Source organism: Schistocerca americana, chromosome X (assembly GCF_021461395.2).
Source record: "Schistocerca americana isolate TAMUIC-IGC-003095 chromosome X, iqSchAmer2.1, whole genome shotgun sequence".
In the NCBI taxonomy this organism is placed as follows: Eukaryota; Metazoa; Arthropoda; class Insecta; order Orthoptera; family Acrididae; genus Schistocerca; species Schistocerca americana.
In genome coordinates this window covers 619,661,270-619,805,448 of record NC_060130.1, presented here as the reverse complement: position 1 = coordinate 619,805,448, position 144,179 = coordinate 619,661,270, and the positions used below count along the sequence as shown (strand labels likewise).

The window sequence follows — 144,179 nt, the reverse complement described above, 5'->3', positions numbered from 1 at the left end:
ATAGGTTGTCACCTGTAAGGTCACTGATGAATGCAGCTAGGTCGGGTAGTCTGGTTTCATCAAGTGTTTCCAAACAATCTAGACACTCGTATGGGAAAACCCCCTTCCGTTTCACAAGCTGAAACTTTGCGTCATCAGGATATGCACCTTGAGTGATGTGCACATCCTCCTGAGGTCACTTATATGCAGGTGTACCATTTTCTTTGGCTCTTCAGTGTACTTGCAACTTGAAGTATAAATTGTCACAGCAGTTACCAGTTTTTTTATAGTTTGAGTGGGTATGATGCTTACTTTCTTGTACAGCAGTTGGCCAGTTTCTGTATGAAGAAAGATCAGGTCAGTGTCCTGCCCAGAGGCAGAGTTGATAGAAAGGACGTAGGTCTGGAGTTTAAACGGGAGAGCGGCCTTTGCTACACCTCTCTGCTTGACTAATTACGTTTTCTCGCAGGGCTCCACTTTAGGACTGGGAAGATGATAGCAGGAAGCTAACATCTTGCAGTGGCAATACGAGGCAGTACGGACTGGAACAGAAGCAGCGTCAAGGTCACTGGCAGCTGGCGTGGCAGCCGTTACAGTCTCTGACGGAGCGAAGTGACGTCACACGTGATGCTGGCACCGATACATTTCTGTGCTTCTCGCGTTTGAGTTCGAGACACATTAGACGTTCACAAATATGTACCCAATCACTGGTGTAAAGGCTGTTATTGTCGAAATCCAGAACAGGCTTTGGGACACTCAACAGTGGTTACCAACGAAACCGATAACGTGCGCAACTCACACATGGTTTTTTAAAAGTTTACAAATACCGGAAAATAAATCCGCGCGACGTAAATTCCGAGTAGTCACGGTATACGGCCCGGAGGACAAAAAATATACTCGCAGGCTCTTCTTCTTATGTCGGTAAATTTGAGTTTGAGCGTATAGTCCTCCTCTTATTTCCACTCACAATAAATAGATGGAACACAATGTCTGGTATAAATGTTTATTCTGATAACCTTCACAACGTGCACAGGCAGCGCGCCAACTGCAGCTCCTGACTTAACTTAGAGATATACACACCTGTCCACAAGGGTGTCTCGAAGCTACCTGCTCGACCGTTACAACGGCGCTAATCATACCTGTGTGCACAAAGAACCTGGGAGATCCACATCTGCACGTAGGTTACAAGGTCTTCCGACGGAGAACAGATTATACTGGACAGTCTGACCTGCCCATTTTGGAAACTGCCGTTAGATGTGAGTTGGAGTGAGCTGCAGAGTCCAAACACTGTTCAAGACATCGAAACAAGGTTTTTCGCAAATGACAGCACGCAAAGTGGACATACTTTGTCGTTTATTTATTTTATTTACACATAATGTTTCGTAAGATCAAATTGAGGAGCAAATCTCCGAGGTCATGTAAAGTGTCAATACATGAAATTACAACATAAAAGTAATAACAGATAAAAATAAATGTTAATGAAACCGAAAAAAGTCACTCCATAAGTTTAAGTAAACGCAATGAACAATACAATAAGAATCAACTTAATTTTTCAAGGAACTCCTCGGCAGAATAGGAGGATTGACCTATGAGGAAACTCTTCAGTTTCGATTTCAAAGCGCGTGGATTACTGCTAAGATTTTTGAATTCGAGTGGTAGCTTATTGAAAATGGATGCAGCAGTATACTGCACACCTTTTTGCACAAGAGTTAAGGAAGTCCGATCCAAATGCAGGTTTGGTTTCTGCGGAGTATTGGGAATAAGCTAATATTGTTGACAAGAAATGACAGTAAGGAATATATATATATTGAGAGGCCATTGTCAAAATACCCAGACTCGTGAACAGGGGTCGACAAGAGGTTCGTGAACTTACACCACTTATTGCCCAAACCGCCCGTTTCTGAGCCAAAAATATCCTTTTAGAATGGGAAGAGTTACCCAAAAATATAATACCATACGACATAAGCGAATGAAAACAAGCAAAGTAGACTAATTTTCGTGTCAAACGATCACTCACTTCTGATACCGTTCGAATAGTAAAAATGGCAGTATTAAGTCTTTGAACAAGATCCTTAATGTGGGCTTGCCACGACAGCTTACTATCTATCTGAACACCTAGGAATTTGAACTGTTCAGTTTCACTAACCATATGCCCCTTCTGTGAAATTAAAACGTCAGGTTTTGTAAAAACTGAGTCTTACTGTGATTTAGCGTCAGTTTATTTTCTACAAGCAATGAACTTATGTCATGTGCTACACTATTTGAAACTGGGCCAATGTTGCACACAGCATCGTTTACTACCAAGCTAGTGTCATCAGCAAACAGAAATATTTTAGAGTTAGCCATAATACTAGAGGGCATATCATTTATACAAATAAGAAACAGGAGTGGCCCCACCACTGATCCCTGTGGCACCCCCCACTTGACAGTACCCCACTCAGACCCCACATCACAGCCGTTATCAACAATGTAAAGAATGACGTTTTGCTACCTGTTGCTAAAGTAAGAGGTGAACCAGTTGTGAACTACTCCCTATAAGCCATAATGGTCCAACTTCTCAAACAATATTTTGTGATAAACACAATCAAATGCTTTAGTTAAATCAAAAAATATGCCAAGCTTTCGAAACCTTTTGCTTAGCCCATCCAGTACCTTACAGAGAAAAGAGAATATAGCATTTTCAGTTGTTAAACGACTTCTAAAGCTGAACTGTACATTTGATAGGAAATCGTGTGATATGAAATGATCAACTGTCCTTACACACACAGCGTTTTCAATAACTTTTGCAAATACTGATGGCATAGAAACAGATCTAAAATTATCTACATTATCCCTTTCCCCCTTTAATAAAGTGGTTTTACTACTGAGTACTTTAATCGCTCAGGAAACTAACCATTCCTAAAGGAAAAATTACAAATATGGGTAAATACTGGGCTAGCATGTACAGCACAGTACTTTAATATTCTGCTAGACACTCCATTATGAGAGTCCTTAGTCTTCAGTAATTTAATAATTGACTCAATCTCCCTCTTGTCTGTATCACAGAGGAGTATTTTAGACATCAATCTCGGAAAGGCATTTGCCAAGAAAATTATATGATTTCCTGTAGAAATTAACTTTTTATTTAATTCACCAGCAATGCTCAGAAAATGATTATAAAATACTGTACATATATCTGATTTATAAGTAACAGACATATTTTTACTATGAACTGACTTTACATCGTCGACCTTGTGCTGCTAACCAGACACTTCGTTCCCAGCTGACCATACGGTTTTAATTTTTTGATTGTGACTACCTCTAACATTTTGATTCAATTCCCACCCGGGCTGCCTATTACTGCTAGTACCCCGTTGAGAACGCACTAATGGAAAGCAGCTCTCAAAGAGCATGCGAAAAGTGTTAAGGAAAGCATTGTATTTATCATCTATGTTATTGGCACTATAAACACCTGCCACTGTTATTCTTTGACAAGGTTTAAAAAACTCTCTATTGATGCTGGATTAATTTTCCTACATAGTTTGTAATTAAATATGACATTGGTTTGAGTACAAAAGCCTTTTTGTGTTAAAATTTGTGCATCATGGTCTGAAAGGCCATTCACTCTAAAGCCTAGTTTACACGACACTAGGTTGCAGGCAACTGCACTACCAGCCACTGCGCATGCGCGATGCACGTTTGCACAACTCCTTGGTGAGACTAAACGCTTTCGGCAACACTAGTTACATGAGTTTTGAGGTTATGTGTGTTCGTAGAGTGTAGATAAACTGAAACATGAAGTGGGAAACGGAGAATAATGTTCACTTTTTGGATATCTATGCTTTGCATATGTGTTTGTGGGATTTCTGTGATGCTGATTACAAAAATAAGCAATATACTGGTGCCACTGAGACGTGTGCGTTCATGACATAAATGGTTTGACAATATCTGAGCTGCAGGCCAAAATTTTTTTGGGTTAGAAGCACATATACAACTGAATTGAGAAACATACATCGGCCGGAGTGGCTGAGCGGTTCTAGGCACTACAGTCTGGAACCGCGTGACCGCTACGGTCGCAGGTTCGAATCCTGCCTCAGGCACAGATGTGTGTGACGTCCTTAGGTTAGTTAGGTTTAAGTAGTTCTAAGTTATAGGGGACCGATGACCTTAGAAGTGAAGTCCCATAGTGCTCAGAGCCGTTTGAACCATTTTTTTGAGAAAAATACTAGCAAGTGTAATTCTAGCTGCGGCAATGCTCTCGTCTACAAGACTAAAATCCCATCGTTCGAGTTAGCCAACTCTTTGTTAAGGAATATTGTTGACAGGAGGGAAGGCTGAACGAATTCAAGAAGCTGCATTCTTTATTCAATATTCATCTATTTAAAACGTCGCTGCAGTGCTCCCCATTCACATATGTTAGAATTTTGAAATATTGCCACTGTACAGATGTATCTTCAAGAGAGTAGTTTGGAAACCATTCTCTTCTTAATGCGGCCTGCTTCGATTAATTATTGTTGCTAATGTTAATAGTTATTACTTATAATGTTTCCAGAATGAGATTTTCACTCTGCAGGGGAGTGTGCGCTGATATGAAACTTCCTGGCAGATTAAAACTGCGTGCCCGACCGAGACTCGAACTCGGGAGTTCGAGTCTCGGTCGGGCACGCAGTTTTAATTTGCCAGGAAGTTTCACTGATAATGTTAATAATTATTGGTGTTAATGAAAAAGCGTCATCGCCAATTGAATCTAATAGCATGCCGGATGTTCTCGATTGTAATGCACGCAATATGATATATAATTTCAGTTCTGGCGACAGTGCTTCTTGAATTACAGTACCTGTATTCCTTATTGCATAATTAACTCCATTTAGAAGAAACATGAACAGTTCTGGTGACATTCTAAGATAATTAAAAGAACTTCTTGAATCTTCTGTTATAAATTATTTCAGCAAGGATACTGAGCAACCGAGCTGACGTCTTTTCTTCATCCAGTCACAAATCGAAACACATTTCTTATTTTTTTCTTATGCAGCAATTCCACACAACAAGCTTTAACTCCATCACAAATCGTGCGACTTCCAGCTGCCAAAATTTTCATTTCAGACACGACTCAGGGATCCACAAAACGACGAAACTGATGTGTATACTGGTGTGGCCGTGTCTGCCGTCATATATGAAACCACTTGCGTGCAACTCATTCCACACGAGTGGTGCAACCCAATGTCGTCATGTAAACTAGGCTTAAACGTCTTGGTTAAATGTTTGAGTGGAGCGAAAACAAGACTCCTTATGAATTACACAGAGGATTTTTATCTGAAAGAGTGAGAAATGGATAAACGAGGTATTAAATTCAAGAGCGTGAGGTCTAGTTTTGCCATTCTCGATGGTTGGATCCCCTCGATTCCAAGTGAGAAGATTACACTGCCTGGGCTACACTCAAGTGAAATCAACGCATTTGGAAGAGCTACCTGCCCCTGTTGCTGCCGCCTCAGTCTGTGTGCCAGCCACCGCCATCTGTCCGTCCGTCGGCCCGTCCGTCTGCCGCCGCCGCCTCCCCGGTGCTAGCCGCCGCCAGCCAAGGATACTGGGCCACCCCATTTGCCGTCGTTGTCCAGCCGCTGCCCGGTGGGATTCGCCGGGCCGCCTTCGCCGCCTGCCGGAGGGGCTGCCACCCTGCCCTGGTCGAGGTACCGCTGCCCCCCTTTTGCTGAGGGCTCCCTCGTCGCCGCTGCCGCTGCTGCTGCCGCCATCGCTGGAGTCCTTCGCTGCTGCCACTGTCCTCGCTGCCGCTGCCACCACCACACCTTCACCATGTCCCACCCAACCTCCTCCATCATTTTCACCTCCCTCTCAGCTGCTCCAACCACCATCACATGGAGTTCATTCGCAGATCTCATCCCCGTCCTCCCTTCCCTTCCTGTCTGCCTCACTCCTGCACCGTTTTCGGCTGTCACTTCCCCCGACTCTCCCTCGCCCTTAGCTGTCACCCCATTGCAATCTTCAGACTGCCCATCACTCACGGCACCACCTACTACAGGCTCCCAGCAGGCACAGACTTTCGCCCGCTGCACCAAAGTCTCTGCGAAACCGGTGCCCCCACCCTCTACATCACCCGCCCCTCAGAGAGGACCTGCCCCCCTCCACCTCCCCCTCCACCCTGTCCTGTCCAAGAAACCTGCTAAACGCCCTAATGTTGACCCTGACCCCAACCGCTCCAAGAAGAAAACCCCTGAACCTTGCGACACAACCACCCCCATGGACATGACCCCGGCCCCCACCCAAACAACCTCTTCCACCCACACCTTTGTCCTCTCCAATCCTGACCCTCAATTCTTCAACACCCACACCCTCACCCTAGCCATCCGTAAATACTTCCCCAATGCCGCCATCTCCCTTCTCATTCCTCGAAAGGACTTGGCCCTCATTAAATCCCCCAATGCTTCCTTCCACACTAATCTCCTCTCCAAAATCCCACGAATCTGGTTTGGCCCACGAGCTACCCTTAACCCCCTATCACACCCCTTCCTCTCTCTGACAGCCTCAACCTCCCCGACGTCCACTGACCTTCACTGCCATGATCGCAGCAATGTTCGGTCCCAACCTCTCCTCCACAATCCTGCTGAGCATCTCACCCTCAGCTTCTTCTTCCCCACCCTTACCATCACACATGCCACCTTCTACATCTTCCCTTGAACCCCATCCTGCACGATTTCCTGGCCCACATTGACTGCACTCTCTCCACCTTCATGATTGCCGCAGACCTCAGTATCCACAGCCGTGTTCCTGCCAAACTCCAGCAGTGGCATCAGTTTATCACCACCCTCCATGGATACCTGGTTTCCCGCCACCAACACACCTGACTCGAATCCAACACCACTCCTGATGTGGTGCTAGCCTCTCCCAACCTCCTTGCGTGCATCACCATGGAAGTCCTTTACCTAATTGGCAGTGACCATACCCCCTTCCCCGTCACTATCTCTGATGGTCCCCATCCCCACCCCATTCCTTGTCCTGCCATTCCTCCTAAACTTGTCCATGATTACTACCTCGCTAACTGGGATGCCTACTTGGACTCCATACACACCCAGGTCGAGTGCCACGACCCTACCCTTCAATCTCCTGATAACATCTTCTGATAACATCTCCCTTCCTCCATCAGATCCTGTCTGACGCCATACTCACCCATATTCCTACCAAAGCCATTCACCCTCACCACCCAGCCCTGCCCCCACAGGCTGTCCTTCTCCTTTGTAAATCGCATCACCTCTACCGATCCTTTCTTCAGGCTTGGGACTGGGGCACTCTCACCTGCCACCGGCAATTACAACAACACATCCGCAACATGCTTACTGCAAAGAAACGCCGTGCCTGGCGACAGACATGTACACAAATCAACGCCATGCTGCCAATAAACTCTTTGAAGTATTGGTCAGCCTTCTGCTGCCTTACTGGGTACCGCCCTACCCCGCAGTATCCTCTCCACCTTGATGACTGTCCCTTTCCTGACAACCTCAATAAGGCCAACCTTTGTCTCCCACCTATCTGATGTCTTTTCCATTCCAGATGATCCCCAATTTGATTATTCCCTCTTCCCTGATGTCATCACCCGTACAGATACCTCCACTCCTCCCCTTGCTCCTTGCTTCCAGTACTTGGGCCATGCACCACCATCAGAACTTAACACTCCCATCACTATATAGGACATCCGCCTTACACTCTGCACTAAATGCAACACCACCTTCAGCCACGACCACATTATCTACCGCTGTCTCAAACACTGCCTTCCTTCCTTTCTTGCTGTCCTTGCCACCCTCTACAACGTAATCCTTGCCACTGGTTTCTATTCCAACCTGTGGAAAACCTCCCATATCCTGATGTTCTCCAAACCCAACAAGCCTACATCTCATGCTTCTTCCTATCGCCCTACATGTCTCACCTCGGTGTTCAGCAAGCTCTTGGAATCCATCCTTACATGGCGCATCCATCCCCACCTCCACCGACACTACCTCCTCCCCAACACCCAATGTGGCTTTCGACCTTCCTTCTCTGCTGACGACCAAATCCTACACCTCGCCCATCTCCTCTGCCTGCACCTTAACTCCCGTCATTTCACCATTTTTTCATCCCTAGACCTCAAAAAGGCCTAAGACCGCATATGACATCCCAGTCTCCTGTTTAAACTCCAGACCTACGCGCTTTCTATCAAATATGACCATCTGATTCCCTCCTTCCTCTCCCACCGTCCCTCCTACATTACCATCCAAAAAGACGATTCCCACACCTTCTACCCCTCTGCATGCGTGCTCCAGGGCTCTGTCCTCTCCCCTCTCCTCCACCTCCTGTACACAGCAGATATGCCCCAACCCCCCTCTGGTCCACCTCCTGCAGTATTCCAATGACACCACCTTCCTTGCCCTTGTTCCTACCCTTCAATGATACCAACACCTTCTCCAGAATCACCTTGACCTTTCTGCTGCATGGTGTAAGCAGTGGTTCCTCAGAATCTATCCTTCCAAGACCCAGGTAATCATCATACATCATACTACTCACTCCTTCCGGCTCCTTGATTTTCCCTTATCATCTGCGCCCTTCCTGTCCACCTCTCCCCACTCTGACCGGACTCACAATTGACCGTCACCTCACCTGGATCCCTCATCTCTACTCTATCCAATCCAAACCCCACAACCGCCTCTGTCTCCTTAAACTCCTCTCTGGCCGGACACGGGGTTAAACCCCTCCACCATCCTCCACATCTACAAATCCTTGATCTGTCCTATCCTCTGTTATGTGTGTCCCACCTTGATATCCACCCCCTGCCCCCACAAATTCTATAAGTCCGTCCAGATCCTCAAGTGCCATGCACTCCACCTCGCCTTCCATATACGCTTTCCATCCCCCATGCAGATCCTCTATGACCTGATTCCTTTCGCCCATCTGCTCCTTTCACTTGAACATATCTGCGTCCTATATACTTTCTGCCAACTTGATCGCCCCCCCCCCCCCATCCCCTGGTTGCTCCTCTCCTCTCCAACCCCCACCCACTGCCATACCTTCACCATTGTGTCCCCCTACCCTCCACCTCTACATCCTTCATCTCCTTTCCTGGGGTGGCTTCCATCAGCTCCCCCTTGCATGCTTCGCCACAAGTGCTTGGTCTCACAGACTGAACATACAGACTAACAAGACAATTGCAGGATGAGATCAACATAGCGTAATCCTGAGAATGAGTGGAGCCTTCAACACCACATCGCTAGAGGCACTTTGCGTTATGATGGGGACCTACCCTATAGACATAACAATCCGTTATAGAGCTGCACTTCACTGGCTTAAGGGGCTCCGGAAAGGCTCAAAATCATGAAATGTTCAATTTTTACTTTTTTGCGTTTTCTGAATCTGCAGACTATTACCTTTTAATAGATATATAATTTATTCAATTCCGAAGACTATAACTATTTTTAAATTTTTTTTGAAATGTGTTCTACATGGGCGTGACCCACTGTGGCGCTGTTAAACTGCTGTCAAATGGTGTTATTAACGTCCGTGTTCATCAGGTACATTTTAGTGATGTGAGATAAAGTATGTGTTGTGGCTAACCTGTGATGGTTCAATATATATCTCTGGTATGATTGTCGATTGTTTCATGTTTATTTACTCTGTCGTTATCTCGAAAATATTCGTAATTAATTCTGTTTCTTGAGTCTCTGTTTTGTTGAAGTATAATAATGAGTAAAAGTAAAGTTATTAGAAATCCTCTGAAGGCTTTTAAGAAAAGGAGAAATGTTGGAAAGCCAAAGGTATGTGTTATTACTGTAAACAATAAAGACGATAACCAAGTGAGTGAACCTAACCTCTCAAGTACACCTGCCCATAGCAGTCAAAGTGGGAAAGAAAATACTTCACAGAAGAAGCTTGGTTCAATGAGTGAAAACTATGAATGTTTTATGGGCGAATCGGATGTGAATGAAATATTTGATATGTCGGTTCTCAAAGGAATTTTTTCAAACTGTGTAAGATGTATTCATTGTAGTGAAGTTGGTCTGGAACTCTCCATAATAAAGCACGTAGGACTTGCTAGTGAAATACAACTGAAATGTGATAAGTGTTCATACATGACCACCTTTTGGAACAGTGTTGCAGTAACTGCAACTGAAGAAAATGGTAGCAAAATCTACGAACACAACAACGAGCGATGCTTGCTTTAGACAAGGAACGCCTTCGGGCTGCAGACAGGGCTGTAAAGAGTCTAGAAATACAAGCAAGAGTAAACAGGAGGAGGAACAAGAGGAAGCTGGAGGAGGAGTTTGCAGAGGATGAAGATAATCCATCCTATGGACCTGGAATGCACTAAAAAGTTAATCCAATCTTTGTCGCTCGATTCCCAAAACTTTTATTTTCTCATACTAATTACATGTTTTCTAAGGATCTTCCAAACATATTTGTTTCAAACTTTCAGTAAATGTTACACAGTACCTTCTGCATTTTTAACACAGCCTTTTTCCAAAAAACTGTATATTTTTGAATATATAAATAAAAAATTGCAAAAAAATGTTGTGAATTTTCATTACAATTGAAAAAAAATCATCTTTAATAACTGAACTAAAATTTTGTAAAATCCCTGTGTTAAGTTGTAGCCCATATTCCAATAAATAATCTGTAAAAAGTTCAACTTCCTACCTCAAATACTTGGTGAGGAAAGATGTAATTTATAAGCGTTATTTTAACATTGCAAGTATAGGGCGTTCCGGAGCCCCTTAAGAGGACAGGCTCGATAAAGTCACAGAAATTACGAGGACCAATGAACAAAACACAAATGAAGCAATGGCGTATTCAAACATGGCAGAGAGAGTGGGATGCATCCGACAAGGATAGACGAGTACACTCTTTCTATCCTGATGAGAAAGACTACGACTGAAACATGTCGACCCAAGTCGGGGGATGGTCCATTTCATGACAGGCCACGGGCCATATCCAGTACACTTAAATTGCATGGGACTAACTAACGATGAAGCATGCGTCTGCAGAGAAACTGGGACACCAGAACATGTCTCACTGCTATGCAACATGCTAGCACAAGTTAGACCTATACAGAACGACAATGGCATCGCCAGAATAATACGTAATCATGATGACTGTAGCACAAGAAATAGCATAGCCGATATTGTATTGAACACTGTGCGCGAAGACTACAAGCGCCAAAATCCAAATGGAAGGAAGCATAGCAAGTGTAAACAACACAACAAACCACATGGGAGGACACAAGCACGACCACAGATTCCGAAACTGAGGAAGGAACACTAAGTGAACATGAATCAGAAGGGATCAACATGTAAGGGACCCAAACCAACAATGCATGACATTGCATGCTACAACACAACCACAAACAACATAACAATCATAAAACAAACAATCACTGACACCACATACTAAGACTGTAGTAATAACCTAATGTCACTTGGTAGTAGAAGGATTGATGAAGTTTTATTCCTTCCCAGTGACATACTGCATAGTGTATGAAGTATGCTGCACACAAGCAGTAATGTATTGCTCATCTTATTGTGTGCAGACAGAAGTATATTCTTTTCTGTATTCAAAGCTACAACTATGAATTTTATATATCAAAAGTATTTTCTGTATAAAGTATGTATAACACTAAAAATGTAATGTATTAAGTTATTTAAGGAATAATGCATTCAAGTAGCAATGAACTACATTATATTTCTACTAATAAATTACAAACACAAATATATTTCTCATGTAAAGCTAAAATTCATGTGTTCCATGCATGAAGTGCTCAATTAGTATTTAATCTGTATAATATGTGTAAACATACATAAGCAAAAACCATTTCAGTTGAGAATAGCTGGAGCTTCTACCGAGACCTCATCTGAAATAGGTAGAAATAGGACATTATCAACCAACATGCTACTTAGACTATATTACACATCCAAATACAGTATATCACTTCCCTCTACATACTGCAAATTATTTTCACCACACTCATTGTATTAAATTTTCTTTTTTTATTTTTCTTTGACATTTGCATTATATAACTTATATTCTCATTAACTAGGTAGTAACAGATCATATGAAACCATTTTAACAATTGTTAAGCATTTAGTTCGCTGTAACCTCAGAGAAATCTTTATATATTATTACATTCAGAAGCATCTGACCCATCTTACATTTCAAGGTGATGGGTTACTCTGTACTGTTAATTAAATGAATAAATAAATAAATAAATAATAAATCCCTCTCATGGATGATGCCCTCTCTCCCTCCATTTATCCCTCCTATCAACTATGATCCTCACCTCACCCTCCCTCGCTCTGTCCTTTTCCCAGGCTCCCTCTCCCCCCCCCCCCCCTTCCATCCTGTTTCTTCCCTGCCTACCCTCTCTTTGACACCATTCTCTCCCCCTGAGTCCTTTTGTTTTGCCCTCCACTGTCTTCCCCACTCCTTTCTCATGTCCACCCCCTGCTGCCCCCCTTTTTCTATGGCCTCTCCCTCCATTGGCTCCCCCCTTTTTTATGCTTTTCCTCTCCTCCCCCTTTTTTCCTCATCATCTGTCCAGCCCCCCCCCCCCCCCCTTGCCCATATGCCTTTGTACACTATAGTGCAGTGTTTTTGTAAGTGTTCAGTGTTGTGCGTCCCCTTTTTAAAGTGTTGCAAACAGAAACCAGTCTGTTGCCGTGTTTTTTAACCGTACCTGTCTATTTTTTAATCAGCATCTCTGACCCTTTGTTTTTTTATGTTTTCTTCGCAACTTTTCCCCATGTACCAGTTTTAAACAGTCGTCGTTTTATCACCTGTTTTTATTGTTGTATCTGCTCATTATATTTTTAATTTTGCTGTAGGCTGCAGAACAGCATATTACGCTGCTGCCAGCCCCCCCCCCCCCCTCCTCCCCGCCCCTCAGGGGGGAATCGAAATCCAATAAAGAAAAAAAGTCTAGTTTTGCAAAGAAATATGTGATAACTTGAAAGTTATTGGGGTAATAAAGAATAACATAGTGAGATGAGGGCAAATTGAAGTATTTCACAAACAGCTACGTAAATGAAGTCTCAATAAGTTAATCTCTTCGTAGCCTACCCCACTTGCCCATAAAAAGTTACATTGGTGTGATATTTAACTATCAAAAAGGCTTCCTTCGAATCAAATGTCAAATGCAGTTCATTTCTTGAACGTAAGATGCTAGGAAGCCAAATGAGGTGACGGTAAGGTCAAGATTTCTGAATAAAACTTGAAAAATAAAGTAGTCAAATGTTTTGTGCAATGATTTGTCTAAAAGAAGCAAAATAGTTAGAGAAACATTTGATGTGCCTTTGAATAATGCTCTAAATTATGTGCACCAAATGAGGTACGATAGATTAGAGAAAGATTTGATGTGCCTTTCAATGATGCTCGAAATCTTGTACAGCAAATGAGGCACATCAAATATTTCTCTAATTTATTTCATTTGTTGTTTTTAGACAAATTATTTCACAAAACGTTTGACATTTGTTTCAAAAAAATTTTAAACCTTATTTGTGCAGATTATTTAGATTAATTGAAACATATGGCAGTGACATTGATTACTGATGAATTACTTTCCCACCAATCATATATCAGTAAAATTTCATGGTTGTTCAATGTTTTTAATTAGGACTTTAATGTGTGTGATATACTGGGGTATGTGTATACACTTAAACATCAAGTTCTTTGAGAAGGCCTAAAAAATATACTTTGAGATGCAGTGTAATGACTATAGATAAAACTTACTACACAGAACCGGTGACAGAATTACAGTTGGGTCGTTTAAATGTGAAAAGTATTTGGGACCAAACACAGGACATACGACATGTTACGTAACCAACCTTAGTTGATACCACTATTCTACGAACATCTCGTACCTGAAGTCACTAATCTTTCCGTATTTACGATAGTCAGTCATTCTTCCACGCTTATTTTCTGTGGAAAGTTCGTGGTCACATAAGAGACACTCATATTTAATTCATTGATTATATAGTCGAACATATCTCTGGTTGTCCACGCATATTCGAAGAATTTGGTAACCTTCGTAGTTCATATAAACTGTGAAATTCTCCATGCAGATTACTCTCGTTATAAATTTCATACATAGCGCTCTTTCATCGCCTTATTTTCCTAACTAAGGATAATTTTAATGCATCACTCTCAAGCTGCAATATCCTATGGTTTATGGACGTCATTTTGTAGAAGCAGCTGCTCAGTTCTAGAAGCCATCTTATTACAGGAAGTCGCCGCTAGCACACAGGACACCAGAGCATATCGTTGATGCTGCCACTTGTAGATGGATTGTCGCATGTCCAGATGTCGTTCGCTGTCGGTCACTTCTGTTGCTTACATAGGACATGGCCTTATACACTCCTGGAAATTGAAATAAGAACACCGTGAATTCATTGTCCCAGGAACGGGAAACTTTATTGACACATTCCTGGGGTCAGATACATCACATGATTACACTGACAGAACCACAGGCACATAGACACAGGCAACAGAGCATGCACAATGTCGGCACTAGTACAGTGTATATCCACCTTTCGCAGCAATGCAGGCTGCTATTCTCCCATGGAGACGATCGTAGAGATGCTGGATGTAGTCCTGTGGAACGGCTTGCTATTCCATTTCCACCTGGCGCCTCAGTTGGACCAGCGTTCGTGCTGGACGTGCAGACCGCGTGAGACGACGCTTCATCCAGTCCCAAACATGCTCAATGGGGGACAGATCTGGAGATCTTGCTGGCCAGCGTAGTTGACTTACACCTTCTAGAGCACGTTGGGTGGCACGGGATACATGCGGACGTGCATTGTCCTGTTGGAACAGCAAGTTCCCTTGCCGGTCTAGGAATGGTCGAACGATGGGTTCGATGACGGTTTGGATGTACCGTGCACTATTCAGTGTCCCCTCGACGATCACCAGTGGTGTACGGCCAGTGTAGGAGATCGCTCCCCACACCATGATGCCGGGTGTTGGCCCTGTGTGCCTCGGTCGTATGCAGTCCTTATTGTGGCGCTTACCTGCACGGCGCCAAACACGCATACGACTATCATTGGCACCAAGGCAGATGCGACTCTCATCGCTGAAGACGACACGTCTCCATTCGTCCCTCCATTCACGCCTGTCGCGACACCACTGGAGGCGGGCTGCACGATGTTGGGGCGTGAGCGGAAGACGGGCTAACGGTGTGCGGGACCGTAGCCCAGCTTCATGGAGACGGTTGCGAATGGTCCTCGCCGATACCCCAGGAGCAACAGTGTCCCTAATTTGCTGGGAAGTGGCGGTGCGGTCCCCTACGGCACTGCGTAGGATCCTACGGTCTTGGCGTGCATCCGTGCGTCGCTGCGGTCCGGTCCCAGGTCGACGGGCACGTGCACCTTCCGCCGACCACTGGCGACAACATCGATGTACTGTGGAGACCTCACGCCGCACGTGTTGAGCAATTCGGCGGTACGTCCACCCGGCCTCCCGCATGCCCACTATACGCCCTCGCTCAAAGTCCGTCAACTGCACATACGGTTCACGTGCACGCTGTCACGGCATGCTACCAATGTTAAAGACTGCGATGGAGCTCCGTATGCCACGGCAAACTGGCTGACACTGACGGCGGCGGTGCACAAATGGTGCGCAGCTAGCGCCATTCGACGGCCAACACCGCGGTTCCTGGTGTGTCCGCTGTGCCGTGCGTGTGATCATTGCTTGTACAGCCCTCTCGCAGTGTTCGGAGCAAGTATGGTGGGTCTGACACACCGGTGTCAATGTGTTCTCTTTTCCATTTCCAGGAGTGTAGTTCGTTGTTTTGGAGCCTGAAAAAATAATTGCGAGTATTTTGTTTCAGCAGTATATCAGTGGAAGAAGCTTCATATTTTTCATTTTTTAACTGCTTTATCTATATTTTCTTCTATGTGCTCGGTATCGATAGTAGGTCTGTAGATGAAACATGCTCGAGTACAAACTATACCAGATCCCACCATCAGCTTTTGTGTGCCAGCATGTGGTGCATGGTAAAGTTAAATAACGTACTGGGGATCGACTGGTGGATGCTTGAGTAAATGAACATTTTCCTTTGGGACCACTGTGTCATTATCTCCCCCTCACCACCTAATAGTATTGCGCGAGATTAAATGAATGGATGTCTGTCTGTTTGAATTGCGCTTAAGTGATCACTTTTATCATAAATACTGTTTTGTGCACAGAAAATTAACTGAGAGAACATAAGCTTCTAGCATGTCAAGATAGGTTTTTCTTGGAAATAATGAAACAGATCAAATTAAATGAAGCCAGTATAGCTGCTGATTAACCCGAATCTTTTCTTTCCCCAACATGTCATTTCTGCAAGCAACTGCAAAGCATTATTTGTTGCAAGAAAAGTGTAGTAGTAATGGCACAAACGGCTGATAACCTAAGTGTAGAAGACTCATAGAGCCTTCCACATTTATGACACCACTTTCACCAACCCTTACGTACTTCTATCTACTTATGGAGATTAAGATCCACGTCATCTGCTGTGTAGTTAAATAACTTACAACGATCATTTCGCATATTTTACCTGACAAACCCTTTGCTCTCTGAGCTAAAATCTCTGCAGGGTGTGTGTGTTTAGTGAATCTGGCGTTTGAAGATACAAAGAGAACGACCATAGATGGCCATGGCCACAAATATAGTAAATAACACAGGTTCAAGTGTGCAGTTTGCTCTCAGGGCAGGTACAGCAACCTTTCATATGGCGATCCTGTACCAGAACCATATTGCTACCATTCAGTAGTAGCAGTAGATTCATAATACAGATTCAAGTAGGTTATTATCTAAATGTAGTAGTAGTTTCATATCACAGATTCTCAACTGCTGTACTGCAACGACCACCCACTTTTTGGTCGATGACGGTATTATTCTTTAACTTATACTGATTTTCAGTGTGATGGAAATTTGATATCAATATCGTGATTGGCATCATTATGTATGGGGTAGTACAACACATTAGCCAGACAGTATACTATGGCACTGCACTAGAATGTGATATCCGGATGGGATAGTACAGCACATTAACTGAACGGTATAGTATAGCACTGTACCCAAACGCGATAATGGGGTAGGGTAGCACTCATGAGGGGCAGTCTACCTTCCTGTGAATGTGCCTTGCCCGTTTAAAGAATATTCCTTGGACACATGTCATTCAATTCCATGTGTGCCAAAAATGTAGGGCAAAGTCACAGCATTGCAGCTTACCTTGGAGCTTCATTTGTTGCACATTCTACATCTTGTAGGGACACCAGTGTACAACAAGCCACAAATTTTTTGAACTGTTGACCAGGAGAGAGACAATTCCCATGATACAGCTTGAACACTGGCTACAGAATTTGAGGAATGTGCTGCACAGTCAGCTATAGTACAGTAAATTCATCAACAGTTGCCGTGGGAATGGGTCACCTCCTTCTCACCACTGCATCACTTAATTCACACGGCAGCACTCCCGATTGCAAAAAACACAAGTTTCTGATAGTTGTAACTGAATATCCACTCTCACATTAGGAAAGTCAAACCAGTTCTCTCTGTCCAGTGCCTGCAACATGACCTTTTTCTTTCATTTTCCAGCAGCTCCCAAGAGCACATATCCCATCACTACATCCACCGACGTCACCAAACTTAAGCCAATCGAATCTCAAGTAGCTCTACACCACATAACACACTTATTACAACACTTTGACACGTCGTGTGCAGTTGAATGGAATTAAAATGAACTGAAAACGTAAATGTAAATAGAATTGTACGACAATTCCTACACTAAAAGTCTACAATTAAGTTACACATATAACATGAAACATTATTTGATATCATTTTCGGACTTCTCGCTACGTCAGTTCAGTGTAAAGCCTCAAGCTTTCGACGATTTCCACAATCGTCTTCGTCTGGAGGAACTGACTGTCAAACTTGCTGCTGCAGTGACCTTATATACTCCAAAGACGTCTTCTGATTGGTCGGTAGTTACGTCATGCTGTTGCATATGGTGAGGTCTGCAGTGGTGGTGCCACTGCTCCCGCCATAGCGTGTAGATTGCGACGATTATCTCTGGCCCTTTGTTTTCATTGAGAGCTCGCTTCCATGCACCGCTAACATTAGAAGGTTTTCTGACACATTGTTATTTCTACAGCCTCTTTAATTACAGAGTCCAAGTATGTAGGAGCCTAGTACAAAAATTTTGTTTCGTCAAACAGTATTTTATGTTTGTTTGTGAGGCTGTGCTCAGCAACTGCAGATTTCTCCAGTTCACGATTTTTATATACTGTTGACGTTCTGCACAACGGTCGGAAACGGTGCAGACGAATGTAATTGTTTCTGCACCGACATGGGATGTTGTAGCATCTGCTTTATCTTCTTAGGAGGTCGGAAAATAGATCTGATACCTCGTCTTTTCAGGACTCTGCATACTTTGCTGGATGTAGCGATGCAGGAGGAAAGGAATGCAATCGGTGGCTCATCACGTCAATGTTCAACATTTTCAAGTTTCCTTTTCTTGGAGAACGCTGACTTGATATCATGTGACACATAGCCATTCCTTCGGAACACATATTTCAGATGATTAATTTCAGAATCCAGTGTTTCTCTTCAGAAATGGTTTTTGCTCTGTGCCAGTGTATTTAAATCTGTTCTTTTCTGTACTGGATGGTGAAAACTCTGGGCGCTAAGATATGAATAAGTGTGCGTCACCCTACTGAACACTGCACAGCTCAGACTTCCATCTGACTTTCGTTGTACCAGGATATCTAAACTACGCCATGTCGCCAGACCATAAACGTGTCGTCAACATAACGATAAAATGAAGATGGATAAAGGGAAGCTTAATTTAATGCACGTTCTCAAAATGTTCCATAAAGAAAATGGACATTACTGGAGACAATAGAAAACCCATAGCCATTCCATCCGTCATTTTATAAAATTTAATGCCATCCAAGAAGCAGGTGGTCGTCATAACATGTCAGAACAACTGTATCGTTTCAGGAGAAAACACGTTGTCGGCGCGAAACATTCACAGCAACGGAGTATTTTGGCATTTCTGAAAACACTTTCGGGATAAGAAGATCGTGCCCAAGTTTGCTGTGGTAAAACATCACCTAAGGTCGGCAGGAGTTTACAGAAGACCAGCATGGCTATCGTCGAAGAAAAGATACGACGTACAAGGTACGAACTGGATACTAATGCACCCAATTTATATAATTTTCATTTTTTATCTGCTGTCCTCTCATCTTTCGACTGAGAGTGGGTCGATATGTCGATGGCAGTTCATCAAAGAGTTCGCAATAGCAATACAACGGTGAAACAGACTAATAAATTTGACCGACTTGCAACCACGCAAATATAAGTGTCATCTCATGGAACAGCACGGGCTATCATCAACTTGTCAGACAAGAAACTCGACGGAGGAGCCATTTCTGCCCTTAATAATGTATTGAATTTCGCTCCTACGCAACGTATTGTACCTATCGTGAAGTTCATTAGTGGAGTGGAACAGGCAGTGCGACATCTCTTGAAAGACGACGCCGACGACGTAATACCTGTAACCAGTCGCATTTTAGCCTCAGCCCAGCCGCCCAAATTTAACACCAGCAAAGCAGAGAGGAAGAGGCTCAATGTGCTGTGATATGATACTTTCTGCTGACAAGGGAAATGTCATAGTTGATCTTAATACCATTGAATATCACAGCAAAGTGGCATCGTTGTTGGAAGACAGCAACTACAAATGCCTAAAACGGAACCCAATTCTGTCGTACGGCAGAGAAACGGTGGAGCTCCTGAAGAATTCTGGTCTACCAAAGGATGTCACCAAAAATCTTATAGCACGAGCTCCTAGACTTCCTACGCTGTACGTATTACCTAAAGTCCGCAAACAAGGTGTTTCATTGAGGCCAGTTGTTAGTGTCATTGGATCTCCTACCTACAGGCTGGCCAAGTATATAACTAAGTCGATAGCTGGCCACTGTGAACATCTCATCAAAAGCTCTCAGGTGTTCATTGAGGATATTAAACAGATCAGAGTTGGCCCAAACGATATTTTAGTCAGCCTGGATGTGGTCTCACTATTTACAAAAGTTTCTGGAAGGACACATTGAAACTGTTGACAGAACATATCCTCCTGATACGATAAAGTTATTCCGACGTGTTATGACGATCATCTACTTCTTGTAAATCGATAAATTTTATGAAATGACGGATGGAATGGCTATGGGTTCTCCGTTGTCTCCAGCAATAATCAAATTTTTTGTGGAACATTTTGAGGGATGTGCATTAAATTCGGCTTCCCTTCGTCAATCTTCATTTTATCGTTATGTTGACGACACGTTTGTGGTCTGGCCACACGGCGTAGAAGCTCTTGAGCACTTCCAGGAACGTATGAACAGCTAGAACCCAAACGTCCAGTTCACTACCGAGATAGAGGAAGAGGAAAGGTTGCCGTTTTTAGATGTCCTGGTACAACGAAAGTTGGATGGACGTCTGGGCCACTCAGTGGACCGCAATCCGACACACCCTGATTTATATCTCAGCGCCCAGAGTTTTCGACATCCAGTGCAGAAGAGAGCAAATTTAAATGCACTGGTACACTGAGCAAGAACCATTTCTGATGAGGACCACTTGGAGTCCAAAATTAATCATCTGATATACATATGTGTTCCAAATTAACTGTTATGGGTCACGTGATAACAAGCCAGCATTCTCTTAGAAAATAAAACGTGAACATTCACTTGGTGAGCCACCGATTGATTACATTCCTTCCCTTCTGCATCACTACATCAAGCAAAATATCCAGGTGTGGCGGAGTCGACTGTTAATATTTGTAAATTATATCTCTGAAATTTGTTTGCGTTCTTATTACTCATCATCTCTGATCTTGTTCACATCTACAATGTTTTGAGTGTTCATTAAACGTATAAATACATCATTTCTTTTCTTTTATGGTCCTTCTAACATAAACCATAAACCATTCAGGTTCCTGGAAAGACGAGGTATCAGATCCATTTTCCGATCTGCTAAGTAGGTAAAGCAGATTCTACTCCCTGTTACGGACAGTGGCCTCAGGATTCCTGGGATTTACAACATCTCATGTGGGTGCAGAAGAAATTACATCGATCAGTCCACCCACACCATTTCCGATCGGCGTACAGAACATCAACAGCATATTAAAAATCGAGAGCTGGAGAAATTTTCAATGAACATAAAATATTGTATGATGAAACAAATGTTTTGTTCCAGTCTCCTGCATACTGGGACTCTGCAACTAAAGGGGCTGTAGAAATAATGTGTCAGAAACCTTCAGCCGTGACGGTGTGTATAACTTTGGAGGTGGATGGAAACGAGCTCTCGACGTAGAGAAGAGCCGGAGTTATTCCTCACAGTGTTTACGCTCCGGCGGAAGTAGTGGCACCACCAGCGCAGATGTTGACGCCATCTGCAGCAGCATGACATAGCTACCGTTTTTGGACTACATAAGGATAACACACCAGCAATTTTTACAGTCAGTTGCTCCTGACGTGGACGATGGAAGAAATCGTTGAAATCTCTAGGTTTTACCCTGAACTGACGTGACAAGAATTCCGAGAATGTTTTATACAATAATGCCGTCGTGAAAGACTTGGTTCTCATTATTTGATACCATGTTTACTAACACTAATTACTATTCCTTTAAATGTATATGTATGATTTACATAGATAATGATGTGAACTTATCACACTTGCAGTCAAACACTGTCAACATAGTTAATATGTTAAATTAATTTGATATACTAATAACAACGCACCACTTCACGTATAAGTGCATCACAGCATATTTTATAAAAAAAATTATTTATCTTGTTATTCATGATAACGGCTACTACCTTACCTTGTAAGTCAGCCTTCTTTCTTCTTTATACTGTGAAAAAATTTATGGTGTAGAGTCTAGCTATGCTTGAAATTACGATTGGTGCTTGTGTACATAGCATAATCTTTCTTGGACTCTCATATAACCCTTAAGCTTACTGCATCATTATTCCTTGTCTCATTCTAAGTTGTTAGAGTGTCTGTTCTGTTCAGTGTTTTGATATTTCCAAACAACACTTAGCTTCAGACATCTGCAGCTGGTAGCGGCCCTCTCAGCTTTTCCCCGAAAGTGTCTACCACTTAAGGCCAAATGCTCACTCCTGCTAGTCTTTCCTTTCATGATAGGCCCTCATCATGCCGACCTTGGCGGAACCCATTACCGTTTACACGGCCTCTGTTTGTACATACAGCCCAATGATCAATTTTCTGTAGCAGTTCTGTGCTGGATGAGTTTCACAAATGGAAAACATCCCTGGCTGTCTTCAACAACTTAAACGAATAGTTATGCTCCTTCACTGCTCCAGCCTTTCCACAACACTCGTTATGGGTCGTCTGTTAATTGCTCAAACCTCTGTACATTATTACAGCAGTGGAATCTTACCTGATTTCCCAAGTTTAACTTATACTAACGTAGTTCCAAATAACTCTCAACGGCGGCCTGAGGCTTCCTCTCCGACCTGGTCACGTTACTAGGTGTACCGAACCAAAAACACAAAGCTACCTCGCGGTCAGGCGCACTGAACGGAGGACGGAACATCTCAGTACGTTTCTAGCGGGAACAGACCACAGACAGAGCACCTACAGCCGACCATGGATGGGGAAGGCTATAGGTATAAATATTGGACCCATTCGACTCGACTAGCAGTCTCAGGTAGCTCCTCATGAAGACAATGAGTCATGTTGTTGAAATATTGTGCATGAACAATACTGATAGGTATCTGGCAGAACACCCATCTCCTCAAGATGTCAACAGATCGCCGAGAAAGCATGAGCAATTACATTCACACACCTGTCGATGGTGTGTGTGTGTGTGTGTGTGTGTGTGTGTGTGTGTGTGTGTGTGTGTATGAAACTGTATTGACATCTGACCATGCCTGCAGGGTGCTACACTTTATTTTCTCAGGCTGTGTCTATACAGGCATTTAGTGTAGGAGAATGAAGACCACATAAATCTCATCTCTTTGGTTGCACATGATTCTCATAGGTTGTTTTGAGTTTTAAATACAGTTCCACTACAAGGTGCATTACCGCAGAATATTATTCCATATCTCACTGCTGACTACGAATGTGCGTGATATCCCTGTACTACTGTTTCTCTTTTACAGCTTGTATTCTATATCTGTAGCATACAACAGACCGATCATACATGGAGGTGACAAAAGTCATGAGATACATCTTAATATTGTATCCCGATATTCTTTTGCCTGGTGTAGGGCTGTAACCTGGCATGGATGGATTCTACTAGTTATTGGAAGCCCACTGCAGAAGTACTGAGCCATGTTTCCTCTATAACGGTTCATAATTGCGAAAGTGTTGCCAGTGCAGGATTTTGTGCAAGAACTGACGTCTCAATTATGTCCCATGCCAGTTGATCTGGTTGGCCAAATCATTCGGCTGAATTGTTCAGAATGTTCTTCAAATCAATTTCGAACAATTGTGGCCCAGTGACATGTGCATTGTCAGTCATAAAAATTCCATTGTTGTTTCGGAACATGAAATTCATGAATGGTTTCAGATGGTCTCCAAGTACCCAAACATAACCAGAGGACTCAGTCCATTCCATGTAAACACAGCACACATCATTATGGAGCAACCACCAGCTTGCACAGTGCTTGTTGAGAGCTTGGGTCCATGGCTCCATGAGGTCTGCATCACACTTGAACCCTACCATGAGCTCTTATCAACTGAAATCGGGACTCATCTGACGAGACCACTGTTTTCCAGTTGTATAGGATCCAACCAATATGGTCAGGAGCACAGGAGAGGCTCTGCAAGTGATGTCACGCTGTTAGAAAAAGTAGTTGCGTTAGTCATCTGCTGTAACGGCCCATTGACGCCAGGTTTCGCCACACTGTCCTAACGAATATGTTCGTCGTACGTCCCACATTGATTTCTGCGGTTATTTCATTCAGTGTTGCTTGTCTGTCAGCACTGATCACTCTATGCAATCGCCATTGCTCTTGGTCTGTAAGTGAAGGCCACAGCAACTTTGTTGCCCATGGTGAGAGGTAATGTCTGAAATCCGGTATTCTCAGCACACTCTATGCACTATCGACCTCAGAATATTAAATTTTTAACGATTTCCGAAATAAAATGTCCAATGCATCTAGTTCCAACTGTCACTCCACGTTCAAAGTCTGTTAATTCCTATTGTGTGGCCATAATCATGTTAGACACCTTTTCATGTGAATCACCTATGTACAAATGACAGCTCTGCCAATGCACTGCCCTTTTATCCTCCTGAAACCCAGACACATTTTTGTAGAAATTATAAACGAAATTGTTAATTTTGTGTTCCTCTAGGCCTAAAACTACTTGGTTAAATTCTTAAACAAATCTTTTAGGAACAATTTTCAAGAAATTGTGTGTACAGTATACTGTACTTTTGGGTTCTGTCCTATGAAAGGTATATATAAATTCACTAATGATATCGAAAGTAAACAAATGTAATATTATTCAAACATATTTATTGAAAGTAATCAAATGGATTAAAATATATGTTAAAACACACTTTGGTGAAATTTAAAAAAAGTAACATACATAGTAAATAAAACATATAACACAGTCATGGGGGATTATTTTTCATGAAACATTTTAAAACAGTTTCTTTTCTCTGTAAGGGATAGGAAAATGTTACAAGTTGTACATTGTGTTCTTGTTCTTTCTCTGCTTCTACATTTTTGCCAGTCTTTAACATCAGAAATTGCTGGCATGTGTGCAGATTTTGATTTTCTAACATTGTAATGAGGAAGCAGAACAGGTACTGTTCTTCATTTTTTACTTGACTGTTCTTCTTCATCTTGTTCACTCTCTTCTGCATTGCTTGTTACTTCCTCGATGTCAATGTGCAGAAGTGGTTCTCTGAGCATAAGTTTGCACTTTCTATGTTGAGGAATATATTTTCAAGGTACCCTCTCTTGAGGAGGAGGAGGATATTGGTGTTTAACGTCCAGTCGACAACGAGGTCATTAGAGACGGACCACAAGCTCGGATTAGGGAAGGATGGGCAAGCAAGGCGGCCATGCCCTTTCAAAGGAACCATCCTGGCATTCGCCTGGAGTGATCTAGGGAAATCACGGAAAACCTAAATCAGGATGGCCGGACGCGGGATTGAACTGTCGTCCTCCCAAATGCGAGTCCAGTGTACTAACCACTGTGCCACTTCGCTTGGTCCCTCTCTTGAATTTGGTCCGTTCTGAACTGTATCCCAGAATTAACTACTGACATGTCAATCAAATGAAATATAGTTATAATAGTCCATTTCTTGGTTCTGGTTCTCATGGGACGATATGAGAGCATTCTGTCGATGAGGTCCACTCCTCCCATTTTGTATGCTTGGATGGCTACTGGTCTGATGACTTCAATCTGAGTCTTATCCTTTTTGCTGTACCGTAAGCACTTGTCTGTTGGGTCCACACCATCAGCAGAAGACATCACCATTACACTCTTTCTGTCCATCCATTTAACTAAACATTTATTTCCATCATAATGGACAAGCATATCTGATGACCCTCTGCCTTCCATAGTAAGCTCCTTGTCAGTTTTCAGTCTTGCCTCCTTGGATATCCTGTTTTTCTGGATAGTGCCAGTTGAAGTGAAACCTCTTTTCAGTAGCTAACATACCAGCTTCAGATTGGTAAAAATCTGTCATGATAGATTGAATGTCGAGGGGTAAGACTTTTGGTCAACTGGATTACAGTCAATTCACCTAAGCCAAATCCTTGGTTAGTATTCTCACGGTATGTGGTTTTACTCTGATAAAATGTAAAGTCTATCACAAGTCCATTGTTATTTGCAAGAACGAACACTTTCAGACCAACAGGATTTGGCTTGTTTGGGCAGTACTGCTTCAGACTACTTGCCCCGGAAAATGGTACCATCAGCTCATCGACTGCCACATCTGCCTCTTTTCCTTGCTTCAGACAGACTTCTCTAATTTTTGTGATCAGTGGGTGTAATTTGCAAAGCCTGTCCTTTTTTCTTTCTTCTTCTTTGACATCATAATCAAACACTACTTTCAAACTGGTCCTAATTATAAATAATCCGTTCCTAGTCATGTTATCACTTATCACAGATGTTCTCGATTTGTTATCCCAATACATATGGATAATAGGATATTGTAAGCAGCTCATGATCACACATATTCCAATAAACATCTCCAATTCAGTCAAATCTAAAACTAAAGGCCTTCCATTCACTTCAGTGTAAGTTTGACAGGTTTTCTAAACGATTAGTTGCAATATGTCATCGTTCAGGTCCTGTCTAAAATAGTCAATGTATTTGTAGTTGCTAGTATCTGTTGGAGGCAGTGTTGGTTGGGAAATTGTTACTGAAGCTGGGTTGAAAGATCTTCTTCGCCAGTGGCACCTCAGTGCAATCAGAAGAGAAACCTAGAATTTGAAATAGATAATTTAATTTATTTGAATACATGTTGATTCTTTGTTATCTGTTCATACATTAGCACTTATTAAAGAAAGGGGCAAATCCTTGAAAATCTTTGCAAAATTTTGGGGCAGTAAAATTATTGTTTAATTGGCATTCTACAAATATGTTAACTCAAATTCCTCCTCTGATTCTTCACTGTCAGATTCGTTTTCATTTATATTCTGTAGCAGTGGTGGAGTCACTGCTGCACTGGTGTTACCATTTTATGACACATTATTATCGTCAGAAATTCCTCCAGATATGGTAAAATTTCATAATCTGAAATAAAAGTAATCACCACTATCATATTTACATATTTTAATTTAAGGTTCACTATTATGATTATTAACAATATTAATAACATATTATTAATGAATATACTGTTTCATAAATTAAACAAACAGTTTTTGCATATGAAACATCAATGTAAAATTTTACTAATGAAATAAGTACAGGATACTGAATCTCTCGATTGTGAAGGTCAATACCTCAAGTAAAACTGAACACAAAATTATTTCTTTCTTCTTAAAATAATCCTCAGACATTTATAAATAAACCTTGCTATGTTATATGTGCTAAAACTAAAGTGATAACTTGTAATTCACTCTTACCTTGAAGGATGTTTCTTTCACAGTGGGAGCTGGTTGCTGCCATTTTCTAAAATGATGGTTTAGAGAGACACTGTGAACAGAAGATCAGGTTCAAGTACACAAAATGCTTCCTAGATGTCAGCTGCAAGTGTTGTGCAAGGAGAGAAAGACTATTTCATGCTGCCATCTGGCGGAGAATTTTTTAAACTTGAAGTACAGTATACTGTTCCAGGGTCCCAGGAGGTTATACCATGTGTACACGGTACTACCGCCATCTGTATATGTGCTTATCGCTATCCCACGAGTTTTGTCACTTCAGTGTAATTTAGCTTTAAGAATTTGAATACTTGTGCTTCATTTTAGATCTCTCGGCAGATATTTTCCTAGGAATTCCACATCATCAATAAATTTTAAACTTTTGTTATTAATTTTAAATGTGTGGCCATTTTGTTGCTTTTCATGGGATGTATGAAAGTTTATGGCAGCAGTTTTTTTCAGTAATTCTCAGTAGTTTACACAGTGTTTTAGCTCCATCAGTGATATGTCTGCTGGCGACTGAAGGTGTTTTAGATTCACCCCTGCAAGCAAAACGCAGGTGTCATGAACAAATACAGATTGCTGTTTTCAATGAATAGTTTTAGTTGGATCATTGATATGCAAGGGAAACAATATTGTCATAATACTGACCCTTGTGGCACACCATATTTGAGTGACCTTTTTCTGATGAGTATGTTGTATTATGATGACAAAATCTATGTCATTGTGAGAAGAAGGCTGCTACTGTTAGTGTTGAACTTGCACTCGCACTGTTTATCAACTATATTTTATATTAATTGTGTTAATGCTGACTTCTCCTTTACTATACATTCGAAGACTCACGCAGTTCAACGCAATTAATGTGATGCCACAGCTTCCAAATACAGACATAAACAATCTGATGGATGAAAACTCTTCGGAAGGCATCAATACAGACTGGCAAGAAGTGAAAAACAAGCGAGGAGGCAGAAGAAATTCGACTGTAGCGAAACAAGAAAACGAACTGGCCAAAACCACTGAAGACACAGAAAAAGAAAAAAAAATCGTCTTACAAGACTGTGCTACAAAATTGAAAATCTGGTGAACAGTGTTTGAGGCCCACTATACAAACGTTTGTGAATGCTAGTACTAAAAACAAAAATAAAGCCATAATAGGTGTTGGCGATGAAAAAATAATGCTGTATGGTGACAAAAAAGCCTGGTTCCACCTAAGCAAACTAAGAGGTGGCACCACAACTGAAACTGTAACTAACTTCTTACAGAACACTTTCCCAAATCACATCAATTTTACAGTTGAAAAATTGGAAACAAAGGGAATAAATAATAGTTTCAAAATTGATGTTGATTTCGACATAAAAGATAAAATAATGGACAACAGTATATGGCTGAAGAACATTGTGATAACACGTTTTTATTCCGGCGGGTGCCCAGTGCACCAGTGCTATAAACTCCCAAGACCAAGAACATGCCAGTGAAAAAGGAAATGATATCATTGAAGAAAATGCTGTCTTCGTTATAGCGAGTGTAAATGTTCAATGCCTCAGAACAGAACTTGATACATTATCACTGTCTGTTGACGAAGTGAGACCTGATGTTATTGTGTATATGTGAACACTGGCTAGCCCAACCAGAAACAGAATACTACAGAAACATTGAATATTTAGAAATGGTGAATGCATGGTGTAGAAAAACTACTATCCATGGTGGTGCAGCTGTGTATGTAAATAGTAAACTCAGTGCCAATAAAATTGTCTTAACTAAGTTTTGTGTAGATCTAGACCTAGTATTAGCTGCTTTGTGACTGTCAGATGCCGACTTAATTGTTGTTTCTGTGTACCGTTCACCAGATGGAAATTTTGAAAATTTCCTCATCCAGTTGGAAAGCTGCCTGTGTTACCTAGTGCAGTTAAGGAAAAAAATTGCTTTATGTGGAGACTTCAACATTCATATTAGAGAAGGTAATGATAAAGAAAGAGCTTTCATGAACTTAGTAAGCAGCTATGGGCTATTCGTAGGAAACTCTACAAACAAGAGGAGCTGTTTGTCTTGACACAATTGTGACAAAGCTAAACAGTTGGGACTACAAAGTAAGTGTGGTGGACCCTATACTAGCAGATCACCATGTAGTAATCATGAAGTTAAGGACAAATACAGTAAGTACACAACAAATTCCCAGCTGACATTCAAATTATGTGTTCAGAAATAGAGTTATTACAAAGAAAAGCTTAGATGATTTCAAAACTACAGTGTCTTCTATAGATTGGCACCAAATAATTGATGAACTGCCACCAAATTCTGCATTCAATCACATGTTCCAGACCCTTAAAGTGAAATTTGATGAACATTTTCCTTTAAAACCCAAGAGATATTCAAATGCTAAATCAAAATGTAGACAAAAAACTATCAAAGTAATGAGGTGGTATACTCCTAGACTAGCCAAAATAAAATGTATTGTCCAGATACTGAGTGACAAGGTCAAAGCCGCTGAAGATAGAGATATTAAGGATAGACTGTACTCTAGTTATTTACAGACCAAAAGGAAATACAGAAAGGAAATAGGAAAAGCAAGGTAGGAAAGCAATGCCAGATTTATTGAAGAAGCTCACAGTCCTTGTAAGGCAGCATGGGATCTGGTTAATGAGCACAGGAAAAAGCCCACCTCTTGCTCTAATTCTTGCAGTCCAGATGAGTTTAATGACTATTTTATAAAAACAGTGGAAAACACAGTAGATGAAATTCCTAACTTTGGAATAGATCCTGCAGTTGCTGTGAAATTTGAAAATAAATGCAGCATGGTAATGTGGAAGAGAGTGTATCCAAAAGAAATAATAAAACTTGTAAAAAGCTACAAATCTTCAGGGAGTCCTGATATTTATGGCATGTAATGTACTATGTTAAAAACTATAATCAGTGAAATTGCACAGACATTAACAGTAGTAACAAATAAAAGCCTCCATGCAAGGGAATTTCCAGACTTCCTGAAAGCAGCACGCACAGTGCCTGTTTACAAAAAAGACAGTCGACATGAAGTGTCAAGCTACAGGCCCATATCTATAATACCAGTACTATCGAAGATGATGGCGTCGATAATGAAAGAACAACTACTACATTACACTACTGGTCATTAAAATTGCTACTCCACGAAGATGACGTGCTACAGACACGAAATTTAACCGACAGGAAGAAGATGCTGTGATATTGAAATGATTAGCTTTTCAGAGAATTCACACAAGGTTGGCGCCGGTGGCGACACCTACAACGTGCTGACATGAGGAAAGTTCCCAACAGATTTCTCATACATAAACAGCAGTTGACCGTCGTTGCCTGGTGAAACGTTGTTGTGATGCCTTGTGTAAGGAGGAGAAATGCTTACCATCACGTTTCCGACTTTGATAAAGGCCGGATTGTAGCCTATCGCGATTGCGGTTTATCGTATCGCGACATTGCTGCTCGCGTTGATCGAGATCCAATGACTGTTAGCAGAATATGGAATCGATGGGTTCAGGAGGGTAATACGGAGCGCCGTGCTGGATCCCAATGGCCTCGTATCACTAGCAGTCAAGATGACAGGCATCTTATCTGCATGGCTGTAACGGATCACGCAGCCACGTCTTGATCCCTGAGTGAACAGATGGGGACGTTTGCAAGGCAACAACCATCTGCACGAACAGTTCGACGACGTTTGCAGCAGCATGGACTATCAGGCTGGAGATCATGCCTGCGGTTACCCTTGACGCTGCATCACACACAGGAGCGCCTGCGATGGTGTACTCAACGATGAACGTGGGTGCACGAATGGCAAAACGTCATTTTCTCAGCTGAATCCAGGTTCTGTTGACAGCATCATGATGGTCACATCCATGTCTGGCGACATTACAGTGAACGCGCATTGCAAGTGTGTATTCGTCATTGCCATACTGGGGTATCACCCGACGTGATGGTATGGGGTGCCATTGGTTACATGTCTCGGTCACCTGTTGTTCGCATTGACGGCACTTTGAACAATGGACGTTACCCGTGGCTCTACCCTTCATTCAATCCCTGCAAAACCCTACATTTCAGCAGGATAATACACGACAGCGTGTCAAGGCCATTATTACGGCCAGAGGTGGTTGTTCTGGGTACTGATTTCTCAGGATCTATGCACCCAAATTGCGTGAAAATGTAATCACATGTCACTTCTAGTAAACTATATTTGTCCAATGAATACCCGTTTATCATCTGCATTTCTTCTTGGTGTAGCAATTTTAATGGCCAGTAGTGTACTTTGAAGGAAATAGTCTCTTTTATGATGTGCAACATGCCTTTCGGAAGGGCAGGTCAACAATAACAGCTGTACTTGACATAGTTACATACATAAGTCAGGGTTTTGAAGACAAAGCGTCTATAGCACTAGTACTCTGTGACCTTAATAAGGCATTTGACTGCATCCCACATAAGGCCCTGCTCAGAAAGCTAAAAACATATGGTATAGGGGAATCTGTCCTGCAAGCTCTTGAATCCTACCTGAGAAACAGATGACAGATTGTCTCCATGCAAGGAGCTGAATCAGATGAGAAGAAGCTACAGCTTGGTGTGCCACAGGGATCGGTAATAGGGCCCCTGCTGTTCCTTACCTTAGTAAATGACATGGGCTCCAATGGACACACCTTGCAGTTTGTGGATGATACAACCTTGTTCTCAAAGGTAGAGAATATTGTACAGGCAGTCCAACAAGCAGAAGTCTTGTTCAATGAAGCTAAGGCCTGGTTTATCATGAACAAAATGAAAATTAATGAATAAAAAACTCAGAGGGTGCTATGCAACCTCAGCGATACTGGAGAACTGGGTAAGGCAGCAGAGGTTAAACTTCTGGGCTTTCTCATTGATACCTAATTAACCTGACAACAGTACACCAAACATGTATGTTCCAAACTTTCATGGGTAGTATACCTCTTGAGGAAACTGAAAAGTATAGTACCAGAACAGTACCTGCTAACTGTGTACTATACAATGTTCCACAGTCATATCAGTTATGGGCTGTTGTTTTGGGGCCAATCTGCAGGCTGCAAGAATGTGCTTTTACTGCAAAAGAAAGCAATGAGGATCATTACTTCAAGCAAGCAAGCAAAAAAAAAATAATAATAATAATAATAATAAAAAAAAAAAGACCACTGTAAACCATTTTTTTACCGTGGGAGCAGTTTAAAACTGGTATTTTGTGTAAGCTAAAAGAGCAACCCTTCTACAATTTGAAGAATTCTTCTCTAGTAATAGCATAGTGTTTACTTGAGCTGCAGCTCAGTTCCGTAACTCCAGCAGCAACAGTTATTTTTAATTTCATTATACACTTGTATCTATTTTATTGGTGTGATATTATTGTAATCTATTTTATAACTTAAATATGTCTTGCAGTATTAAATTACTATCATAGTAGAGTTGTATTCATGTATTTTGATAATGTATTTTGACGCTTTCTGTCCAGCTGTGGCTGGTGAATGATATAGAATTGGTAATAAAGGTAATAATAATATAATATCAGCGAGTATTGATGTTAAAGTACAGGTTACGGCATTAGAGCTGTGTCAAGAGTTAAATACAAGACAGATGAAACACAATTGTTAAATTCGAAAATAGATATTGCACAAGGATAAATCAGGAGCCACGAAGACATTTACAAAAGACTTGAAGACGAAAATGCTGTCTGCTGTAGTGAACTAGCCAACACCTGGCGTGTACAGATATCCTCTGCAGCCATACCACTCTTACAAGATGTTAGTATTCGTTGATCTAGGCATGTCTAACAATTAATTTGTAGTTTAACAGCTGCCACATGACACTCCAGGACTATTTCCCACATACAACCCATAATTTATTCAATGTTTGGTCTCACAAATCACAAAGTTTATGTGACTCCCTTTTTTAGTCACATATTAAGTTTTTTTTAATTATTAATCCAAAAACTCTTTCGAGGAGATTGTGGCATAGACCTACAGCACACACACACACACACACACACACACACACACACACACACACACACCACTACAGATTGTTAATGGTGTAGTTCTAGAAGCCGTGAAAGTGTAACTGCTGACCACTATTCTGACTTTTTGTCAGCGCTAAAATGAAAACACATTGAAATTGAATAGAGTACACCAGCAATTGCTCCACGACAACTGCAACAGAATTCTCGTGTTTCGAAATACAGCCCCTAGGGAGCAGTGATGGAAGTGGCGTAAAAAAGTACAGCCAAGTTGAATTTTTTGCCGCATATGAAGTTGCATATCTTAAGTTACTCCACTAAAAACTGAGCGATCGCGCCTGAAACTTCATTGCAAATGCAGTGTTCCACTAGCTGTAGCTACACTTTTGTTTCCTGTGTGAACCCGGCTGGTAGTAAACTGATTTACTGGACCAAAATATATACACAAATAAAACTACACGAATTTATACAGGTGTGATGTAATAAGTGTGACATGTGGAATTGGTAACTGTTTTGAAGGGAACGTTGAATGGCAGAAGGAGAGTACGCAGAAAGTATCAGATGGGGGATAGTATTAGAATAGGATACAATTACTAGGAAACGAAGAGGGTAGCAAATGACAGGAATGCATGGAGAGCTGCACGTGAAAACCTACCCTAGGGCGGAACACAGATGATGATGATCTCGTAAGAGAAGTCCCTTTTATGGAGATATTAATTCATTGCTGGGCGATAAAGATCTAGTAATGCCTTTTAATTTATGATATGTTGTTCTATATTCCAGAAGATAACTATTTATTTTAAAACAGAAAGTTTTTGAGTATTAATGCCGTGTTTCTTGTGTTATTTGGCATGGAGGTAAAATATTTTTACCTCCATTGTTATAGGTCGATCTGTCGACTTGAATAATATCTGTGCACACTGCACGGATTGTATGTTTGTGTTTTGAAGTGGTGTAAGGGTTTGTTGATTTGTTGTCTTGCCGAGAAAAACGCGTGGGGAAAGTTGTGTATGATCTACATAAATAAAACAAATTTACAAGCATGTTTGGTGTAATAGTTTCTGGAAGACTGGTGAGATATTTCATAATGTATAACTATATCTGAGTCGATAGTGTTCGGAACATATATGAACTTTCACACTGTTTTCAAAACTAAATAGAGATACGAACACTCTAGAAGGTGTCTTAATTAAGTGGTTTTTTTTTATTTTTTATTTATTTTTTTATTTTTTTTATACTATAGATTGTTAAGCAATATGTTGAAAACAGGAAGCAAAAACTGAATACACGACATAGTCATCCAATGTTAATGCTATTGTATTGGGAAACGCCTATCAATGCTTAAACTTCTGTTGTTGTTAATAGCGCATCCACAGTTTATATTTCATGATTAAAAATATAATGCACCTCGACGGAAAAAGTCACCCCGGCACAGTTCTGGTTTTTGATATGTTGTGTAAAACGGGGAATGATAAACAATTGGGCAGCAGAAACCACTAACACCGGCAGGTGATGATAAATTGATACGTTTGTATTACAACCCTCATGTATAGGAGCAGGATTCAAATCTGCGTTATGCAGTGGAAGTAATTACTGCTTCCACATCCCTTGAGGCGAATGCCTAGATGATGTCTTCAACAAGAACTTAGCCCATTTTTTTTTTTCCACCTGATCTTCCACAATTATGTTCGCCAGGTTTGTTAGAACGTCGACGGAAATCTGATTACTGTGGTAGCAGGCTGACCTGGCAATCCCACCTCATCTTATTGCCCTTGCTTCACTGGAGAATCAGTAAAAGACCGAAAAAATTGTGAATGATTTCCTCACTTAGTGATTGGGAACAACATTGATGTTCATCCGAAATTGAATCTAATACTTACATATACACTCCACTCGCAGAGTTCAGCATGAAAATATACTTATTCGTGCTTTGAAGTGCATTTGTAGGGGGGTAACCTACCTTATGGCTGCCATCCGGAAACCACAGGTTGCGTATTGTAACATCTGTTATTAAATAAATTTCTCAAGACGAATATAATTATTTATTTATTTGTATCATCTAGAGAAGCCAACATTCTGTTTTCATGATTTTTCTTACGTTTACAGTGATAGCATTGTCAAGCCATCACAGAATTTCAGTTATCTGTATACAGATTTTGCGTCTGAAAATGGGTGTTTTTATGAGTCTGAGAAATAATTTGATGTGAAGAAAGAGTAGTGTGGTTTACACAAGTTGCTACTGCTGCTATTCTTCTTTCTCTCTGAGAATTATTACAAACGGAAATAAAAAGTATAGCATCAACTGATCAGCAACAAAATCATCACCATATATAATGCTCGAATATTACTTGTTTCTTTGTTAGAGCACAGTGTAATAAAATTGTATTTGTCTGAGCTTAGTATGAATATTTTGTGGGTCCATATAAAAGAAGCAGCTGTGTGTGTGCGTGCATATGTGCTAAACTGTCTGTCTATAATAATAATAATAATAATAATATACTCTTAAAGTGTGTTTCCATTAGGAACACTTTGCTCCATGACTACATTAATGAGATCCGAGATAGGAGGAAGGGCAGCATCAGTTGTAAATTTTTAATCTCTTTATTGCAGATCGATTGCAGCTTCTATGTAGCTATCTTCATTGCTACACGAACAAAAGAACATAATGGGAACCAGACATTAAAATGTCAATTAAAACCAGATCATAAATACACCAGCTTGCAAACCATAAATGTACATGTACCATTTATATTCAAGTCATGAAAACTCATCATAAAGAAAATTGCATGTGTACCACATTGCCATTACAAATAACAAACAGTTAAATGAGTTTGCTGCTTACATTTCCCTGCAGCTAACCTTGGTGTGTGACATCAGTAGTAACTAGCACCCTCTTTATAACTGTCATTTGTATACAACATTTATTAAAATATATTTAAAAAATTAAATGTAGTGGCTTTACATAAAATTACAATGACATCCTTAAGTACAGTACTAATAACATTGGTTTTTGTGTGAAACCTATAATCATTACCAATATTAAAACAAGTTTTACGTTATGGATACATATCACACACTGAGTGCATAAGTCTCTCTTCCAACTTGGCTTAAATAACAAAAACTAACTTATATGGTTGTCAAGTATGAACCAGCGTTATGATTTCAAGGAAGTACAATACTCAAATTGACTTATAAAAATTTATTAATCTTTATTATACAAAAACAGTGTTAATAATAATGCAGATGCATGCACTGTCTGTGGCTACTGGAAAATGGCTTGGTTCATGAGCTATGAATTTTGTTCTCACTTAATGAGCCATCACATGGCACTACATAAAGCTGTATTTACGAGGTGTTGTGTGTCTTTCTGTGAGCCTCTGAAAGCCCCTTGTTTTTGTTAGTTAGGGGGCTCTTGAAAATCTCCCATAATTGGTTGCTTCTCATTGCTACCTGCTCATTGAGCAAGGTGGGAAATTCTCTGATAACAAAATATCTCCATTTCCTCCAGGAGGTCCAAAAATCTGCCCTTATCCCCTCTATGTAGCAGCTTCAGTTGCGACATCAGACCAGGAGGACCATTCCAATGTCAACAAGACGAGCAGTAAAATTTGGTTTTTTGTACTATATCCCTCCCCTCTAATGCCACACGCTCATGAAATTTCATCTCGAGCCCAGTTCGCCGTGTGTAACAGGCATTGCAATTAGGACATTGTAATTTATATACTCCTAATTCTTGCTGAAGAAAATTTGTTTTATGTCTATTGTTAGCTTTCAGACACACAGTTTAACTTAAGTTGAAAAAGAAATGATAACTTTTTTTTCAAAATAGCTGCTGTCCTTGTGCCATAATATGGCAACATAATGAACATGTTGTTGCCATCAGTATATTCTTGGCAAGAAGCTATAATCGATCTGCAATAAAGAGATGAAAAATTTATGAATTGAATGTGTTTTCGATAAGCAAATGTATACTTCTGTGATATTCTTCTGAGCATGCTTACTTGAATGTTTCAAGTTGTTCTACCTTATTTTTGGATTTGTTCCAGTACAAACGTTTGCGTTCATCTCTCTTTCTTTCTTTCAACAGCATCTATTGCTGATGTTCTAATTCATAGTGCATCTTCCACTTTGACAGTTTGGTTTGATGAGTACATCAGACTGTCTTTCCACTGCTAGCACTTTTTGTTGGTGCCAGTTCCATATGTTAAGAGTTCTTAATGTATATTTTGACTAAGTGAGCAGAAGGCATGTAGTAATTATTTTTGATACTTCTGTAATACCTGGTGTGGGGGTGTACAACTGTCATTATGTTTTTGATACACGTCTACACTGAGTGTTCATAAAGAATTGTTACTAAATCAGTCATGACTGAGAGGTGCAGCTGCATTTTACGATTCTGTTCAAAACAGTCGCTACTAGTATGCACAAAGTTGCTCAGCTTGCTGTAGTACGGAATATACTCGCAGAGTGCTCATTTATCTTGTAGTTAATAGTGAAGCAGTTTCAGCTTAGTGGTAGTTCAAAGTATACCAAGAAAGTATTGTAACACAGCCCAATTTATTTTATTTTGCAATGTAATTACCACTAAACTCAGTGCATCTCTTCTTCATCCAAAGTGGCCATTAAATTGTTTTTACCAAGTGTGTTCCTGGAGATGGTATATACTTGTGGGGGTTTCACTCATCCCTCTATAGTTAGTTAGTCTGTTGCTGACTTCCATGGTTTGCAAATGTGTATCCATTATAATTGTGATATTAATAAAGTACATATAACTGTATCCTGTAATTGTACTGTAAAGTACATAAAACTGTATTGGAGTTTTATTCAGTTCACTTCCCACATGGTAGACCTGCACAAACATTTTCTGAACAACCTCCTTATCCATGGTAAAGCATCATGCTATCATTAGAGTCTTTTCCCAGGAGCAATATCTGTAGTGAGTGTGTTCAAGAAATGTGAAGTCTGCTTCAACTTAACAATCTTGGCTGCCCATCAGCGCTAGCAGTCCATTATTAGAGCTAGTGCTATTATTGTATGATTATATGATAGCGGAACAAACACTGGTAGCAGTTACTTCTGTAAAATATCTGGGAGTATGCGTGCGGAACGATTTGAAGTGGAATGATCATATAAAATTAATTGTTGGTAAGGCGGGTACCAGGTTGAGATTCATTGGGAGAGTGCTTAGAAAATGTAGTCCATCAACAAAGGAGATGGCTTACAAAACACTCGTTCGACCTATACTTGAGTATTGCTCATCAGTGTGGGATCCGTACCAGATCGGCTTGACGGAGGAGATAGAGAAGATCCAGAGAAGAGCGGCGCGTTTCGTCACAGGGTTATTTGGTAACCGTGATAGCATTACGGAGATGTTTAATAAACTCAAGTGGCAGACTCTGCAAGAGAGGCGCTCTGCATCGCGGTGTAGCTTGCTCGCCAGGTTTCGAGAGGGTGCGTTTCTGGATGAGGTATCGAATATATTGCTTCCCCCTGCTTATACCTCCCGAGGAGATCACGAATGTAAAATTAGAGAGATTAGAGCGCGCACGGAGGCTTTCAGACAGCCGTTCTTCCCGCGAACCATATGCGACTGGAACAGGAAAGGGAGGTAATGACAGTGGCACGTAAAGTGCCCTCCGCCACACACCGTTGGGTGGCTTGCGGAGTATAAATGTAGATGTAGAAAGTGACCTGTGTACAGAAGTCACATTCTTGCCCAGAGCATTGTTCTATTGGTATAGCCCACTCGGCTGACTGTTGGCCAGTATGCTTTGAGATGTACTGTTAGTGATATCTCTATCCAACATATTGTGTACAGTGTGAGAAGAAACTACTTCATTGTCAGAAAAGCAGCTAAACCAGTTGTAAACAAATAAGACACCAGACCCTAATTCAACTGAAATTTGGTTTTACAGAGACTACTCTGCTCACTGGCTCCTTTCTTAGCTCATATTTATTGTGGATCTTTTCCATGGTGAATAGTCCCAACAGACTGGAATAAAGTGCTATTTGCAGCTGTCTATAAGAAGGAAAAAAAGAATGACTTGAGTCTTAAAGCTCTATATTATGTTCAGTTTCCAAACACCCACATCTTATTCTTTTAATTGTTTGGAAGAAGTATCCTAGTAATGAAACTAGATTCCATTTCATGTCCTGATAGTCTTTTATGAGTGCATGCCTGAAGAAAATCTTCTCTGTATTCAAGCCACAACATGTCAGATAACTACTAACTGTTGGGCTGGTACAATGTACTGCATATATAGGCGAGACAGCAGCCTGATGTCCTCCTCCTTGTTGTGTGAGAGTTGCACTCTATTCCACTAATGTCATTCAATATTGGCAGTCATCGCATGGCTGAAGAAAAATTAAAGCTTTTGCTCATTGATGATACAGAACTGTTATCCAGTTCTTGTCTGGTACTCTTGTATCACAACGGATATTATGAGGTTACAGTTGGATCAGCAGTGGGACTCCCACTGCCACTGGCTACTGTGTCACAGTACAAATGAACACTGAACAGTGAACTTTTTTATTGAATCAAACACAAGATGGCACAGAATACAACAACAAGAAAGCAACAGCCAGAGGCGATACCAGGTCCATAACAAAGTTCTAGTCCAACATAGCCTTGCAGATCTGTAGAGCAACCAAACAGCATAGCGTTTCAGAATCTTGGGTGCGGCACAGTATCATGACAACAAAGAATGTGTCTTGGAAGCTGATGTTGGCCTAGATATATGCCATCATAGTGGTCACCAGCATTGATGGTGGTAGTGTTGAGTAGGTGCACGCATCCAGTGTCATAAACTCATGCCAGGGTTGGGGCGGGGGGGGGGGGGGGGGGGGTGATGGTGGATCCTAAGGTGTCAGGCCCCAATTCTGCAGCTAGCTAGCCTCAGCTCAGCGCAAGGGGCCAAAACAGTGGTGTGCTGGAGCAGAGTACCACTCTTGAAGTGTGCCGGGTGGCAAACGGTAGTGGTAAATGGGCATTACAACACTCCTCCTCTCTGGTTGGGGGGTAGCCCCATGCTGGTGCACGACCTCCATCTCATCTGCAGTGCCTTTCCCCTTGAGACCTCAGGCACCAGGAGCCCCCTGATCTAACCCAAGTGTAGTGCTGAAAGAGGCCTGGGCGGCAGCATTGGCTGGACTGCTGGGCAGTGGCGGGGATACGGGTGTGACAGCTGAAGCTGGAGGTGAGATCATGACGACGTCTAGGCTCCCGAGTTGTGGCCATCCCTTAAGTGTGCCCTCTGTTGATGTCCTCGGCTGAGGTACCTCAACTTCAAGCATCTGTCTTTCCTGTAATGGGGAAGCCGGAGGCAAGGCTGGATGCTCCTCCTGTTGCTGTGGTGGCCTGGAACAGCTAACAGTAGGATGAGAAGGGAGCAAGTGGAGAAGGATAGGGGGAGTGGACTCAAGGTTGTGCTCCTCTTTAGCCAAAGAGTGGGAAATCGGAGCGCAGTAAATGGTTGGTGAAAAGAGAAATGCAGACTGAAGTTGCATAATCAGAGCTGGCTGTGGTGCTGGAGATAGTTTGCTCTCCAGTATGTAGTGTGAAGACTCTTCACCACGGTCTCCAGTATCTAGTGTGAAGGCCCTTCACCCTCATTGCCGACTAATGGTGGCAGCTAAACACCGATCTTGTCGGCCAAACCCCCAGGCCCATACTTGTGTGCCAGGCTAGAACTCGGTGTAGGAGTAGTGATTGGGGGACTGGGTGCACCCATTAGCACAGGCAGTAGAAATCGAGTTCATTGTCTGTTTAATAGGTGCTGATGACCGCACCGTTGAGCGCCCCACAAGCCAAAACCGTTTAATAGCTCCATCAGGCTCTTCTCCAAAGGGTGTCACTCTATATGAACTTAAGAGAAGTGTCAGAGTGTGTTCCGTGGGTGCATCTTGTATGTACTTGTCTACCAGCTGTTTGAATGTCGGAACCACATCTTACTTCTCCATGGATTGGGGATGAGTGCAAAGTGAACGAATTTGCTTTACTCCATTCTTAGTTCAAAAATTTTCAGAGACCTGTGCCCGAAATTGCTGATTGTTGTCAGTGACTTAATTCTGTGGCATTCCCTCAGTGCCAAAAATCCTAGACAGCACCATGACTGTGTATTGCACTGTGGTTGTGCAGCAATTGACATGCATGAGAACCTGGAGAAGGCATGTATTATGATGAGTCATTTTGTATTCAGGAAGGGTCCAGCAAAATAGAATAGCATCGCTGTTCCGCACATCTGTGCATTGATGAACTAGGCACTCTATTTCCCGGTTGATGCCTGGCCAATAAGTGTAGTGCTGAACCAGTAGCTTGGTTCTGGAAGCTCCCGAATGTCTTTGATGAAGCAACTGTAGGACCTGTTGGCGTAATGATTTTGAAATTACCACTTGTGGCAAGTTGTGGTCCATAGTTAAAAGGACCAAACCATCTACTAGCATATATTACATAGCACATAGTAATGTCAAAGTGGATTAGATTTTTGGTTGGCCAGTTGTTCTTGCTGCCCCTTCAAGGTGCTAACGTCTTGGAGAATGGTGTCTGCGCCCACAATTTCAGCGATTCAGGCTCCTGTAATTGGAAAATCATTCATGGCTTGTTGAGCCTCATTGTCCAAGACAAAGAAAGGAATTCCTACTAATCAAACTTGTAGTCTGATCCCATGGGTAGGCAGGGAAGATCATCTACACATGAAGGCATGCTGTGATGTGTTGGATCTCATATCTTGATAGGGACAATGTCCAGCACTGAAACTGATGAGCCGTATGATCTGGTAAATGAGCTGCTGGGTTGAACAAGATTAATGCCTTGTGGTCCAGTCCCAGGCGAAACTTTTTGCCATAGAGAAATACTTGAATTTTTTTCAAAGTAAAGATAATCACTAGTGCCTATTTCTCAATATGAGGGTATTTCTTTTGCGCAGAGGTTAGGGTTTTTAAAATGTAAGCAGTGGGGTTCTCTTAACCATTGTCATCTCTGTGAGTGAGGTGTCTGCCACAACCAGCAACTTCATCCCAATTTGGAACACCACTGAAAAGAGTGCTGAGAGGAGACACTGCCGGAGCTCTATGATCACCTTTTCATTTGCTGTGGACAATGTGACTGCCACTCCTTTCTTACATGAGGTGTGTAATGGATGTGCTATCTGGAATAGAGTGGGAATACATTTTCAGCAATATGTAATTTTCTCTAGAAAAGCCTGGAGCTGCTTTAGGTTTGTTGGCTGAGACATTGGTGTAATTGCTTCTGTATGTTTCTTCAGTGGTAAAACGCCTTCATGCAAGACAAAATGTTCTAAGTAGTCCATTGAATACTGAAAAAATTCATGTTTGCTGAGATTGCGCTTTAATCCTGCCTCCTGCAAAATGACAAAGAGTGAAATCACGTTTACTAAGTGCTGCATACTGGAACTTCCTATGATGATGATGTCACCTAATAGTTTATGCAGCCAGCCACATTGTGAATTAGCTGTCCCAAAAATCTCTTGAAAATTGCAGAGATACTGGAGACCCCAAAGACCAACCATTTAAATATGTGTAAACCATACATTGTGTTGATTTCTAAAATCTTCAGAGAACTTAGGCCTAAAGGGAGCCTTAACTATGCCTTGGCGAGCTCAACTTTGGAGAAGTAGTGTCCGTCTGCCAGCTTTGTATATGTCATCAGGCTTCGGGATTTCGCATATGTCCACTTCAGTGTGAGAATTCAACATGACCTTGAAATCGTAGCAAAGCCTGAGTTTGATGGATGGCTTCTTGATGATAACGTGGCGAGTTGCCCACTGACCTGATGAGAGAGGTATGATCACATCCATTTCCTGCAGCCGGTAATCCCTCCTTGACTTTGCTACATATTACCAGTGAAATCACCCTGGGACAAAAAATTGAGGTTGTGCTCTAGGTTTTTGCAAAATACAAGTTTCGAAATTCTTTGCCTTTCCCAGGCCCAGAGTTCGTCCAGTTATTGGTAAGGTGCATTCTTGGGTACCAGATTGACTGCGCCATTGCATTCTAGAAAATAAACTAACGCTAAATCACAGTAAGACTCAGTTTTTACAGTTTCTATCAAACAATTCTACAAAACCTGACATTTTAATTTCACAGAATGGACATAGGATTAGTGAAACTAAACAGTTCAAATTTTTATGCGTTCAGGTACATAGTTAACTGTTGTGGAAAGCCCACATTCAGGACCTTGTTCAGAGACTTAATGCTGCCATTTTTACTATTCAAACAATATCTTAAGTAAGTGATAGTTTGACACAAAAAGTAGTCTACTTTGCTTATTTTCATTCACTTATGACATATGGTGTTACATTTTGGGATAACTCTTCCCATTCTCAAAGGATGTTTTTCGCTCAGGAATGGGTGATTCGGGCAATAAGTGGTGTAAGTTTGCAAACACCTGTTCACTAGTCTGGGTATTCTGACATTGACTTCTTAATGTATGTATTCTTTAATGTTGTTTCTTGTTAACAATATCAGCTTATTCCCAAGACTTAGCAGCTTTCACTCGGTTAATACTAGGCAGAAATCTAATCTGGATTTGGATTGCACTCCCTAGACTCTTGTGCAGAAAGGCATGCAGTGTACTGCTGCATCCATTTTCAATAAGCTACCACAAGAATTTAAAAATCTTTGCAGTAATTCATGCACTTTCAAATCAAAACTGGAGAGTTTCATCATGGGTCACCCCTTCTATTTTGTCGAGGAGTTGCTTGAAAAATTAAGATGATGCCTGTGTTATATTGTTGATTGTGTTTACATGAACTTACGGCTTGTCTTTTTTTGGGTTCATAAACATTTTATTTTTATCTGTTATTTCTTCTATGCTGTATTTTCATGTAGTGACACGTTCCATGACTTGGAGATTTTGGTCCTATGGAATTAGACGTGTAAAATAAAATAATTTGATCGAAAATACAAAAAAACGTAAATGTGTTGAGGCATAAATGGTTCTCCATATCAGCACTGTTTACATCTGAGATAATTATTTCCCTTGTCACAGTTTTGTAAGTCAGTTCTGTGTTAAATGACTGTTCAACAAAATTTGTTGCGGGTTACAATTGCCAACTGTCAAGATGACAGAATTGTGGATTATTCATCTCATGACATACATTTGGAATCTATTTGGTTTGCAATATAGTTGAAAATTGATGAGACTTGTAGTGGCACCGATATCAACTTGGAAGTTTACTGATTTGCCAGATACTCTCAGTGAAGTGAGTAGTTTACTGGGCGATCTTTCATGGGTTGATGGCTTCTAACTGATAACATTTATGTCCATTTGATCTTGTGATGGTGAAGGCAGAATGTCTGCCCCACAGACAGATAACAGGTGACCGTGTCTTGCACATTTAGTACAGTCTGCTTGTCTGTGTGGACAGCCTTCTGCCTCTGAAAACATTCCTCGCAGGAAGGATATGCCTGTCTAAATGTGGTTCATCTTGTGACCCAATGTTTATGTGCTGAGGATGAGTGTGCTGCTGTTTGTGGACTACAGTAATTTCCCTATTGGCCGCCAAATTGTAAACTTTGCCAGGTTCGCTGTTTACTGGGACAATATCCACTTGGGAAACTGAGTGATGACCTGCTACATGTGTGACCTTGTACAACTGTGCTGTACGCAATACGTCATCTAAAGAAGTGCATCAAACTGTAAAGCCTTTAAGTGAAACCCTTCATTTGGTGTTGCACAGATGAGTGCATCTCTAATCATCACTTCTGCATACAATTCTTTGTTTCATGGAATGAGAAGCTCGAATCTGTGACTTAGCCCCCCAGAGTTCTGCTGCCCAAGCTTGATAAGATTGACTCATATGCTTGCACCCTTGGTAAAACTCGAGGTGAGCAGAATTCAAATTAACGGTGCCATTGGTAGTGATCACTTAATTAGGAACACATTTCCTCAAATGTCAGTTTAGCACCTTCTGTCAGAGGGTCTAGCTTGCATAGTAATTGATAAGTTTGCAGCTGAATTCAAGAAAAGAAAAGATATTTAGCAGTATCGTTATCCTTTACCTGAAGTGGCCTAAAGTGCTGTCACAGCTGTTTTTTATATATGAGTCCCAGTCTTCCGAATGCTCTTCGCATGGTGGGAATGGCAAAGGATTGGCTGCCTGTTGCTGAATCAGTACCCAGGGCAGGAGCTCTTCAATATGTTTTTGACTTCCCACCTGTTGAGCCATCAGCTGCTGTAGAGTGGCTGCCAAAAATGGTTTGTCCATGCCGACTGGAAAGAAAGAAAACCGTGCACTGTTCACCTCTCAAAGCACAGAGGACCAAGGTCCCTGGTGCACAGAAATGTCCACAGTCCAAGCACCAGTGCTTGAAAGAATCCACATTCCTAGAGCACAAGTAAATTTCATGGTTTCAAAAATTGCTTAAAAATTGTCACAGTCCAAGTGATAGAGCACATGCAAAGTTCAAAGTTCTGTCCCACCTGCGGGTCCGGGGGTTAGAATAGGCTCGAAGTATTCCTGCCTGTCGTAAGAGGCGACTAAAACGAGTCTCACATGTTTCAGCCTTTATGTGATGGTCCCCTGTGGAGTTTAACCTCCATTTGTCAAAATTTTCCTGAAGAGTGAGCCAGTTGGGGAAGGGCGTCTGACATGGTGCATAGTGTCCATCATGCGCTGAGACCTCTTGCATCCTTCGTCAACATGGATCTACGCTTGCACTCATTCTCCAGCTGTTGGGCGACGTTGGCCTCCTTGGTGTGTTTTCCTCCATCCTCTGTGCAGTATCGCTTTCTGCGCTGTTGACGATAATGAACTCCTTAGCTCATTTGCGCCTGATATCCAGCACATGGGACCACCATGTACCATGTTGGTTGTAGCCCCCTGAACACATAGGGATTGCTCTGCTGATGCCTGTGCCGTTAACTCTCCACGTATGCCAAGGAGTAGGTGTCTGTCAACCTGGGGCATCGGGACTCCCAGCAATGGCCATCCTGCCAGATGGCTTTTGCTGCAACTTGGTGGCACCCATGGGGAGGCCCCCTGGTCAGAGTGGGTGGCATCAGGGTGGATGACATGCCATGAAGTGTAGTACGTCATCTCTTGCTGGTGGTCAAACACCAGCAGTCTCTAAGCAATCAATGTCTAACTTCAGTGCTACAAAATACGACCCCAAATTGTCCCCCCCCCCCCCCCCTCCCCTCCCTGGCCACACCATGGGAGGAATGCCTGGCTAAAGATGGCAGTGAAGCTTATTCACTGCGGTACCTCCTATGTACGAGAGTTGATGGGAAATCTTACTTGTCAATGAAACCTTGGTTTTTTGTGGAGCATTTAGAGGACAAGTTTCAGGAGGTGGAGGGCTTGTGCAAAATGCGGTCAGGTTTGGTCTTGATCAAAAAAGCATCCTATGGCCAGTCACGGGCAATACTCGCCTGTGACAAGCTGGGGGATGTTTCTGTTTCCATCACACCCCATAAGTATGGTCCAGGGTATCATATTTCACAGGGACCTTCTTTTGCAGTCTGACGATGAGCTGCACACCAATTTAGAGTGCTGAGGTGTCCATTTTGTCAGGCACATCCGCCAGGGCTCGAGGGATAATCAGGTTGCAACTGGTGCCTTCATCTTGCCCTTCAAGAGTGACACATTACCAGAGAAGGTCAAGGTGATGGTCTACCGCTGTGACGTAAAGCCATATATCCCTTCCCCAATGTGGTGCTTTAAGTGCTGGAAGTTCAGCCATATGTCTTCCATCTGTACTTCCAGTGTCACCTGTCGGGATTGTGGACGTCCTTCACATCCTAATACTCCCTGTGCCCTGCCTCCCATGCATGTCATCTGTGGAGAGCACTATTCACCTTGCTCACCAGCCTGCAGGATTCTTCAGAAAGAAAGAAAAATAATTGAATACAAGACCCTGGGCCGACTGACCTACAATGAGGCTAAGAGAAAATATGAGAGGCTACATCCTGTGCATATGACGTCAACCTACACTGCTGCTACAACAACGGTTCTACCATCTTCCGTTATGCCGCGTACAGTTGGCTCTCAGAGCTGTCAGACTCCACCTGCCCCCTTAATGGTGGGGGGCTCTTCCCTCCCTGTTGCTCCTGCACAACCTACTTCTGGAACAACACCCCCCTCCCCCCCGCCCCCCCCTTCCCAACCATCGGGGGCATCAGTCCTCACTTCTCAGCCGAAGAAGTGTAAGTCTTCTTTGGCTCCTCTCGCCAGGAAGGGATCCCTTGGGTCACTCCCTTCCCAGGGTCCTACCTGTGGCAAAGTTGACACCTGCCAGTGGTTGAAGCAACCACAGGTAGCTGGTCGTAGGGCTTCACGGTCCTCCTCAGTCCCTGAGACTGAATCAGTGAAGCCCTCCCAGCTGGACAAACCTAAGTAGCAGCGAGAGAAACCTAAAATGAAAAAGACCCCCAAGAACTAAGGCATTGCAGTTGCACCTGCACCACCACTACCTACATGTTCCGTGTCTGAGAATGAGGTGAAGATTGCTTTCTGCATTGGCCTCCAGGAAACCTGGTTCCTGACAATGTGGCCCTTTGCGACTATTAGAGATATTACAGGAACCATATAATAGAGTGTCAGACGGATTTTACGTCTATGTCCTAAACTCAGTATGTAGTTAACCTGTGCCCCTTCAAATCCCTCTTGAAAATGTGGGTGTCAGGATAAGGACGATGCAGGAAATAACTGTCTGCAATGTATATCTTCCTCCCAATGGTCAGTACCCCTGAACGTATTGGCTGCACTGATTGATCAATTCCCTAAACCTTTCCTACTTTTGGGAGAGTTTAACTTTCATAATCCCTTGTGTGTGCCGAGGCAGAGATGTCGAAAATTTACTGTCACATCTCGACCTCTGCCTCATAAATACAGGTGCTCCCACACATTTCAGTGTGGCACATGGCACATATTCGGCCATTGATCTCTTGGTTTGCAGTCCTGGACTTCTCCCATCTATCCACTGGAGAGCACATGACGACCTGTGTGGTAGTGACCGCTTCCCCATCTTCCTGTCACTCCCCCGGCATCATGCCCGAGGACGCCTACCCAGATGGGCTTTAAACAAGGCAGACTGTGAGAAGCTTTCACCTCTGCTGTCACCACTGAATCTCCCCCACATGGTGCCATCGATGTTGTTGAGCAGCTCACTGCAATGATCGTTTCCCCACGATCCCTCGTTCTTTAGGGTGCCCCCGGCGAAAGACAGTCCCTTGGCGGTCACCGGAAGTCGCTGAGGCAATTAAAGAGTGTCGGTGAGCTCTACAGTGACATAAGCGGCACCCTTCCATAAGAGCACCTAATAGCCTTTAAGCGGCTCCATGCTCACTTTCGCCAGCTTCTAAAATGACGGAAACAGTTGTGTTGGGAGAGGTACGTGTTGACCATTGGGTGCCATATGTCACCTTCCCAAGTCTGGACGAAGATCAGACGCCTTTTTCATACCAGACCCCAACAGGTGTCCCTGGCATTAACATCAATGGCGTGCTATCTACCGACGCAAACGCGATTGCTGAGCACTATGCTCGAGCCTCTGTGTCAGAGAACTACCATCCCCCCAGCCTTTCGCACACTCAAACGACGGATGGAAAGGAAAGTCCTCTCGCTCTCTACATGCCACAGTGAACCCTATAATGCCCCCTTTACAGAGTGGGAGCTCCTCAGCGCCCTTGCACATTGCCCCGACACAGCCCCTGAGTCGGATCGGTTCCACAGTCAGATGATTAAACATCTCTCGTCTGACTACAAGCAACATCTCCTCATCATCTTCAACCAAATCTGGTGCAATGGCGTCTTTCCATTGCAATGATGGGAGATCACCATCATTCCGAAGCTCAAACCCAGTCAAATCCCACTTGATGTGGATAGCTGCCGGCCCATCAGCCTCACCAACTTTCTTTCTAAGCTACTGGGACGTATGGTGTGTCGGCGGTTGGGTTGGGTCCTGGAGTCACGTGGCCTACTGGCGCCATGTGAGGGTGGCTTCCACCAGGGTCGCTCTACCACTGATAAGCTTGTCCCTTGGTCTTCCATCCGAACAGCCTTTTCCAGATGCCTACATCTGGTTTCCATCTTTTTTTTATTTACATAAAGCATACGACATGACCTGGTGACATATCCTTGCAACATTGTATGAATGGGGTCTCCAGAGCCTGCTCCCGATTTTTATCCAAAACTTTCTGTCGCTCTGTACTTTCAGTGTCCAGGTCGGTGCCTCCCATAGTTCCCCCGTATTCAGGAGAATGGCATTCCGCAGGGCTCCGTATTGAGCAGCAGCTGCAGGGCCATTGGTCTGACCTTCTCTGTATGCAGATGGCGTCTACATTTCATACTGCTCCTCCAGTACTGGTGTTGCTGAGCAGTGCCTACAGGGAGCCATTCACAAGGCGCAGTCATGGGCTGTAGCCCACAGCTTCCAGTTTTCAGCCACTAAGTTGTGTGCCATGCATTTCTGTCAGTGTCACACTATTCATCTAGAAACAGAACTGTACCTTGATGACAATCCACTGACTTTAGTGGAGACATATCGATTCTTAGGACTGGTTTTCGATGCCCGATTGACTTGGCTTCGTCACCTTTGTCAGCTTAAGCGGAAGTGCTGGCAACACCTCAATGCCCTCCGCTGCCTCAGCAACACCAACTGGGGTGCAGATTGCCCTATGCTGCTGCAGCTCTACAGAGCCCTTGTTCAATCCCGCCTTGACTATGGGAGTCTGGTTTACGATTTGGCGGCACCCTCAACATTGCATTTACTCGACCCAGTGCACCACTGTGGTGTTCGCCTAACGACGGGAGCTTTTAGAATGAGTCCAGTGTCCTGGTGGAGGCCGAAGTCTCTCCAATGAAGGTTAGGCATACACAAGTGCTTGCCAGTTATGTTGCACACATTCGTAGTTCTCCTGCGCATCCAAATTACCATCTACTTTTCCCAACCATGGCGGTTCATCTCTCGCATCGGCGGCCCAGGTCAGGACTTACGATTATATTTAGCATCTGGTCCTTTCTGTCTGAACTGGAGTTCTTCCCATTACCACCTCTCCTCGAGGTCCATTCACATACACCTCCATGGTGTACACCTAGGCCGCAGATTCTTCTGGACCTTTTGCGTGGCCCTAAGGTTTACATTAACCCTGTGACTCTCCACTATCATTTCCTCTCGATTCTCGACATGTACCGGGGCCATGAAGTGGTTTACACCAACAGCTCGATGGCTGATGGTCACGTAGGCTTTGCATATGTTCATGGAGGACATATGAAACTCCTTGCCAGATGGCTGCAGTGTTTTCACTGCAGAGCTGGCGGCCATATCTCTTGCTCTTGAACACATCTGCTCATGCCCTGGCGAGTCATTTGTTCTGTGTACTGACTCCTTAAGCAGCCTACAAGCTATTGACCAGTGCTACCCTCGCCATCCTTTGGTAGTGTCCATTCAGGAGTCCATCTGTGCCCTGGAACGGTCCCGTCTTTCAGTGGTGTTTGTGTGGACCCCAGGACATGTCGGAATCCTAGGCAACGAACTTGCCGACAGTCTGGCCAAACAGGCTACGCGGAAATTGCTTCTGGAGATTGGCATCTCTGAAACTGACCTGCATTCTGTCTTACGCCACAGGGTTTTTCGGCTTTGGTTGACAGAATGGCATAACAGTACGCACAACAAACTGCATGTCATTAAGGAGACTACAAATGTGTGGAAGTCTTCCATGTGGTCCTCTCAGAGGGAATCAGTTGTCCTCTGCCGTCTCCACATTGGCCATACACGGCTATCGCATGGTTACCTCCTCCGTCATGAGGACCCACCTTGATGTCGCTGTGGCTCACAAATGATGGTCATCCACCTCTTGCTGGACTGCCCACTTTTAGCCGCTCTGCGGTGGACTTTCGACTTTCCCAGCACCCTCCCTTCGGTGTCGATATTTGATTTAATTTTAACAGGGAACCTAAAACAGCTTAGGTCTAACACACCATTGCCCGCACTGAAACTAAGTTTATTGTGTGGTATTGCTCCCTGTATATCTAGTAAATCCAACCAATGCCCTTAAATAGTGCAAGGAGTCCCTCTACCAGTTTTTTGTTAGACTCAATTTCTTTAGATTCCTATTTCCCGAAGATTCTGTATCTTTTACTCTCCAATGCCATGCATTCAAAGATTAGGTGTGATGCAGTTTCTTCACCCTCATCACAGATCCTACATTTGGGGTCCTCTTCCGTTATACCCATTGTGTATAGGTGTTTTTTGAAATTCCCATGGCTGGTCATCAGTCCACTCATGAGTTTGATCTCTTTCCTTTTCAATCCCAGGATTACAGAGCTTCTTTTAAAACATGGCTTGGGTATCATTACCTTACCATGTTTTTGTTTATGGACCTTGGTCCAATATCCTACGTTCTGTTTCCTAAGCCAGTTCCGTAGTTCTAATTTGATCATAGCTTTGGTGATTGTCGGGGCAGGTTGACGGAATGGCATAAAAGTACACACAACAAACTGCATGTCATTAAGGAGACTACGAATATGTGGAAGTCTTCCATGTGGTCCTCTCAGAGGGAATCAGTTGTCCTCTGCCGTCTGGTCCAATAAATGGAGTTGTTGCCCCCATCCTAGCCAATCTGTCAGCTTGTTCATTGTCACAGATCCATGAGTGGCCAGGGACCCACACTAGGTTTACCCTATTGCTTTCCCCTAGCTCCACCAGAGCCCTATGGCATTCTGCAACAATCTTAGATCTTGTTGCATGATCTGCCAATGATTTTAGGGCTGCCTGACTGTCTGAATAGATGTAGATGCTACGGTTCTTGTAGCACCTACGCATATTCTCCTCCACACATGCCTTGATTGCAGTAATTTCAGCTTGGAATATAGAGGCCAGTTTTCCTAGAGAGATGCTCTCCAGTCTTGGCTGAACCCCGTACACCCCTGCCCCAATGCCATGGTCTATTTTTGATCCATCGATGAACCAAACGATGTCCCCGATGTGGTTTAGAGCTGTTTTTTCCCACTGCTCCTTGCTTCCAGTTATTATATTGTAAGGCTTGTTGAAGCAGTTGGGAGTTATTGTATAGTTGGCAGGCATTTCCCCAGCCATTCCTATATTTACCTCACTCACTATGTTAGTGTGTGATTCTGGATATTCGAATGAGAGCCAGTTTTGTCACTTTTAAGACTGTGTACCCCAGCTGCTGCATCCATCTTGACCCACAGGTGTAGTGGAGGCATGTCCAGCATGGCTTCCATTCCAACAGTTGGTGTGCAGCTAATTCCGCCTGTTATGGCTAAGCAGGCCAATCTCTGCACCTTAGCTGCAACCTGCTGTTCTACCTTCTTCCAACACACTACGTCCCCGTACCAAATCCTATGTCTGACCACTGTGGTGTATATCCAGTGCATATCCCTGGGGGCTTAGGCCCCAGTTTTTGCCACAAGCCCTTCCGGTACTCATTAGAGTACTTTTTGCCTTGGAGCAGATGCTCTTAATGTGAGGGGTCCACATTAGCTTCTCGTCTAAGGTTACTCTTAAGTATTTCACTATCCCCATCACAGGTACAGTTTCATCGAAGAGCTTTAGATTCCAACTTGAGTGTTGAATGTGTCTCTTCATAAATGGCACCACAACAGTCTTCTTAGGATTAACCCTCAGACCCTGTGTAATGCACCAATTTTGCACAATGTCCAATCCTCCTTGTGCTATATTTCTAACTGTGTCAGTAAATTTGCCAAGTATTGTGATGACAAGGTCATCTGTGTATCATTGACAAAGGCATCGTCTGGAATTTAGTTCCTCAATAAGTTCGTTCACCACTAGGTTCCACAATAGAGGGGACAGAACTACAACTTGTGGGCAACCTCTAGTGGTGTTAATTACCATCTTTTCATTCATCATGGTAGCCTCCACCTTCCTTCCACTAAGCATGTCCCTGGTCCACCTGCATATAGTGGCCCCCAGGTCATGCACTTCTGCTGCCCTTACCGTGGAATTGAAGGTCCTGTTACTGAAGGCCCCTTTGATATCCAGGAAGATGCAGAGGGCCATTTCTTGGTAGTGAAGTGCTTTCTCCACCTTCCCAACAAGTTGGTGGAGAGCTGTCTCACATGATTTACCTGGTTGATATTTGTGTTGGTTTGAATGTAGAGGGGCCCTACTTAGCCGCCTCTCTCCAACATATGCATTAACCAGTTTTTCCAATGTTTTGAGAATGAAGGAGGACAGACTGATGGGTCTCATATCCTTGGCCTTGGTATGATCAGTTCTCCCTGGCTTTGGAATGAATACAACCTTCACTCCCCTCCAAGCATTGGGAATGATTCCTTCTGCTAGGCTAACCCTGAATAGCTTGCATAGGACTCTTATGAGCTTCTCACGTGGCTGTTGCAGGAGAGCTGGAAAAATTCCATCTGGGCCAGGTGACATGAACGGTTGGAATGTTCCCACCGCCCATTGGATTTTATTAAAGTTCACACACTCCTTAGCCAATTCCCAGTCCTCTCTTCGAGTGCCTGAGAACCATTGTCTCTCTGTGATCACATTCTGGTCTGTGTTGTCCAGCAGAGCATATTGAGGAAAGTGAGTTTTGAGGAGCACTTCCACCGTCTCATGTGCTGTCTTTGTATATTCCCCATCCTCCTCTGTCTACTTCCTGGATTGGTTGGTACTCTAGTGAGAATCATGTGAAGTCTGACTTGTGCAGCCATGCTCTCCACTTCCTCACAGAATGCCTTCTTTGCTTGTCTGATTGCAAGATTGTAATTAACAAGGGCCTCGTGATATTTAGCCCATTGTCCTTTACATCTCACAATAGTAAACAATCTCCGTACCTGTTTTCTTTGTATTTCCAAATTGTTGTTCCACCAAGGCTCACTCCTATTTGTGCACTTCTTGGTGATTGTGCAGTTGTCGTGATATGAGGTCCTCTGCTACTTCCTCAAATTCTTCTGGATTCCTTATCGAGGTTTTAATTTTCGATAAGCCTAAATCAAGGTCCCTCCTGTATGTCTCCCAGTCTGTTTTCCTGGGATTGCTATAGGTCATGGTCTGTCTGATTCCCATTTCAATGTTGAATTTAATGTACATGTGGTCCAGTGAGGATGGCTCCATCACCACATGCTATTGTTTGACATAGCTGCCCATCATCGTGGAACCAAAGATTATGTCAATTACTTCTTCCCTTCTGATATTCTTGAATGTAGGCTCATTGCCCCTATTCAGGACCTCTAAGTTGTTAGCTAAAAGAAATTCAAGAAGGTACTCACCTCTACTGGTGGTGTCCTTGCTGCCCCACACTAGGTTGTGGGCATTTGTGTCGCATCCCACCAGCAGTTGGTCACCTTGCTGATGCCAAGTCTCTACCAGTCTCCTCACCTCCAAGGGAGGTGGAGAGTTGTCTTTGTAAGGAAGGTATACTGAGACCAAAACAATTTACCTTGTGATACCTTCCTCACATTGCTGCATTTTAATGGTCACCAAGTCCCTGGAGCAGAAATCCATCACTGGCATGAAAGAAATTCCATTTCTTACATAGATGTATGTTCTGGAGTTTATTAGATTTCTAGCATAAATCAGCTTACCTACAGTGCCACCAAGGCCCAATACACCCCCTATATATAAATAGGGTTCTTGTATCAGGGCCACATCCACTTCCTGCCTCCCCAGGAAGCGACTGAGGGGCCCCTTTACTGTGTTGCAGATTAATCTGCAGTATCTCCACTCTCCATCTTGCTGCCATCTTTAAGGTCTCTGTGAACCCTGACAGTGACCCGCGAGAACCCGAAAAACAATTTCAGGTCCTGCTCCCACATTGCCTTCAGGGACTTCTCTCCGACCTCCACCACCAGGGTTCGTCCTTCTGGTGCAACCTTCTGGTTGATCACTTTCCAGTCTTCTGTCGAGACTTTTGGGTTCTGGGCCCCTATCTCCCCAAACAGAATCGTAGGAGAGACTTCCTTAAGGGTCTTTGGTACCCGTATTGATATCTTTGCAGTCTTAAGAAGCTTAGCTGCCATCTTAACCAGCAACTTCGCATCTTCCCAGGGGGATATCATGGGCACCTTGTCTATGAGGCATTCCACCGTGTGCACCCCCTTCACAGATAAAAATGAGGCCACCATGATCTAGATAGACCCTCCTGAAGTTGGATCCTGGGCCAGCGTCCCCTCCCCCAAATCTTTTTAAAGAGGGCCATCTGTATCAATTCCTCCTGCTGTGAGGTGATGGCCACCAGTGGATAGCCTTCCTGGATAACTGCCATCCTAAAAACTGAGACTGCAGTACTATAGGTCTGTTTTCCTATTTCTTGCCTCTGTTTATTTTTTTTATTTATTTTTTTTTTTTTATTCATTTATTCATGTATCCAGGGGGAGGAAGTCTTTGATTCCTCCCTTATCCGCTTGCTACCTGTCCCTAAATAAAAGCCTTATGCTGGGATCAGATGGACCTAATGTCAATAATGTTTTTAGACTTTTAGATAGTGATGTTCAGGATCCCTGAGGCAGAGAATTTATAAAAATCAGAACTTGCAATACGTGTACTATGCATAGTGACAATGTAAAGGCTATGGAGTGATTATGTGAAGAAGCATCTGAATATCTTGTCAATATTTACCATTATGTGGGCAACCTGTTCGCTGGGAAAAATTTGAATGCATTATTCAGTGTAAGTTTAACATTCCGCATCACAAGTTTTGGAGGCATACAGCCACAAGGTGACTTTCTTTCGGACCTTCGGCCATCAAAATTTTGGAACAGTGAAATGGTACACAGTATTACTTTCCTAGACATATACCTCTAAAAAAAATTTAAAAAAATTCTGCTGCTCTTGAATCCAAATCCTACAATTGTGCATGCTTTAAAAAACCTTAGTGAAATCAGGACTTTATTTCACCTGCAGAACTATTAAGTAAGTTCACACTACTTTTTCAAAGCCAAACGCCCTTAATTCACAACATACACAAATAGAAAACATACTTCAAATATTTTTGGCTCATGTTGTGGAGTTTTCTGCTTTGAGAATACTTGAGAGTATTTCTGAAGTTCTTCATAATAAACACGGAGTCCTTATATAGGATAATCTGCTTACTCATGAACAGCTAGTGCTTATCAAGGAAGTAACAGAATAACTTAGTAAACTGGAAGCTGCTGACAAATTTTAGTTTCTAAAGAAGGTCCAGAAACATCGAATCACAATTGGCAAACGTGATGGAAAATACACACTTATCAAGTGCTCCACCGAAAGGTTTTACGTTTTTAGATCTGAATGAAAGAATAAAGAACAGAAGATGCAGTGACATGGTAAATGTTGCAAAAAAGATGCCATCTGATGTCTAGCAAGATCACGTATTAGTCGAATGGAAAGTTCTACAGTTTTAAAAAGATGACCCACTTTTCAATAACAAAGGAATTGACAATTACTAGCAGTAACACATCTCAAAAAGAGACTCATCACCCTTAGAGTTAAAGTATCCAAATGTTTCAAAATTTAAGAACTTTCAACATCGCAGCGTGTCAGCAATCGTTAGTTAATATATTAAAAAACTAGAAAAAAGGTCTTCTTAGGCACTTGTGGGTTTTATTGTTCTGAAGAAGGTGTAGTTATCTACGTCGAAACCTAGGTTAACACTAGGTACTTTTTACGCAATCGAGGCGGGTTTCTAGTTTTTTAATGTTTCAAAATTTGTTAAGGTTTCTCTTACATTGTTGCATGGAAATGCAGACATAGAGAGAAGATATTCCTTTTCAAAACACACATAAGGAGAAGGCAAGGCAGCAATGACTAAAAGATTTTTTACAGTTCTTTGACTGTGAGGGATGCTTTGGGACAATACCTCCAGTTGCTTTCTGTGTTCATTGACTCACAACTCATGAGATATCGACAGCAAGCACATGCAAATTATACTGCGTATAAGGAAGAATGTGATTGGAAGATAAAATGTAAATTAGAAGAAAAAACAGAAAGAGGAACAAAACCAAAGGCATCTTGAAGACCAGATTAAGAAGATGGATAACATGAAAAAAAATCAACTGACTCTGAGACAGGTGCTTTGAAAGAAAAGAAAAAAGAATGCCAACTTTCTAAAGAGGTGCAAGAAGAACTTCTCAACTAAACTGAAGAAAGCACTTGAAAAAATGATTTAAAGGCTGCAAAATTGGCCCAGGGAGTGCTTGAGGATGCACAAATCGTGAAAGTAGAAGAAAGAGTGAAAGAAAGAGAAGTATAGACTATTCAGGAAAATTTTGAGAAAGTAAAATCTAGTATGATTACTTCATTTTTTGCTAAGATTTGTAAGGAACAGTACTCTAAAAATATTTTGTTGATCTTTTTCGAATATTTACGTGTAGAATGTAATTAGTCATAAAAATGTGATGCAGGTGGTGTTTATGTATTACAATTACCAATATCAAATTACCATTGTACATGTATATATTAATAAATGTGTGCAAAAGAAAAAAATAACCATACCCCAGCCAGGATCACAATAGTGAAATTTATTACGGCTTTAACCAGCATTTTTGGGAGGGATTATCAAAAATTGAAAGAGTTCATGTGTGACATATCTGTTTATTGAAATAATTTGTCACTTTTTAATTATCTTTTTTTAAAATATTTTGTCACCTTTTTCGAATATTTTGTCATCTTGCTCACCTTTTTCAAGTGCCACAGTGCCTCGTCACCCTGTGTGAACACACAAGCTCAGTCTACTGTTGCTAATTCTGTTGTGGCACACAATACAAGTGAATACTGAACAGTTAACTTGTTTATTAAACCAAACACACGATGGCCCAGAATACAGTAACAGGGAAGTGACAGCTGGTGGTGATACCAAGTCCATAGCAAAATTCTAGTCCAGCATAGCATTGCAGATCCATAGAGTAATCAGGAGCAACGTCTAGACAGTGTAGCATGTCTAAATCTTAGGTGTTTCATAGTATGATGACAGTAAACAGCACAACAAAGAATGAGTCTTGGAAATGGCGTCAGTCTTAGATGTAGGCCAGCATAGTGGTCACCAGTGTTTTCGGCACTAGTGTTGAGTCAGCAAGCACATGTGGCATTATAGACTTACACCAGTGCGGGCTCCAAATCTACAGCTAGTGAACCTTAGCTCAGTGGAAGGATCCATGACTGTGGTGTGTTGGCATGACAAACTGATCTTGTGGCTGGCATAGAGTACTGCTATGGAAGCATGATGAATGGTAAACAGTATTGGCAAATGCAGATTTACCACTCTGGTGACCACAGACTATTTCATGGAACACTTTGAAGAACAAATTCTGAACTCTGTAATTAGTTGCTCATCTTGTTTCCACCAATGTGTCACAGTTCCTTCTTGATGTTGCAACATCCCGTCACGATACCAAACCTCCATAAAAGTTTCTTAATTTAGCCTTGAATCTGTAGAAAGTGTTGTAGGTGACATACAGTATAACCGATCATGCCCTCCAACCTGAGACTGCACGAGTTAAGCTAACCATTTCTGGGATTACTTTAATGAATCAGCATGTAGGTTTTCCTCCCACCATTGTTGATGTCCCTCAAAGCAGTTCTTGAGTCTGAAACAGTTCGTCTCAAAAAGTTAATAAAATTTAGGAGCATGGTGAAACCGATTGTCACAGAGGGACAGGCTCTAAGTACGTCCTACCAGCGACTGGTGAGATAGACAAGCAGCTGAGATCTCTTGCTTACATTGTAAAACTTTGTAGCCTTTTCTTTGTCTTCACTGATTTAACAACATTCATTTTTCCACTGAATTAACTGATTTACGGTGTAGTAGTATCATTGTATCAAAGCTTTGACAACCTGTAGGCCCTTCCTAGTGTTTGCTATGCCAAAAGTGGATTTTGATGACTAATATTTAATAAAGAAAACACGCCAGAGCACTTTGGTTTCCTATGTATTGATTGCCAAGCAAGATTCATTCTCAAGACTCATCATTTCTCTCCATGATTCACTGCAACGCCATATGGTTCATTCATCACCCATTCCTATGTGGGAACCAGTTTCCTACTCGGTGCTATTGTATTTTGCTCACTGCTTAAGACAACGAATTACTTATGCTATCTGCAGAGTCCAGCAAAATGTAACATTTGGAAAATGAAATACAGTGCAAAACAGGAGGAACTCTACAATGTTGCCTCTCTATAAAAGTATACTACAGCTGTCCGTGCATCGCAAAATTAATTTTTCCTCAAGTTTGAGAAGGATGACAGCTTACCTTTCTGGATGTGTTAGTCTAACAGAAGGAATGTGGCTAGCTTGGTCATTAGGTGTGCAAGAAACCTACCCACACCAACTGTATGAGAATGAAAATAGGCTTCACTATCCTGTGCGTGAAAAGTCAATCAGCTAAGATGATTTCGTGTGACGCTCATCTACAGTTTAAACTTCAGCATTTGAAACCTGTGTTCAGAGAAAAGAAAACGTTATAGCAAAGTAGAAATTGCAGATTCTTTCAGGTACGAGTGAAGAAGGGACACTTCCTGACTTGCCAGAAGAGGCCAAACTGGCAGCCTATATTCTATACTTTCTAAAAAAGCATTCCTTAGCCCTGTGACACAATGTCATTATCGTTATTCAATATACTTTCCAGAGGAAGTAATAAGTTTATTGATTCTTATTGAATCACACTCCAAAAATTTTGACCGTGTGAATCCTCATATTGTGTAAAATTTCTTTTCTGAAATGGTTCTCACTGGTGACTATTCAGCATTTCTGTGCAGCGATACCAAATTTTGTGACAAATTGAGCATCTGTTCTTTGAATTCTCCCTCTATCCTCTGTCCTTCCCCTCAGAAATTAGTTACACAGGTTAGCTTTGTACACTGTTAAGCATCCAGTGTCTAGGGTTGTGATAGAATGTTTTTTGCCACAGTGAATAAATACCTTCATTTCAGTACCTATACTGGAAAGAGGACAGAAACCTCAATCTGAAAAGGAACAACACATCAACTGCTTATATGCTTTTATTGTAACTGAAGTTATTGTTCGTGGTGTCATTGGTAGGAATGTGAGCATGTGTATAATTACAACAACCATGTTTACTTTTGATCGTGTCAGGTAAATTTGATTAGCTTCGCCAAAGTGCAACGGTCTTTTCTTTATGATACAACAATATTTATTAAACTGAAAATACTGGAAATGTCAGTGTTTGAATATTCTAGTGCATGCTGTATTTGAGCTGTTAACACAGTATATTACTCAAAGTACATACAAATATATTTCTTTTATTTGCTTTTTTATTTTTTTATTCTTATTCCATTGAACCACTTTTGCAGTGACAACTTTTGCAGTGACACATAATCATCAGTGGTGCCAGTACACATCTGTAACTTATTAAAAGCAAAAGATCAGAATAGTAATATGCTGAATAATGAGATACTAACATGCAAATAACAATTAAAATAATAATAGTAATAATAATAATAATAAATACAAAGCAAAAGAATTTACTTCTGTTTTCTCTTCCTTTTCCATTACCTTTATCTAGCAAGCAGGAGGTTGGGAGTGGTATGTTTCTTCTCCAGATTTGCAGAGAGGCAACCACACCATAGGCTGTTACTATGATGGGGTCGCCTCTCCCAAAGGCATTTTAGAGCTACTGCAAGCTCCCCACCCTCTCAATGGGGAGAAATCTGTGTATGCCTTCTGTTTGTTTGTACTGTAATCATATGACCAAATGTGAAATTGTGTTTCCAAGCATGTGCACATCATGTGTCTGAGGTGAGACATGGGAACTAGCCAGTATTTACATCAGCAAATGTGGAAAACTGCCTAAAAACCACATACATGCTATCAGGCACACTGGCTCCCATTGTTAATCCATGAGATGCATTGAATCCAGGGCCAGCCACTCTATCCACCCCCCCCCCCCCCTCCTCCCAGAAGTGGGTACTTTAATGTGCTGGCCTATCCGGGGGGGATTTGCTTTTCTTCATCAAAGTTAGTAACAGGTAAGGAGAAGAGAAGGTGTCAGCTGTGGCCTGTTGGTAGGGACAACATGCCTGAAATGATTTCTAAAAACCCAAACCTGGGTGGCATGATTACAGTAAGAACTTTTCTGCTCATTTCAGTGAATTACATTTAGATACTTCAATTAAGCGTATGCAGTAGCAGAGGCTTTAAGCACCTGGGGAAGGCCCATAATATGATAAACCATAACAGCATATAAAAGATAGAAAAGTAGTGCTAGCAACAGAAGTGAAGATTTTTCCTCTGTCATGTTCACTGCATAGTAATAACTATTAAAACAAAATTCATACTGTCAACCAGAAATTTTACAAGCAAGCTGATGTACTGTGATGTTGGTTTGAGATTACTCAGCTTATTTGATGCTGTGAGTGAGTTTTTTAATTAACACCCATGTATGGCACTGATAAATACGAGAAGATACCTGATAGTGCAATTTTTTTTTTTTTTACCAATCACTGCCGCATATCAGAAGGAAATATGCCAGGTCAACTGATGAGCCTTCCTTAAAGTTTCAATGTGAATCTGTTGAGTTGTGCTCAGAGAAAGCGCAGCTACTGTAATCTACATTGCAGTTTTTCTGTCATCATCATCATCATCATCATCATCATCATCATGCCATTCTCCTATTTGCAGTCCTCTGGCATCCATTGCATCTGAGACATCTTGATCCCCGCTCCTCCTAGTTTGAGAGACCAATGGCCTTTGTGGTCTGGTCCCTTCAAACCCCACAGACCAACCATCCTCCTAGTTTGCTCACACTTTCTTCTTCCCACTGGAGTCCACTGCCAAACTTTCTTGGACCATCAGCTATCGTCCATCCCTTGTAGATGGGCATACCATTTTAAACATTTTTCCTTTAAATTTCTAATAACATAGACCTCTCCTTACAATCATCTTTTCCCCTTTCTTGTTTCAAAGCCCCACCATAGGATATAAATCTTCAGTATCTTACTTGATACCTTGATCATAAATGAATGTTTTGTAAACACAATTTTACACAAGCTAACAGGGCTCACTACTGTTTATTTACAACAAGAAATTCAGGATACTCCTCAGAAACAGTGGAAGTTAATTAAGCCCATATTCCAAAGTGAAGTCATTTCTATGCCATATCAAAGTTCTGCCTATGATAGAGTCCACGATAGTAGCACGTAAATCATGCTGGTTGCACACTCTGCTGATCACATCACTGCTGATTCAGGCTGGCTTATATTCTGGATTCTGGTGAAGTCTTGTCAGACAGGGCTCTTCATGACAAGCGCATTCTGGGTAGTGGAGTTGTTGCGGGGGGGGGGGGGGGGGGGGGGCAGCACGTCCAGGAGGGTGCAGAGATGAGTTGCCATGAAGTCACTCTGCAAGGCTTTGGCCTTCTGTCGGGATGGCCCTTCAAGTTAATAGAAAACCAGAGAACATGGTAGGTGCAGAGTTAAGCATCATTTCCATATGGTGATGTATACCTTCATTGACGCAGATCCATTTGTCCGAGGTTGAAATCCCAAATATGACAAGGATGAGTGCATGAAATAACACTTGTGTGGGTTGCATTTGAGTCCATTTTCTGTAAACCTCTGAAACAAAAGCTCAAGATTGCGGAGGCAGTCATACGGAGTTATACCTGTGACTAAACTGCCGCCAGTGTAATCCATTGAATGCTGAAATATGACAAGGCTGAAGCAATTCCAAAAGCTAACGTATTATAACTGTAAAGGCCATATGGTGTATTTATCACAAGGTAAGGCTGTGATACTGCATCCAAGGGGACCTGAAAATCAATTTTACTGAATAAAATACCATGGCCTAATTTTACAAAGAGTTCATCTAGGTTCCATGAAGGGTAAGTTTCCACTTCTGCCTCTGTGTTGGTCATTACTTTGAAATCACCATGAAGTCTCAAGATGCCATCAGGTTTGCATATGCATACTGTTACTGCACCAGGGGAGTGGCCATTGACTATGGGGTATGGGCATTACAGAAGTCATCATGACTGAGTCTGCCTAGCTCTGTTTTGAGGGGGTCCTTTAGAGCCAAGGGCACCAGATGAGATTTGAAAAAACGTGGGGCAGCTATTGCTTTTAGACTGATGTGAGCTTCAAAATCAGTTTTCTTGCCTAATCTGGTTGAGAATATTTGAACTTGTCAATCACAGAGAGTCTTTCAGGTGGCACAAGGCCTTTGTATTGTGTGGTGTGCATTGTTTCTCGAATCGTAAATCCAAAAGTGTCGAAAGAATCTATCCCAAAAACACTGTATACCTTGGGATCAGCCATCTCAAGGAAATATTCTGAGTGATTAACTTGTTAGTTAGTGAGTGAAACTGGAAGTTTCCCCAGCAAGGATACTTGTTTACATCCATAGGCCCAAAAGGTTTGTCCTGGCTGCCTGCAAAGGTTGCAACCCTAAAGTTAATTTAATTTGCTTAGCAAGTACACAAATAGTCTAGTGTCTAGATCACAGGATGTTTTCCAATGAAAGTATCTTAAGTACATTTGCTGGATTGTGTCCCAAAAAGCTGCACTACCATTATGCAACATCTTCTTCTACCATAGACAAACTCATGTCGGCATTAGTAGTTTCATAGGCTTGAACTATTCACATTACTTCGATCAGAGAGGGATCAAATTTCTTCAGTGTGTGGTTCATCACTTCCAGGGTGGGAGTAAAATGCTCTGTAACTTCTCTGTTTAAAGAGCCCACTTAATTCCGTCTGCACAAACATTTAAAGTGCAATTTCTAGTTAATCCCCATACATTGGTGGTCCAGCCTGCATATGATTGATTGGACCCCTTACTAAAATGACTGAAATAATGTGTTTCTTTGTTGAAAATTGTTCTTGTAATAAAGGAAATATTCTAGACAATTCAAGTTCTGCCAGGTTCATTAATGTTTCAATTTTTTGTATTCAGTGGTGCAGTTTGGGGTTTCCCGACAAGAACAAGGCCTCTTGTCTTTTTGAATCAGAAATTTAACAAATTGCAAAATATAGCTGTGATTGTTGGCAGTAAGCATCCCACTCGAAATGTTGTTCATTAAATGGTGGAAAAGTTGTAAACTTGGGTAGCACAGGAGACATTCCTGCTATATTCACTAATGCTTGCACTGAAGACAATATAGCTATTGTTGGCTTCTGATAACTGTGAGCAGATAGTGTTAGTAGTTGCTGTAGTTCCTCCATGGTTGGAAAACCCACACGTTCACGTAATCATAAAAATGTTCAGAGTCCGATTTGCAAGTGTCACAGGTCCCAAACGTAGCCGCTTTTGTAAAGGCAAGCTACAGACAAGTTAATGGGGCTCATCCTGGTTTATCAACAACAAGAGATGTATATATGGCATACTCTTTCCTTGCTGTATCAAAGTTCTGTATGTGGCAGAGTCCATAGTAGTAGCACCAAAGCCAAACTGGCAGCACAACTGCTGTACACTGCACAGGTTTGATAGTTATTTGTCTACAATAGCTATACCTCCTATCTTTCTCTAAGAAATTGGTGTAATTTTGATTTAGTGTATGCGCAACAGAGAAGAATTTACCTTTGAAAATTTTACATATCTTAGTAATACCAGTGACATCTTCATTTTCCAGTTCAATTAATTTGTTAACAGAATCTTTCTGTTGCCTCCGTGGAACTTCCTGAATTACGGAGGCTGCAAGTGTATATTAGCCTACTGAGCTGCATTATTATGAAATATGAAGTGTGGCTCATTTATAATACAACTGGAAACCCCCACATGGAAACATGCAGATGTGGTGGCTAACCCAAAAACCAGCAAGGACCCATGTCAAGCAGATAGCTACAGGCCCATCAGCTTACTCTCGTCTCTCTCGAACATGTTCAGGAGGCTATACATGAGGAGGCTTATGCAACACATTACATGAGAGAGCATCATACCTGACTGACAGTTTTTGATTTTGGAGCAGTCACTCCACCTCTCACTAGCTGCTGTGGCTGGTGGATCTGGCGATGAGGGTGCTGAGGAGTACCGTGGGGTGGCATGATGGCTTCATGTGCGAACTCTTTGTAATTGGGATACCAATTTTGCACGGTGTCCTTCTTCAGTCCTACCTTGCTGGGAGGAGCTTCTGTGAGAGGGCAGACAATGGGTCGTCCACAGAGCAGCAGATACTCGCAGAGGCCCATTACTGTGCTCTCTCTGCACTGCCGATGCACCACTGGTGGCGTGCATAGAACTGGTGCTTTACGCTGTTGATACAGCACTTTTTACCCATAGCATGGATGTCCAGACAATGAGATGCCACCTACTAGTCAGTTGCAACACACTGGGAGCATGGGCAACAAAGTGGCAGCTTAAATTCACTACTGCCAAGAGCCAAACAGCAGTCTCTAGCTGAAGGGTGCTGACACCAGATCTCTCACCTGTCAAAATCATGGGAAGTCCCATCATAAGCACAAAGACTGCAAAATACCACTGAGTGATTCTCGGACCTGAGGCTCATGAGGGTCTAGCGTATACTTGAAGCAGAACAGTAGGGCACCCTGTATCCTGCGTTTAACCCCTGGTCATCGCTGCCTCTATACCTGACATTATACTGTACCTAACACTGGTCAGACCAGTGCTAGGGTATGCAGCTGTGGTATGGGGAAAGGCCGCTCTCTCTCACACTGCAATGCGGCAGAGGGTGCAGAACCGAGCTCTGAAACTCACTGTGTGCCTCTCGAGTCTATGTTCAACTCGTCTTCTGCACAAATAAACAGGCTTCCTGCTGCTGCAGGACAGAATCTGGCAGACAGGTCAGTTCCGCGATCAGCTCGTCCTGGAACTGGGCTACCAGTAACATTGCAGGCTGACAACATGTTTGCTGGATCTGCTGCGAGAATAATTTCCTCCACAGCAGCCTGAGGACGAATCCCCTCCAGATCAACAGAGGGCAATCTTACTGCGAGAATAATTTTCTCCACAGCCACTTCAGGACAAGCATCTCCAAATTACCTGAGGCCAATCCAACAGGTCAGGTAATAACACCACCACATCGAGAGCTTCAGCAGGAATAACATTCTGATATTTAGCCTGCTCACATGTCGAGCAAAGAATGCTCACCAGATAAGCAACTAGTGACTGTGTCACTGAAAGTGACATTTACTTCAATAAAAACAAAAGAAACTGAGATTTGGTTAGCATGAAGCAAATACAGGATATATAAGTGTCTCATAGTCTTACAGGAAGCTTTATGTTGCGACCCCTCATTGTTACACATCCCTCAACCTTCCTTCTCAAAGAATCATGATCTCATGTTAACGCACCTGGCTTCCGTTGGATTTCATCTCATGCATGAGTCACAGGCTCTTGCATTGTGTGCACATCGTTTATGGTGTGGGATACACCAGCCTCTGCAAATGTCCCCATAGCCGGATTAATGTTAGGTGAACAGGAAGACCATGATGCTGGACTTGACCATTCCATCATTCATTAAATTGTGGGCTAGATACTGTTTTACAGCGTGTAGAAAACTGGGCAGTGGCCAGCCACGCATAAACCACATCTGCTGTCTTTCTTCAAGGTAATAGTTCTTCAGTAATCTGAATAATATGTAATGCAGGAATTAATGATAAACAGCAGTACCTGTTTATTTGTCTAGTCAAGTGTATGGCCTTTTAAGTTTATCATCTACAGTTCCTGGCCACATATTGTTATAGAACAAACGTGAGGCTTTCTTCCCATTATTACTCAGTGATTTGCATCTGCTCACATCTGATAATTTATCATCCCACTCTGTGAATCCCACCTCATTTGTAAATAAAATTCAAGTTGTGAATTGTGAATCTTCAGTGCTCCAGCTTCAGATCCATTATTAGAACTGTACTCTAACACAGGGGCCTTGAAAGCTTGTACACACACTGTAAGTGACGTGCAGAATTGACCATTCAAGAGCATGATTTATGCCTTCTGCAGCTCCAGTTTGTTCACTTTTTCAGGATCATCTTTTAATCGTTGCACCGTTTGTTTATCCATATCCGACATGCAAGTTCAACTGCAATTTCTTGCCCTTGTTGCCAATGACTGTATGTCTACAAGTTGCGAATCAGGCTACTGGACTTTTTTTTAAACCATAACAGACTACCATGTCTGTCATTTCCTGGATGGAATATTCATCCTCCAAAAAATGACTAATCTTGTTCTGATTCCAGCACAATCTCAAAATGATATATATGGAATGTCTGATATAAGTGATATGTTTGACAACAGCATCACAGTCAGAGGGTTAATTACAGAGACAAGCACAACCTATGAAAAGAGCAATGAATGTCAATGCTACTGAGTATTGGCCATTCTTCACACAGGTAAAATGGCCCATATCTCAACCAGTATTTACTTGCAGACATATATTTATAGAATTTTTCTTTCTAGCGTCAACCTGTACAAATCTGGAATACTTCTTTTCTTTTCCAAACACCTTGTATAATCTAAAGCAAAGGTAAATAATGGTCCGAACATCCTAATGAAATGCATGGTGTCAGTTAAAAAGTAATAATAAAATTGTGACTGACTAATTAAGTAATTCATTTTGTAGTTAAGGTACTATCTATAAATTAAATAAGAGAGACCCAGTGGTAACCGTTATACCTTAACTACCTACTGAACAATTCCATTTTGGAGTGAGACTGTCTAAAGTTCATTGACGAGAGAAACACTTCAAGAAATTGAATTTAAAAGACTTAATTGTATGTTCAATCCAAGATGGTTTTTAAGACTTTAAGATAATGCAAGCATCTAGCATAAGTACGTCATTTGCATTTACACTCATGAAACCTGCTATAGGAACCAGTGTCTAAACCAAGCCGGAAGTGACCTATGCTACACCGAAGCACGGAAAAAACTGCTATAGGCAGGCATATTCAATTACAGAAATATGTAAACAGGCAGAATACGGAGCTGCGGTCGGCAATGCCTATGTAAGACAACAAGTGTCTGGTGCAGTTGTTAGATGGTTACTGCTGCTACAATGACAGGTTATCAAGATTTAAGTGAGTCTGAACACGGTGTTATAGTCAGTGCATGAGCGATGGGACACAGCATCTCCGAGATAGCGATGAAGTGGGGATTTTCCCTTACTGCCATTTCACAAGTGTATTGTGAATATCAGGATTCTGGTAAAACATCAAATCTCTGACATTGCTGTGGCCGGAAAAAGATCCTGCAAGAATCGGACCAATGATGACTGAAGAGAATCGTTCAGTGTGATGGAAGTGCAACCCTTCCACAAATTGCTGCAGATTTCAATGCCGGGCCATCGACAAGTATCAGCGTGTGAACATGAATCATTCAACGGAACATCATTGATATGGGCTTTCAGAGCTGAAGGCCCACTCGTGTACCCTTGATGACTACACGACACAAAGTTTTACACCTCACCTGGGCCCATCGACACTGACATTGGATTGTTGATGACTAGCAACTGTTGCCTAGTTGGATGAGTCTCATTTAAAATTGTATCGAGTGGATTGACGTCTACGGGTATGGAGACAACCTCATGAATCTATGGACCCTGCATGTCAGCAGCTGGTGGAGGCTCTGTAATGGTGTTGGGCATGTGCAATTGGAGTGACATGGGACTCCTGGTACGTCTATATATGACTCTGACAGGTGACACGTACGTAAGCTTCCTGTCTGATCACCTACATCCATTCATGTCCATTGTGTATTCCGACATACTTGAGCAATTCCAGCAGGACCATGCAACACCCCATATGTCCAGAATTGGTACAGAGTGGCTCCAGGAACACTCCTCTGAATTTAAACACTTCTGCTGACCTCCAAACTCCCCAGACATGGGCATTATTGAGCATACCTGGGATGCCTTGCAACATGCTGTACAGAAGAGACCTCCACTGCCTCATTCTCTTACGGATTTATGGACAGCCCTGCAGCATTCATGGTGTCAGTCCCCTCCAGCACTACTTCAGACATTAGTCAAGTCCATGCTATGTCATGTCTCAGTACTTCTGCATGCTCACGGGGGCCCTACATGATATTAGGCAGGTGTACCAGTTTCTGTGGCTCTTCAGTGTATAACCAACAGTTCCACATGCATTTGCACATGTGAGGCTGAATGCAGGAGATGAGGGGGGAATCTGGGTGTACTATAATCTGATTCAAGCAACTAATGACATCTATGAATCATTGGTGGCCAAACAGGAGTTAATATAGATAGTGCATTTCCATCTTCTCTTCTGCATCCACTTACCACAGAGGGAGGGAAAGTAAACTGAAACTGAATATCAAGAAAGTAAAGCCAAATCTATAAGATAATAATACTTATACTGCTGACAAAAGAATGAACTTAGAGGCATTAGTAACAGACCGTTGGCTTTGTGTGTCCCTTTTCATGCATCTGAACCATCTATATAGTTGGTGTAGCTACCATAAAACTGCATTGTTTACTGTAGGGCAATCCAGTGTACACTTGGTTAATAAAGTGTCTGTCAGCATAGTTTGCGTTATTCACTAACAAATCTATCATTATGTTTCATGGTTATTAATTACTTTGTTTTACATATAACATATTTAAAAATACAGTTAAATACAGGTGCATTATTTAAAGTTTGTTTTAAAATTGCAGACATATTTTTTATATAAACAGTGCTGCTAACCTCTGATTTTTCTAAAGGGAGATACCAACTGGGTCGAAATTTGTCATTTATTAAACGTTGTATTCATTTTACACCTTGCTTGCATTTATAACTAAACATATATATTTATTGCCAATCACTTGCTTTTGGCTTTGACCTATTTTGAAGTAGTTCTGTATGGAGAGCATGTAGTATATCAGCTGTGTGTAGCACTAATGAACTGTGAGGCTCGTATTCAGCAGTAAATACTCATTTTGTTAAACATGATATTTTACTTCCATAGAATATGTAAACATAATATTTAATAAAGTTTTAGTATACTTACTTAAACAGTAACAAATGTTACATACTTTGATTTTTGAGTCATTGTATGACCGTCATAATAAACATTACTGAAGACACTAAAATTACATTTCATAGTTGACTTTTATGAGCTTCATTAAGATAGCAACAAGAATTACTGTTTAGACAAGTACATAGTTACATACCATCCCATTTTTTTTATCACTTTCAAATAAGAAAGTTGTTAATCCATTGAAGTGACTATATAGCATCAAGTCAAAACTGGCAGATCATGGAGGCAAGTGCCATAGATCCCCCTGTAGATTTAACTATTAGTCATTCTGTTTAGACAGAACATCCACAGAAGGGAATTTATACAAAAAATATGCTGTACACCCCGAGAAAGGATATGTTTGGATTCTGCATCAGTGCAATTTGTGTCAAGTCTCGGCACTCTCATAAGGATTGGAATAGTATATTCTGCTGCTGTTCTCACTTTCCGAGTGTGGGGTCCCAGGTTTGAATCCCGGCGGGGTCAGGGATTTTCACCTGCTTAGAGGTGACTAGGTGTTTTTGTTGTCCCCATCGTTTCATCATCATTCATGAAAGTGGCGAGATTGGACTGAGTAGAGCTTGGAAATATGTATGGCCGCTGATAACCGCGAAGTTGAGCGCCCCACAATCCGAAACATTATCATCATCATCATCATCATCATCATCATCTGCTGCTGCTGTTCCCCCTAGTCCCTTCCCAGAATTAGGACTTAAAATTTTAAAGCCAATTATTGAACAAGCATCCATGTCATTTATATCGTACGACAATACTCACCAAAGACTGGTAGTTCAGTCTTTATTGCCTCCTAACAATTCTTTTTAATTTAGAAACAGAACATTCACCACGGCAGTTAGTAGCCATAAGAGCAAGAAAAACCTTGAGTGCCCTCTCCACCTTGGGAAAACTAGTGCCAAGTGAATAACGTGATATACCCTCAATTTATTAATGTCATGATGACATTCAGATATAGTTTCAGGTGAGTTAGTTTTCAAAAGTTCAGTGAACTGGATTAGTTCCTCTTCAAAATTTGTTTCAATATTTTTGGTGTACTTCAGAATCAAGTTAGATGTACCAACCTCGATTTGGTCTGATGTAAGTGTTGGTACATACTCACCTCATTTTCTTGATAAAATGGCAGTCCAGTGTAAATAATTATGAGGAAAATTTCAGTTCTGAATTTTTCAGATGAACTAAAATTTTTTGCAGTATTATCATTCAAAGTAACCTGTTGAGGACTCCCAAGCTTTCGGTTTTGTTGCTTTTACTGTGAAGTCTTTTTCACAATAGTGATGATAGTCGGTAATGTCTCTTACCTTATTCTCAAAATTAGCACATATTGATCTGAGAGCTTCAGTGTATCCATGCAAACATTTGTATAATGAACATATGAAATTCAAATCTGTGTCTGACAGCAGTAAAGAATTACATATTGTCTGAAACTATTGTGATATCTTGTCACACAGTAGAACCATAATACCCGTTTCCATTTTTTTTTATGGTGTGCTAGAGCCCTTTACGCAATTTTCTGATTTCTGCCTTAAAATCAGTATCCCTAGAAATATCTTGTTCAACATACATTGTGGCAGGATATTCCTCATTGAGGGCTGAAGAGCTTCTGCTTGAGTACCCAAGCAGATCTTCTAGTAGTGCACAATCTTTTGAGCAGAGGAGTGCGATATTCACAATTTGATAGTTCACTTGCTGGAAGTCCTTTCAGTGTGTGGAAGCAGAGATGAATATGTAAAGACTACACTAAATTACAAAAAGTTATTGTTGTCTATTTTTTTAGCAAATAACTTCTGGTGATATAATGCTGTAAATATGGACAATAGTAACAGTGACCCATTTATGCAAATTAAAGGTAGAATAACAATGAAGTGTTGAGTGGCAGTGATTCTGAATGAAGCAAAATTGATGTTAGAAGTGAATACAACATAGATACTTCTGCAGTCCCATCAAGTCCTGCACTGAAGTGGAGCCAGGAAAGAATGAAATATGTATCCTATTTCAGGTCAATTTTTGTACTACACAGACTGGTAAAAAAAGTTATCCATAATGCATGTAAACTGAACAACATAAGGAAAAGGATAGATTGCTTCTCACCATAAAGATGACATGTTGAGTTGCAGACAGGCACAACAAAAAGGCTTTTTCACATTTAGCTTTCTGCCAAAGCCTTCTTCAGCAAAGGAAACACACATCTCACCTACACATGACTGCCATTTCTGGCAGCTCAGACCAGAATGCATTCCAATGTTGCGTGTAAAAAAAGACGTACAATAGGAAATGATTTGTACAGCGATGTTTCCTCAAAGCCAAATTAAAAGATCACTTGAGGTAAGAACCCAACCTTGAACCGAAGTAATATTTCTAGGCTAATAAGTGTGAAACTGTTCAATTTTTTGTTCAGGCATTTCTATCTGAATGAAATTACTGTTTCAGTTCTTGCTCATCTGGAACGGCCGGGGGGGGGGGGGGGGGGGCATTGTTCATTTTGAGGGACATAATGCTCCTTGACAAAACAATGATTGTCCAACTGCATTGAGTGACAAGCAGGTGGCACCATGGAAACTCAAAATCAACCTGTCTGCCAAAAATGTAGCTGGATTTTGGAGTGCAAGAGCTGAAACTAGGAAGATTATGAAGTCGACATTATGGATTGAGTATCAGAACCATATAAGCCATTCCACATCATCATCAAACTCTAACAATCTTTTGAAAATATTTAAGGCTGATTTATGAAAAGTATGATTATTTTGACTCACTTCTGGCAAAGGCTAATGACAGAACACTCTATCAAATATACCACCTCAACTAACTACGGCTACACATTTTGTCTGCAGTGTGAAACTGTAGAGAGGAAATTACTGAATTTTATTTCAAAGAAAGGGAGATTAGGATTTAATGTCATGTTGACAATGTGATCATTAAAGAAGTAGTAGAAGCTTGGACAGGACTGGATAGGGAAGGAAACTGGCCATATCCCTTTGAAAGGATGCATCCTTGTGGTCACCCCACATTTTTTTAAGGAACTCACAGGAAACCTGCTCTTGCCAAGTGTGAGTTTGATGCCTTGATAATGCCACTGTGTCTGGTTTTTACCTTTATCAACACAGAATTGTTCAAGTGTCGATCCACAATATGGGAACTGGAATCTTCTAATAGTGTGGATGCTGTAGTTTCTTCCATTGTAGTGACTGAAGTGGTGTGAAAATTTGAGATACCACTCTGTTAGGAAACAAAGGGCGTCAATAAGAAAGAGTACTGTGTTAAGATATCAGCCAGCATCCAGGTGGGAACTAATTACATTTTGTGTCCAACAATGTCCCTTACTGTTCCTTGAGTTTATAATGATCTTTCATCAGTGTCAGAGTCCAAGTTTATTTTGTGTGCTGATGATACAAACATTGCAATAATCAAGAATAGTTTTAGAAAGATCGGCTAGTGACTTTTCATGGACATTAATAAATGGTTCCTAGTCAATTTGTTTAATAAATGGTTCCTAGTCAATTCTTTGTCACTAGATTTTGAAAAGACATGTTATATGCAGTTCAGACCTTGGCTACATGTGGTTGGACTGACATCAGCATCTGAGAATGGTTCACCAGTTAATTATGGTGACTATTCTGGTCTTGTCTCCACCAGTGCTTTGAAACAAAGGTACATGCAAAAAAGTGAATAAATCTGTAAAACAAGGAATTGTGTAAATGTTGTTAACTAACTTTGCATCATGATTTTAATGTCAAGAAATACACATACCAAAATTGCTCCAGTAACAGCAACTAAAGGAGAAATTACGAAAGTATATGGTTATAAACATGTAATTAGATTTCCGTTTCTGTCATCAAGTGTTTGATATGCCCACCATCCACTGCAACACTTGTTAACAGTCACTGGTGCAAGGACTTCTGAACAGAATGAAGAGATTCCTTCTACATCATTGCACATTCTGCAACACTGTAATGTTTTAAATCATCTTGATTCATTGGAACTTGTGCGTAGGCTTCATTTCTGAATTTATTCCAGAGAAAAAAGTCCAGTGGCATCAGATGAGACAAATGTGCCAACTGATAAAGCCTTCACATCCTGTTTAGCACCCAGGAAAGAGTTGGGTGAACACTTTCATGGCCACAAGTCAGTAATAATGTGGCAGACATCATGCTGGTGCCACATAAAGTATGTATTTAATGTGGTGGTTTTTCTAAGAGAGCCGGTAGTACTTTAGGAAGAAATTGTGTACATCTTTTATCCGTTACAGTTTCTTCAATGAAGCAAGGGACCAATCACGCCCTCTCCAGTAAACCATCACCAAACATTCACTGCCTCTGCTGTACCACCTACCTCAGGCAGTGTGGATTCTCAGTAGCCCAATAATGTATATATCTTAAATTCAGCTTTCCATTATCTGTAAAGATAGCTTTATCAGTAAAGAACCTATTGTCCTGAAGTCGCATCAGAATAAAGCAACAGAATCCCATGCTTCTGCACTCCCACTGTTTAATCTGCTGGTTAAGCTGTTTGTGCACAAAATGTGAACTACACTGGGCTGATTTATTCTAGAGGCACTCACCGGAGTGGATGTGTGGATTGTGAGCAACAGCTGCCATAACATTTATTTAATGCTGCCATAACATTTATTTAATGCTGCCATAACATTTATTTAACTCACTTTGCTTTCTGCAGACTTGCTCCTTATCCTCTGTGTATTATTCCAATACCCTTCCAGTAACAATTACGATTCTTGTTGGACACCATCTGTCAGAATATCTTTTGGGTGTACAACTCAGCTGTTCCCTCTGCTTTCCTTTTCCATTCTCCATGAAGAAGTAGCATATCTTGTTTCTCTTTGTTTGTGAAAAATATTTATTTTTTTAAATCAGAAGTGAGTGTGGCAGACAAAATGAAAGCTACATTTCATCGGTGCCCCTTTTATACTCGTATCACGGCAGTGAACCCTGTTTCCTCCTTATCCAATGTTGTGCATTTCCTTTTTGTGTATGTGTGTGTGAAACCACAAACCTTTTGCATAAAATAAAAATTGGTTTCATGTTCAAACCAGATAAGTCCTAAGTTCTAAGTCTTGTAATTTCTCTGAAACTAGTTATCAGATTTTGAAGAGTGAAACAGTGTGGAATTAGTCTCTTTTAGAACTGCAATATTAGCAGCAGAAATTACTTTAGTCCCATTTCAAAAAGCAAAGTTGATACCTATATCTCTGTAATTAATATAGCTATTAAAAGAGTCTTGTGTTGTTCAGTAAGTACTTTCTCACAATTCATCTGGATGAAAACATAATTATGATAACTTAAATGGCTCCGGAAATATTTGAGGTGAACAGTCGGGTGAATCACTCTGTATGTATAAAATATAATGACAAGCAGACAGAAAAAATTAAATTCTTGGGATTACAACTTGATAATAAAGTCAGATGGCAGAAACAGACCACAACACTGCTGAAGTGCCTAAAGAAATCTTTATTTGTGATGTGGATGCTATCAGAGGAAAGTGATATAAAAATAAAATGCTAGAATATGTTGCTTATTTTCATTCCATAATGTCACACAAGATGATTTTTTGTGATAAGCAAGAAGTTTTCTGTGTTCTGAAGCACGTAGGGGCCTAATACAAATTATTTATGTTGCGAACTGAAGAACATCTTACAGTGAGGTGTTCTAGGATCTGGAGATACTAACTACCGCATCCCAATATATTTGTTCCTTAATGAAATATGGCATGAATAATATGTTTCTTTTTTTCAGACGAACAGCTCAGTTCATGTAATCAGTTCCAGAAATAAGAATAATGTTCACAAAGATATAAAGTAACTTTGGTGCAGATGATTTTCACTTTATGAGTGACTGCATTTACATTTTCTTTGACAAATTTTTATTCTCTTTTAAATTAAAAGATTTTTTTTTTTTTTTTACTTATTCCACATTCATGATGTCACTTAAGATCACCATTGGAAAACAAATAGTGTACCATGGGATACGTGATCAGCCAAAATGGCCGCATAGTCCTTACAAGTAATACGATCTTGCAGAGTAACCATTGGGCCCATGGAATACCGCAATATGGTTGCGTAAATCATCACCCGTCTCTAGCCATGTTTCATTCTTGGGACATAAACTCAGCCACAAGTTGGAAACAGTGTGAAACAAGGCTCATCTGACCAAATGACTTTCTTCCATTGCTTCGTAGTCCAGGTTTTATGGCTTTGGCACCATGTTTTCTTGTTTTGAGCATTTGCATTACTAATGAGTGGTTTTGAAATTCCAGCTTGCCCTGCAATCCCCTGCTTAAGGAACTCCCTTTATGGGAGAATTTCTGTTCTTTCTCCAGACTGTATGCATCAACTTCAGCTGACATAAAAGAAGAATGATTAATATTTAGGATATGTTTTAAATTTTCGTGATAGGAAACCATCTTTGTGGATTTCATCTTGTCTTTCTAACTTCCCTGCCCTCCTCATGAAAAGCACCATTTTAAAAATGCAGGTAGCATTATTGAATCTACATTTTGACAACAAACTGACTTGACTGCATCATATGAAGGCTTGAGTTACATATCTGAGAGTATTAAACACCCTGAAGTGTGATAGCAAACTAACATGAGGAACTGACTGGTCTGGAGTCCTACAGTTTTATGAGTTTGGTTTAATATACATAGATCAGCAAAGCAGACATATGGAAAGATGCTAGATCTGTTCATTGTGTGGATATTTCGTAACTGGTGAATACCAAACCAGTCCCTTACATAATACAGGGTGGCCAGCGAAGGAGTCTGATTTCAAAATTAAATGTCTTGAAAACTCAGATTGGTAGATGAGTGCAACAAACTGTATGTTTATTGTGAAAGCTATAGAATTTTATACAGAAGTTTCAAAATAGTTCCAAAGCTGCCAACAGATGGTGCTGTAATTGCAATATGTGGCACCTATAAATAGTGCGCTGCAGCTTAGAGTGATTTGTTTCACTGTTGAAACATGAAAAGATGTTAGTGTATCAAAGGAAGTGGTTGGAAACATGCATTCAATTGGACAACATGTTTTTCTTTAACTGGAATACCACGTGTTGGAAAACTGGCCTGCGGCAGTAAGTGTCAGTTTTCAAATATGATTAATGTTCCAAAAGTACCCGATGTGAAAAACATTCACAAACTATTCACCAAATTCCAATGGATAGGCAGCATGGCTGATGAACTAGTGAGAAATGCTGGCCCCGGGCAAACCATAGTTAGTCCTGAAAATGTCACCACAGTTTCTGAAATTATTCAACAAATTCAAGAAACTCCGACTGAGGAATTGCAGCAGAGACTGGTTTGAAGTGTTCCAACACACAGAAAATACTGAGACAGAACCTACTCATGTTTCGATTCAAAATCTAAAGCCACCAGGCCACACCTGTATGAGCTGTGTGACACAGGGCTGACTTTATGAACCAGATTCTCACAATAGCTGATAATGAGGAATTTGGTGTTGTCTGCATCTGGTTCACAGAGGAAGCACACTTGCACCTGACTGAAGGCATGAATAAGTAAAACTGACAGTTCTGGGGTTCTGAAAACCCTCATTTGTGAGAAGTGAAACTGCTGTTTGGGCTACAGTATGCAGCAGAGGCATTGTTGGCTCTTTTTTCATGTGAGAAATGATCACTAGTGAACATTACATTGCAATTTTGGAACAGATTGTCACCCGACAGCTAGCGTTGGGGCATCAACCAGGCACTGAATGGTTCATGAGATATGGGGCCTGACTGCATTGCATCGAACAAGTGTTTCACTTTCTTGATGAATACTTCAGAAATAGAGTCACTGCATTGGTTTATTACAAACTGAATGACATGGGTATGGATTGGCCTACATATTCACCCGATCTCACTTCTTGTGACTTCTTTTTGTGTGGAACTGTCTACTAGATCCGTCCCACCACACCGAATGTGCTCAAATCAGTGACCTGTGTGGCATCTGAATCTACACAATCTATTGATACACTGTGGGATGTAATAACAAATGTCATTGTTTGTTTGCACCACCTCCATACTGTGAGGGGTGGACATTTCAAAAAGGTTGTGATGTGATTGCAAACACTGCTTGCTGAGAATGAGTTTAATTATGCACACTGATACTGTGTGAGCTGCACAGCATACAGTGCCATCTTTTAGCAGCTTTTTGAACTATGTCAAAACTTTTGTATAAAATTCTTCCAGCTTTTGCAATAAACACCTTTTGTTGCACTCGTCTATCAGTCTTAGTTTTTGAGATATTTAATTTTGAAATCAGGGACTCCTTTGCTGGATGCCCTGCATATGCACTGATGTTAACAAGTCTTCCTCAATTCACTGAATTTATAGTCTTGCTTACTCCCTCTTTATTAAAGGGTGTGAATAAAATAGGATTTTCACTAAATGTGCTGTCTATTCTCCGAAGTTTTTCCTTGACAGATTTCCTAAATTCTTACTCAAATGGGACTTCCTATGGACTTTGTTTAATCTGCTCTGCTAATTGTTATCAAGATACTTTTGATTGGCTGTGTAACATAGAGGTTGCAGCTCCAAGGTATCTCAGTAGGGATTATCATTTTCTTGTTGAATAGATGAACGCTAGTTGCCTGTGGTGGTTTCCCATATTAATTGCTTGTAGCAGTTGTTGGCCAAGTTGATGATGTCTCTTTCTTTCATGTACCTGATAAAGCTTCTCTGTCTTGATGTTCCAGCACGTGATGCACCCTTTCCAGGAGCAAAGATGTGTGCTATGTTTTGTTACTCCACTCCTTATGCCCAAGAAACGGTTACAGTTTTTAATACTGGGTTTAGTCCAGCATAAGCATAAGTTGGCCTCTAGACAGACACCCAGTTTGCCTTTCTGAAATTCCCTCGTCGTTTCTGGGTGGTTCTTATCATTGGCAGCTGTATCCTAATATTTACAGTGATAGGCTGTAGCATTGGGTGAGAAGGAAATTTGGCAACACTTTCTCATGGAACCTGAGTTGTATCTATGGTGACTATGCAAAGGTCAGACTCTGTTGTATCCCATAGCCTGTGAACTGTATGGGAGGTTTTCCTATCCTTGCCTTTAATCACCATATGGAAAGTTGAGCAGTTCCATCTTATTCATCAGTGTCTGTAGACGGCATGGTAAAAGGTGTCAGGAAGCTGTAGTTCTAGGGACCCATACCACTCCAGCTCCTGTAGACTTGGTGCGGGGAACTCACAGAGATGGCAAGACTGATTTGGTAATTTTTTTATTTTTCAGTGTTATTTATCCATCCATAGAGAATAAGCATTGCAAGAATGTGGTCCAAGTGTATGTAAATTTATTGAAAACCATTTCAAGGAAATGGAACGTACTAATATGAAAATAAAAAAGGACAGACAAAGTAATGCAAGGTTATACAATACAAAGTAACACAGAATAATACAAGATCATACAATACATAGTCACACAGAATAATACTAGATTACGCAATACATAGTAACACAACTTTATGTAAGGGTACACTTATGGTATTTTAATTTCACAGTCTGTTTTCCATAGGGCTTTACTTTTGTCTTACCTAGGCAACTAGTCTTCATATACCCTACAATAATTAAGTAGAGACTTTACATGACACAGAAGCAGTCCATTAGATACACAAAGATAAGAAAAAGCTTAGGGGCAAAAGACAGTATTTTCAGTTCTGCATAATATAAACAGTATCGGAAAATGCTCATTGGCCTACATAGTCATTTACTGAGTAGAAACATTAATTGAGTAGAATTTTTTTTAGATTCTGCTTTAAATTTGCCTGTTCAAGGGATACTGGTTGCATATCAGTGTGTGGCAAGAAGAGTGTACCTTGCTGGTTATGTCCTTCATTACAGGGGTACAAAATGGCATATTCCAGCAGGATAATGCAAGAACCGACATTGCAATTCACACCACAGATGCCTAGAAGGATTTAAGGATCTTTAACTAGCCTGCCCTGTCACCTGATGTGTCACCAATAGTGCACGTGTGGGATGTGGTAGGAAGACGTATATTCGCATACCAGCCTCCAGCCAGCAATTTTCATGAACTGACACGACATGTGTGTGAAGTATGCCAAGAAATTTCTCGACATGACATTCAGAGGCTATTTGTTACCATGTCACAGTGAATGCAAGAGAGTATTCATGCCTGTGCAGAGGCAAATCTCTTACTGAAATCAATTTTGAATGTATTGGAAGTTTTTTAATATCCATTATGTGACAAACATTTCCACAAAATTTGATAAATATCAGAGTGGTGCTTCGCAGTGTAACACATTTCATTTCCATAAGTGTGCAATACTGTTTTATATATAACTGAACAAAAACTTCCTGTAGCTCTATATCATGGTTTATTTGCTGAATTTGCATTCTGCGTTTCGTCAGCCACATGCACTGTTTCAAGTGCCACCATTATAGATAGCATGTAGAATGAAAGGGGAAATGTGGTGAACTAGTACATGAAGGTGAACTCACATGTTCAGGACCATAATCCTCTGTAAACTGTTCAGAAACACATTCATTTTGGAGTCTAGACTTTTTATACAAAATTAAAGTCAAGGATATTGTGGTTACATATTCTAAAGCAAAAGAGGTCTTAACCCCTCCCCATTTGCCCCATTGTTTGTGTATGAAGCCGGATTAACACTTGGAAAAAGAATTCCACTACTCGTACTTTAACAGCTGAAGTGAACACTTGTACCTGCAAGTGTACATACAGTAATGGACTCATGATTAAGCCAGACGTCTGCTCCCTGTCACTAGCAAAGCTTGTAGACAAATGCACGACACAAGCTCGTAACTGCAGACAGACCAAGAACAACCAATGTGTCTCCAATAATGGAATCACTGCTGTCACCATTGAAGGAGAAAAAAGTAATACAAAACAGAACTGTTAAAACAAAGAGTTGACAGCGTTCAGATCACATTGTGCTTGCAGGATAAAGGTCCAAGCATGTATGACACTGATGAGGGAACCAGTAAGGCCTTCTGTGTATGTCTAAATTGTTCTGTCCTTGACAGATAGATAAGGGAAAAATTAAAATAAAACATCACCTGTGAGTTGGCTCCCATATTATACTGGAATGTAAATGGCTTCAGGATACTTTTTAAGGAACTCAAACTGCTAGTACAGGGTGGAGCTTTGTGCTTATGTTTGTAATAAACACATTTTAATTATTTGAGACCCCTGTGCTAGGGGGTGGATGACTTAAGTGGAGACAGGGATACAACAGGAATGGCCGTCTGTTCCCCTCACTGCCACCAATGTATAAACCTCCTCATGAACCAGTTGAGCAAGAGATTCATCTCACCATTCTGTGCCCTCCGCCCTCCCTCTTCCCAGTTCTGTATCTGTGGGATCTTAATACAAACCGTATGCTGTGCACTTTTACTACTTTCACCAGGGATTCAGCTGCTGACTCTTGATGACAGAAGATACGTGTCTTCTGAACATGGGACAGAGCACACACTTCGGGACTGCTATAGAGTTGTTCTTCACCATTGGTGTGATACACTTTCTTGTCCTTGCCCTCACTTCCCAGTGTAACATAGTTGAAATTTGCTGATCTGTTTGCATGTATTACACAGAGTATCTTCCATTCCTGGACATGCTAATCAACTGGATGGCACACTAGGATACAGTGTATATCGTAAATGAGCACATGCAGATTTTTACTTGCACACCTCTAGCTGTCGTGCCCACTCAGAACAAGAAGGCATCCTCAGTACACTCATGGACAGGGCTTGTGAAATTTCCGACCAAGACAATTTAGTGGTAGAGTTGCAGTACCTGCAGACAGTTTTCCAGAAGAATGGTTACAACCACCACTGGATCCAGCGTACCATAAAACTGAAGGAGCCTGGCAAGAGGAAGGAGAGAAATGTGCTGCAATGCCATTTATCCCGTACGTTGCTAACATATTGATGAAAATTGGGAGGATATGCTTGAAATATAATGTTGTGTGTATTTTGCCTGCCGCTCAAGATGAAAGCCTTGTTGAGATCTTCAAAGGATTTTAAGAGCTAGGCGTTTACCACATCCCGTGCCAATGTTGGAAAATGTTCATAGGTCGGATGATCTGTCCTGCGGAGGAAAGGTGTGGAGATAACCCAGATAAAGAACCAGCAAAGCCAGCTGTTCCAGAGCACTGAATCTCCAAAGGTCCATCATCAGCTGGAGCCTCCCTGTGAACAAGTGCCACACTGTGCCATCCAAGCAATGTCTGCACTGCCTAACATCTGCCCATCTAACGTAAATGCCTCACAGCCAGAAGAAGAGTGTCAGTGAGCTGCAGTAGGGAACTTCCGTGCTCGTCCCTTCTGTGTCATCTCTGCTAAGCTTATGTGCAGTGGTGTAAATACGTAGCAGCTTGGAGAGCAGTGCCATTAGGCACCAGAAAAATTTACCATAAGGATTGCTACTCTGTCTCTTTTCACGTAAAGACTTTACTCTATTTTAAATAGGTTTTACCATTTAGTGACCTCTATTCTATTTTCACATTTTATGAATAACTCATTGAAATTTGATTGTAATGTGTGTCATATTTTATGGTTTTTGTGATTGAAGAATGTCTTACAGAGGATGTGCATGTAGTGCAAAGAATAGGGGAGGAGGAGGAGATTAGTGTTTAACGTCCCATCGACAACGAGGTCATTGGAGACGGAGCGCAAGCTCGGGAGAGGGAAGGAAATCGGCCGTGCCCTTTCAAAACAACCATCCTGGCATTTGCCTGAAGCGATTTAGGGAAATCACGGAAAACCTAAATCAGGATGGCCGGAGACGGGATTGAACCGTCGTCCTCCCGAATGCGAGTCCAGTGTGCTAACCACTGCGCCACCTCGCTTGGTGTAATAGGGGAGGAAAAGTATACTCAGTTGTATATATATAATTCCCTGATTTCCAGTTTTATGTTTAGTACACAGTGCAAGAACACTTGTTCACCAAATGCTGCCTGTAGGCACAAACCATTTGCATTTTTATAGCACTTTACTAAGCTCACAAGTAGACCAAGTGAAAATATTTGTACTTGTTTTAGGTCTAAATATAAACTTTTCTTTTCTTTATTATGGCATATAAAGAATGCTGACATTTATCACTCGCCTATCACCCAAATATAAACTGGAACTAATTTTGAGTGACTATTAATTTTAATATCGTCATGTTAGGCCTGATTAGTACTCTCCATATTATATAATTTGACAGAGTATTTTTAAATAATTTAGTACAAAATCTGAGGGATTGGTTAAGACATTTATTTATTATGGCACATTACTGTAAACTGATCACGTTACTTGTATCTCTTCACATGCATAAAGTTTGCCTGAGTTGTTGTAGGAGTAACAATATCCTGTAAAGTCAATGGCATGGCATTTAACTAAGGCCTTAAGCAGATAAAATTATATAAGAAATTTGCTTGTATAACCAAAAAATTGCCAGAAAAAGCTGAGGATGGAAAAAATAATTTTCCTAGCTAAACAGTTTCAGGCATATATACTTTGGCATGAACCAGTGTCATATCATAAGTACTCCCAGCATAGTTTTGTGTCTCTTTATAATATAAACAAGCAGTGTTTACTAATGGGTCTAACCAGGAGGAGAGGGACTTCTCAATCATTTCCCTGGTCATGTCCTAACCCTTTTGTGGGCTGTGGAGCATATACTTACCAGTAACTGTATATTTTTACTGCATTTACGGGAATATGTTGTACCATTTTTGTACTCTCCTGGAATCTAGCGGTAGTCTGCTGCACCATCTGTAGTTTCTATTTGTTGTAAGATAGCTTTTAGGGCCATGGCACCTATACAGCCCATTAAATAATATTGTTTTAACGGCCATTGGGAAGTCTGCTTACCACCAAAGTAGTTTCTCCAAAGGCTTGGCAAGTATACTTACCACCAAATTCATATGTCCTTTGAACGCCTTTGGAAACATAGTGGTTTTAGAAATCTTTTGGGAATGTAACTTACATACTACTTCTGGCTATGCCTGATATCTTGTGGTAGTTCACTGTACCAAATGTTTAAACAATCAGTTTCTGTTTGCCGTGAGATCGCTATTCGCATTCGGTCTATCGAAAACCCACGCATACGGATCTGTACCTGCAGGCATCAAGCTGTCATCACCCGTCACAAACTATGGGCGTCCTTCGAACGTTGGTGCATAGGGCACATGTCGTGTCTGATAAAGACAGCCACCCGATGATGGAGGTTTAAACCTTCGAAACGCGTCGTGGAAAAAATAAAATGGTGACTGGTAACAGTAAACTTGTTGTTTCATTTAATGTCAGTAACAGTCACGGTAAAGCCTAACCTAAAAATGTTCGCATTTAAAGAATTAGAGCACTTGAAATCGGTATTTCAACGTAATGGATATTCTGCACATCAGGTCAGTACTGCTTTAAGGAGGAAAAAACGTGACCACCAACAAGATCAAGAGGATAAGGAGGTGTTTAAGTCCAGAGCATTTCTCCCATATGTCGGGAACATTTCATTGAAAGTAGGCAGAATTTTAAAGAAACATTGTGTGAAAGCAATCTTCTGGCCACCTACAAAGACTCGTGCTCTTCTGGGCTCAGCCAAGGATGACCTGGGATTACGGAAGGCTGGAATTTATAAAATACCTTGCAAGTGTGGGAAAGCCTACATTGGTCAAACCACACGCACACTACACGACCGCTGCGTTGAACATGAGCGCCACACTCGCCTTTTACAGCCAAGTAAGTTGGCTATAGCTGAACATTGTATTTCCACAGGACATACTATGGATTATTCGGCCACGAAAATCTTGGCCCCATCGAGATCCTTCTGGGATTCAGTTGTGAAGGAATCCGTGGAAATACATTTAGCGGATAATCTCATTAATCATGATGGCAGCTTTTTATTGAATAAGGCCTGGGACCCATTGATTTCTTTAATTTCAACCAAAAGAAAACTTTTTATGGCTTCTGACACATTGAGCGACAAGTAATTTTAATATTGAAATTTTATTGTTTTGGACACGTCTGCGTGCATGTTTTACTTTTTTCACGCATTCGATTGCGCTCCATAGATGCAGTAATATTGTAGAGGGCCTTGGAATCGACAGGTGGCATGCATGCTACGGTAACTTGCGCATGCGCGCCTGCGGCACTTTTACGTATAAATAGAGCGACTTGCACTAGCAATCTCCAGTGTCAAACACTCGCCTAAAGATGGCTGTAAGGTTGTCAGCCGAAATATCGTGGAAAGAAGTCGATGAGATCTGGCTGCAATCCCGAAATCTTGTGGAATATTCGATACGCCGGGAAAACTTCAAGAGTCACATCAAATACCTCGTCGGGGAGGAGATGGCATCTAACATCCAGAAGTTGGATAAGTTACGAAACAAACGTGTGAGATTGTTAAGTGCTTTATGTTTCTTACTGAAATGCCGGGATAATGGCCTTGTTCCAAAGTTCGCCAGAGTGACACATTTTATTAAGACTGCCGCTGCGAAGTTCATCACTCGTAAAGCAAGTTCAGCCCTTGTGAAGGAGAGGATACGCTTCACTCACCGGGAACTGGACTTGGTTTCAAAAGAGTTGTTTTATTTGCATATGGAGATTGCATCTAATCTTCCTTCCCTCTCCTGGGAATGGGTCGACGGTGTAACATGGGCCAAATCAGATTGGGTCCGCCAGGAGTATTCTTTAAGACAATCATCGAAGTTCAACCGACTCTCAGCAACGTCACGAAAAGAAGATGTTTTTCGACACTCTGTGGTAAATTTCACGGATAAGGATTTAGACAACATGACACTGTCGGTACTTGGGAATGGTCTGAACTTCGCACCGACAACTAGGACCTTACCTTTAACAGATTTTATTAGTGCTGTTGAAGAAGCTGTCAGGCCTCTATCCAGTGAAGCAGCAGAAGAAATCAGGCGGGAAACATGTCACGCCCTTACGAGAACTCGGCCTCAGAAGAGCAACATTTCTTCAATGGAAAGGGCTGCGCTGCGCAAGTTACGGGAAGATACTCAGACGGTGGTCCTTCCGGCGGATAAGGGGAATGCTACTGTGCTGTTGCCACGTGATATGTATGATCAGAAGATATATAGTTTGCTGAGTGAGACAACGTACAGGAAGCTTGATAAAGACCCTACTCGGAAAGTAGAAAGGAAAACGTCAGAGTTGCTAAACTCCTCTTCTCTGCCGCAAGGAGTTGTGAAAAGATTGAGACCTCACAGTTCTGTTCCACTGAGGTTATATGGTCTTCCAAAGATCCATAAGGATAATGTGCCCTTACGCCCCATAGTGAGCAATGTCGGTGCTCCAACATATGATTTATCTAGTCATTTGGCTTCGCTACTGAGACCTTTTGTTGGCAAATGTACGCACCATATTCGCAACTCTGCGGACTTTATCAATAGACTGAGAACACTACAGCTGAAGGATTCGGACTTGTTAGTAAGTTTCGATGTCGTTTCACTCTTTACGAGGGTCCCTCTTTTGGATTCATTGTCACTTATCGGCAATAAGTTTACGGCCGATATAACGGCGCTGTTTCACCATGCCCTGTCCTCTACTTACTTTCTATTTAATAATGAATATTTTGAGCAACTTGACGGTGTTGCCATGGGCAGTCCTCTGTCCCCTCTGGTGGCAAACTTTTATATGGAACACTTTGAGGAGAGGGCTCTCGATTCGGCGATGTTGAAACCAACAGTCTTCTGGCGGTACGTGGACGATACCTTTGTAGTGTGGCCTCACGGTGAAGAAGAGCTTTCACGGTTTTTACAACATCTGAATTCCATCCACACAAACATTCAGTTTACGATGGAAGTTGAAATGGATGGTTGGCTACCATTTCTGGACGTCATGGTTAAACGCAGGGTGGATGGGTCATTGGGGCATTCGGTCTATCGAAAACCCACGCATACGGATCTGTACCTGCAGGCGTCAAGCTGTCATCACCCGTCACAAACCATGGGCGTCTTTCGAACGTTGGTGCATAGGGCACATGTCGTGTCTGATAAAGACAGCCTTGCAGACGAATTAGAGCACTTGAAATCGGTATTTCAACGTAATGGATATTCTGCACATCAGGTCAGTACTGCTTTAAGGAGGAAAAAACGTGACCACCAACAAGATCAAGAGGATAAGGAGGTGTTTAAGTCCAGAGCATTTCTCCCATATGTCGGGAACATCTCATCGAAAGTAGGCAGAATTTTAAAGAAACATCGTGTGAAAGCAATCTTCTGGCCACCTACAAAGACTCGTGCTCTTCTGGGCTCAGCCAATGATGACCTGGGATTACGGAAGGCTGGAATTTATAAAATACCTTGCAAGTGTGGGAAAGCCTGCATTGGTCAAACCACACGCACAGTACACAACCGCTGCGTTGAACATGAGCGCCACACTCGCCTTTTACAGCCAAGTAAGTTGGCTATAGCCGAACATTGTATTTCCACAGGACATACTATGGATTATTCGGCCACGAAAATCTTGGCCCCATCGAGATCCTTCTGGGATTCAGTTGTGAAGGAATCCGTGGAAATACATTTAGCGGATAATCTCATTAATCGTGATGGCGGCTTTTTATTGAATAAGGCCTGGGACCCGTTGATTTCTTTAATTACAACCAAAAGAAAACTTTTTATGCCTTCTGACACGTCAAGCGACAAGTAATTTTAATATTGAAATTTTATTGTTTTGGACACGTCTGCGTGCATGTTTTACTTTTTTCACTTCGATTGCGCTCCATAGATGCAGTAATATTGTAGAGGGCCTTGGAATCGACAGGTGGCATGCATGCTACGGTAACTTGCGCATGCGCGCCTGCGGCACTTTTACGTATAAATAGAGCGACTTGCACCAGCAATCTCCAGTGTCAAACACTCGCCTGAAGATGGCTGTAAGGTTGTCAGCCGAAATATCGTGGAAAGAAGTCGATGAGATCCGGCTGCAATCCCGAAATCTTGTGGGCTATTCTTGTCGCTTGTGGAAAAAAATGCTTTGTTTCTACAGTGGGAAATACACTTACCACCAATATAACAGCTCCCAAAATGGCTGTACAAGGTATACATACCACCATAGTTTTTTGGCATACATACCACCAAAGTTTTTGGCCCTAAATCACAAAAATAAAATTATCAAAAAATATAGTCTGGTGATCACACTTGTAATAAGATAAAAAAATTAACTTTGCCGAGTTGCTTTAAAAAATCCAGCGAAAAGGTTTGTCTGACCAGGTAATGGTTTTCAGGCAAACCTGAAGGCATTGGAGCAGGTAAATTATCATCCAAGAAAGAATTTCATAATATGCTCCAATTGAGTTGTGACTGAAGGAACAGTTTTCCCTCAGTGCCCTCCAAGTGATTCAACAAATATATCCTTCAGAGAGAACCACCCAGCTAATTCAGGACTTGCTTCTCCTGCTACCAAAGCAAGAGTAGGAAGCAACTTGGTACCAGGGCATATCAGAATCCAGGGAAATGAGAAAGATAGCATAAAAGCCACAGAATGTACTGTGGAATGTTTTATCATTTCTTTGCAATACGTCACCTTATTGTTGACCCTGATTGTGCGCCAATGAAATGATGAATGGCTGGACATAAGAGACAGTAAACTGTGACTGGTAAAATCAATGGTCCGACTGTGATATTCCCCCTTCCGGTCATGCAAGAGAGAGAAAGTATTGTGCTTTGTCCTCGGACCCATGACTACTTTACACCAGTAGAGGACCCACCTTTTCATGGTGTCTCTGGCTCATACGTTTCAGTATTCTATTGTAAATTGTGATGTGTTGGCAGAAGTATATTTAAGAGGGGAGCTGCTTTCCATTTTAGTTTACTGTGAGATATGTGTGATACACATTTTAAGAGTTTGTGGCCTTTCTGGACTCCATCCTCAATGCTGTAGTTGGAGACTTTAATGTATTGCATAGTGACTGGCTCATTCTTTTTTAGTTTAGTGCTTAGCTATAATATTTTAGTCTCTCCACTATCAACTTCTTCTCTTACGTGATATTTTAAGAACTGGTGTAGTCTGCAGTTTTATGGTAACTATTTACATCTCTCTTTATACCATGTTTTACTGCAATTGTGTAATTTTTTAATTTGTCAACAAATAGGTAATCTTCAGATATTTGAAAGATCTCTTATTAGATTTATCTAATGGCAATGTATCTGTTTTGGAAGATTGAATGATAGAGTTCGGTGGTGCCATGGTAAAGAACTGGCCTCACATTTTGTAGGATAGCAGTTCAAAGCTCTATCCAGTCATCCAGATTTAAGTCTTCCACAGTTTCCGTAAATTGCGTAAGACAAATGCCAGGATGGTTCCTTTGAAAACAACATTGCCAATTTCTTTTCCCACACTTCTCCAATATGTTTTCCATTGCTAAATGACCTCAGTGTTGATTGGATATTAAATCCTAATCTTTCCTCTCTGGTTCCTTTTGTTAAGTTTATGTTGTGGCCGACATCCTCCATAAACTGTTAGGATTAAAGGGGAGATATTAATGTGCAGTATAATGACCAGTTTATTCATTTTTATCAGTCAACCAGCCAGTTACTTTCATCTTATCTCTTGTCTCTTACCACCACCACCACCACTTCCACATGAGAAACATTCTGTTTGACCAACATAAGTAGACTAAAAAGTTGTCATAAATGTGAGAACATGACTTAGCTCCGGAGGCTACTGAAGGGTGGAAAAAATACTGCATTTTTGTCACAACTAAAAGGTATAAAATTTTATGCCACGTTTGAGAAGAATGGGGCAGTGTGTGATGTGAAAAAAGAATAATACTTTATGGATAAGAACAAAAAAAAAATGTTGTCATGTTTTCTTTTGGTCCCAACAGAAACACTTTTTAGAGCAGCTAAGCTATGGAAGTAACAAGCTGGGGCAGTGAAACCACAAAAGCAAGAGACAACAGAGCTGGAAGGAGGTCATCGACAGCACAGCTGGTGAATAAGTGCCAAAGTAGAGTGGTAGAACAAACAAAAACTTGAAACAAACCATAGTTGACATGAGCCATCTCCATAGTATCAAGAGAGAATTCCAAAAGCATAGTCCACAATGATATGTATTGTATAGAACTGGGGACGTAGAAACGATGGAGGGGCTTTGCCCCATTGTAGCCCTCAGTGGTTCACAACCCCACAACAGGCTACAGCAGTCCACTCAACCCATTGCCGCCCCACACCAAAACCAGGGTTATTGTGTGGTTCGGCCTCCAGTGGACCCCCCTGGGAACGTCTCACACCAGACGAGTGTAACCCCTATGTTTGCATGGTAGAGTAATTATGGTGAACGAGTAAGTGGAGAAAGTTTTTGCGCAGCAATCACCAACATAGTGTAACTGAGGCAGAATAAGGGGAACCAGCCTGCATTCGCCCAGGCAGATGGAAAACCATCCACAGACCGGCCAGCACAGCGGACCTGGACACTAATCCGCCAGGCGAATTCGTGCCGGGGACCGGCACACCTCCCCGCCCAGAAAGCAATGCATTAGACCACACGGCTAACCGGACAGGCAGCCACAATGATAATGCCAGGTTGCTTTACTGTACTATTACGACACTTGATCAATAGTTTCATAGGAAGACAACACATAATGACTTGGCAAGATTTGACATTAAAGCTGCTTACCAGAGGCCATACATTCCTAGCAGTGGCTCATTATAGGATATATCAAGCATACCTACTGCTGGTGTCTCGTGCGGACATGATTTGGAGGTGCTGACTCAGATATAGCTAAAGTATGTACCTCCTAATCATTATCAGTATTGTAAGATACTAAATCCCTACCCCCACCCCCTCTCTCCCCCCCCCCCCCCTTTAATCACCATGTAGGGCCATAAATGGCTGTATATGTGGAGGGATCAATATCTTCAAACATTACTTCCTGTGTTCGGAGGCAGGACTACCTGGTTGTCGATGTAGGTGCATGTGCTGGGCCTTGCTGGCCTAGTGGTTGCAAATCACCGTTCGACCCTACATGTGGAGCAGCTGATACCTGGAGAGGCTGGGATGGAGAACAGAGCTACAGCTCCATTGTTACCCATATTTGCTCCACCACTCGTTTCATGGGTCATTTTGGCTCTCAGCAGAGTAGGAGGTTGTACCTCGTGTAAGGCAAGCACATTCGGGTGGCTGGTGTCTGGGGGCAGGGAGGGCCTTCACCTGCGACCTGAGCTATTTGTGTGTCTGGCATCCTGTGTGTGTCCATTGCCAACTAGTTGTGGCCACAGCTGACTCCCGTGACACAGCAACTACTGCCATTGGCCCACGAGTGGAAAGCTGGCTCCCCTCTGAGATCGGTCACAACACCTCGAATCCACTCAACTGAAGTTGTGAGTCCAGCACTGTTGTAGGTTGCATGTGGGTGGGAGCTCCAGGCTTGCTGTGTGGGGTGTAGAAGGTCAAATAATGTATAGAGTCTGCACCTGTCCGGAATTTTGGCTGGGCTTTGTATGTTGATGGAGGCGGATCTATAGGTGGCCAGGAACATGAAATGTCCTGACCCTCCACTTTGCCCTGGAATTACATGCTAGGTGGAAAGGGTGCAGTGATTGTGTGCTCCATGCTTCTGCACTGCAGAACTGTTGAGATGTGGAAACTACAAACTGAGAGGCATTGTTGGACAAATTATGTGGTGGTGCACCCCGTATTGCCGAAATTTAGGACAGTGGTCAAATCGTGCCAGGCCCTGACGTGCTGGACATGTGTGCCATGTATGGAAACTTATAGAGTGTATCAACCACAAGCATCCACATCGCTCCTTGAAAGTGGGCTGTAAAACCTTTGTGACATTACCAAGTGGACGTGTGAAACAACTGGAGAATGTGTGGGTGGATTGAGGGCAGAATAACAACATTCTTCTTCTGTCATTGTTAGTATAACAGCATCGTGAATTGATGGAATAAATAAATGAAGCTTCTGTATTGTGAATCGGTGCCTTTTTGTTGGTGTTCTGGCCATCCTCCCTTTATTGGCAACATTATCCTATGGAGTACTGATTTCTGGACAGTGTCTGTAGCTACCTCATTTGCAGTGATTAGTGATTCATCCAAAACCTGATGCTGCTTGTTGCTGAGTGCAAAACATAATGTCTCACATGCATCATACTCATTTGCCTGAGCCAATCAGCACAGGGATAGGGTGTCTGCATTTGCATGCTGTGTCGTGGGGTGCTAATGAATGTCATTTGTGTAATTGCTGAGATTGATGATGATGATGTTTGGCTGTGGGTTGCTCAACTGCTCGGTTATCAGCACCCGTACAAAGTCCCAACCTTTGCTCGGTCCTATCTCACCACTTTCATGAATGATGATGAAATGATGAGGACGACACAAACACCCATTCATCTCGAGGCAGGTGAAAATCCCTGACCCCGCAAGGAATCGAACCCGGGACCCCATGCTCGGGAAGTAAGAACACGACTGCAAGACCATGAGCTGTGGACTGCTGAGGTAAAGGGCACATTGTTGAAAGCATAGCACTGATACTTCTGGGAGTTTGGGACTGCTTATGACTAGTGCAAAAGTTTTTCCAAATCACTAAATGGAATTACTATGGTTGCTAATGCTACATGGTCATCTATTTGGAACCCAAATAAAGTAAAAATGTCAAATCCAAATAGGTACATTAGTTGTTGCCCGTGAACTAACTACCAGCTATGTAAGTGTGTGAGGTACTTTCTTGTAAATTATTGGCACCTTAATTTGTCCTCTTAGTGTTATCCCCTGGTCACAGCAGAATGCCCTCATGCCTCTCTGCTTTGTGCTAGCTAGGATGCCACATTTATGGCTCGCGTTGCACTTCATGCCATAATATGGACACTGTCAATTTTCATGTTTGGTGTAGCATTTGGGGCAGATGTATATAACTTAATACCATGGGATCGAAAGGCAGTGACATGGGGAGTGACTATGACATGTAATAGATACTGATGTTCAACAATGAGTTATATGCTCCCTTACAGCAGCATCTACCAATGCAAATGGGCAATGGACAAATTCTTGGCTGCTTTGTAATATACTGGTGAACTGAAAATTAATTAAATCTGAGGATGGTTACTATGAATGTGTGTCATTATTTGACTGACAACATTGGCTACTCTACAAAGTACTTACATCAATCCTGTTTTGAAACATTTTATGAGTAGAAGCGGCTACTTCGAATGCTTGCACTGTTGGTTAAGACCTCTTCAAGTGATGGGTCTGAAAATGTTAAATCTTTCATCTCAACCTGTTCGTCTAGCATTAATCTGACAATTACACCAGGAATTACAGATATTGCATAAGACACATTGCAACATGCACATACAAAATTGCACTGGCATTATAAAGCCTTGCAATTTTTTGACCTACATTGCATAGGATGAACGTGGCTGTTTTGTATGTTGTTTGAATTTGAACTGTAATTTGACTTTGGCAATGTAATGTTTAGTCAGTAACTCACAGACAACAGAAAATTCTAGCATACTGGAATCAACTAGAGTGTATAAACTTTGATCAGTTTGTATAAATGACTACTGGAATACCGTAATATAACACAGTGATGAACTGAATCAGAAATAGCAATTGTCTTGGTGGTGGTGGTGCTGGTGCTGGTGCTGCTGCTGCTGCTGCTGCTGCGTTAGTAAACAGTTGTTGCTACTGTTGGAACTGCTGTTGCGACTATTCCAACTGCTGTTTCCACAATGCAAAAAATTATGGATCCATCATAACCAGTTCTGCATGCTGACAATGTTCCTTGTTGTCAAGTTTTCAGTCAGTCACGATAGAAAAACTTGCTTGTGGCGACTGTCTTTGATCAGCGAAGCTGCGGAAGTTACAAGCCAAAGTGATGAAATAGTACTAGTGTGAGACACTGGAGTTGGAGGCAGTCCAGCCAGCAATTGCAGTACTGAAGTAGACTGATAAAAGAATCAAAAATCAGAAACAAGCCAAAGTCATTACCAGCCAGGTTTGTAGTACCAAGAGAGAATTCTTAAAGCATAGTTCAAGATGATAATGCTGGTTACTTCTACTGGTGGTGTTATGGTGTGTTAGGACACGTTCATTGTATCTGCCACTGGCACCTCGTGTATAAGTGATTGGAAGGTGCCAACTCAGATACATTTAAAGTTTCTATATCCGTGTTTATATGGCATCGGTGAATATTAGACCATCCTACTACAAATATCCTCGAGTAATCTTAATTGTTTATAGTATCACTTGTGTAAGTCAGATGTCAGTAAATTTTAAAACAAAGTAAATGATGGCCTACATTTCCAGATTGCTTCGTACTCTGAATTCTGCTGCCTTAGATACAGATGTGTGCTACTACAGACAGAGTGGCACAGCTGATGATCATTTTTATAGATGCAGCTGTTGCAACCTGTGGGAAATTTGTACTATTAGTTTTTTTAGCTGTTGTCATTAATATTGTGAATTTGTGAATAAATTTGAATTATGGATAACAATTTCTTTTATGTTGCAGGTGCAAACAGATTTTCAACAGTGTGACCAAACAAAATTTGCAACAACTATTACAGATGCAGATTCAATCAATCATGTTGTGGTTTTTCTAACAGGAGTCCAATCCTTTCCGCCAGGAACTGGTGGTTTAGGTAAATTTGCTTATTGAATATTTAATGAACTGAAATTATCAATCAAATTTTTATTTGTTATTGAGGCAGTTGCTGGATTTGAAAATGACAGATAGTATGTTCCTAAGTTTCTTACAACGCAAAATAATGAAACACTTGAGTGATATATATACGTATATGCCATATGTGTGTATGTAAAAGTAATGGACCACAGTCAGTTTGTAGCAGTAGGGTTATTCAGCATGTGAATCACACATTTTTAAGTAACGTACTAGTTGTAACAATTTGCTCTCAAATCTTATGTTTTGCAATTTTGATTTGTGGATTCAGATAATAACTCCTCTCTCACATTTCCTTGGCATGATTGATGAATGATGTGCTTTTGGGGATCCAGCAGAATTGTTCATTCCACAGCTCGACTGAACACCCAAAGCATGTCATTAATCAACTGCACCAAGAAAACCTAATACACTATAACTTCACTCTGTGGTGAGGACATGTTCCACAACTCACACAATGTGGATAAGGTCTACCAGAAGGAATGTTGGCTTCTCAGTACTCTGATTTTTTTGACTAGATGTCAAGATGAACAAGTCATAGCTGTGTTCGCCAAAACCAGATTATCATATTAACACAGTGGCCAATAGGACTATGTACCATGCAAGCCTGGTATTAGTACAAGAGAGAATTTGTGACACCTGACAAATGATAGATATCACTTCAAAAGAGCTCCTTCATCTCCATCTTCATGTGTCAGCTACACTGTCTGCAGATTCTCAGAATAATTGGACAATATGACATGATCACAAGCAGAGTCGATGCCAGAAAGTAAAATTTGTTCACTTGCACAAAAAGCCAAGACAGGAAGCAAGGGGCTGTTCAGTAATCTATCTCACTGATCAGCATTACGAAATTTCAATCACCAACTTTCTCTTCCAAATGCGAAAATATTTTGTTGACACCCACCTACATAGGGAGAAATGCTCATCATAATAAAATAAAAGAAATCAGAGCTCAAACGGAAAGATTTAGGTGTTCCTTTTTCCCACGTACCATTCGAGAGTGGAATGGTAGAGAAGTAGTATGAAAATGGTTTGATGAACCCTCTGCCAGGCACTCAAGTGTGAATTGCAGAGTAACCATGTAGATGTAGGTCAGGATGAGGATATAGTTATCCCTTGCGAAAGAACAAAGTTTTGAGTGCACTTAAGAAATGCTACCAGTAACAGATTACATCAGCTCCCTGCAGCATGTTGTAACTTTGCTCCCATTGGAAACAGCTGAAGAGGTTCACCACGAAACCTGTAGAGCATTTACGAAAGCTCCACTGATTAGAGCCAGCATCTCCAAGAAAGGAGAAGTAGCAGTTGGAAATCTGTGGGAGGACAAAGCAACTGTACTTCTGCTACCTGACAAGGGCTGAGGTTGTAACGTTATGAGTGGACTAGATTAAGAAGATTTTCAGTCTTTCGAATGACATAATCTACAGTAAAATGTTGATTTTATGAATAAAATTAAAAGGAAGCTGATGTCTCTTCTCAGTGTGCCGGGCATGCCACGTAACATTATTAAGGGTCTTAATACAGAAACACCTATACTGCCACAACCATATGGCTTTCCTAAGGTAAACAAGGAGTCATTTCTCAAAGACCCATTATTACTAATATTGATGTGCACCAACAAACCAATATGTGAAACACATTTGTATCAAATGTGTGGGGAAGTGTGAACACCACATTTGCAGCTCACACACTATGAACACCACCTCCATCCATCGTTGCATGAGGATATGGTTAGGTCAGTTTCTATATGTTCTCCCTCTTAACAAGAGTCCCACTTTCTCAATCCTTGGAATTATTTGTGGAGAAGTTTGACAACTGTTCCACTAAAACACTGAGGCAAGTTCTTACATCAGCTTATTTCCTGTTTGACAGAAAATCCGAAATCGATGTTAACTAATTGATGGTGTGACGATGGATAGTCTGTTATCATATGTGATAGTCCTCCTAAATGTGGACCACGTTGAAGCAAACACACTAGAATGTGTCAAGTTCGAGCCAATGTGTTTCAATTGATGTGTGAACAACACATTTGTGGTGTAGACACATGAACCGAACAAACTTGAAGAGTTCCTGTAAAATTTAAGCACTATCCATCCTAATAGACAATTCATAATGGAACTTGTAGAAAAAAAATTAGAGCTATCTTGTCTTGATGCATTAGTTAAGAGAAGGTGTTATAACTTCAAGTTGAGCAAATATATTTCAAGGAAGACGCTACACGTGAAAGTCACAGATCAAGTAAACACAGTAAGACGTGTGTACACTTTAACAGTCAAATCATAACTGAGTCCGAGTCTAGCGGCCGCTGGCTGGCTGGCCGCTTAGGTGGCGCTGCTGCTGCATGGCTGGCAGACAGCGCCGCATGTAGAGGACGCGCGTAACTGCGCGGCGGCACTTTGAAAGATCGGCGAGTCACAACACTTTTCCCCCCTTTGAAGTTTTTGCACAGTTCTTGATGGAGGTGGCTTGTAGATTGCTAACGTCCATAGGTGTTGTTTGACTGGCCGTAAAGTCTCAAGGAGGAGGCTTCCCGTACGGACAGAAGTGTCCCCGATGATAACAGGTCGAGATGACAGGAGACGTGGGGGTCGCATCTGCTTGGGCCTCGTGTACCAATCGGCCCGTTGCGGCAAGTTCGGTTGTTATAACAGGAGACATGGGCGATGTGTCCGCGTCCGTAGGAGAAGGAGGCGAGTAGAGTTGCTCCGACAGATGATGGTCATCTGGTTCCTGCATGGGCACGTCTCCTGGTGGCATCAGTTCTTGTGCTGGCACCGATATGATGGTGAGAGGACTGCTTTGTGAGTAGTGAGAGATTCCAGTGTCCCGAGCATTAGGTAAAGCCGAAGGTGGTGCAGCGGCATCCGGTACAGGCGTTGCCGGCACACGAGGCCGAAGCTGGTCCGAATGACGCACTGCAATACCCGTGTCCATCTGGATTTCATACAGGCGTCAGCCACGGTGTCGTAAGATGTGGCCAGGACTTCATTTTGGCCGCCTGCCTTATCCCTGTACACATACAAGGTCGTCGGCGGTGAACCGACCAAGTGAAGGCACCCGCGGCCATGAGGTGGAAGGCCGCAGAAGATGAAGTAGCGTGCGAGGCTGTCGGCCATGTAAGAGCTCAGCCGGGCTGTGGTCGCCCATGGGGGTGGTACGGTAAGAAGCCAGAAATTGGAGAAACGCATCATCAGCAGCAGAAGAATTCAGGAGTTGCCTCATCTGAACCTTAAATGTGTGGACCAGTCGTTCAGCCTCACCGTTTAACTGTGGATGGAACGGAGGGGCCATGACATGCATGACGCCGTGACGGGCACAAAAATCCGCAAAATCGGAAGAGGCAAATTGCGGACCATTATCAGTAACAAGAGTAGAGGGAAGGCCTTCCAAAGAGAAAATGCGAGCAAGAGCATTGGTGGTTGCCGCGGTGGTAGGCGACGTGCAACGGACAGTGTAAGGAAAGTTAGAATAGGCGTCAATAATGAGAAGCCAATAAGAACCTAAAAAATGACCCCCGAAGTCAGCCTGAATATGCTCCCAGGGCTTCTCAGGCGAAGGCCACGGTGACAAAAATGACTTCGGGGCGGCGGCCTGTGACGCACAAGGGCCGCAGGCAGCGACCACGTGTGCGATTTCAGAGTCGATGCCAGGCCAGTACACATGTCGGCGCGCCAGAGATTTTGTGCGAGAGACACCCCAGTGTCCTTGGTGAAGGAGGCGCAAGACCGAAGCACGCAAAGACGCAGGTACCACAACATGCAGCGAAGCATTTTCGGTGGAAAGAAGGATAACACCATCCCTAGCCGTGAGTCGGTAACGCAAAGCGTAGTAGTTCCGCAACGGATCAGAAGTATTAGCAGACGGACGATCTGGCCAACCCCTCTGAATACAGCGTAACACCCGGGAGAGGGTAGGGTCAGAACCTGTAGCAGCCGCCAGCCGGTCCCCGGTGATGGGGAACCCGTCCACAACCCGCTGCTCGGCAACATGCAGGTGGAAACACAAAAGTTCGTCCCTATCGAATGCCAGATCAGGACTCATGGGAAGGCGAGACAGCGCATCAGCATTTGTATGTTGAGCCGTCGGCTGAAAATGAATATCATAATTGAAACGAGACAAGTAAATAGCCCAACGCTGGAGGCGGTGTGCAGCCTTGTCAGGATGTGACGTTGATGGATGAAACAAGGAAACAAGTGTTTTGTGATCCATAATAAAATGAAATTTGGATCCATAGAGAAAAACACCAAACATATGAAGAGCATAAATAATGGCCAAAGCTTCTTTTTAAATTTGAGAATACTTTTGTTGGGCATCCGCGAGTGTTTTGGAGGCATAATCAATGGGTTGTTCAGAACCGTCAGAAAAACGGTGCGCAAGGACTGCACCAACCCCGTGTTGAGAGGCGTCCGTGGAAAGAACAAGATGTTAGCCAGGTCGATAAGTAGCCATGCATGGGGCCTGTTTCAGCATAGTCTTCAATTTCTGGAAAGCCACATCGCATGACATGGACCAGTGAAAAGGCACGTTTTTATGCAACAGGCGATGCAACGGCTGAGCCACCGAAGCAGAAGACAGTAAAAACTTTTGATAGTATGCTATTTTCCCCAAGAAGGCCTGCAGTTCCTTAACAGATGTAGGGCGAGGAAGGGCATCGATCACAGCAACAGTTTGCTGAAGCGGATGAATACCATCCCGAGAGAGTTGAAACCCCAAGTACGTGATAGGTGCCTGAAAAAATTTTGATTTCTGAAGATTACACTTATGACCAGCAGTCTGTAAGACATGAAAAAGTGTGAGGAGATTTTGAAGATGTTTGTCAGTGGTAGAGCCAGTGACAATGTCGTCCTGGTAATTTATACACCCAGGGGCAGTGAGCAATAATTGTTCCAAGAATCGCTGAAAGAGAGCAGGGCCGCTAGCAACCCCGAATGGCAATCGTTGGTATTGATAGAGGCCGAAAGGCGTGTTAAGGACAAGAAACTGTTGGGAAGCAGTGTCGAGAGGAAGTTGACGGTAAGCTTCTGACAGGTCAAGTTTAGAAAAAGACTGGCCTCCAGCAAGTTTAGTGAACAATTCTTCAGGTCGAGGCATAGGGTAAGTGTCGATAAGGCATTGAGCATTGACAGTGGCTTTGAAATCGCCACAGAGACGAATATCACCATTTGGCTTAGCAACGACAACGACAAGAGAGGACCACTCACTGGAAGTAACAGGAAGCAAGACCCCTGAAGCAGTGAGACGATCCATCTCCCGTTTGTGTTTGACCTGATCACGGAGGGCCACAGGAATGGGCCGAGCCCGAAAAAACTTAGGCCGAGCAGTGGGTTTGAGCATGATATGAGCTTCAAAGTCGTTTGCACAGCCCAACCCATGGGAAAAAAGGGACGAAAATGTCGTCGACAAGGAATCCAATTGAGCATAAGGAATAGCATCAGAGATGATATTGACAGAGTCATCTATGGAGAATCCAAAAACGCGAAAGGCATCGAAACCAAAAAGATTCTCCGCATTACTATGGTCGACCACAAATATGGGAACAGTGCGAACGACAGATTTGTAAGATACCTCAGCATCAAATTGTCCCAAGAGAGAAATCTGTTTATTGTAAGTCTGTAATTGCCTAATGATAGGTGACAGGATTGTAGAACCCAACTGAAGATACGTCTGAGAATTGATGATAGTGGCAGCAGAACCAGTATCCATCTGCATGCGAACATCTCAACCACGTATTTGGACAGTGAGGAATAACTTCCCTGAAAGGGAATAAGTACAATTGACAGACAACACAGAATAAGAATTACCGTCATGTTCATGAACATCATGTATGCGGTCAGATTTGCAAACGGATGACACATGACCCTTTTTTTTGCATTTGTGACACACGGCCCAATGTTGTGGACAATATTCTCGTGAATGTTTCGTAAAACACCGCGGGTTTTGCTGCAGTTTCTTAGAGGTTTGTTTACGGTTAGGCCGAGGCTGCGCTTGGGAGTGTACTGCGGCCACGTCGGCTGGCGGGGACACACCACACGCTTCGTCAACATCGCACAGAGGTTGTATATTCCCGACGTCGCCCCATGCCTGTATTTGCGCTCCAGCGGCACGAGAAATTTCAAAAGACTGAGCGATGGATAGGACTTCATCTAGAGTCGGATTTGCCAACTGAAGGGCACATTGCCTAACTTCTTTGTCGGGCGCCGATTGGATAATAGCATCCTGTACCATTGCATCGGCGTAGGATTCTTTGTGAACTTCAGTAACAAATTGACACTTTCTACTGAGGCCGTGAAGTTCAGCAGTCCAAGCACAATAGGATTGATTTGGTTGTTTTTGACAACAATAAAAGGCAACACGAGAGGCTACCACATGCATTTGCTTTTGAAAATAGACGGACAGAAGTGAGCACGTTTCAGCAAAGGACAAAGACGCAGGATCTTTCAAAGGAGCCAATTGCGACAACAACCAATACATTTGAGGTGAAATCCATGAAAGGAACAGAGACTTACATGTTTGTTCATCCGCGACATGAAATGCCAAGAAGTGCTGTCGAAGACGTTTTTCGGATTCAGACCAGTCTTCCACCGTCTCGTCGTAAGGAGGAAAAGGAGGTAGAGACAATGACAAGAGACGCCCCGCATTTGATGCCGCGATGAAATCACGAATCGCATTGTGAGAAGCATTTGCTGTTCTATGAGACCTTGCAACAGTAGCTCTAAAGTAGCCATGGAAACATGTGGGTCAACGATGGAAAAGAAAAATCACTATCTCGCCGCCAATTATAACTTCAAGTTGAACAAATATATTACAAGGATGACGCAATACGTGAAAGTCACAGATCAAGTAAACAGAGTAAGATGTGTGTACACTTTAACAGTCAAATCATAACTGAGTCCGAGTCTAGTGGCCGCTGTCTGGCTGGCCGCTTAGGTGGTGCTGTTGCTGCATGGCTGGTAGACAGCGCCGCATGTAGAGGACGCGCGTAACTGCGCGGCGGCACTTTGAAAGATCAGTGAGTCACAACAGAAGGGTCGACTGATCCCTGGATCACAGTGTATATAGGATACTTACACATACTGACTTTTATCTTCACACCCCAGACCATCAACATTCTTCATGAAAAATTTCATACTAAAGACTCTGGACCATAGAGCTTGAATGCTGTCAGAAAAGGACAGCCTCATCAAAGAATTACAGTACTTACAAATAGTGTTCAGAAGAACTGGCTACTTAGATCGAGGAACTGAGTGTATGATGCAGTCAAAATCAACAATGCCTGAGGCAGAGGTTGAGATTGAGAAAGAAAATGAAAAGCCAGGATTGATTATCTGCCGTATGTTGGCTCAATCTCAAAAAATATCAGTAAACTCCTATGGAAATATGGCATCCACTGTATTTTGTTCCCAATAACAATGGTAAAAAGTCTTCTGTGGAATATCAAAGATTATCTGGGTCTCCAAAATCTAGGTGTAGTACCACAGTCCACGTGAATCTGGCCTATCTTTTGTAGGGTAGACCATTAGAACAATTGAAAAAAGGTATTAAACATGATAAGACCAGTATTATTGTGGTGCAAACACCAAGTTTCTAGGACAGCTTAATGAAGGAGCCTGTCAAAATAAATATGCCAGGAAACACAATAAACAAAGACATAGGTTTCAATTTAAGTAAGACATAGGATTCATCACTCAATTTATTAAGATCTTACTGTCCATCTCATTTGACAGATGTGGAAATGCTGAGAGAACTTATATTTCACAGAATAACAGCATGGGATCCAAATAACAATGAGCACCACAAGGCATAGTTTGACTGGAAGCTGAACTCTGCCAACACCTGAAGAAGAAAACCAAGTCAGTTGTTGAAATTTGTGCTGGAAATGATATCAATAACTTAGCATAACAATCAAAAGCTCACTGAGTGACTGACTGACTGAAATTTGTGACAAAAAAGATTTTTGTAATTGTTACAGTTGCCAAAAGAATGAAACATCTGAATAATCACTGATGAATGATTTTGTGTGTTGACTTGAGTGTTGTATTCATTTCTTTGCATTTTACTTTAGAAGTGGAAGGTGTTACTAAATGTTGACAATAGAAATAATATTCGTACCATTGCTTTTACACTGAATGATTAATACCATCAACTTTGGAAATAGTGAAATAGTCATGAACTGCCTTACATTGAAGTAAGACCAGGAAACAAAGGAAAGTATAAATTGTAATGCATTGTTAAAAAACTTCAAAAATCTGCTCTTTCAGTATAAGAAGTTGATTCTGAACATCACAAAATAGTTACATTATGTAATTCGCATTACTAGGTGACACACATGCACAAATTATGTATCAGAGAGAGATGGACTTTCCATGAGTTAAAGGATATTTGTGAGCTTTGAAGAATGGAGGCTGTTACTGGACACCCAAACAAGATTGCTCAAAATTATTTCAGAAGGAAAATAAAATAACTGCACTCCACTCAACTTTACAGGACTCCCAGTATACGAAGCATGATCAAAAAGTAACGGATTTTTTGTTTTTCGTAAAGAATCTTTATTTATTCATCAGTATCAACTTTGTCCCCATCAAAGTATTCTCCGCTAGATGTAATACACTGGTACCAGAGCTTTTTACAGTCTTGGAAGCACTTCTGGTACTCACTTTTCTTTATGGTGCTTAGCTCCTTCAGAGATCCTGTTTCTTTCTCATTACTGATGGCGAAATGACAGCCTTTCATGGTTTTCTTCAGCCTTGGGAATAGTAAGAACTCATTGGGGCGATTTCTGGTGAATAGGGTGGCTTAAGCAACATGACAGCATTGTTTTTTGCCAAAAAATCATGAAAAAGCATTGAGATGTGAGCAGGAGCATTATTGTGATGTGATTTCCCTGATTGGTTTTGCCACAACTCTTATTAATTTTCTTCAGATTGCCTCACACAAATGGCACATAATTCTTAGGTAATATTCCTTATCGGCTGTATGATCATAAGGCAGGAACTTGTAATGCGCTAGCCCTTTTTAAAAAAAAAAAAAAACGAGAAGAACCTTCCGACCTTCACGTGTGAAAAACTTTTTTAAATTTTATTTTGGTCTTTGCTCTTCGGGTGATTTGCTTTGAGCCATTCAGATGACTGGGTCTTGTTTTTTTGCCAAAAAATCATGAACAGGCATTGAAGTGTGAGCGAGGACGTAATCGTGATGCAATTTCCACGAGTGGTTTTGCCGCAGTTCTAGTCATTTTCTTCAGATTGGTTCACTCAAATGGCACATACCTCCCAGGTAGTATTGTAAGTAGTATTCTTTATCGATCATATGACTGTAAGGCAGGAACTCGTAATGCACTAGCCCACTGTAATCAAATAAAACAGTGAGAAGAACCTTCACATGTGTTCAAACTGGTCTCTGCCTCCCCTCTCTCCAGACAGTTTCCATTGGGATGACTGGGCTTTGCTATCAACATATCAACATTGTACTCATATATCCATGATTTGTCACCTGTTATAACCTTCTTTTGAAGTTCAGTATTATTGTCAGCTTCATTCAGCAATTCCTGAGCGATATCTATGCGACATCTTTTAGGCCAAAATTCAACAATTTCGGAACAAACTTTTGTACACCATCAGCAACTTCTCTGATGTGACTCAGTGACTTCCCAGAACCATTTTCTTTAATTCTTCCGCATTTTTGTCAGTAATGGATATGCTAGGGCATCCAGGGGACTCGCCATTGTCAACATCTTTTCTACCCTCGTTGAAATGTTTATGTTATTTGTAACGTTTCTCTTACTTGTAGTAGATTCACCAAAAGCCACAGTCAACATATTGAATTCCGTGCTGCACTTTATTTCATTTTTCAAGCAAATTTTAAAGCAAATTCATTGATCCATCTTTTTTGAAAGAAAAAATTTGCCAAGCACTTGAAAACATGTATAACCTTTTTGAATTTCGGCAGTAAGCTAAATATTCAAAATGGCTGAAAAAGCAAACATACACGAGGAACATGTGTACCAGCAAGATAAATGGAAAAAATGTTGAAAATCGGATGTATAAAGCCCATGAAATTAAAAAAATCCCATTACTTTTTGATCACACCTCGTACATCTCAGACATTATGATGAGGCAAGTACAAATGTTGAAACAGGTCCTTCTATGTTGAACTCCTTGCAGACCTGTAGCACACTACTGATTAACAGCTAAGCAGATTGGTCAGGAAAAAGGAAGATATGATAATGAAAGGATAAATTTAAAGTAGTGCCTGTTGTGGCACTCGTTTAACTCGTGCGTCTCATCACAGCTGTCATGCTAGGTCCTTTTCTTCATTGTCATTACTGTTATCTGTTTGGAATATGCTGAACCTTTTCACAGCCCGCCCACATGTTGCCAAGGATGTTTCAGTTATGCTGCTGAGGTTCGCTGAAAAGCCCATACTTATCCTCCGTACTGTCCCTATCTCTTCCCATGCAGTTTCTGTATTTTTGTAGCCCTGAAGAAAGACATTCATGACTGTTGATTAGCTTTGCATAATGAAGCACACACCAGAGTGCAGTCATTGTTCTTTAGATCACCACAAACATTTTCCATGAAGGCATTGATCATCTTGTCTCACAGTGGGATAAATGTATTAGCGGTTATGAGGATCACTTTTGAAATACACTATTGGCCATTAAAATTGCTACACTACGAAGATGACGTGCTACAGGTGCGAAATTTAACCAACAGGAAGAAGATGCTGTGATATGCAAATGATTAGCTTTTCAGAGCATTCACACAAGGTTGGCACCGGTGGCGACACGTACAACATGCTGACATGAGGAAAGTTTCCAACCGATTTCTCATACACAAACAGCAGTTGACCAGCATTGCCTGGTGAAACGTTGTTGTGATGCCTTGTGTAAGGAGGAGAAATGCTTACCATCACATTTCCGACTTTGATAAAGGTCGGATTGTAGCCTATTGCGATTGCGGTTTATCGTATCGCAACATTGCTGCTCGCGTTGGTCGAGATCCAATGACTGTTAGCAGAGTATGGAATCGGTGGGTTCAGGAGGGTAATACGGAGCACCGTGCTGGATCCCAATGGCCTCGTATCACTAGCAGTCGAGATGACAGGTAACTTATCTGCATGGCTGTAACGGATTGTGCAGACACGTCTTGATCCCTGAGTGAACAGATGGGGACGTTTGCAAGACAACAACCATCTGCATGAACAGTTCAACGACGTTTGCAGCAGCATGGACTATCAGCTCGGAGACCGTGGCTGCGGTTACCCTTGACACTGCATCACAGACAGGAGCGCCTGCGATGGTGTACTCAACGACGAACGTGGGTGCACGAATGGCAAAACGTCATTTTTTCGGATGAATCCAGGTTATGTTTACAGCATCATGATGGTCGCATCCGTGTGTGGCGACATCGCGTTGAACGCACATTAGAAGTGTGTATTCGTCATCGCCATACTGGTGTATCACCCAGCGTGATGGTAAGGAGTGCCATTGGTTTCATGTCTCGGTCACGTCTTGTTCGCATTGACGGCACTTTGAACAGTGAAAGTAACATTTCAGATATGTTACGATCCGTGGCTCTACCCTTCATTCAATCCCTGCGAAGCCGTACATTTCTGCAGAATAATGCACGACCACATGTTGCAGGTCCTGTATGGGCCTTTCTGGATACAGAAAATGTTCGACTGCTGCCCTGGCCAGCACATTCTCCAGATCTCTCACCAATTGAAAACATCTCGTCAATGGTGGCCGAGCAACTGGCTCGTCACAATACACCAGTCACTACTCTTGATGAAATGTGGTATCGTGTTGAAGCTGCATGGGCAGCTGTACCTGTACACGCCATCCAAACTCTGTTTGACTCAATGCCCAGGCGTATCAAGGCCATTATTACGGCCAGAGGTGGTTGTTCTGGGTACTGATTTCTCAGGATCTATGCACCCAAATTGCATGAAAATGTAATCACATGTCAGTTCTAGTATAATATATTTGTCCAATGAATACCTGTTTATCATCTGCATTTGTTCTTGGTGTAGCAATTTTAATGGCCAGTAGTGTAATAAACAGTTTACTTTTTTCCCATCTTTCTCGTTTTCATTTGACTGCCCCTTATACATAAAGCAGTTGAAATAAATGTCACTTAATTTTTTTTTTTTTTTTTTTTTTTTTTTTTTTTTTTTTTGTGTAAAAATTAAGTGATTAATAGAGGAATATAATTTAAGTAACTGTATTGTTAAAAGATTATTTGTAGTAGTTTCTTTGAGGGAAGTATTGAAATTTGTGACACAGTATTTAAGATGATTTTTTGTTATGTATACATTACAGATGGAGGAGAGGTGTGTGAAACAGCAAAGAACTATGGAACTGGGCGAATGTCGTCAAATTCCATCATTACTGTTCTCTGTTATACTGCATTTTCTTGAAACATCTTAATTTGTAAGCATTCTCTTTGCCTCCTTATCCCTTTTTATCTTTTCTGTTTTATTTGAACTTATAGCATTTTTTTATCTTGTTCTTTTTTAGCTCTGTCCTTCTTCATTACTCCATTGTTTTTTCTGTTATATTTATTTGTTACTGGATTTTCATTTGATCAGTCTATCATGTTGACAGCACTCTAGGTTTTCTTTACTTATCTACATTACTAAATGGGTAACCTGGGACATGGCCGTGGTGCAGGTCGCGTATCTAATGACTTCCAAAGGCAACAAAAGTTTGATTTTCAGTATTTCATACACTTATCATGGAAGTTTAAAATGCTGTCATAATGTACTCATTAAGAGCTATAACCTTATGTTAAAGGTTTAACACAATAAGTTAATTATCAGAGGTAGAAACATTGTATATCTCTTTACACAGTGTAACTCATGCCACGTAATTTACCCAGACTATATTCATCCAGCATTTGAGGAGGAGAACACTTGATGACTTTCAACAAACTTTGCACACAATGTCAAAGAAACTTTCTTTTTCTCACTGACCAACCCCACCCCCGTCCTCCCCCTACAAAATGAAAGGAAAAAACTTTATCGGTTACTACATTCTCACTGTTTGTGCAGTAAAATTGCAGCATTGGGCATGATGTTTTAGTTTATTTCTTCTTTAGTACTAAGTATTGACAGCAAATTTTGCAGGCAGTATCCACATATATCTTTGAATGTACCTGTGAAATTATATCAGTGTACAACAGAGTGTGTGAGGGATATGACATTTTATACATGGGAATTCAGTTATGTAAAGAATAGAGGCGAGGGGTTAACTGGTATCTACTAGCCATTATTTGATCAGTTGCTGTCTTCTATTTTCCTCTGCACTATTTACACCTTTACTTAATTTATTAATGTTATCTTCTGCATCCATTGGTTGCTAATACATTAGTGTCATTTGGCTCAGTTGAATTGATTTTCCAAGTAACTTATCCCAATATCTAGACTTTTCACATTGTTTTTTCTCTCATGTTCTTTCAATAATTTTGACAGAGAAACCTTTGATATAAAATGTTTGTCATCCAGTGTTGCGTTGTGTGTGTTGCTATTGGTAAGTGTTCACCCACTGCATTGTAGGTAAGAAGTAGGTACACTCTTTGACATAAAACCTGGCTGGCAGCCAGCTACCTCAGAGTCTAAGCCCACACTGATTGCAACAAGGGACAAGTAATATGACCATGCTGATAATACTCTAAAGTCCAGCTATCTACACGAATTGGCAACATTATAGGTTATGGCAGTATGTGGAGGAAGTCTTTTCTTCTGCTTAAGCTGTTACGCTATGTGTACATCATGGTATAGCGGTAAACCACGCATTGTCTGAATGTGATGCCTGGCGGCTGAAACCGCTCATTGCCTAAATTTTTATAGTGCTTCTTGTCTGAATGCTGAAGCCTAGAGTGTAATAGTAGCACAGCTACAATGCCTGAATTTTTATAGTGCTTCTTGTCTGAATGCTGAAGTCTAGAGTGTAATGGTAGCACAGCTACGATGCATTCCACCTGTTGAGACACTGGTAATAACAGTTCCATCTAATAACATTTTTGATAAACATTGTCTGCCTTTCAATGCCACAGTTCCCCAGGTCCCAATTTGTGGTACCTAGTCACAACTGTCACGATGGCACTGCACTCCTTCACCCTGTGTCGAAAGTGTCAGCTACCACTTGTCATTCTCTGTAGTGTAGAAGGTTGAATGATTAGAGGGATTAAGTTATTCAAAGGTAAGGTTTTACAGTAATAAAGTTAGTTAAAATATGGAGGAATATTGGAAGCCAGAGATTGTATGTAAATTACATTCTGTTGACCAGCTCAGTGGTGTGGTACCATGACGCAGGTGGGTTGCTGCAGCACTGAGTTAAGCAACACAAAGGAGAACTCTGTGTCACCGGCCAGCAGAGGATGTGACATGCAGCAGCTCACGGCATGCCAAGGTGTCAGCATTGAGGGTGGTAATCAGGTCAGTTACACCAGAATATTGTACTGACCTACTGGGGAGGAAAAACTGCAAAAATTAGCAGCAGAAAGCCACATTTAAGGACCAGCAACCAGCCCTTCATCATCAACCATTGTGAGACCTTGGAGTGACACAGTGCCTGTACCACTCAGCACCACCACCGGTTTGGAGTTGTCACTGTCATCATAGCTGTCGTTGCAGTGCAGGTCATCACCTAGGAGGCGCTAGAGTGATGCTGCCACTCTAGTCATCACCATCACTATCATCGGACACCATCAGCAGACAGCCGTGTGTAATGGGAGTCATTGCCTGGGGTGTGTTGTGGTCATTATCCTGGGGCAGTGCCTCCAGAAACACTGTGACTGGGACTGAAGCCAGGGACCCTGGCCCGCCAACGCCAGCCAGCTGCTGCTGGGGATGGTCACTGAGACAGGGCATTGACCTGTTCCCACTGGCACCACCCCCAACCCCCACCCCCTCCCCTCCCCTCCCGACCACGATCAGAACAGATCCAGTGGTATGATCCACAAGGTATAGTGCCACTGCTGAGGCAACGGATTCCAGTTATGCTACACAGCTACAGTCGCAGTAGCGGGCACACATGTGAGCATCCACTGGCCACCTTCATCACCACTGAGAATATTGAATATTATGAGTGGAAACAAAACTCACGCAGAGGGCCAACAACCAACGTATTGCAGGTGATCAATAGATGTTGTTATTCCCTCTTCCTCACACCCAGCAGAGAACTCACGTTTGAATCTGGCAATGGACAGTGGAGTCCCATGCCTATTTACACTGGTGTCAGAAAGACTGCTGAGGTATGATGGAGGCCTTCAAATTTGGGGGGTGGAGTAAGGAGCATTTATTGCGTGTTGCTAGACTGATGTTAACGGGAGATGCCAGAGATATGTTATATGTAATCAGAATCTGAGGGAGGCTAAAACATTTGAAGATTTACAGGAAGGGATAATAGAGAGATATCAGAAAAAGAACACGCAAGATATTGTCAGAAACAATTTACTAGGGTTTTTCATAAGCAGGATAAATCGATTGAAAGTTTCATTGACCGTATTTGTAAAATCAATGTAGGTACCTATGAGCTCACAGATGATGGGAGGGTTAACTTGGTAATTTTGTGGGAAGCAGAACATAGGGCTATTGATGCATTTTTGAGGGGGCTGCAACTGGATATTTCAAGAAAGGTTCATTTGGAATTTTCTAAGTAATTGAATGAAGCAATGGATATTGCATTATCCTTAGAGGGAATTAAATTATTGGCTAGGTCACATGAACATCAGACAGTGGTTACTATGGACATAAATTGTGTTTGGTGTGGACGAAAGTGTCATGTACAGAGAGAGTGCAAACAGCAACGTTGAAGGTATTACAAGAAATTTGGTCACTTGGGTCGGTAATACTGCAACAGAAATCAGCAACAACAGAAGTCTCAATCATGGGATAGATCTTACGGGCAGCAGTTAAACGGCACAGGGGATGGGATGTCCAATGTGCCATGCTCACAGTAAGAGTTAGCACATGTAAGAAAGCAGCGACAGACTTTTTTCTGACCGTCTATGTGGGGGTAAATAATTTAAAATGTTACTGGATACCAGTTCTCAGGTATCAGCTGCAAGTAAGTGAATATTTGGGGCTAATAGGTTAAGTGCATCACACTGGAATTTGAGTAGTGTAGGTGGAGGGCATGTAAATTCACTCAGTGCTGGAGAGTTGAAGTTCCAAGTGGATGCAGAAGTTCTTCCCGTGGTTAGCAGTAGGTATGACATTATTCTCGGACTCGATTTCCAGACTGCACATCATGCCATAATTGTCCTGGAAGGGCATACAATAGAAGTGGATGGGACTTTGTTTTAGCTAGGCTCTGCAGCCGGAATACCTCCATTGTTGCAAGGTCCACCCTATGGCCAGGGGAAACTAGTTAAACTGCGCACAGGGTCCTATAAGGTCAATTCATGGGATCACATATTGAAAGGTACAGGAGAGGTAGACTGGATTGATGTTGGTAGTGACCTGCCAGTGAACCCATTGTGTATCGTTGAACCTTTGGTGGATAATGAAGTAATAGATGCAGTTAGTTGTTTTATACAACTTAGCATGTCCTATGTTTGGGAGGTAGATGGCACGAGGATAGTGCCTCACAGTATTGATCATTTTGGCCCAGAGGTAGTAAAGTTGTTGCAGGGTACCCTGGTTGCAAATTTAGAAGTGGTAGATGAGGATGAACTAGGCCATGATTTTACAGTGAATTACACAATGTGCGGAAGGTCTTTCGACTGGTCAGTGCTAAGGACTAGGGTAACACATCTTGAAGCACAGAATAGAGCATGAGTGGAAAAACTGTTGAGTGAGAGTGTGGGCTTATTCAATATATCTGGTCCATTACCTGCAACACCGCTTCTTCTGCTTCAGATTCGTACTGGAACTGAAGCACCCATCTACAAATGACCGTATTGAGTTCCAAGGCATTTACAGCCAATTGTGGAAGAGTATGTAGATCAGCAACTTAGAGATGGCATCGTAGAACCTGGTTGTAGTCCCTGTTATGCTGTCATTGTAATTGTGAGCAAAAATGCCTAATATAACAGAGATATTGGTCAACTTGGGCCAGTGTCAGTACTTCACAACACTGTATATGTGTAGTGGTTGCCACCAATTGGAAGTGACGCCAGAGGACCAACCAAAAACTGCATTCTCAACACCGACTGGACACTATCAGTTTCGCCACATGCCTCATACCTTTTGGACTTAAAAGCATGCTGCCAACCTTTCAGCATTTGTTGGATAGTTTGTTGCAGGGATTAAAACCAAAACAGTGCACAATGTACTTGGATGACATAATTGTGTATTCAGAGGATATTCCAGAACATTTGGAGCAGTAGCGCGAAGTGTTTGATCATCTGCGTGCAGCACGGTTAACATTGAGTTTAGGGAAAGTCATTTTGTATTGCAAGTAGTTCAGTATTTGGGTCACATTGTAGGACAGGATGGAATTTATACCAATCCAAAGGTAGTTGATGCCGTTCACAATTTTCCAACACTCACCAAGATAAAGGAATTGCATCTATTTTGGGGCTCGCAAATTTTTGCCCTAGGTGTGCTGCAAAATTTGCAGAAATTGCAAGACCTCTCACACATTTGCTGTGGAAAGGTGTGAAGTTTCATTGGACGACTGAGTGTGAGGCAGCAGTCCAGAAGTTAAAAGATCTTTTGACATCTAGTCCCGTTTTAGTCTATCCAGATTTTGAGAAACCATGTATTCTTTCTTGTGATTCTAGCAATTTTGCGCTAGGAGTTATTTTGAGTCAGAAGTAGGTGGACAAGAGCACCCTATTGTGTACTCTTCAAGGCAGCTCAATAATGCTGAATATAATTATTCCACTACAGAGAAGAATATGCTTGCAGTGATTTTTGGAAAATGGTACTTCCATTTTTACCTGTATGGTAGATATTTTAAAGTGGTAACTGAGTACACAGTGCTTAAGTGGCTTTTAGGACTTAAAGATCAAAACAGTAGATTGTCGATATGGGTAATGCGGTTAAGTGAGTTCGATTACGAAGAAGTATATTGGCCAGGAAGGTCACGTGCTAATGCACATGCACTCAGCCATAGGATATGTGCTATGGAATGCACAAGTAATGATGTAAGTGAATGGAACCCAGCACAAAATTCTGATGTGGACTGTCAGCAGTTTGCTAAACAGCAGCTGTTCTGCCTGGAGGATGAAGTATTGTATCGAACAACATGAAATAGGCCATGGGTAGTGGTACCACAGAGCTTGCGTGATGAAGTGTTGAGCAAATTGCATGATTGAATTTTAGCAGGACATTCAGGTCGAAGAACAATGGAGGGAAGGATGGCGTGGAATTATTGGTGGATGACGCATAGGACCATTATGTGGAAAATTGTGTTCCATGTGCTCAAAGAACAGAACATAATCACCAGAAAAGTAAACTACACAGATTACCGGAAGTTGATAAACCATGCCAAATGGTAGGGTTGGACATCCTATGACCCCTAGCACAAACACCCGCAGAGAATTGTTACGTATTAACCGTTATTGACCAGTTTTCATGTTATGGTTTCATGAGAGCTTTATCAGACCAGCAAGCCAAAACAATCGGTCAGTCACTAGTCAGTCAGTACTTCAATTTGGGAGACCTAACGCCGTAATCATGGATCAGGGCACAAATTTTATGTCGTAATTAATGCAGCAGCTATGTATGTCATTGTGCTTTAAGAAATTATGTATGAGTGCTCTGCATCCTCAAGCTAATGGTCACACGGATTGTGCCCATGGGAAAATTGCAAAACTGGTGAGGTTTTACATAAATTCCCAGCATAACAATTGGGATGTACTATTGACCTGTGTCATTGCTGCATACAATTAGGAAGTTCACCAGAGCACAGGGTTATCCCCACATGAAGTACTTTTTGGGCACAAGATGCTGTCGCTATTTGAGTTTTGCAAAGCCCCGACACTTGACATCTCGTCAGTGAAGGATTTCACCAGGAGAGTGAAACTTATCTGGAGTCAAGTACAAAAAATGAATACAAAAGCTGTATAGAAACAGGCAAGGGCTTATGATGTGAAAGCAGTGTTACCTAAGTACCATGTGGGTTAGTGGGTTATGTTGGCGGATCCTTATGTGCCGAAGGGGAAAATGAAAAAGTTTGTTTCATGATATAATGGCCTTTACCAGGTAGTAGAGATGACCTCCAATTGACATTAAATTGCAGCCACCCAAACACCCTTCACACCCTTCAACAGTCCACGTAAGCCGAATTCAGCCATTTAAGGGGGATATGGGCAGTTTGCCTTGTGTGGCCCCCATTTTTTGTAGCTGGGGGTAAGAAACAATGGACAAGGAGCAGATAAAGGAAAAAGTAAAGCGAAGGAAACAGGATAATATGGCAAATCATCGATATATGCTAGGAACTAGAGCAAGAATGCGGGACTGGTATTAGAATTTCCTTTCCCCGCAGGGTGCATGTTCCTACCCTGGGACGGGAAAAGATGGTAACAGCATCCAGGACCACATTTGGTCCATAGAGGGCAGATGGGGCATGGAGTCTTATCATGTTAAGCCTATTGCACTACGGGTGTGCCCAAATAAGGTATGTTCTGTGTCAGGAGGTGTCATGTTTTCCAAGCAAGTGGATATGAGTGTGTCGGATCACCAGTGGACATTAAGGGTAAATTGCAACATTTGGGCTCTCGAAAATGAGATTCGCAGGCTGGAAGAAACGTTTGGGAAATTGCACAGCATGATGAGTACTCAGTTAGGGTATAACGGTACACAAGGAGAGTATTGTCTGTTACAGTTAGAGTTTGCAAAGCTACAGGTGCAACTACCACAGACTACGGAGTTTATCCCATGGGTCAGACAGAAAAGAGGATGGTTGGACGCAGGTGGTAGGATCCTAAAGACAATGTTTGGTACAGATGATGCAGATGACATTGCTAATGTCAATAAAGCATTACAGGGGGTTTGGAAGGAAGCAGAAAGCAACCAGGAGGCAGTGAATTTTCACGCAACCCAGCTCGCCATTTTGGAAAGCGGTGTGCTGAACAGCACTTGGCAGCTTTGTGAGTTGCCACTGCTTTAATGTCATATATTAGATCATCTGCTGAAACCATCAATTGCAACTTGCATGTTATTGGTGATCACTTGGACAATACTGATGCACAATTAATGATTGCCACATTACAATGCAATCTTGGTGACAGCTTGACGGATACTCGTATTGAAACTGTGGGATTGCAGGAAGCACTTGCCCGCCACACACGTGCACCTTACACCATTTCAGCTACCAACAGAACGATTGTTGACGTGTTTCAAAGAAAACCAGACTGCTGTGCTGGTGCTTTTGGGACTTATTAAACCAGCAAGGGAGGAGTACTTGACTGTGTACTAGACTGTGTACTATCACCTTACGAGCCAGCCGAGAGGGTCTCACCTGGAAGTCAGTGTATAAATATTGCTAACTTGTAGAGACTGCTATTTGGAGTGCTATGCAGTACACGCACACCCAGTGGCATGGGAGTCTTTGCGGAAGTACATCCGAGGTGCAGGTGCAGGAGATCTTACTAGTGGCACCAGACAGACAGTCATACGTAAGAGTTGTTACACTGTCCCACTGGACCGGTTACCATCTGCTCTTCAAAGTTAGTGCTTACAGTGCTGAAGTCTTGCGAGTTCGCATTGTTTCATTCCCAGTTGGGGATCACGGAATGCCCTAAGGAAGTACTGCCAGAGGAGGGTGAATTCTTCCAGTGTGTAGGACAGCACATGTTATACTCCGTGGCAGAGCCGACATTCGTTATTTGTACATGTTACAAGCAGGGGAAGTTAGGTGACACACAAAGGTTGGTTGTGCACGGTCAAGGATTAATACTCAATGAAACTCATTGTGGGATATCTGGACCCATTTTCCACTTACTAGCTGTGTTAACAGGAACCATAGCCATCAGTATGGTCAATTCCTTAATTTATGTACCTGACCTACCTTCCTCAGTTTTGCTCTCTGAACACCTTTTGTTTCTTAATGATACCATTGATGAGGACCTGCTTACCTCTCTGGATCAGATGATCGCCACCCAACATGGTCATGTTACCATGGAACATCTCTTAGAGCACATGAAAAGCTACAGAAGTAAGCAGCAGCAGCAATTGGTAGTCATTGGTTCATCAACATTAGTGGCTTGTGTATTCCTTCTTGTGATCGGAGTTATATATTTCTTGTTCAAGAGAAGATTTGCCCAAATTCCTCCCCTTCCAACCTTCAGCCCCCCGCCCCCCTTCTCGACAAGGCAGTGTAATGAGTAAACGGTCATGAAGGCAAAGACGAAGTGTGCTCAAGGACCATAATGAACTATAGTATATGAGAGGGAGAATTGTGGTGTAATTGGTAGTGACAAGCCAAAATATATAGCTTCAAAGGACGTGAACTGTGTAAATATGGTACAAGTCCAGTATTGTTAGAGGGTTCAAAACCATGTAAATAGAGTCAAGTGTAAATAGATGTAGGGGCAGAATGCTGGGACGCATTCTTTCCGTAGAAGGGGGTTGGATGATTAGAGTAATTAAGTTAGTTAGAGGTAGGAGTTTTACAGTAATGAAGTTAGTTAAAATTTGAAGGAATATTGGGAGCTAGAGGTTGTATATGTGTTACATTCTGTTGTGCAGCTAAGTGGTATGGTACTGTTATGCAGGTGGGTCAGCGGAGCGTCAAGTTAAGCAACATGAAGGAGAACACTCAGGGTGTATACGCCCCGGGACATCCGGGAGGTCCAGGAAAAACCTGTGAATTTTTTCATCCAGGACAAATCTGGGAAAAACCTGGGAATTTTTTAGAATTCCGGGATTTTTCATTGTTTTAGATTTTAGTTAAAGTTTTGTAGGTTTGACGTGTAAGATCTGATACGCTGACAAAGAACTTTAGTCCACTAATGCTGAATAATACTGCAGCAATGAAACATAAATCAGAGAATAACACCAAAATAAAAGTTTAGTTGCATAGAAAATGGGTAATTTACACAATGCACAGACCAGTTTGCCGACACCGAAAAGTGTCAAAGGCTTTAGGTCGAAGATTATGCAATACGTCCGTAACATCTAGTGTGCATTCAATGTGCGTGACGTCACAATTCTTTACATTTCTAACAGATGACCAGAAAATATTACGAATAGTGGCTTGAGATGCGTTACTTTCAAAGTAAATTTCCACGCAAGATGATTTATATTACGTGTGAGAATGTGCAGTGAATTTCTTAAATCACAGGGCGTTATAACTCTCATTCAAAATGTAACACTTTGAGGATCAGCGATTTGAAGAATGTCGGGCCCAGAAGATAAGTCATTTATGCCACTATTTAAAATTTTACCGGCACATTTGTAATTGGTATGACTTAACGTGTAACACACGCTAAAAAAAGACTGACCTTCAAGTTAGTTTTCATATTTAATGTTGTTCTTTCATAGATAAAACATTATGCAATTGATGGCAAAAAGTGTAATTGACCTTCAAAAAAATGTGCATAATGTGTCACTGAGCAATGTCACAAGTCTCTTCATGCCAGAACACTTTACTTTTATACGCAACTGATAATCATTTTGGCACGATTTTAATTGCCAAATTAGAGCCTGTTAGTAGGCCCACGGACTTCCTATCATTGTAGGACTAATAACAGTGGATGCCAATAGACGATGCAATTCTCGTTCGTACATACACTTCTACTTACGAGTTAACCGGTGTAGAAACGCACTTTGCTGAGTTGAGCGAGCTCGGCCTACCTTCGTAATGTAAGCGCCGCGGCCTGTCTTTCTCGTAGGTCTCGTGCTCTGAATAACTGCCGTCATTCGCTAGCGAGATCACATGGCATGAGCTATGACTGGCTGACAAAAGGGCATCGCTCAACGCGATCTCTATTTTAGAGTTTCGGAAACTGCCGTGCTGTAATTTGTGGAATTTGTGTATATACTTTAGCAATACGAAAATAAACTCTGTGCATATTGTCTCGCATCAAACAACTTTCCAAATGCATTGTTTTTCCTGGATTTCGTTTCCTAAGATGCTGGGACGTCCTCCGCCGTTTTACAGCTCCGAGGGAAAGTATACTGTTACTTAACCCGGATGTATTTTCACCCGCTTTATACGTAATTTCATCCAGGAGAAATAGTGTTTTTAACAGGGAAATCCGGGGAAAATCTGGGAATTTTTTTTTCTTGTCCACGTAGACACCCTGAACACTGTGTAACCAACCAGTAGAGGACATGACAAGAAGCAGCTTGCCATACACCAGGTTTCAGCATTGAGGGCAGTAATCGGGTCAGTTATGCCAGCTGAGCAACAGCAGAATATTGCACTGACCTACTGGGGAGGAAGAAATACAAACATCAGTGGTAGAAAGCCGTATTTAAGGTCCAGCAGCTAGCTCATCATTGTCGACTGCCTTTTTTTGCCACTCAACACCGCCACCAACTCGGAGTCGTCACTGTCATTGCCGTCATCATACTAGTCACTGTTGTAATGCAGGTCGATGCATAGGAGGTGCCACTGTGACACCACCTCTGTAATTGTCACTGCCGCTATCGTCAGATGCTGTCAGCAGGCAGCCACCTGTAATTGGAGTCATTGCCTGGAGTGCATTGTTGTAATGTATTGTCACCATCATCCTGAGACATTGCCTCCACAAACATGATGACTGGGACTGGAGCCAGGGACCCTGGCCTGCTGCCACCAGATAGCCGCCACCGGGGTGTTTGCTGAGACTGGGCACTGACCTGTGCAACTGCCACCCAGCCACGATCATAATGGGGGCCCACAGCACATGTTTCCAGCCACTGCAGTACAACCCTGCAAGGCTGTAGTGCCACTGCCAGGGCAGTTGATTCCAGTTACGCCAGTGCAGCTACAGTTGCAGCAGGGGCACACATTTAAGTGTCTGCTGGCCCCCTTCAACGGCGCTGAGAATATTGCAAGCAGAAGCATACCTTGCCCAGAGGGCCAACAACCGATGTATTGCAGTTGATTAATAAATGTTGTTATTCTGTCAACAGGAGTCATCCGTGTACACATCCCCACAATCCCCTTCCTCACGGCCAGCAGAGAACCCAATGGCAATGGGCAGTGGAGTACCATGCCTGTTTACAGTAGTATAGTAAAAAGTGTCAGCTACTCCTCATCACTCTGAATAGTATAAAATACTTAACTGTCATTGAGTGTTGCTCTACAAAAGTGTCTACTATTTTCATTTCATGCTTGATAGTACCAGGTACAGACTACCCATTCAATATGATGAATATTGTATTATACTAATATATAAGACATAAGTATCACTCAAAATTAAGTTTTGTAGTTTGTGATCCAATCAGAATATTTCACTACGTTGTATAATGTTGTTAGTAATGCTTTATATCTGATTTCTTTTGCTTTTAGAAGTGATTCTTCATGCAAACTTGTTGTCAGAAATTTGTATTCTTTCATCAGGCCCAGTGAGTAACTGTGGTATAATGCTTTTTACTGTCATTTAATTTCTTACAGTTCATGTATGCAATGAACTGAGTGAATACCTTGCAGTTCGTCCTCTATAGCAATGCCGGCACAATGGTCATTTTGACATCCATGTATCGATTCATGAAGAACTTAATGCTGATCAAAAGTGATATTTAAGGTATTCAAGTAGATTTAAGTTAACAACATTTGCAGAGGCATCTAATTCCTATTACATAGATTTAGCACTGTGAAACCGTATTCACTTCGCAACTGTTGCCCTGACATATGAGTCCTCCATGATGAATAAATCTCAAGTTCATATTGTTGACAGTCAAGTCAGAGCTCTTCACAGACATTTGTAATGGAAGAAGTTTCGTATTTACAAAGCAGACATCTGTGACCATTAACACAGCTTACTGAGAAGAACTTGTGAGGAGACTTTAGGTGTAAAGTTTATTTTCATATTTAGATGAAAGTATTTATTTTAGCAATTTGCATCTGCATTAAATAAAATGGAAAATAAAATCCTAGAATGCACTTGTGCACAATGGGATTAGAACTGACTACTCACACTGTGCTTGCATCACAAGACATGTGTAGAACCACAGATCTAATGAGACCTGCCGACAGCAGCTCTCTTTCATTGTGATATTGGTCACTGAGCCTCATAACACAACGTTAAACAGTTGTTACTTATGTGCAGTGCAGCATTCCTGGAGCACAAAAATTAAATTTTCTGTCTCTGTGTCTCATATTACATGACAATTATGCAGCATAAGTCATTGAAGTGGAAAAGGAATGTGGAGTCAACTTGGTGGAACAACTGAGGACCACATGTGGAAGTGTGGTAGTAGCAACTATTTAGTGAAATACTTGTTACACTCGTGTTGTATTGGTTCTCAGAGAGAAGGCACCGTGAGCATGTTTTGTTTTTATGCAGTGTTATCTGCTGACACTTTCTAACATCACTTTTCACGCTATCGATATTTAAGGCATTCAATTAAATTTAATCTAGAATTTCTCATGTTTTAAGTTGTCCTGCATAGAATGGGGCTGTTAACACAGGTATATAATTTCAGCACAGGGATAGCCAAGGTAGTAATGTTAGTTTCTGCTCATGCAGCATATGGCATACGAAATATTGAGATACATAATCTTCCACGAGGAATAAAATTTCCCCAAAATAGAAATGAATAAAACACTTACTTTGATAGTTTCAACGTCAGACACTTTGCACCTCTAATTCAACTATGTCTACATCAACTGTGTGTACATGCGGTCTTGTGCCAAACACCAAATAGAATTTCACAAGTACCACGAGAAGTCAGAAATACAAGTATGTTTTTGGGGATGGCAGCAAGAAAAAATGCAATCAACCAATTATTCAGTGTTATACAGCAATCAATTCATTTGAGAATTCAGAATAGAAGAAACTGAAAATGATATTCATTATAACAGAAACCAAACAGTAGATGTGGTTAGTGTGTAGTTCTTCTTGCATTTTTGACCTTGAGATCTATATATTTAATGCTTTTGTTGTGTTCCTTTCTTCTTTGGTGCCTAAATGATAAAAGGAATCCTATAATGAAGGCATTCATGGCTGGCTGTTTCAGCTGCCGAGAATTCGTCCGGGTTGTATGACCATGGTCCATGGAACTCTTCTATCCCTGACAGTTCGTCCAAAGCTGCGTTGGACATCGGAGGTGCTCCGGGTTGTGCTGAGGAATCCTAATCCACCTTCTAACCTTTCCAATGACTTTTTTCACATGTTGTTACTTGGTATTCATAAAGCAGACCACTATGCCTGCTCCCATGAGGTACTGCATCGAGGTTGCCTGAAGGTTTACGAATTGTATTCAAATTTGGATGTCACAAGTGAAACACACACTAGCTGTGCAAATAAAAGCAAGAAGAAACCCTAATTTATCCATTGGAATAACGCATTTGAATAGCAGCAGAACAAAATCATCAAACTTAGTCTTCCATTTACAGTTGTAACACTATAACCAGGAGGTGAAACAATGGTAAACCAAAGTTGGTCACAAATGCGTAGTTGTCTGTAGCAGTTTCAGAGTCCATACTACAAATTCGACTGTTGAGTAATACACTGTAGTATGAATTTATCTATCTTCACAGTGTTAAATCAGCAGAAACTGTTGCAGAATTCTCCCTGCTTCACTGGCCTCCCATTGTTGTCGAGAAAATTTTATAGGATAAATCAGGCCACACCCACAAATCACTGTAGTGAAACCAGAGTTACCAAACAATGCCTACAACATTCCGAAGTATTGATTATGCTTGTGGTAAGAAGGATGTGCTATGATAGCTGGAATCCTGCATGATTGGATGTGCTCTCCAGATTTCAGGTATGTGTTGTGACTAGGTATCTAAAAAGAGTAGAAAACTGAATAATACTCAGAGTGTTATTCCAATTTCTGTGGATCTGATTATGGATAATGCATAGCTAGGGATAATATTTACATTTACTGACAGCAATCTACACGATTAAACAACAGCAGGAAGGCTGAAAAATACTTTCAGGAAAGGCTTCTTAACATTGAAATTTATCTCTGATGTTAGCATGTTTCTTTTGAGAAAAGCTGTTCTTGCTTTTAAACATTTTGTATTTGTTATACTTATGCCAGCATCATGCATTTTGCTGCTTACATGAAAAAAACTTCGTCTGCATCGTCTGACTTAATTCAACTACAGTTTATTGCCCCTCTATTTATGTATGTACCTCAAAAGAACAAAAAGTGTCATCTACACATAATGTTTACTGTGTGGTCACTTGGGAAGCTTTGCCAGTACATGTGAACAGCGTCTGGTGAACGAGCTTTTCAATTTGCAGTACACTTCAGACCAAAAGAAACAAAATAATAGGAAGAGCAGCAGGTTTACCGTATTGAGCATGGGCAGAATTGGCACAGTGCTCTGAAGTTGGTACAGTTTCCTCCCAATATACTATCTGATTGCTCCTATAGGTAAAAATAGTAGAAAAATATTGGCATATTCATATGGAAGTGTCTAATTCATGATGTAATCATACAAACTGTCAACAGATGTCTGTATGATCATGTTCTGCACAGAAGACGGCATTCTGATTAATGTCCGCTGCCGCCAGTGATGACGTCAGGACACTTACCAAATGAAGTAGTGTTTCCCGGTTAGTCCCACGCCCAAAATCATTGTGTACATAGTTACAGATGGTGCAGTATGGTACAGAGAAGACACCTACCAGGCTCTAAGCAGTGGAGTGCCATCAGAAGAATGGAAACAGGACAGTCGCAAGCTGATGTGGCCCGATGGCTTAATGTGAATCGTTCTGTTGTTTCTTGGATGTGGCGACAGTTTATAGAGATCGAAACTGTCCCGAAGATCAGGGCGGAGCCAATCATGTGGGACATCAGAGGGAGAGGACCGTTATTTGGCTGTAAAGGTATGACAGTACCACCTTAGTACTGGACGGCAACTGGCATCTGACCTCACTGCGCCCACTGGACATGTTGTACCGAGGCAAACGGTGTACAGAAAGCTTCAACAGAGTGGTCTTTAGAGACCTACTGTATGTGTACCTCTGATGCAGAGAAGGGAATGTCTAGAGTGGAGTTGCAACATGCCTCCTGGATGGTCAAACAGTGGTCCAATGTTCTTTTCACAGATGAGTCCCAATTTGGTCTGGGAGTGATTCTCGATGGCTTCACATGTGGAAAAAGCCCGATATCGAGGAGGACCCCTTATGGTGTGGGCAAGGATTATGTTGACCACTCAAACAGCTCCTTGTGAATCTGTGTGGGTGAGTTGGCAAGTTTTAACTGGTGTCAGGTGTCATGAACAGTTCTTCGGACCTCATGTGCAGTTGTTGCAAGATGCTTTGGGCCCAGACTTAATATTGATGGATGATAATGCTCGACCTCATAGAGCACAGGTTGTTGATGTTTTTTTGGAAATGGAAGATATTGCACACATGGCATGGCCTGCTCGCTCTCCCGATTTGGATCCCATAGAGCATATCTGGGATACACTAGGGAGACAGGTTGTGCCATGTCAGCATCCACCAACCACTCTCCGAGACTTGCGAGCAGCTCTGCAGGAAGAGTAGGCATTATTGCCTCAACATGAGACTGACAATATCATCCACAGCATACCTCCACGTTGTCAGGCCTTTATTGCTGCAGAGGTGGTCGCACCCCATACTGTGCACATTAACCAGTTGTCAGAATGAGTGTGCAAAATCTCTTAAGTTGGAACAAACGAGGAACATTTTTGTCTACTGGTATGCATGTTGCAGTTGGTTATGTTCTGTATTCTCTGCATCATTTCTACTGTACTATTATCTGTTTATATTGTTTTGTGACAAAATAAATGCAGCCTTGCAAAATTTTCTTTTGTTGCTTTAATTTTGTACACCAGTGTATTTCAGCTATGATTATGGCAGTGAGAGAGTGTTTACTATAGCAACATGTTGCCCTCATTGTTATAAAGTGCTTACTTTCTAAAATGGCAGCTGCTTTCAAAATCAGTTCCAGTTTTGCTGCAAAAGCTGTGTCTTATCATTTCCTTTTGCTACTACTTTAATTGAGCTGCTAATCCTGGCAAGCTGACAGGTGTAGCCATAGATGTCTGCTTCATGAATACCAAGTTACATCATCAACAAAAGAAGAGAAAGTCTCTGGACAAATTCGAAACAAGTGTCAGTGACATAAATCTGTATTTTGTTAATCATCTCAGTATCAAAAAAGACATGAAAAATTACAGAAGCAATAAACAAGCTAGCTAGTATGCATTACCTATGGCAGATCTTGAGCCAAAAAATATATGAAAGCTCACACTCGCACATTTGCCTATTTCTTCAGTTTTGCATCTGCTTCGCCGGCCACTGTGGCTGAGTGGTTCTAGGTGCTTCAGTCTGGAACTGCGCTGCTGCTACGGTCGCAGGTTCGAATCCTGCCTCGGGCATGGATGTGTGTGGTGTCCTTAGGTTAATTAGGTTTAAGTAGTTCTAAGTCTAGGGGACTGATAACCTCAGATGTTAAGTCCCATAGTGCTTAGAGCCATTTGAACCATTTGCATCTGCCACACATTCATTTTTTTCCCTTGTGAATCTTCAATTTGATTTGTTATTCTGTGGAATCGATGTATTAGTCAGTTATCAATAATATGCCCACATTTTGATGCTACTCCTGATACTCCAGTTGTGTATGATACAAGACCAGTCATAAACATAGACCGTTTGAGGTCAACAGTATATAGTATCTGAATGTTTCTTTACAGTTTGAACAAGGTCATTTTGCACACATTTTTAATTTTGTGAAAATAAGCTTACGCTGCATTCCAAACAGGAGAAGTGTGCAAATCACTTGTATTTCTCAATGGTGTAATCTGCTGTTGGTTTGAAACTGAGCCTTAGAGGGGACATCTGGGAGTGCAATTCCACTGACGACTGGCTGGAGGGGGCTGTGGATAGCAATGAGGATATTGTGAGTTGTCCATAAAGTTCTTCATGTTGCTAACTTCAGTTGAGACTTGGCAATATTGCTGCTGATGTTTGGCATCTCATAAGAGTTCATGCACTTTCAGGATGGATGCCAAAAGTTCCTGCTAAATTCTCATTATATTCTCTTTTGATATTGATGAAGTAATCTGAATTGTCATTGCATTTATATGACATTGAGATTGTAAATTTAATTTTTCGACCCTAGAAATGTCAGTTCAGATTTAAATTTCAGCTGGTTTTGTATTTCGTATCTGCATTAACTACCACCAGAGCAATAGCAGAAGACTAAATGAAACAGTGTCATGATTACTCTGTGGTAGCACGCTCGTCTCGTGATCTAAGGTAAAGGTAGGTGCTGGTTCAGATCTCATTGGACTACCTTTGTGTATCACTCCAGTTTCTTTTTCTCTGCAGTTAGGCAGAATGGAATTCAGTAATGAAAAGATAAGAAAATCTTTGTATTTTGCCAACTGAATGATCAGCCAGTTTTTATTTATTTTAAACCACCCACATTCCTCTGTTATGCAATAAACTTAATTCATTATTAGTATGTTATTGCTACTATTATTTTTATTATTCATTCACTCATAAAAGTTTTCCTTTCCCAATTTGGTACCAATGCACATGACTAGTGAATATGGAAGAATGTAATGTGGGTTGTTTAGCCATGCAGAATATACAGATTTATCTTGGCATCTTGTTTTCATGACAACAGGAAAAGCCCAATAAGAAAAGATGACAACGAAAGACTGGTCACACAGGCAGAACTCTGCAACAGTTTCTGTTGGTTTGGCACTGTGATGGCAGATATATTAATCAACAATTGAATGTGTGGTATGGGCTCTGAAACTGCCACAGGTAGCTACAAATTTGTGGGCATGACCATGGTTTACTTTTGACTCAACTGCTGGTTATAGTGTTACAGCCATGAATGGAAGACTATGATGATTTTGTTCCACTGCTGTTTGAATGAGTTATGCCAATGGATAAATGAGGGTTTCTTCCTGCTGTTATTTACACAACTAGTCCATGTTTCACTTGTGACATGCAATTTCGAATACAGTTTGTAAGCTTCTCACAAATGCTACCCAGTATCTCATGGGAGCAAGCATAGTGGTCTGCCTTATGAATACCAAGCAACAATACACAAAAAATGTCATTAGAAACATTCGAAGGAACAAACAGTGACATGGATTAGGATCCTTTGTATCATTTAGGGACCAAACCAGAGAGGAACATTATGAAAGCAATGAACAAGCTGTTAATTTTTGCATGAAATATATAGATATTAAAGTGAAAAATGTATGAAGGTGCAGAATTGCACATTGCTCACATCTTCTGTTTAGTTTCTGTGTTATTGAACATAATTTTCAGATTCTTCTTTTATGAATCCCCAAATGGATTGATTACTTGCATGTCGTCAAATAATTAGTTAACTGCATTTCTTCTTGCTTTCATCCCCACCAACATATATCTGCTTTCTAATGATACTCATGAAATTTTATTTGTATGTGGCTAAGACTGCACATAGATAAGTCAATTTCAGGGTGCAAAGTGTTTGATATCGTACTGTTTCATGACGTGTGGGGCAAGGTCGATTTCCAATTACTTTTTATTCATTGAAACAGCTTCCATTGCAACCTATCAAAGTAAGTGTCCATAAAATTCCTCAGCGTATGTAATCACATTGTCAGTATGAAAAATTCTTCGGACATTTCGGCCACTGTTGCAGATGGCTGTTGGAAGAATTTTACATATTAACAATGCAGTCACAAATCTTGAACAGTTTTATGGATATCAGCAGTGGCTGCAGAAGCATAAATTTATATCAGAGTAAGTGTTTTATTCATTTGTATTTTTGGGATATTGTGATCATAGTGGAGAATTATATACATCAATATTTCACACACTGTATGCTGCATGAGCAGAAACTAATATCACTAGCTTTGCTATCCCTGCACTGATATTATATAACACCTATGTTTACAGCCTCTTCTGTGCAAGACAGAACTTTCTAGATTAAATCTAATTGAGTGAATTAAATACAGATAGCCTGAAAGGTGACATTAGAAACTATCAGGAGATAATGCTGCATAAAATACAAAACACGCTCATGCCTCCCCTCCAAGAGCCCATACAACATGAGCGCAACAAGCATTTCACTACGTAGATGCCCCTTAGCCCAGCTAAGAATTGGCAAACTCATTGCAAATATTTAGAAACCCTTGATAGTGGATTTACTTCAACATGTTGTCTTGAGTTTTTCTGTTAAATTCACATTGCATTCCCTTTCCACGCCAATGACTTATGCTACTTGATGCTCATGTAATACAAGACACAGACAGAAAATTTAATTTTTGGATGCTAGGAATGTTGTACTTCACATAAGTAACAACTGCTTTTATCTATAACATTGCATTGTGAGGCAAAATGACTAATACCACAATGAAAAAGAGCTGCTGTTGGCAGGATCTCATTAGATCAGTGGTTCCACACATGTCTTGTGATGCAAGCATGGTGTGAGTAGTCAGTTCTAATCCCACTGTGCAGAAGAGTGTTCTAGGGTCTTATTTACCATTTTATTTTAATGCAGCTGCAAATTACTAGAGTAAATTCTTTCATCTAAATCTGAAGATGAACTTTACACATTAAGTCTCCTCACGAGCTCTTCTCAGGAAGCTGTGTTAATAGTCACAGATGTCTGCTTTGCAAATACCAAGCTTCTTCACATGAAGAGCTCTGACTTGACTGTCAGTAATACGAACTTGAGTTTTATTCATTATGCAGGACCCATACGTCAGGACAACAGCTGCGAAGTGAATATGGTTTCACAGTGCTAAATCTATGTAATAGGAATTAGGCGCCTCTGCAAATGTTTGCCAACACCAGCAATAGCAACTTCCATCCTCGCTTCAAAAATGGGCAACTTTGTTGACTAAAATCTACTTGAATACCTTAAATATCACTTTTGGTCAGCATTAAGTTCTTCATGAATCCATACATGGACATCAAAATGACCATTGTGCCTGCATTGCAATAGAGGATGAACTGCAAGGCACACAGTTTATTGCATACATTTACCGTAAGAAATCAAATGACAATAAAACACATTACACCACAGTTACTCTCTGTAGCTTGGTGAAAACATGAATTCCTGACAAAAAAATTGCACGAAGAATCAGTTTTAAAATAAAGCATTACTAATGACATTAAACTTCATAGTGATATACCCTGATTGGATCACAATCTACAAAAATTAATTTTGAGCGATACTTATGTCTTGTATATTAATGTAATACAAAACTTGTTGTATTGAACAGTTCGTCTGCACCTGGTGCTGTCAAGCATGAAATGAAAATAGTAGACATTTTCTGTAGAGCAACACTCAATCACAGTAAAGTATTTTATGCGATTCAGAGTGATGAGGAGTAGCTGATGCTTTTGACACAGACACAGGGAGCACATTGCCGCCATGGCAGTCGCTACTGGGTCCCAGAAAATGTTCAAAGGCAGAGAGTCTGCCCAGAAATCTTTCTCAAAACTGTTATTGGATGGAACTGTTATTACTGGTGTGTCAGAAAATGAAATACATATTTTTCTGTGCTACCATTACACTAAGAACTTCATCATTCAGACAAAGGAGCTTTAAAAATTCAAGCAACAAGCAGTTTCAACTGCAAAACAATACATTTAGATGACACACAGTGCACTGGAAGACCACAGGTGTACATGTGCATAACAGCTTGAGCAGAAGACAAGACTTCCTACAGGAACTGGCACAATGAAAGAACTTCACAGTTTGTGCAGGTAGTTGGACTTACAGTATTATAATTGTGGCCATGTTATTTGTTTCATGTTGTGATCAACATAGGCCTAGACTTTCCAGTGGTCGGTCGCTGGCTTGGTTTTGTGTCAAAGATTATACCTATCTTTTATAGTTGAAACATTGATGCTTTTTTTTCCGTCTATTCTCATACCTGGCGTTTGTATGTAGTCTATTTCAGCTGGCCAGAACCAAATGCACCTCCTACATGGCACTTACTTGGGTATATAGCAAATGAGAAACCTTCTGCTATTTTCAAGATATCTGGATTGAAGAAAACTGTTCCCCATAGTGAATTGACACCGTTTGCATTTGGACAGCAAATGATGTCACACAGTGCACAAATTGGAATATCGGTGGAACCTCTTTCAAATGTTCATCAGCAGGCGGCTCTCATCACCAATCAGGCAGCATCGTCCTTTTTGGAATTTGGTCAGAAAATGATCCAGAACTTCATAAACTTCACATCTAGTTTTGCTGTAACAGCCCAGCAGATTAACCCTGTGTTAAATGAGACATATGTGCCTTTATCTACTTTGCAAACCTGGTATACCAACTTCGAACGCCGATTGCAACAGAATCCATATTTTTGGAGATGAAGTGACATGTCTTTAGGCTTGGCTACATTGTTTGACCTTAGATGTAATTTGTATGCCACAAAATTTGAAACATGAATTTAATTTCAGGATAAAATGGAGGTGACAGAATTGGTACTATATTAATTCCTTCAAATGTCACCTTTTCTGTAGTATGAAATTTAAATAACAATAAATTGAAATATTTAAGTGTGTGTTTTATAAAATTGGATTGTTGGAAGGTACTGTAATGTGGGCAACATACTGTGTTGTAGTTTCTGGCATTATTGAATAAATAGTGTCTTACTATTTATTCATATATTTTTTTGCACTATCAGAGAGAAGTGCAGAGAGCAGAAGGTATTAGTCGTGCCCAGCACAAAAAAAAAAAAAAAAAAAAATATATTGTAGTGAAAGGACCAAGTAAGAGGCAACTTCTCTACATCATGCTGGTAACTGAACCTAAGAATCTGCACCTTTGTTTACCCCCTTCATTCAGAACAACTATGGATTTACAGCCAGCCTGCAAAGGCAACAAACAGTCATATATTCCATACTTGAGGCTGCTCAAACACAGTACTAAGAAGCAGCCACCAACTGTCAACAGTACAACGGCTGGCAAAACCCGAAGCATGTACAGTGTATGCCCAAAGATTCAAACTTTTGCCAACTACAACTTACGGAACCAAGAGCTAAAGATAAAGTGAACAAATAGTATGTGATATTATCATATTAACATAATTTAAATAATAGTTTACTTTTTATTGTGCATTTTATCCATAACTCTCAAAGAATGTTTTTTTTTTTGTCAGTTGATGTACTTATTTTAACGATAGTAGTTTGAGAATGTGCAATGTATACAATTCATTATTTTTTGTGTGTACATATTTTGTTTCTATTTGATCATTGATTGTTGTCTTTGATTATGGGAGTCCATGTTGAATGTTGTGCTAACAACTGTTTCAAGAGCTGTTAATTTGACATGTACAAATTATTTGTTGATGTGATATTATACTCTCCAGTTAATGCCACCACAGGCTCTCAGACTAGTCCTAGCAAAATAAACTGTGACTGGTAAATTTCATATTTCTGATTAGCTTAGTGATAAGGTTGATTCACACTGGCTGTCGTACAATGTCACATCAAAAGGTTTTTTACAAATTTCAGCAATTGCATCAACCGTTGATGGAACTTCAATGTAAAAGCAAAGGTTGTCTAGTGTTTTGACTGTTAACAGAATGATGACATATCATGACTGCATGATCTAGTACAGTCCCAGTATTTTGTATATTAACCTATTATCATCGTGCTTATTTGTGTTACTGACTTTTGTCCTTTATAATCTTAATTTTATTGCTCACAAAGCAAAAATTTGTATATTAGTGGGAACTTCTCCATCAGTAGACAGCTCTCATTACCATTTAGTCAGTGTTGTCCTTCTTGGAATTTCCATAATCCTAAGGCTAACTCTTGATGTTCTGTAAGACAGATGGTTTCACAACACAACTGATGTGACTTTTGACATTCCATCTTATGTGAGCCAGTTGCCACTTACAGGAGTAGTGGTGTTCCATGATGTGACATTCCATTGATATCCGGTGTGAATTACTGATTGCTCTATTCTCAATCTTTATGTTCCCCATGAATTAATTTTATATGAGTTCATAACTACAGTAAAATTCTAATTTACATACATTTGTTCTCTGTAAACTTGTGGTCGACAAATGACTGTACTTTGATAATAAGAGCTCTTCCACCCCCCCCCCCCCCCCCCCCCCCCCGCCCTCCCCCCCTTTCCCCCAAGAAGCAGAAAATCACAAATGTTCAATCAGTTTTCTGTTGTGTGGAAATTAATACCTCAGTTTTGTTTGAGTTACTGTGAGAATGTAAGTTATATGCTCTGAGTTTCCGTTATTGTTATTTCACAACTTATTGTATCCATAGTGTTTGTCTGGATATTATTATTTTTGTATTCAGTGAAGCAAGTTAAATTTATTTTTGTGCTTTTTTTCCCTTTTGTAATGCTGGTGTAGTTACAGAATACAAGTTTGTATGTTTTAAATATTGCTGTTTGGGAACTTTTAACTATATTTAAGGTGAAAATTTGACAGACTTCTGTTGTTTGTGAACTAAAATGTTTCTAAGGAAGGTCAGAAGTACTCAAAAGCATGAATAACAATACAGTATAACCAGAAACAAAGATAATCATTACAAAGGAAATATATGTAGCCACGTACTAAGGCTGCAATATATCTTTAGCCTACCTTTCTGTGGAGGGACAGGTGGCCATATCTTCACTTATTCTCATTGCACAAGAATTGTAATTTAATAACAGTGATTGCAGCAAGTCCTCGTTACATGTAACATTTCTGAAATCTGTTATTTAATGGTGGGAGTGTAGGCCATATTTCTATATATGGTCTGTGATACATATTTATAAAAAGTGAGTCACAGTTATAGAATCGCATGGCACATCAATCTTTATTGATCCAATGAACAATGGGATTTGTTCTTGCTTCATGTGTGAAAGCTTTCTTGACATGTATGTGGTGTTAAAATAATAGTAGATTGGTGGTAAGAGGTAATTCATTTTTAAATACTTTCTACATAATAGTCTTAGAGAAATATTTTTTTAAATGTTTAAAGATAATCTTTTCTGGATAGTAACTGGCCTTCATAATTTTTCTGAGGTATAGAAAGTAGATGTAGTCCAAAGCTTATTAAACAACATAAAAACACTTACTTAAAAAAAAATTGAAATATCACATTTTGAAGAGATTTGCACAGCTATAGTAGCAGAAGGTAAATTTTATGGACAGTGACTTAATCCCAGCTCCTTATACTTACAAAATTTTTTTGATTTGCAGTCATTAAGTAGTGAGTAAATAAAGTGAGTGTAATTGGTGAGTAAGTTGTAAACCAGCTGTTGCATTGTCATAAATTATATGCTTGAGGGTGGGGTGTCTATGTTGAGGGGAGGGGGGTGGAGGAGGACGTGTGCATTGTGTTAGCAGGTGATCATGAAAAAGTAGGCAGCCATTGTTGTTTTCACAATAATAGTTTTTCTGAAACTTTGTAATGTAACTACATACGAGAAGAGGTGTTGCAGGGCATTTCAGTTCAGTTTGGCCCCAACTTTGGGCCCATCTGTAATTAATGAATGAAGAGAATCTCACATGCTACATTGAAGTAGATTAAACTTTTCAGGTTCTAACCTAGACTACCTGAAATATTATTCCTTTATTTAAATTGTAATTTGAAGATTATTTTGAAAAGTCACTAACCTCAGGAGAGAACATAAATTCCTGTTGATATATTCCATTACAGATAACTGTTAAGTGGCACAAATTTGGTTGACGTATAAAAGTAATTTGCCCAGACATTTTATACATTTCTGGAAAATGCTTTTGTTATTTTGTACTTTTCTTCTATTGTCAAATCTTTATTATGTTTGCTTTGTGTCTCCTTTCATAATATTTATCATATTCGGATAATTCTGGAGACAGAAATACGCTTATACCAACCCGGCAATTCTGGCTCACATGTTCATTTTACACTACATGGGAAAGTAAAGAATCAGTCATGTACAGTAGAATGGTCTAAAAGTAGACTAAGGTATATCTACAAAATAATTGAAGGATGCAAGGAAATACACAGAGATTAGGTATGCAAGAGATGTAAACGTTCAGTATGTGGTAAAGCAACACTTGACGACAAAGAGTATTTCTGCGGTGTCTTAATCTTTAGTTCAGTGGGTCCCGTTACAGAATTGTTAAATGACGGTAGACAGTACACTGACAGTATACTGAAATAAAATTTCAGTCAGTACCATTTTACAGAAGGTATGTTTCTGTATGGTCAGTGGTTGCAACTTTATTTATTTACTAAGATACTTTGGTAACTGCAGTTTTCTTGAATATTTCTATGCCTCCTTATACTGATTGTATCTGAGAGCCCTCAAGTACAGTTGCAAACATGTATTGTGGTTTACAGTTGCAATTTTTCAAAAAACAGTCAAAGGATGTGCTAAATATGAAGGAGGGATAGAGACAGTCTATGTATTGAGCAACAACAGTAGTTCCTTATTTACAACAGTATTTTGTCCATTTACATAATATCTGTTACCTGTATAGTTCCTGTGTTATACATATCAATGTAAGTGATTTGTTTTGAAAGAATTAGTGTGCTGCTGAGAAATTGTGCTATTAGGCAGTATAGATTGAAAAAAGATAATTACCAAAGTGGAATTCGAGTTTACCAAATTGTAAACCTTTATGGAATTGAAATAGAAACATCAGTGGCTCTGTGGTCTTGGAAGCATACGGGATGCCATTCTACATTCACCATCATTCAGCAACAGTGCATGATCTTCCAGACCCTCCAGTCTATTACTATGATTTGTGGTTTGCAGTTTATAAATAATTCAGCAGACACAGAAAGACTTTTAATTTGACTAGTTACATATCAGCAAGGTAAATGTATTGGTTTTTAGACTCTTGCATGTATACTGTCTCTTCAGAGTGGATAATTGTTTGTATCTGTGTGTAGCACTAAAATAGTGTATTTTGTAACTTCGCCATGTCTTATATTTTATTAAAAAATATGGGGATGCAACATGTACTGTGGATCTCACTTTGTGTAATACTGTTCATTGACATTTCAGAAATCATACTAATCATGTAACATTTTGTGAGCAACTGATTATGCAAGCTGATAATGGAAAGTTGTAGAAGAATGTAAATAATTTAGGAGTAAAGGTAACAACTCACCAAATAGTAGAGTCATTGAGTTATCAACAGGCACATAAACAAGACTCAAAACTTTGCATGACGAATCTGTTTCATGCTGAGTGTGAACGAACAACTCTCTCTCTCTCTCTCTCTCTCTCTCTCTCTCTCTCTCTCTCTCTCTCTATCTCTCACACACACACACACTCACACACACACACAAGGATTTGTCTGTTTTGTGTGTGTGTGTGTGTGTGTGTGTGTGTGTGTGTCACTTTTAGAAAGGATTCGTCTAACAAAGTTTTCAATTTTGTTTATGTGCCTGTCGACAACAAGTAATGTTAACGTTCAAAACTTTGTTTTACCAATAAGATTTAATTTCTTGTCATTAGGTGTCAAAAAGACTGAAAATATTGTCTATAGTGTGCCCAATATAATTTCACCTCCATTGTAATACTCATTTTAAATTAATAAAAGTAATTGAAATGTGCTTGTAATTGTTTCATTGCACAAAAATGTATGTGGCAGTGTCATAGATGCAGTTGTGTATTAGAAATTGCATAGACATAATCTTCCTTTATCATCATTATTGAGACAAGTTGTTATAATTGGAAAATATTACAACTATGTCATCATGGAATTTTTTTGTGTGTATGTGCTCAGTAAAAACATGGAGTAATGCATGAATAATGTAACAAATCAATAAAGGTATTGATTAAACTTGACAGTAAAATGTGTATAAGTATTCATACAATACACTGCATGACACGTTCCAGGTATGAGATCCAAAGTGAATTAGCACATTGGGGGAAGAAAAGGAGTTAATCCTGTTGTGGGGTGAAGATTGCTGTTATGGTGAAATAAACACACAAATGGAGAATTGTGGATGAATAAAAGCTAACAACAGTCAAGAAGAGTAGCTTGTGTGTGGGACTACTACACTTCAGTAATGAGCTTCCACAATTGGCACAAATTTCATTAAACTAGTATGTATTATGCTGCTCAAAGTGCTTTGAGAAAGCTTTTTAAACACTATTTTGTAACTCTCTCACTGCATTTCTCATAATGGCTCAGTTTTCCTCAATGGAGCTGGTCAGAAGGGTTTCATTTAAGGGTATCATTTCCAGATACAGTCATGCATGGTGACTCAAGCACTTCACAAACAAACACTGTGGCTGAGATACAAAAAATGAGCTATGATATTACTCTATTGCCAGATGCTTGAGATCTCTCAAAACGCACTGAAAGACTGCTTCTCAATGCTCTGAGTACCACATACTTAAGAGTAGTCGATCTAAACACACCTACTGACTAGCATTTAGCACCATCTCTTTTGGCCAGATGATGGAGGCAGCACATCGTGGCTTGGACTCTATCTGATTCTGAAAACTTTGGATAGCCATTCCCATCGGTGACCACTCAAAGGCTGTCCACAATGTACGAACATTCATCAGAGCTGGATCTGAGGTGCACAAATCTCTCTTTTTGATGGCATCGCAAATGTGCAACAGGAGCATCCTCCTCATGTCTGTAGAATGTCCCTCACATCATTCTGACAGTTCAAGAGTAATGGCATGGTGCATTGGCTTGCTGAAGATATAGGTTGCGTGCAGGATGCTGTGGGTGAAAATGAGTCCACATGATCAGACAAAAAATTTCCTATATTTCGCTAGTGGAAGATGATGCAGACATATCATTGGTGCAAAGTGGCATAATGGTAAAACACTGAACAATGGTGGCTGAAATCGCCATCCAGTCATTCAGATTTAGGTTTCCTTTGGTTGCTGTAAATGCCAGGGTAGTTCATTATAAAACAACATAGCCAATTTCCTTCTCCAATCTGACTTTGTGCTCTGTGTCTAATGGCGTTGTCATCAATGAGACATTAAATATTTATCTTATTTCCTCATCACCTATCCAGGTGATATCTTGTTGGCAAATGGAATACATCACCTTATATGTTTTTTGAAATGCTGATGTCGTGTCACCAACATGTACCCACATTTACTGTGATTCATCAGTCCAGGCAACCTTTTGCCATGCTTTGAGCATCTACTGGTGGTGTTATTGTGCTGGGGCTAATCAGTGATCAGCAATACATCTGTTTGTGTACTCTACAGTGAGGTATTTTTTTTTTAACGTGGCTACTTAATGAGTTTTGTTGTCTAGTCAGTCTGCTACTGCAATAATGAATAGTTGATAATGAGCCCCACCCTTAAGAGGTTGTTTCTCACAGTGGTTTACCCTGGTGGCAGCAGTTTTCCCTGAATCAAGATGCTGATGGGACATCCTTGACACAGCAACACAGAGAAGCTCAGTGCTGACATGATATCAGAGATGGTGTGTTCCAAGCACCAAGCACCCACACTGTCAAATATGCTGATATGTTCTGTGCCCATGTTGTTCTTGACTATTATGGTAATGACCAGGACAAGAAGTGACAACATTCCACTTACATGGCATACATTATTTCACCAACACAGCAGGTATCTATAATTGAATTTCTCATGACTGCACATTACAATGGTGCATACAAAAATGACAAGATAAATGAAAGAAAAACTTTAATTCTGCGGCCTACTCAATATATGTCTTTTTACTGAGTAGATATTTACTTGCGACTCTGTGGTGACTATACATTATCTTCTGAGTTCCAACTATGTGTGTATTTCTTAGTCATCACAATCTTGAGAAATGTTATTTGCAAGATTTTGCATTACCTATCTCAGACTTATTGCTATTCCTGCATGGACATCACAAAAACAAAAATTCCATTTGTTGTATGTATTTAGAAGTAGTGCGAACATTGCTTGTGCAGTACCTGCTAATCTCATCATACATGCTTGTGCTCACATGAATGCCTTGTTCTTAGTGTTTACAATTTCTTGACAATCCCTGTATTATGGTTTCTTGTTGGTTGTGTAAAAAAAATTGTAAAGTTTTGATGACGTGAGGCCTTTTTGTTGGTACCTCTTATGTTATCATTTTTTTGGATAATTTCAATTGTAGTCTGTGTATAACATCTGTGGGGACCTCCAAGTGTTTCTCAGAATTATGTTAATTTTTGTGTCTTATAGATTGTGTCATCAGTTTCATGCCATTAATTTCCGGGGAAATAAAGAAGATTGGATACTTTGTGAATACACTTAGTATAAAGTATCAGTAACTGTATCGGACTTCTAAGCATAAAAATAGGGAAAAATTATTAATAGATAACTCATTCATTAAGGGAAATATTGTTCAGTTGTGTATATTGTTGCTGTGAGAAGTTTCTTCTTAATTTTAGTGTTCACCACTACAGCTCACTTGATAAACAAATTCATTACCAAAAACTTCAGTTGCTAACAATATCACTTGTAAATGGTTACGTCATCTTTCCTTATTGAAATTCCATCATTGACTCTTAACTAAAGCCCAAAACCAAGGGACTAAAGACAGTAATAAATGTGTAACATTGCCTATATCATGAAAGCTTTGATCACAGTATATTCTGACAAGGCTGTAACTGAGGAAAGCTGTACAATAACAGTTATCATTGAGATGCTGCAGTTATCATCACACGTAGAAGAAAGTTTTAAAACAGTTACACATTGATCGTGGGTAAATGAGTACAACTTCTTTATTTGTTGCAATAATTAACGGATTTATCCAATCACAGACCAAAATATATTGTGTGTTTCAGTGCCTCAGTGAAACTGACTATTGTCCTAATCATAAGTCACCATTTAATCAGCAGCATAAGGCATTGCCTATTTAATTTTCTGAATAGATGGTAGCAAGAATCAGCAGAGTAAATGAGAAACACCTTATGAATATTTGGTGTGCATTCTGTCATCATTAATCACGTAGCCAGAGACATAAGAGACAGTGAGTGTATGTGTGTGTTTGCATTAGTGCTTGAAAGGGATGGAATATTTTCAAAGTGGTATCATTGAATGCTGTTGCTGAAATATTCCACAATAGGCATAGTTAAAATATCTCAAACTTAAAATCTCTTGAAGATAAAAACTATTACGACTACATTCACTCTCTTTCAAACTCCATTATTTATCCACCCAGTTGTGTGTACACGAAATACATGGTCTATCATGAATGACTTTACAACTTGAAAATTTGTACAAACTTATTCATAGAACTTACAGACTTAGTCTTGGTATCATCTTGGTGGAAAGGAGATCAAGTTTTCACTCATGTGATACGCTATTACAGAATCATGCCACTGCAAGCATTAGCGGCAGTTTTAGCAAGGATGGCTGGCATTACAGGCCCTGAGTGTCCTTCCTGTGCATTTTTGTTTGAAAAGTCGAAGTCTGCAACAACTGTGCAATGTAATTCCTGTACAGAGTATGGTAAAGATTCTCCTGGTATGCCTACTATTTATGAATGACATAAGTGTTTTATTGAAACTGGATGTTTTGTAAGACATAACAAATCCTTAGGTCATCCCCCTGTGTCTGATGACATTGTAGTAGAACAAGTGAGACAAAGCTTTGTGAACAGTCCTACAAAATTGACCCAGCATGCTTCTTGAGAGTTGGTTGTCTTACATATTATCGTTTGGCGTGTGTCAAGAAAGCAGTTGCATCTCAAATCGTACTGGTTTACAATGGTGCAAGAACTAAAAGACAGTGATAGGATTGTTTGTAAGGACTGTTGTGCAGAAATGTTACATTGGTTGGATGAAGATGAAGCTGTCATCAGAAAGATTATCTTTAGTGATGAGTCTACTTTTCACTTGAGTTGTAAAGTTAATAAACAAAACAGTAAGATTTGTGGCAGTGAAAATCCTTGAAAGATGAAGATGATAGCCCAAAACTGAATATGTTTTGTGCATTGAGCAAGAGCCAAATTTATAGATTTTTCTTTTTCCAAGAGAAAACTATCAACAGAGTGATATACTTAGATAGCATGGAAAATTTTTAATCCCCTGGACTGATGTTCATGATCAAGACTATAGCTTACAGTTTAGGCAAGATAGCACACCAGTGCACTACCTGTCCAATACCCGGGATTTCCTGAACATCAGCTTTCCATGTAAGTGGATGGACTGAGGCGTGCCAATTGCTTGGCCCCACATTCACTGGATGTGACATCCCTTGACTTTTTCTTTTGGGGATTCATCAAGCATATTGTGTTTGTTCCACCCTTACTGGCTTCTCTACCAGAGCTCAGATGTAGAATCTACCTCACAGTTGAACAAGTCACACCTTACTTGCTGTAACAATTTGGCATGCAATCAACTTCAGATGGGTGTGTACCACATAACCAATGGAAGTCACATTGAACCTGTTAAGGTATAGGTTAAAAATTGTATTTTGTTATAAAATTATGTCAAAACCCTATCTGCAAGTTAAATGAATAAATCAAGATGTGTTTTCAAAGTTGCAAAGCTTTTTTGGGACTTGATCACATTTAAAACATTGGAATAAACAACCAACTAGATAACATTAAAATTTCATTGCCAATAATTTAATAAGCAGATTACAAAATCAAATACCTATCATATTTATCTCATAGTCTACTAAAGTAGAGGGCATAATCTGGTGAACAAACATTTGTCCCCTGACACAGTATAGAATACAATCAATTAAAACGTGGTTTACTGAAATCTAAGCACTAGAAGCACCACACACATGTGGGTCACCTCATTGGATAAGCAATCCATGCAACAAGGCAGTGTTATGTGTATGATCATGTGAAAAGAACTTCACAAGATGCAGTCTGTAGTTTCTTATTTCCAGTCACCCTTCCTCCACTGCAGCGTGACTGATTGAAGAGTGATCTGATATCACATAAATGGATGCATATCATGCTAACGTATTTCCAATGCATGGCTCCTTGGCTGCCATGTCTCCTGATACATTTGTCTCAGTTCTCTTGTGTCCTTGCACCCAGCACAACACTTCCTTCTCCAAACCTTGTAGATGGAGAAGCTTGTCCTAGGTCTTCCACGTTTGTTTCTCTATTAGTTACATATTTTGGTTAAATGCTGGATTTCTCAGCATAACTATACCTCACTTGACTCGTTGCTCTACAAATCACATGTAAATCTTCTCCAAATACACTAAATATGTTTTATAAACAAATCTTAAAGACATTATCAAGGAAAACCATAAAGTAGCCAACACTGTCTTGCACAAAATGACTATTGCTGCAAATTGTGCTCATTTAATATGTCTTAAGTATTAATTCAAACAATTCCTGGTACAGTTTCTCTTCTAAGTAATGTAATTGAGTAAACCTGAAAGACCTACACATTTGTTGTGGCTAGAGTGATAGTCTATTGCAATGCTACATTGGGATTGAGATTTTCAATAAATGCTGGGGTAATGATAGTTTGTATTTAAATAGGTTAGGATCTGAAACTTCAAGTAAAATGTTCTCTGATACATGTAAAATTCTAAATAATAGGGGAAACTTAGTAGGAAAGATGGAGATGATACCCACTGTTTGGTAACAGAAACCGTAAGACTGAAACACTACATTAGAGAAAGTATTCTTGAAACCATTAATAAGGAAGGATATTCCACATTATGCACTAGAATATTGGTTATCAAAGTGCTGATTTTTCAAATAAAAGCCATAAAGTTGATTAAAAATTATTCTTGCTGAATGTAAAAATATCAACCTTATTTGCCACAATGAACATTGGCTTACGTATGAACATGATAAAATTTTTAATAAAACTGAAAATTTTGAAGTAGCCAACAGCTTTTTTTGACAAGAGAAATCATATGGAGGTTCTTGCTTGGTTATTCTTTCTGGTAAAATACGAAATTTGGAAAGGATTTTAATTATTTGAATAAAGAGGGTGTATTTGAGAGCTGTTTTGCCAAACTAAGGGACCTAATTGCCATTGTAGTTTCTATTTACAGAGTACCGAAGAAAGGCATGATTGAAGCTTTTCTGGTCAAATTTAAGTGCCTACTTGAAAATCTAATTACAGAAAAAAGGAAACATTTGCATAGCCACGCTCTTGTCCCTGACTGCAGACCTACACTCATCATTCCACCAAGATGCACACTGCCTCCTAGGTGTGGCTTGGTGAATCACAGATGTAATGTGATCCATCCGGTCCTGGACACATTCACGCTGCTCAAAACCAGCTAACTGGCTGTAAAGCATCCAGTTAGCCTTTCCAGGATCTGCTCCCTCTGGCAGTAGTATCCAGATGGGAAAGGGGTTGCTTCCGTGAAGGTTGTATTCCACCTCCCCCTGAGCTGTGTCTGCAAGGGGCAGGTCAGCAGATAGAGAGGTTTATGGCTGTATATGAACCAGTAGATCAGTGCTGAAATGAGTAGCTTGACCCATGTTCAAAGGTATATGATGCTTTCAGCTTGCACGAGATCCTCAGTTACTTAACAACAGGGGCAAGTGGTGTTGGACCCGCATAGTGCACTGTGCGCACTAAAATCTCCTAAGAGCATATGACTTTTTTTTTTTTTTAATGTGTCTCTTGGATACATGGGCAGAAAAGTCTGTCCTGTGTGAGTAGTATCAATTCCTCCAAATTGGTCCTGTATCTGTTCATATTCTACTGAAGTATGGCAGCCATGTTTGTGTCATGATATTAATTTGCCACTGTCATTGTGCCTTTGCAGTGAGACCTTGGTAGGGCAAGAGGGAGTGGAGGGGTTGTCTGGGTCTGTTGACAAGATATCAAACTCCATTACATCCTTGTCAGTCAGATGTGCTGATATGCATCTGATGGCACATGGAACAGTTTTTGACCCAAATTCTGGGCTCCTTTCCCTGTCCTCTCGCCCTCTGAGGTTGGTTGGAAAGGAGAAGTTGGGAGGCTCTCTGTTTCTGGGATATCTTCTCTATACTCACTCTTAAAGTTTTGCCTTTCTCTTTCATCTTGGCTGCCTAGGTTTCCACCTCTTTATCCTGTCTGCTTTTCAGGTACGGGTGCAAGTACAGGTGTTGTTGGTGGGTTCTGTTCAATTGGATGTCATTTGCATTGAACAGCTGCAGTAGTGACATGTTTCTTCACTAAGGAAGTGTAGCACGTGGCGAAGACCAGTTGTTTTATCATCTTGTGTTCTTTCTTGTCTTCTGGAAATGGGGTCCACTTTATCACTTTTATTTCTTGAATTTTTTATTCTTCAGTGAATATTTGAGCTGTCTCGACTCCAGACTGGTTGGCTCCCAGAGCAGTTGATGCATGTAGCTGGAGACAGGCAGTCAGTGCCAAAGTCATGGGCTGCCTTCCTGCGTTTCCCACAAGGTGCATCATGTCCAAAACTCAGTGTTGTGTAGCCAGATCATTGGCATTAGTAACAGCTCATAGGGTTAGGTAGGTAATGACTAACCCTAAGTCAGAGGAACCTCATCATGATGTACTCAGGTAGTGATGAAGAACTGAAAGTCACAATGAAGGTGTTGGTCTCTCCCCCCCCTCCCCCCCCCCCCCCCAAATTACTGCTGCACATTCTTTGCATCAAACTGACCATACCCTGTGATTCCCATTTTTCAGTTCTGAGATACCTGTGTCCATAAGACCATGGCATGTAATCACACCTTTGCTTGAGTTGAGGGGTCGTGCATTTCAAGAACTATATTAATTTTGTGTAAGTGTTTAGATCTAATTAGAAGTTTCACCTGCTTTGATCTGTTAGTTTCAACAAGCAAGGAGCCATTTTGCAACTTTTTAATAGTTTTTAAGGTACCAGCAAGACCTTCTACTAAACCTTTATGAATATAGAAAGGAGACACTTTCTCAAATGCCCCCTCTTTCCTCTTGATCAGTAGAAACACATTCTGATTCACAACTTCTTGAGCCTTGTTACTCAGTTTGATTAGATTATCAGAAGGACCAGCTCCCCTCAGCCTTTTGAATGAGTGGGCGTGAATGCTCTCAGATGGTGCACCCATTGCATTACAAGTGTTGATGTGTAGTGGATTTCCAATGGTGGTCCCACAGGCAGCAAGGGATATAAAGACCCTCTCAGACAGAGCCGCACTTACCTGGGTGAGATGTACACAACTGAGATGCTGCAAGTTGCCCACTAAAGATTGTTCTGCCTCAACAGCCAGTGTTTCGTTGACATGTAGCACCCATTGAGACTGTTTTTATTTAAATAGAAGTTTCCTTCTGTTCTTGTGATCTGAGTGGTAAAGCCAAGATCCCTCTTCCCTGTGACACACAACGTTCCACCACTTTACTGCACAGATCACTGAAGCATGCCCAGAGTGTACAGTGATAGAGAACTGGCCCAGCTCAGGAAATGCGGGTTTGCCTGGCAAACAAGGTCTGAAATTCCTGAGGTGCTCACCTTTTAGGATGACCTGAAGGGCACATGCAGATTTATCAAAAATACTGGATGTGGTGAGCAGACCCCCACCAGATCAGTGGAGAAAAGTTGTTGGTACCTTTTGCGTTCTTGCAAAAGCCTTTGATTCCATAAACCATGCCTTCATGCCTTGCTTACCTACAAATTCGATAAATTTGGAATTAAGGGCAATGCTTTATTATTCTAAATGGAATACAGTATCAGAAGTCATGCCACTAGACTCTATTTTGTGGCCAAACCTGTTGCTACTCTATGTAAATGACCTACCTGTAAATACAAATTCCTTATAGTTCTGTTTGCAGATAATGCTTCTGTTTTAATTGAAGGTGGCAATGCAGAATAAATTCTCAGCACTATCATGAGCATGCTGTATATCCTGGAAAGTTGGTTCCAGTTAAATAGGTTGACACTGAACAGTGCAAAAACCCATATAGTGAACTTACAAACCAAAAATTCAAAATGTGTGGAACTTGAATACACAACATAACAATGCAGTTATGGAAGAAAATGACAGAATCATATTCTTTGGACTAAATGTGGACAAGAACTTAAGCTTGAATGCATGTATTGACTTCCAACCAAATCAATTGAGCAGCTTTGCTTTTCCAATGCAAATACTAGCAAATTCTACTGACATGAATATGTGAATAATAGGATCTTACAGTTATTTTAAATTTGTCATTAGATATGGTATACCTTGTTGCCGAAGTTCAAACAGTGCATCTTAAATACTGAAACAGTGGAAGAAAATTGTCAGATACATGTGTACAACACAACAAAAATAAACTTGTCACCCATTATTTCAGAAACTACAAATCCTAATTGTTTCCTCCATATACATTTATAAAATTATATTCTTCCTACACAGTAGACAAAAATTATTTGATGAGAATAATTTAAACCACACAAGATACAAAAAGATTATATATCTATCCTTTTTCCTGTGGCTTTACCTGCATACGTGTTCAACTCTCATATTGCACACATCTCCTCCTCTCCCTTCTCTTGGTCCATCTCCTCCTCTCCCCTTTCACCATTTCCTTCCTCTCCTCTCTCTGACCATCTCTTCCTTCCTCGTCTCTCTGTCCATACCCTTCTCCCATCCCTGGCCATCTCCTCTTCACTCCCTCCCAACCCACTCTTCCTCACTCCCTCTTGCTCATCTCCTCCATGTCCCCTCTCTACCCATATCTTCCTCCCCACCTTTCTACCCATCTCTTCCTCTCATCTTCTCTACTCATCCCCTTTCTGCCCCCTCTCTCTGTCCATC

At 41.2% G+C, this 144,179-nt stretch overlaps 1 protein-coding gene across 1 annotated transcript; it reads left to right on the top strand.

Moving 5' to 3' along the window:
• Positions 1-33,984: 33,984 nt before the first annotated feature.
• LOC124554921 (protein OPI10 homolog) lies at positions 33,985-129,199 on the top strand. Its single transcript, XM_047128611.1, has 3 exons — positions 33,985-34,129; positions 94,370-94,499; positions 128,483-129,199. The coding sequence occupies exons 1-3, from the start codon at positions 34,100-34,102 to the stop codon at positions 128,908-128,910; spliced, it is 588 nt and encodes a 195-aa protein (XP_046984567.1). The 5' UTR covers positions 33,985-34,099; the 3' UTR covers positions 128,911-129,199.
• Positions 129,200-144,179: the final 14,980 nt, after the last annotated feature.

Excerpts from the sequence above, each read along its gene's own strand:
- LOC124554921 (XM_047128611.1), top strand. The coding sequence starts at position 34,100 with ATGTTTGGTGTAATAGTTTCTGGAAGACTG. Across the intron at positions 34,130-94,369 it reads TAATAGTTTCTGGAAGACTG|GTGCAAACAGATTTTCAACA; the intron begins GTGAGATATTTC and ends TTTATGTTGCAG. Across the intron at positions 94,500-128,482 it reads GCCAGGAACTGGTGGTTTAG|TCTATTTCAGCTGGCCAGAA; the intron begins GTAAATTTGCTT and ends GTTTGTATGTAG.